Source organism: Lonchura striata, chromosome 8 (genome assembly GCF_046129695.1).
Source record: "Lonchura striata isolate bLonStr1 chromosome 8, bLonStr1.mat, whole genome shotgun sequence".
In the NCBI taxonomy this organism is placed as follows: Eukaryota; Metazoa; Chordata; class Aves; order Passeriformes; family Estrildidae; genus Lonchura; species Lonchura striata.
In genome coordinates, this window is record NC_134610.1 from 37,133,462 (window position 1) to 37,257,447 (window position 123,986).

Here is a 123,986-nt window from a genome sequence, read left to right on the forward strand (position 1 = left end):
GATTTGGAACCACTGGGAGAGACGGAGAGGCTTGAGGGCAAAAAACCTCCACCCCCTCGAGGTGTGATTGTGGTTAATCAGCCCTTTGGGGGTGAAGGGGTGGTTCCTACCACCCGAAGGTGGATGGCTTTGACCTCCTAAGGAGTGTTGGAATGAAGCAGGACACTGACATCCCCTGGGCTGTGGGCTGGGGCTGCTCCAGGGCCAAGGCTCCAGAGGCTTGCTGTGCTCCTGGCTCTGACCAGCAGCACTGTTTGGCAGCAGCAGCCCCGGCACTGGGGCTTTCTCAGCAAGCAACATCTGGTCCGGAACATCCCGTGTCTTAAAAAGGTTGCTTTTGCAGAATTTTTATTGCTTTTTTTTGGCATCGCCTCCCAGCCCTTTTCTAAGATGGAAATTGGTCATTAGTAGATTTATTGGAGTTTTATTCCCAAGCTCAGTCTGCTGGTTTCCTTCTCCCCTGGGGACTATAAGATCTTGCTGTTCTTCTGACCTTGTCCCCGGGTTGTGGGAGTCTGCTCAAACAGTCCAGGGTGGGAATAGGAGCTGGAGCACCTGGAACCCAGCATTACCATCCCCATACTCTTCCCACTGTCACAACTGGCATAAATCTCTGAGAGCCCAATGGTCCTTGAAGCTACTTCGGAGTTTATAATTCCTAAATTAGCCACTTGCCTTCCCTTTGGAAAACATAGTAATCAAACCAATTTATTCTTTTCCATCCTCTTCATTAGTCTGTAACTTAATTGAGTTGGAGATTGTTGACTTTTGGATAAACAGCAACTTTTTGATAATCCCTAGATAAGCTTGTGGTGCTCACTTGTGGCATGGTGGGAAGGCATCTGTACAGCTTATTCCTTCCCCTTTTCTTTGGGGTCCCAAAATGTTTTCCAGAGGGGCCAGGACCCTTATCCTGGGGACCTAGGACATGTGGGTGACATGGAACCCCTGGACACATCGTGTGACACTATCAGTGATGCCAGCATCTCCCCAGCTGGGTTCCAAATTGGAGAAGTGCCCTGTTGTGCTAGGAGCTGGGGCTCAGCAGGGTACTGATGGGTGGGAGTGGGTGGAGTAGAAACCCGCAAGGATTCCAGGTGGCACTAAGTCCCCACGGATATCAGGGTGCAGAGGAAGTCCCAGCCCCTGGCACTGCGGACTGAGAGAGGTGTGTGACAACAGCACGCCTGTGACTTTTGGCTTTTACTGTAGATTCTTTGAATGGTTTGGTTTGGAAGGGACCTCAAAGCCTGTCTTCTTCCACCCCCTGGGCATGGGCAGGAACACCTTACACTATCCCAGGTAGCTCAGATTTAGGATTTGATTAACCAGTTGTTACTTCTAGAGCTGCTCTGGGCACATCTTTTTGGTGGGGAGATGGTGATGTCAGGGCCACAAAGGTGGAGGGCGTGTGGGTGTCCTGGCATCTCCCGTGCCTGTGTGTGGTACCCAGTGGGCTGGGCTGGGCTCTTGATTGGAGTCTAATCCCACCAGGACTCTCGGGGTGCTGGGCTGGATGGAGGTATCAGACAGTTCCCTCCCAGCCAGGATGCAATGGAGTCGTGGGCCTGGCTCCCTCTGGGTGCCAGGGGGATGGGAATCCTCATGGCATCCTTCAAGGCGGGGCTGCCAGCCCGGCTCCAGCCAGCCCTTGGCTTACGCGGACACTGACGGCTCCTTTCCCACCTTCTTCTCCTCGGGCTCAGCCGAAAGAGTTAAGGAAGCCACTGGAGAGGGGCCCCCAGAGGCAACTGCTGGAGGTAATAATCTTCCTTCGGCTCTTTTTTCTTTTCCCTTGCTAATTGCGGGGTTGACATCGTCCTCTTTCATGAAAGGCTCTTTTGTCAGCCGAGTTGCTGGGCAAAGCCCGGGCTTGGCAGCAGGTTTTGAGCCCCGGGCGTCTCCTGCACATCCCTCTCCGGCGGCAGGTACTGAAATGATTCTTTCAGCGACGGCGATGTCCCTCCCTCTTTGGCTCCCGTCTGAAACAAAACCTAACACCTAAACAGCGACAAAAACCCCTCCTTTCAGCCAGCGGGGCTGCTTTGCGGCCGGTTTCACCTCGGCAGCGGAGGGAAAGGTCAGCCCGTCTAGACTAATCCAACGAGTGCTGGATTTCTACGCCTGCGGGTGTCCCAGCAACGTGGTTAACCCTCAGTGCGGGCTCCAGATCCCGCTCCATCCCGCTGCATCCCGCTCCATCCTGCTGCATCCCACTCCATCCCGCTGCATCCCGCTCCAGATCCCGCTCCAGATCCCGCTCCAGATCCCGCTCCATCCCACTCCATCCCGCTGCATCCCACTCCATCCCGCTGCATCCCACTCCATCCCGCTGCATCCCGCTCCATCCCGCTGCATCCCGCTCCATCCCGCTCCATCCCGCTGCATCCCGCTCCATCCCGCTCCATCCTGCTCCAGATCCTGCTCCAGATCCCGCTCCATCCCGGCCTGCTGGTTTTGGAGTGCCGCTCCCATGGCCGGGCAGCCCCAGAGTGGGGCTGGGCTCCGCCCCGCTCCCTGCGCCTGCCCCGGGCTCTGCCAGCAGCTCCCGGGGCCGAGCATCAGCCGGCGGCAGGGGAATTGAGAAAACTGGTGGTAGAACAACCTCGTGGGTATTTGATCCACCCCAGCGGTGGGTGGGCCTCTGGTGAAGCACTTCTGCCCCAAGAAGGACACCAGGCCTGGTTTGGGGACCACACTGGAGTGGGATGCGCCACACCGGCACCGTGGGACAGCCTGTGTCGCTGTAAATCTGACTCTCACAATGAAGATGGGTCTCCCGGTGCATCCCCTGATCCCAGTGCTCCCTCCCAGAACATTCCTTGCCTCCCAGTGCTCTGGTCTCCCACTACATCCCCTGTATCCCAGCACCAGGGCTCCCAGGACATCCCTCCCTCAGTTCCAGCTGTGCAGGGGTGGCTGTGAACCCCTGACACCCCTCTGACCTTGGGGCAGCAACAGCAGCAAACAGCAGCAACACCAGTAAAAACGTGTCTGTTTGGGTCGGGAGCAAAAATCCCTCCCATTTCCTTCATTTCCCTTCATTGAGCTGTTTTTATCTCTCTGCCCACCTGACGGCCCCAGTTTGCCTCCAGGTGTTCGGGTGGAGTCTCCCTGCCTGTGTGCAGCAGGTGTCAGAGCCCAGCACGCAAAAATCCGATGGGTGGCTCCCAGTGGGTGCTGTGCATCTGGAGCACCCACATCTATGGCACAGCTGCCTGATAAATTGTTCCATTTCAGTCTTTTCCAGCCTTTCCTCTGCTTTCCCAGCGGCCCCTTTCCAGGCTTTCTTCTGCCTTCTTTCCTTGTGAAGTGGCCGGCCAGAATTTCTCCCAAGGGCCATGAAAGCTTTGCTGTTCCCCCCATCCCACTGAGCTCTGATGTCCCCAAATATGGGGTGCAAAGGAACCAAAAGGGGTTTGGAGAGCACAGTCTGGGTTTAATCCTTGCTGTTGCCTCGGGAGGAGCCAGGAGCTGGCTCCCAGTGCAGCCTCAGGAGCTCCTGCAGGCTCCAGCATCCTCCAAAGCGAGGTCCTGGTCCCAGGGCAAGGCTGTCTCCGAGCTGCTGGAGCCTCAGTGCTCAGGCTCTGCACCCTGCAGATGGCCCCACATTTTAATGAGGAGCTGGCTAAAGCTGGTGAGGCTGTGGGCCTGGCAGAAGGGGGGTTCATTCCCCCAAATCCCAGCTGGGTGCTCTGGAGACAGGCTGCAGCTTGCCCGGAGTCCCAGAGTGTAGGTCCTGCCTACATAGGATTTTTTTTTTTCCCCTGCAGCTGGAGCAGGTTAAGTGGGGTTTTAGAAGCGTTTTCTTTTCTCCTGGGTGCTTAAAACAACAATAAATAAAATCCCAGCCCGGCGAGTGACACTGCTGCTATGATGAAGGGAAGATTTATGGGGATTTTTTTTTTAACTTTACAGGTCACTGCTAGCATTTGTGGAATTGGCTTTGCTGCAGGAAAAACTGGTTTCCAGCATTCCTGTTAAGAAGAAACTTCTGTGATCGTGTAATTAAAATGCAGAAGAAAATCAAACAGCAATATTAAAGTAGATGCCAGAGGAGCTGGTCCTTTTAGCTGGGTCCTTTGGAGGCTGTGTGTGTCCTCTGCCTTGTTCTGACCTTGGCTATGCTGCTTGTAGCCTGTGGCAGGGAAAAAAAGCAGCTTTTTTGCAATTTTGAGCTCTCTGGCTCCTGCACCAGCCTGCAAAAGCAGAAAAAAAAAAATCTACATTTTGACCATGGGAATGTTTTAATCCATCTTGAGACGGTTTACAGAGTTTTTTTTATCACCTTATCTGAGCTGGGGCTGGCACCAAGATGAACTCCTGTTAGGCAGGGAATGTTGGGACTGTGACTCCTCCATCCCGTAAGTGAAAAATTATGGATTTGACTTATCCCCATCCTCTTGCAGTAGGACAGATGCAGCCTGCAGGGTCTCATCCTGGGGGTCCTGGCTCCCCAGAACTTTTAATCAGGAGTTTCTATGTGGGTTTTGTTAGTGTTTTTTTTTGTTGGTTTTGTCTGGTTTGGGTTTTTTTTGTTTGTTTGTTGTTTGTCTTCAGAAAAGATTCACTGCTTAGACTTGGATGTTTGGGATGTGAACATTTTTTTATCTGGGATGGTGATATGAGAAAAGACCCCCTGACTTTTGGGGCACCTTGAACTCAAAGCATGGCCATCAGGAGCAAAACCATCCCAAATCCCAGAATGCCAGGTTTGGGTTGGAAGGAACCTTAAAGTTCATCCAGTCCCCACCCCTGCCATGGCAGGGACACCTTCCACTATCCCAAGGCTGCTCCGAGCCCCAGTGTCCAACCTGGCCTTGGGCACTTCCAAGGATCCAGGGGCAGCCACAGCTGCTCTGGGCACCCTGTGTCAGGGCCTGGCCACCCTCTCAGGGAACAATTCCTTCCCAAAATCCCACCCATCCCTGCCCTCTGGCAGTGGAAGCCATTCCCTGTGTCCTGTCCCTCCATCCCTTGTCCCCAGCCCCTTTAGGCACTGGAAGGGGTTCTGAACCCTCCTTCTCTGACAGTGCTCAAACCCCAGCTGGACATGGTCCTGTGCACCCAGCAGGTGAGTCTGCTTCAGCAGGGCTTGGATTTGCTGATCTGCAGAGGTCCCTTCCCAGCCCCAGCCTTCTGGGACCCTGTGCTGGATGAATGACGTCTCCCTGCAAGGCTGCTCAGCCTTCCCAGGCCGCCCCCCCTTTGAACTCTCTGGTATGTGAATTTTTGCTGGTGTCAGAGGGTCGGCGGCTGCAAAATCCCTCCCGGTTAAAGCGGGGGGAATACCAGTGTGTGCAGCTTGGGATAATTACCAGTTGTCAGCAAAACAATAGTGACATTGTAGGGCAGGAGTAAAGGGAAAGGGCCCCTGTCTTGAGAGTAATGTTACTTTTCTATTTAGGTTGCCATAGTCTTTGCTGAGAAATGGCCCTATTCCCTCTAATCCCCCCCTTCAGGCATGCCTGCTGGGCTTTTTTGTGTGGTTCAGTTTTTTTTTTTAACCCCTTATCATCCCAGGAAACAGCTTGTGGGTACCCATCTCAGTGGTGCTGTGCTGCAGGGATGCCCTTGGCTCATGGCATTGTGCCCGTGGGCTGGGCAGCTTTGCTCTGGGATGCTGAAGTCTGGGATGGTGCCTGGCTGTGGCATCATCCCTGCGTTCAGGAGGGGGCAAGCCTGATCTGGAATCTCTGTCTTCAAGCTCTGTCTACATGTTGTCTCCATGCAAGCAGGGACACAAATTACAGCACTGCTTGTTCTTGGCACCTGTCCTGTTACAGGTGGTGAACTTCAGTGCATTAAAGCTGTTTATTGTGTTGCATTTTGCTTTAAAACCAAGTGACTTATAGAAAAAAAGAATAATTGGTCAAATACTGGCTCTAGTTCTTGGTTGGAAAAGGATGATGTGAGTTCTGGCTTCATCCAGCTCCTGGTGGCTTTCCCCAGCGCTTGCATGGAGCAGCTAAAGATCACCCACCTGTTTGACCCCTTTACTATCCATCTCCAAGGCTGTTTGGGCTTCCTCAAAAGATCTAAGTTTTCCTGCTTAAATACTTGTGGAGACATGGCAGGAAAAGGGGAATTTCAGCCTTGGCTGATATCAGGTTCTCATCGCTCGACTTGGTTCCAAGGCATTCAATTGATTGATTTCTCGCTATGGCACTGGGACGTGTGCAGTTGGGTGGGTTCAAGGCCTGGGTGATGCTTTCCCTTTTCCAGTTGCCCTTCATCCAGGCTGTTCATGACCCCAGCATGCACCCCCAAAGGGCCTGTTAGGCACCTCTTCCTGTCATGTCCCCAATTCGGGGCCCAAAAGGTCCAGCACGGAGCACGGTGCCCTGCAGACAGCAGACAGCCGGGGGTGGGATGCAAGGGGATGTGACAACAAAGCACGATGGCCAAGGTTGGCTGCCTGGTGCAGAGGAAACTTTGGAAGGAGCCAAAACTTTGAAAATGCTGCCAAAGTCAGCAGCACAGGCAAACTATTGTCTGAGGAGTGCAAAGAGGTGGAAGGACCACAGAGCAGACACGGAGTCTTATTACGAACACAGCTGGGGGCCTCCAAGCCAAACAAAGTCCCCTGCGCTGCAGGAGGGCAGCGCTGACAAGAGCCAGGCTGGTTGGATGAGCTGGAGATTGCAGCTGAAATCCCAAAACAAACCCCTTCCCCAATCCCCCTTTTCCTGTCCATTCCCTAAGAAAATAGCGTTCCTCGCCACCTGGCCCTGCAGCAAGCGTGTGAGCTTGGATTCTGATTGCCACATGCTGTGTTGAAGGTGAGATTAATGACCTGCCAGGTGGTCTTCCTCCCTGAAAATCCATGGTGAGGCTCTATAAAGCATCCAAGAGCTGTGGCAGTTGCCTCCTGCAGCAGCACGGACCAGCTGGCACCCAGCATCCCTGGCTGGGCTGGGTGCAGGACAGCTGCTGTTCCACGGGCTGGAGGCTGTGACGCTCTCTTGTAGCTTCAGGTACGTCGCTTGGTAGCTCTTCTGCATTTTGTTTGGTGAATTGGGGTTTTTAAACTGTATTGGTGTTTTCTTTGCTTCTTAAGTCCTGGAAAACAGCTGGAGATGGGCAACTCCCAGCTTTTGTTGTGTAGGCTTCAAAGCTGGTGCTGGGTTACCTGCTGATAGTGCTTTGTTCCTCTGTCACATTGGAGGGTTAAAATCCTGGCATGGTTAAGGGACATCATTGGCTTGGGAAGCTTTGTTTAAGCTCTGGGACATGTACCCCACCTGGGTGCCTTGTCCTCCTCTGATTCTCTGGTTGGGATGGCATCAAGTTGGATTACAAACCCTCCATCCCATTGTCCCATCCCTCATCTCCCCTCATCCTGCTACACAGAATCTGTCTACAGTGCTAACCGGGGTGCCAGGTGCACTGATCTCCCTATACCCTCAGGGAAAGAAGTGCCTGGGAATGGGAATGCACTTCCTTCCTGTTCCTCAGGGGGACCAAAACCAGCACCCTGTCCCGCTGCTGGAGCCGAGGCAGGAATGCCAGGAACTCAGTTGAAATTTGGGGCTCCCCAGCTGAGCCAGAACCTTGGTGGGGAGTTAGAAGCAGTCTTCTCCTGTCCAGGGAGCAGTTAGTCTGCAAGATGATTTATTAACGTGGAGGAGGATGATCCAGGGGGTCGCATTCCTTCCCTTGCCTTCCCTGCCTTATCTCCAGGCTGTCGGCTGGCCTTGGGGGCAGGTGAGTGATTGGAAGCAGAGACATGGCCCCAGTGGAGGCAGGGTGAGGGGGGACTGGGGGCTACAGCTCACCCCAAACTCACATTTTATACACCTCCCTTGGGTTCGGCTGTGCTCAAATATTGATGGTCCCTCTCCACCATCCATTCTCCCCAGGAAACCTCACAGGGTGGCCAAAGTCACTCCAGCCACAATTCTCTGCTGCCTTGTCCTCTTGTCCGTTTGGATGGGGCAGAGTAGGACACCAGCACCTCTTGGCTGTGCCTTGTCCAGCCCTACTCAGTTCAGGAGGAGGAGGAGGAGGAGGAGGAGGAGGAGGAGGAGGAGGAGGAGGAGGAGGAGGAGGAGGATGCAGGTAATGACAAGGGTCTGGGCACAGTCACCCTTGTTGCCCTCCTGGGGCTATTTGGTGGCTCCCGCAGGCAGTCGTGACATTTTCAGGGTTTATCTTATAGAAGAATTTTCCGGGAGGATGTTTCTGGCTCTCCATGAGTAAATGTTTAGGAATGCTGCAGTCCGGGGTGGGGGGGAAGGAAGGGGGGGAAGGGAGGGTCTCCCGGTGTTACACAGCTCCAGAGGCAGAACTTGACAGAGTGGTATCTGTAGTTTTTGGGGCTGGGCTGGCCAGCTTGGGGCTCCTGTGCACCCTTGTGTCCTGCCTCCCCATCTCCCTGGCTGAGCTCCCACCCACGGGCTGGGTGCCACTGTTTCTTTCCGAGGACTGTAGGCAGGGGAGGTCAGTGGCTCGGGGTGTGGCAACATCCTCGGCTTCAGAAGGGCCTTTCAACTGCTGTGTGCAGCTTTTAGATGGGGAATGGATTAGAATCCCAAATGTCAATAGGATTTATAGTTACCTGCTGACAGTCCCTGAAGTTTTCTGATAAGTCCAAGAGTGCTCCCACCCCTGACTTTCTGCCTGTGCTGCTATCAGGGTTTGTTCCCTTCCCTTCCCTTCCCTTCCCTTCCCTTCCCTTCCCTTCCCTTCCCTTCCCTTCCCTTCCCTTCCCTTCCCTTCCCTTCCCTTCCCTTCCCTTCCCTTCCCTTCCCTTCCCTTCCCTTCCCTTCCCTTCCCTTCCCTTCCCTTCCCTTCCCTTCCCTTCCCTTCCCTTCCCTTCCCTTCCCTTCCCTTCCCTTCCCTTCCCTTCCCTTCCCTTCCCTTCCCAGCTCTGGGATCTCAGCACTGTCCAGCACGGTGGCATCTCCCTGAGGAAGCGTCTGCTCTCTGCTCAGCCTGAGGCTCCCTCTGCTGTCCATCCGTCCGTCCCTCTGTCCCTCTGCCTATCCGTCCATCCGTGTGGCTCTTACTGGGGAATCCTTGGCCTGTGCAGGAGGAATTGCTGAGCTGGGCTGCGGCAGGCTCCCTGTCCCCTCCCAAAATCCTGCAGGGACAACAACCCCGGAGAGTAGCATCGGTGTGCTTTGACCACGGATGAAAGGCTGCAGGTCTTGATGACAGGCTCTTTTCCCCTATTTTTATCTATTTTTCCCTTCCCCCCGCTTCTTATCTCTTTTTTTAACCTATTTTTACCCCCATTTTCTCTTTTCAGTTTCCTTTCTTCTCCTCCTTTTTTTTCCCTCTCTTTTTGTCTTTTTTCTTCCATCTCTTTTTTCCTTTCTCTTCCCCTCCCCTTCCCCCCTCTTGCCTTGTCCTCCTCGCTTTTCCTCCTCATCCCCTTCTTCTCTTTTTTCTGTTCTTCCCCCTGCCTTTCCCCCTCTTCTTTTTTCCTCTCTTTTGTAGTTTCTCTCCTCTTTTCTCTTTCCTTCTCTCTCCTTTCCTATTCTCATTTTCCACTTCTTCCACTTCCCCCACACACTTTCCTCCACTTCCTCACTCTTTCCTTGACTTCCCCAATCTCTTTTTTATCTTTTTTCTTTCCCTGTTCCTCCTTTCTCATTTCCCCTTCTCTTCTCTCCACTCTCTTTCCCCCCACCCTCTTCCCCCAATCTCTTTTCTTCCCATCTCCACTCTTTTCCCCCACCTCTATTTTTTTCTCTCTTTTCCCCCTCCCCCCATCATTCTTCTGGCCCAGGACTGAGCCCTCAGTGCTGTCTTAGGGCAGTCCAATCCCCCTTTTCCCGAGGTGCCATGTTGTAGCACCAGATGTCAGACAATTTTGGGAAGATGCAGCCAGCCTCTTTGGGAGGGAGAACCAGGGTGAGGGTCCAGTTTTGCTTTTCAAGAAGTCCAAGGTTATGGCAAGCTGGCAGCAGCGTCTCATGGAGTGTGCAAAGTGCTTTTTGGGAGCCTTTAGCCTGGAGGAGGTAAAAGCAAGGGGTTTTCCCTGCTCTGCCAGCAAGCCAGCTGCCCTGGCTTCTCGCAGGGGGAATACTTCTCCAAAATATTTCACCAGCTGGTGCCTTCCCAGTCCCTGCCTGGCTGCTTGGTCAGTGGCAGAGCTGCTTGCACTGGACCAAGATGCTCTAGTGCCCACCTGTGCCACAGCCCACCCTCAGGGCATCTAATCTGGAAATTCCTTTTTTGGGTATGCCCCAGCCCTGGCTCCTTCCCAGGGAGCTTGCAAGAAGGTGTGCAGTGAAATGAAGCTCATTGACTTAATGAGGGTGTCCCACGGGACTGCTGCTGCCCTCCCCTCTCATGAGCTGCCTAATTCCAAGAGAAGGGAGAAGTGGGAATTTCTCTGTCTGGGCATCCTGTCTGCACACGCTCGGGGTACCTCAGCAGGGTGCTGCTGCCCAGATCCTGGCAGCTCATGGGGGCAGCTGCACAGCTCTGGGGTGGGGAGAGGCTCTGGGAACACCAAGGTTTCCATCCCACCAGTGGGAATGGAAGCAGCAGTCGTTCCTATTCCTCTTAGATGTGCCAAGGAGTCCTGCATCCCAGTGGTGCCACCGCACCCTGGCCCCAGGGCAGCCGAGCTGGTCAGGACACGCCAGAGAAGGCTAGCAGGACCTGGCTCCTTCCCCAGGCTGATGGCAGTACTGGAGCTCTGGGAGGGGCCCTATGGAAGCTCTGCCATCTGGACAAACCCGTGTCCTGTCCAGATTGGTGGGGGCTGTTCCACAGCAGGCGCCCCTAACCTCATCGGTCACGGGGAGAGCTGCTGGCAGCAGCAGCCAGCTCCCATTTTCAGGGGAAAACTTGCCTGTTTTGCTTCAAAATACTGTGGGGAATGTTGCATAAAGCAAAATGAACATCTGAGCATTTGTCTCGGTGATTTTCCTGAATATTTTTAAAGCGGAGCATCAGCTCTGGCATATGGAGATCTCCACTCTGTAGGACCACAGCACACTCTGACCTTCCTGGTCACACACAGCCAAGGGCAGCCAAAGTTGTCACCTCCCCATCAAAACCCTGTCTCAGGGACACTTCTTGAGCTGTGGAGGTGACTTGCTTAGTGTCACCATGGCAGTGTCGGCCCTGGGAATGCTCCATCTCTGCTTGGCCATCCCTAGGAATGAGGGGCACCGTCACCTGAGCTGGATAAGTGGATTTGGGGGTTACTTTTTAAAGCAGAGGCAAAGAACAATCAAAATTTCTGGGGTGTGGGAGAGTGCCAGTGCTGCCCAGTGAAGAATTTCATCCTGGGCTCCAGGAAAACTTGTGATTGGGAAACTTGTGATTGCTCAGACCTGGCTTCAAGGTGTTGCTGGCATGTGATGCTTGGCGGGGCAGGAAAGCTGCAGTGCTCCCTCCATCCTGTGACAGCACCTGGGCAGGGGGTCCTGGCCCTGTAACTGAGCCAGGAAAGTGGCTTTACACACTTGGCTTTGGGGACTTGTTGTGTTTCTGGCCAGTGGAAATATTGGAACTGTTTTCTGGGATTTGTTTCCCTCCTTGTTCAGTTTTCCTCTGAGATTATAACCTTTTCCCAAGGCCTGAAGTGGGGTGTTCCAACAAAGCTGGGCATCCATGAGGACCGTGTCCATGCATGACCCCACCACGTACAGTTGTGCATGCTGGTGATTTAACCAGAGCTGTCAAGCAGGGGGAGAGGATTTAGGATCTTTTGGGCAGGAAGGAGTTAAACATCTAGTAGCAGCTGCTGGGACAGGCACTAGGGATCGGTAGGGTGGGTCTGAAGGCTGGCTTGGCTCCCAAAGGCTTTGGGGGGCTCCGGTGGGTCCCCAGGCAGGCAGCGGGGTCCCCGAGAGGCTGTGCCAGCAGCGGGAGGCTGGCGCTGGGGAGGAAGGCTTGGCAGGGCCGGCGCTGTGGCCGCTCCTCCCCCTGCTCTGCTCTGGTTTGAAGTGCTGGAGCTTGGGAGGAGAGAGCCATGTGAGTGCTCCGAGAGCCTGGCTGGGACAGAACTCCTGCTCTTCTCTCCCTCCCTCCCTTCAGCCTCTCTGCTCTGGGAAGCAACGGAGCTCATTTTCCCTTTCCAATGGCCCCACCTCGCTTGGGGTTTCTGCTCTTCCTGGCTTGCTGCTTCTCCTGCTCCAAAACACAGCTCCTGGACTGGGTTTGGGATAGCACGAAGACCACAGGAAGCCCAGCAGTACTCAGTGAGGGAATCCCGGCATCGGAGCCTCCAACCTCAGCCACAGCTCTGCCTCCCAGCCCGTCCTCAGGGATACGGGGTGGTGAGGTGGCAGGAAATGTCACCATCCCATGGCAGCAGGAGCCAGATCCTGCTACAGCAGCACCTGTGGGTAAGGGAACCGCGGCCCAAACCACGGAGCAGTGGGACAGGAATGCCACAGGGCTGGTGGAGAGCACAGCGTGGCCAAGCATCGCTCCTCTCCACAGCATGTCACCTGCCCCAGGACAGCAGGCAGCCAGCACTGATGACTCCCAGCTCCTGGGGTCAGGGACCACTGAAGACCTGCAGCTCCTGGGGTCAGAGACCTCTAAGGACCCCCAGCTTTTGTGGTCAAGGACCACTGAGGACCTGCAGCTCCTGGAAACAGGGACCGCTGAGCATCTGCTACTCCTGAGGATGAGGACTACCAAAGACCCCCAGTTCCTGGAGTCAGTGACCCCCAAGGATCCACAGCTCTTGGAGACAGGGACTGCTGAGGACCTGAAGTTGCTGGGGTCAGGGACTACTGAGAACCCACAGCTCTTGGGGGCAGGGACCACTGAGGACCCACAGCTCCCAGGCATGAGGACCACTGGGAATCTACAGCTCCTGGCAATGAGGAACACTCATTTCCTGAGGACAGTGACCACTGAGAACCCAGAGCTTCTGGGGAACACTGAGAACCCACAGTTCCTGAGGACGATAACCACCAAGAACCCAGAGTTCCTGGGGACAGGAACTTCTACAGCAATGGAGACACAGGTGTCCTTGCAGAGACCAGCTGGTCTCCAGCCAGGTAGTGCCCCTTTTCCTTTCTCACCAGGTGACAGTACCCACGAGCAGGCGGTGCTGTTCCAGGACCCCTTGGCACAACCTCCCCATTACTTCCACACAGCATCACCGAACCTATGGCATGGCAGCGGCCACCCGGGGCTGGCTCTGGCCAGCAGGAAGGAGAGCCAGAGTCTCCCTTGGCCTGACCAGAGGTTGGATAAGGGTGTGGATTCTCCTGCTGCCGATAACTCTGTCCCTCTGGAGTTCGATTTACTAACTGCTACCATGCAGCTCTCCAGGAGTGACAGTGCGGGGCTCACATCCTTCTTTCTGGGACTGATACCAGCGGCCGGCCGTTGCCAGCCCATCCCGACCCACCTGCCTTTCTGCAGCGTGCTGGGCACCAGCCATGTCCGATTGCCAAATTACCTTCAGCATAGCAGCGAGGAGGAAATTCGGGCAGCTTTGCATGAGTGGGAGGGGCTGCTTGAGTCGCGGTGCCATCACTACCTGGAGTGGTTCCTCTGCTTGCTGCTGCTCCCTGGCTGTAGCCCCTCGGTCCCCGTAACCCCCCCGCCGTGCCAGGGCTTCTGCGAGGCCGTCAGAGACCTGTGTTGGAGTCACTTGGCCGGCAGGCGCCTGCCTCTGCCTTGCGATGCTCTCCCTGAGGAGGATGAAGGGGTTTCTTGTGTCTTTATTAATGCTTCTGCAGGTAACGTGGTTGGGCAGCGTCCCTGTGTCGTGTCTCCCCTGCCCACACTCCCCCAGGGGTTGGGGGATGCTTCTGCCTTGTGCCCATGGGATGCTTGCCGAATCCAAAATCACTTTCTATCCAGCCTTGGCTTTTTCAAACAGACAGTGAGTTTTGGCTCCCTTCACAAGACGGAGCATCACTCCTGGTGAATCGCAGTGGCCAGCACTGGGGATGCTCTCAAATGCATCGTGCTGGCATTCAGGATCCAGGTGCTGCAGGGCTTTGGGGTGTCCATCCTGGCTGGGATCAGAGCACTTGGAGAGCTGGCAGCTCCCTGCAGGAACAGGGCAAGGACCCAGACCCTGTGGCCACCCAGCCACAGCACCGTGGTGGTGAAGAAGTCTCAAGGTGACCCTCAGCCATGCCCGCACACTCCCCTTCTCTGGAGCAGCCCTTTGGGGTTAATGATTCACCCAATGGCAGCTAATGTTTGATCCCCACTGCTTGGAAAAGGGGAGAGGTTACTTCACCCCCAGCTTCGTCATTCGGTGGCTGTGATCTTCCTGGGACCCAGACAGGGCAGGGGGGTGAGAGAAGGGAGCAGGGAGGGGGGTGACTGGTGCTTGGAGGAATGCAGTTGGGATGAAAGCTGGAGCTCCCCTGGCCTGCCAAAGCCTCTGAATGAGGCTGTGTTCCCCTGCGACCCCTGGCCGGGAGATGCCAAGGAGGAATGCCGAGACCCGGGGCTGGCAAACCAGGGTCGCACACACGGTCTCCTCGGTGTCAAAGAGACTCTTTCATGGGGGGGTGCACTGGGATCATGGGGATGCTTGCAGAGGAGATGCATTCCCAGCTGGGACTGCACTGTGGCTGCTTGGATGGGCAATGTCAGGAATGAGTGGGGAATGTGGGGGCTGTGGTGCACCCCATGGAGTGACTTGATGTGCTGCTGTGTGCTGGAGGTCCCCTGAATCCCACGCTGGCAGCCTGGGCTCAGGCCAGCCAGGAACGTCATGACAGAGTGGGAAGGTGGCTTGGAGCATCCTGGGAACGTTTCCAATGGCAGAATCACTGTGTCCAGAGACATCCCCACAGCCATCCCATGCCAGCACCAAACTCACTGTGACCCCCACCATCTCTCCATGTTCCCTGGTGCATCCCCAGTTTGCCACAGCGATGATGTGCTGCAATATTTGGGTTCTGGATGCCCTTTGGGAAAAGCAGGTGTGGCCTGAAAGCTCTTGGAATGAGAAGGGGCACTTGGCTTTGTAGAGAGCAGACATTTGAAGGGGTCTCCCCTTGCCCCTCTGCTCTCCAGTCCCCATCCAGCCTCTGTCATGCGGGAAAAAAGTTTATTTGGTTTGGGAAGTGCTAGCACCCAGGTCCCACCCCGGACTCGGGGGCGAGTGGCATGTTTGAGGAGGAGGGAGACTCCCAGAGCTGGCTGCAGCTCCAAGGGGAGAATGGTTGCAAATTGCCCTGCTAACAAAAGCCTCTTTCAGCGTGTCTCGTCATCCTGAGCCCTGGGAGGACACAATGACTTGTCTGGCTGCAGGAATTGCAGCACTGGCTCTAACACCCGTGTGGACCCCCGGGAGGAAGCTCTGGTTTCCTTTCTTCTTAAAGCTGCCACAAATTTGGCTTCCTCCAACCCCAGATAAACGCAATCCCTGCATCCTGGCATTTGCAGCTGGAATGAGCCTGTGAAGTGCTGAGCATGGAGTGACTCAAGGGTGGGTGACAGTCTGAGAGTCTGGGGGAGCCCCACTAACTCACCCCATCAGTTTTGGTGTAGGGCTGTGCACACCTGGGAGTGAAAGGGTGCTGGACTCCAGGATCCAGAGGTTCTCCTCTAAGCAGACTGGGGAAGCCTGATCCCAGTTCATCCCTTCCCTTCCCTTCCCTTCCCTTCCCTTCCCTTCCCTTCCCTTCCCTTCCCTTCCCTTCCCTTCCCTTCCCTTCCCTTCCCTTCCCTTCCCTTCCCTTCCCTTCCCTTCCCTTCCCTTCCCTTCCCTTCCCTTCCCTTCCCTTCCCTTCCCTTCCCTTCCCTTCCCTTCCCTTCCCTTCCCTTCCCTTCCCTTCCCTTCCCTTCCCTTCCCTTCCCTTCCCTTCCCTTCCCTTCCCTTCCCTTCCCTTCCCTTCCCTTCCCTTCCCTTCCCTTCCCTTCCCTTCCCTTCCCTTCCCTTCCCTTCCCTTCCTTCCCTTCTTCTTTTTCTTTTTCTTTTTCTTTTTCTTTTTCTTTTTCTTTTTCTTTTTCTTTTTCTTTTTCTTTTTCTTTTTCTTTTTCTTTTTCTTTTTCTTTTTCTTTTTCTTTTTCTTTTTCTTTTTCTTTTTCTTTTTCTTTTTCTTTTTCTTTTTCTTTTTCTTTTTCTTTTTCTTTTTCTTTTTCTTTTTTCTCTGGAGGAAAATACCTGTCTCAAAGAGCTAGGTGGAGGTTCCTGGCTGATCCTCCTGGGTTCAGCCCAGGATACCTCAAGATACACATCTGATATCCCCCATTGACTGACTCATCTGACTCCCATCTGACTCCCCATTGCTCACATGAAAATCAGGGATGGAACTGGAGACACTGAATTGTGTCAGCTCCTGCACCTGGCTCAGGATAGGGCCAAAGCTCAGCACTGGGCATCCATTCCCAGTGCAGATCCTTCAGCAGTTTCGGAGCCAGGGTGGCTGGGTTTCCTGCCTCCCAGGCAAGGAGAGGTTAAAAAGCCTCTTCTTTGGAGCTGGCACTGGCCCAGGAGAGGAGGAATCCAGCGCCTGTTGTGTGGGCGATGAGGATGTGCTGGCTGCCAGAACAACAGGAGCTGACAGACACAGTGCTGGATCACCCTCACCAGATGTTCAGCTGCGCTGGGCAGGACAGACCATGTCCAGCAGAACTTCTCCAATTCCCTAATTCTCAATTGGAGTTGGGAAAGGAGGCGACCTCCAAATTGAGAGCATCTGGGAAGCTGAGCTGGCTTGAGCTGCATTCCCAGGGTGCAGCAAGGGGATGGCTCTGATTTATTCCCCGCTGGGGTGACCATAGGATCTTGTCCTGGGATGACGTAAGGGGTCACTGTGATCCTAGAATTGAGTATGGATGCAACACACTTCTCCAGGGCTCCGTGGCAGTTCAGCATCCTGGTGCTCCAGCAGCATCTCCCTGCCATGGGCAAGACCCCTTTGGTTTTATCCCATCTCAGGGAATCTGAGCAACCTGGTCTAGTGGATTGTGTCCTTGCTCATGGCAGGGGGAATTGGAATGAGATGGTCTTTAAGGTCCCTTCCCACCCAAGTCATGCGATGTCCCAGTTGTGGTTGGAGGGCCAGCAGCTGGGAATGGGAAGCATTTTGGGAGATGTATCTGAATGATGTAGTGGGAGCAGCTTAAGGTCACTGCCTTGGTCAACACACCAATCTTGGGGCGGGTGCGTGGAAGGAGTCACTGATGGACAGTGTATTTGGGAGGCACGGGCAGGGGTGTCCTTGCTGAGTGACCATCCTTGTCTGAACCTGAGACCATCCCCTGTCCTTCCTCCTCACAGAGAGCCTGAGTGCTGAGATCAGCCTGCTGGAGCTGATTGGGGACCCACCAACAGAGGAGATCCACAGAATTTATGGCCCTGACAACAACCCAGGCTACGTCTTCGGTCCCAATGCCAACACGGGCCAGGTGGCCCGGTACCACCTGCCGAGCCCTTTCTACCGGGACTTCTCGCTGCTGTTCCACATCCAGCCCACCACGCCCCGGGCTGGCGTGCTCTTTGCTGTCACGGACGCCTCGCAGAGCATCATCTACGTGGGAGTCAAGCTCTCGGAGCTGCGCGCGGGCCAGCAGCAGATCATCTTCTACTACACGGAGCCGGGCTCGCCCAGCTCCTACCCAGCAGCCACCTTCACCGTGCCCACCCTGCTCAACCAGTGGACACGCTTTGCCATCAGCGTGGAGGAGGATGAAGTTGTCCTCTACCTGGACTGTGAAGAGCACGAGCGCGTCCGCTTCGAGCGCTCCCCAGATGAGATGGAGTTGGAAGAGGGCTCCGGGCTCTTTGTTGCTCAGGCTGGAGGGGCTGACCCAGATAAATACCAGGTAAGAGCTTGGGTCACCCCAAGGAGTATCTCCCAGAAGCCTGGAGAGATGTGACACTGCCCATGCCCAGAAGACAACCAGCTCCATGTGTGTCCCTGGGGAAGGAGACACATGAGATGGAGGTGAAAGTGGCTTGAGATGCCACTGATTTATTGTCTTGTGGCTCACCAAGGCAAAGCTCTCAAGCTGGACTGGCAGGAGGACATGGGGTTGCTATGCAGCTCCCATCGTTGCCTTTTCTCAGCAAACACATGGAGCCTCTTCAGATCTTCCCATTCCTAAAAATACCCAGCTCCTTTGGTGGAGAAACTGGTTTGTCTGGTAAAATGTCTCTCTTGCATGGGAAAAATGCTTGGGCTGGAGCATATCTTTGCTGGCTGATGTTGGGCGGTATCTCCAGGAAGACTTTGAAGAGTGAAGAAGGATGTGATAGCTCAGCCTGTGCTTTGAGCAGGACTCGTGTTCCAGATAAGGGTTATGGAAAGTGTGGGGAAAATGCCCAGCTGACATGAAAATCCACTTCAGGACTTGAGGAGAGGAATGTTGAGGTTTATCCTGGGCTGAGCAGGATTTGCCCAGCAACAGAGGCTCTGCTGAGGGGAGCAATGTTTTTCCTGTGGAGTTCTGCAAAGCACGTTTCTGAGCTTAAACATCATCCTGACTGTACTGCCCCATTCCCCCTGGAATGGCTTTGGGCAGGGAAAGCTCCCCCAGGAAGGGGTTAATCATTGATGGGCTACAAACTGGTTTGCCCTGGGATTCTGGTTACTCCCTTGAAGAGCAACTCTTTGCTCTTGAAAAGCAATTTCTTTGCTCCTGAACGTGCTGTGAGGACCCAGGTCATGGCTGTGGAGGAGCTCCCCTCCTCAGCTTGAGGGGTTTGGCACTGTATAGAAGGCATGGCAGCAGTCTGGAGCAGAGCAGACCCTTGTAGCAGGTGATGTTCCCAGGCTTGCCAACCCCTGATCCCACTGCCCACCCCCAGTTTTCCCATGGGGAATAGCTGGCTGAGGAGGGAAGGAGGCCTTGGCTGGGTGAGAAGGGAGCAGCATCTGACTGCCTCGTGGTGTTTCCATCACTGTCCAGCCCTGGCTCGCGTTATCTGGAACTAACGGGGCATCAAGTGTATTAAAGCCTGGCCCTGGATCAAGCCTCAGGATTAACTTGCTGGGAGGCAGCTGGAGTGGTGTCCTGGCACCTCTGCTCCTTCATGAGTTGCCTTTACGGCTGTGGCAGGAAACCTGGAGGGGCAAAGCTTGCAGGTGACGCAGAAGCCCCTGGGACAGCAGCTCTCAAGGGGGCAAATGGGGTCTCAGCTAGGGCCTGGCAGGAAGGTTTGTTTGCAGCTGGATGGACATGGTTTAGCGGGGGACCTGGTAGCACTGGGTTAATGGTTGGACATGATGGTCCTAGAGGGCTTTTCCAGCCTTTAATGATTCCATGATTCTATGGATTCACTAGAAGATCTCTGGTGCTGCTGCTCCTTTATCAGAGCAAAGAGGCTGCAAAGGTCCCCTATCACCATCCGCTGTGGGACTGCCTCGCTTCAGGGCTTGGAACTGGCTTGTTTGCCATTCCTTTGGAAACCCCCAGGTTTCAGCCTTGCAGCCATTGTCCAGCACCACCAGCATGGCTGGACAAGCCATGTGCCAGAGCTGGCATCACATCGGCGGAGCAGAGGTAGAAGCCAGGACCCAGCCAGACACCCAGCAGAGCTTTTACAGGGATCTTTTGGCTGTGCTCCTTGTTTTTCCTTTCCTGAGGGCTCCCTGGACACAGCCGACTGCCCCACGCAAGGACAGCGGGCAGGTTCTGCAGCCCACATGTTGTATTTCCTGGGATAATCTGCACTTCCTTACTATTTGTTTGTGTTTTGAAAGCACCATGTGCATCCAGGCCACTTGTTCATACAAGAAACCACCGCAAATCCCTTCCTAAGGATGCTGCCTCCAGGCAAACCTCTGTAGCATCCTGGCCTCAGCAGGAGAGGTGGTGTGGGTACCAGCCTGAACCCCACTGCAAGAACCCCTGAACCCCACAGCCTGAGCTCCCATTGCAAGCAGGGTCACCCAGCACATCCCAGAGCCCAGCCTGGGTCCTTGCTGCAAGATGAGACACAGGGATGCTGTTGGGATGGGAGTCTGCCAAGTTGGGATGCTGCCCATCTGTCTGATCCCAGTGGGAAGGAGCAGGGGACGATGCTGTGAAGTGAACTCTGAGAGAGGAGATACCTCCCCCTTGGTGTCTCTTCTTTGGGCAAGACAAGTAAAATAATATTTGGGCTGGCTTGAAAGCACAGGGCGCCATGTCCAGACAAGGAAACGTGATGAACTTAGGAAAACAGGGACAGGGGCAACTGCAGTTTAGCCAGGCCGACGGTGACATAATATTAATGAATTATAAGTAGATTATAGATAGATTATAGATAATAAATATATCATAAAGATATAGTTTATATAGAATGAAAACAATTATATCAGTTCCTCTCACAAACAAATGCCCCCAGCAGGGTGATGACCTCTTCCAGCTTCTCACAGTGTGGGCAGCAGATCTCATCCATCCTTTTTCTCCCAAGATCTCAAGGATGTGGCGGCCGTGTGGCACAGCAGGTCACATCACAGCCGGGTGGCTTGTCTGTGTCCCCCACCCATCCGTGGTCTCCTTGCAGGGGGTGATTGCAGATTTGAAACTCCGAGGGGACCCGCGGGCGGCTGAGCGCCAGTGTGAGGAAGAGGAGGATGATGCAGAGGTGAGCACTGGCAGCGTGGCCGGGGAGGGCTCGGGGCTGCCCCCACCATGCTCCCAGCTCTCACTCCTTCTCCATGGGCACACGCAGGTCTCTGGGGATTTTGGCAGTGGGATGGAAGGTGGACAGCAATCCTTAAGCAAGGTTGAGGTGAGTTGCTGCCCACAAGTGTGGCACCCAGGGTGGGACCCCAAAATTCTCATGACAAGGAGGGCTGAGTGCCTTGCATGGCTGAGGTCATGGGATGCTTGATGGTGTCCCAGCACCTGTCCCTTTTGGGAAGGAACTGGGAGGTGAACGGTGTCATGGTGTCCCCTCATTGTTGGCTCAGGGTGTCCCAGGGCTGGTGGATGCTGTCCCTGTGACCTCCCCCCCCGTGGTGGGGGGCAGTGGCCCGAGGAGTGGCGGGGGGTCCCTGCAGCAAGCTGAGAGGACCAGAGCGGAGGAGACGCTGCGGGTCTCTATGGGAGGTAATTCCAGCAGCTTTCCCATTCCCCAGGGTGAACAAGGGGGGACATAGTGGTGGTGTGGCCATCCCCAGCCATGACTGGGTCCTTTTCCTTTTCCACAGGCACCGGTCAGAAAGGCGAAAAGGGAGAGAAGGGGGAACGTGGCTTGAAAGGGGACTCAGGGACCAGTGGCATTGCAGGGCCAGGCAGTGTCAAGGGTCAAAAGGTGGGTGAGAGTTGATCCCCGGGAGCTCGAGGGTGCCAGTGACATGTCTGTATTTGACACACACTTCTGTTTCTGATCCTCAGGGGGAGAAAGGAGACCTGGGTGTCAAGGTGAGCATCACTGGGGGAGCTGGCACAGAGCCATGCCCTACCCAGGCTGTCACCTCAGAGACCTGCCACCCACTCCCATCTTCCTCCCATCCCCAGGGCAGTGCTGGATTTGGCTACCCCGGCTCTAAGGGCCAAAAAGGAGAACCAGGTAACCCTGGACCCCCTGGGACCCTCTCTCGGCATGCTGATGGCTCAGTGGTTGAGCAGGTCACCGGGCCCCCAGGGACACCAGGGAAGGACGGAGCCCCTGGCAGGGATGGCGAGCCTGTGAGTCAATTCCTCCCTGTACAGGGTTGTCCTTGCCCACTACCCTTCCCACCTGCACACTGACCTGTCCCCTCTCTGCCATCCCTAGGGAGATCCTGGCGAGGACGGCAAACCTGTAAGTGGGGTGGAGGTGGTGGCAGGGTGATAGGGGACGGCCACCTCCTTGCCTTGCCGCCTGCTGACCCCCCACCGCTCCCCTTTGCAGGGTGAAATGGGGCCCCCAGGGTTCCCCGGGATGCCGGGGGAGCCGGGCCTGAAGGGGGAGAAGGTGAGTGCCGGTGTTGCCCCCCTTCCCCTCATCCCCAGCTCAGCTGCACCCCCAAACTGCACTCTCTCCTCTATGCCAGGGTGACCCAGGCATGGGGCCGAGAGGACCCCCTGGACCACCTGGCCCTCCAGGACCACCGGGACCCTCCTCCAAGAACGACAAGCTGGTGAGTGCCCCCTGGGACACAGGGATTTGAGGGATGGCGGGTCCATCAAGTCACAGAGGTGCGGAGTGCTGCCACCAACCCCTGGGCAAGCCCCAGTGCCACCAGGTGCCCTGACATCACCCTTGTGCTTCTCACCCAGACCTTCATTGACATGGAGGGCTCTGGCTTCGGTGGTGACCTGGAGAGCCTGCGGGTGAGTGGGGGTGAATGCCTGTCTTGCCAGCTGGGAGTGGGGGGACACCTTCAGCCACGGCCCCCCGTGTCTTTTCTAGGGTCCACGAGGGCCACCTGGTCCCCCAGGGCCACCTGGCGTGCCCGGTTTGCCAGGGGAGCCAGGGCGTTTTGGGATGAACTGCACAGACCTGCCAGGACCACCTGGACTGCCGGGCAGGGACGGGATCCCTGGGCCCCCGGGGCCAGTGGTAGGTCTGTGGGGTGGCCAAGGAGACTCATCCCCCATCCCAGGGCCACTCTGTGGCCATGGGGGGCTTGGTGCCCACCAGCCCTCCGGGGTTTTCCTGGGCTGGAACCAACTCCTGGGATCTTACAGGGTCCTCAGGGTCCTCCAGGAAGAGATGGGGAGGTTGGGCAGTCGGGGCCCAAAGGAGAGCAGGTGAGTGGCAGGTTGGCTCTGCCTCATGTGCCCCAGGAGCATGTCACAGCTGTCCCACAGGGCGTCTGGCACCCCTGGCACATCTCTGGGAAGCCCCAGTTCCTGGGCTGGGGAGCACCATTCTGCTCCTGCCTGGAGCTGGGCAGCTTCTTCACACCCCCTTCTCTCTCCTCCGTCCCAGGGAGATATGGGTGACCTTGGCCTCCCTGGCCTACCAGGACCCAAGGTACTGTGCCTAGGGTGGGTTTTTTTGGGTTCTCCATTGCAGACTGGAGGCAGGGAGTTGCCTGGGGGAGCCACCTTGCACAGGAATGGGGAGGGGGGGTGCTGCTATTTGTGTTCTTCCCAGATCAGGGCCATATCTCAAAGGTGCATGGAGCTGCTGACCCCACAAAGGATACTCACCAAGCACCTGCTACCCTGCCTTGGCTTTGCTCCAGGCATTGCCACATCAGGAAGTGGGCAGGAAAACCAAGGGGGGGTGTTTAAAGACACAGAGAAGACTTTGTTTGGGGGGTGCCCACACCCCACTGGAAAATACCCCATCTTCTGTGCATGACTCTCTCCTGTCTGCTTGCTCCAGCTTCTTTCCACCCTGCATCCCCAAAGGTGAAGTAAAGGCTTGCTGGGAGCCCCTTAGAGTTGGGATTCTGCCCCTGAGGATGATCATCCACTGCAGCCTGAGCTGGGGGCAAAAACCTCAAAAAATAAGGTTTCTTAACCTTAATTCTAACTTTCTGCACTTCTGCAGCACCCAGAGGGCAGATAGGGTGGCAGTGGGCGTAAGGTCCAATCCTGTTGCTTCCAGACCCATTGCAATCCCAGGAATGCCTGCAAGCATTCCTTTATGGCACTGAGCTCTGCTGCAGCACTGCAGCCAGCCCGACCTGCAAAAACATTTCCATTTTATGATTTTAGACGAGCCTCTGGTGGCCACTGTGGACATTACATGGGGAGCTGGCGGGATGAAGGGTGGCCAAGCTGGGCAATGCCCCCTCCCACAAAGCCCCTAGGCAGGGGAACATCAGGAAGATCATTCTTGTCCTGTCCCAGAGGGGATTTGTGAGAGGATGCTCTGCCTCCTGCTCGCAGGCTCCAGGCAGTGACCACTGCCACCTTCCATCTGTCCACTTCTTGTCTCCTTTGCAGGGCAACAAAGGAGAAATGGGACCAGCAGGACCCCCGGGAGAAATGGGCTTAGCTGGCCTTCCTGGGCCCATCGGACCCCAAGGGCAGCCAGGACCCCCTGGCCCCCCAGGACCACCAGGGCCAGGCTACGAGGCTGGATTTGTGAGTGGTCACTGCAGTGATGGGATGGGATGAGCTGGAGCCAGGCACAGACACAGCTCAGCCCTTTCTCCTTGCATTTAGGGTGACATGGAGGGCTCAGGGCTGTCATTCACCCCTGGACCACCTGGGCCTGAAGGACCACAGGTAGGACCATTCCTGCCCTTTCTCTCCTCTCCATCCTGGGCTCCCTGGGGTATTCCCAGCCATCATGTCCCCCGCCATCACCCAGTGCTCATGGTCCCCTTGTTGCTTGCAGGGTGTGCCGGGACTGCCGGGGGTGAAGGTGAGGAACCCTTCAACGTGCTCCTGGCTCCATCCATGTAGGATGCCTGCAGGCAGCCTGTAGGGATGCCTCTGACACCTCTTTACTTGCAGGGAGAGGTCGGCAGCCCTGGACAGCCTGGCTTGCCAGGCCCAAAGGTAGGAGCATTGGGAGATTGGGATGGCTTTGTGCCAGCACCTAGGTGTGCAGGGCAGTGGGCAGGAGTCCTGTGCTGCACGACCTGGGACTGCATCCTACCCTTTACTACTCCCATTGCAGGGAGATGCTGGCATGCCTGGCATGGATGGCCGCCCTGGCCCGGAGGGCTTCCCTGGACCACAGGTAGGAGCCTCAGCCCCCCAGCTCCAGAAGACCCCCCCCCCCACCCCCCCACCTCCAGGCAGGGCACCCTTGATAGCAGCAGCTCCATCTCCAACAGCCAAAATACCAAAATTCCCCCTCCCGCTGTGGGACCTGGCTCATTGCATGTCAGGGGTGCCCACACTCCCTAGGATCCTGTCATCCCCCACCTTGTTGCCCCTCTGGCCACCACCTCCACCTAAAATCATTGCAGCTTGGCTTATTGCCTGGAGCTGGAGGCAGAGGTGGGAGGGGGTCTGCACTGGTGAGCCAGAGTCCATCTCCATTTGGTGCTCCTACTGCTCTTTCCAGGGACCCAAAGGTGACAAAGGCAGCACCGGTGAGAAGGTAGGTGCCACCAGGCTGGGGATGGGGACCAGCCACTGGTGGCCCTGGGCTGATGGCTTACGTTTTCCAGGGAGAGCGAGGCCAAGATGGAGTGGGGCTTCCTGGCCCCCCTGGTCCTCCTGGACAGGTCATCAGTGTCTCCAGTGAAGATGTAAGTGATGGCACTTGGCTTCAGCAAAGGGCAGGGGAAGGCGTATTCCAGCAGCCATCATGAGGGAGACCTCGCCAGCAGCTCTGACCCTTAGACCCAGGATCCGGGGGGAAAAAACTCATTTTGTCTCTTTTTGCAGAAGTCTTTGGTGGCTTTTCCTGGTCCAGAGGTAGGTGCCCTTCTGCCACCTGTGCCCACCCCTCAGCAGTGCCAGGAGGGCACCCTGTTTTTGGAAAGAGGGGTTTTACTCTTAGGAGCCTCTGTGCTTCTCTCTGCAGGGTAGACCAGGCCGTGCTGGCTTCCCGGTGAGTTGGTGACACGACTGAGGAGCACGGGGTGGCCCTGGTGACAGCTGTGGTTGCCAGTCCTGCTGTGCTTTGCTGCAGAGTGGTGGTGGTGGTGATAGAGGGGGAGTTTGGGGCCTGCCTTTGGTGGCTTGGGAATGACGTAGACTCTGTATCCTTTCCTCAGGGGCCGGTGGGACCGAAAGGAGACCAGGGGTCAACTGGTCCCCAGGGTGCCCCAGGATTGAAGGTATTTGCTCCAGGCCACCTGCACCCCATGGAGGGGTCACATTCCTGGTCCCTCATTCTACCTGGCCACCAGGTGACACCAGCTCTGTCATGGGAGGGAGCCTGGTCCCTCCGTGTCCCCTCCCACCTCCCCTTCTCTTGCAGGGGGAGAAGGGGGAGCCCGGCGTCATCATCAGCCCTGATGGGACTGTGGTCACTGCCAAGGTGAAAGGAGAAAAGGTGGGTTCCTGGCAGGAATGGGGCACATCCCCATGGGACAGGTGCTAGTGGTGATGCCCTTTCCCTCTCCACTGTTTGCAGGGGGAGCCAGGGCTGCAAGGCCCAATGGGACCATCGGTAAGTCACCATCACCATCCTCCTCCTTGTGTCCCACGAGGAGGGATGGGAATGATCCTAGGCAGAGGGAGTGCCGCCATACTCAGCATCCCTCCCCCTGACTCCTCTCCCTTCCAGGGTCCCCCAGGACGAGCAGGGATGAAGGGAGAGATCGGCTTTCCAGGCAGACCCGTAAGACCTGCTCCAGTTTGTGTCCATCGCCTCCGCTGCGTCCCCCTCCCTGTTTGCACGTCCTGCACCCACTGAGCCCCACACCCTGCCCTGTCCATGAGGGATGGGGTGGTGCTGGGGTGTCAGAGGTGACTCCGGAGCACCAGATGTGACACCAGGGGCTGGCGGGACGGGGACAAGGCTCATTGTGCTACTCATCCACAGGGACGTCCCGGCATGAATGGGCTGAAGGGCGAGAAGGGTGACCCCGCAGACGTGCTGGGCTTGCGGGTGAGCACTGCTGTGACCCTCAGCTGCTGGCCCTGCACGGCAGGGCACACACCCCGAGGGTCTCCCCAAGGACCCCAATCCGTTAGGCAAAGGGCACATCTCCTTCTCTCAGGGGCTGGTTGTCCCCCTCCATGGCAGGGACTGCCCGCTTTGCAGGACTTTGACAAATCTTCTCACCCCACACAGGGTCCCCCAGGACCCCCAGGACCCCCAGGGCCCCCTGGGCCACCTGGCAGCATAGTCTACAACAATGGCAATGTGAGTATCACCACAGTCACCATGATGGACAAGCTGGTGACTGGGCCCCCAGTGTCCCTGCCTGCCTGGAGGGCACCGAGAATGCTCTGGTGACATCCTGGCTGGGGCTGGCAGTGGGACGGTCACTAGCATTGAGGGGGGGATCCCGAGGATGCTGCTGTCTCTTCAGCCACTTCGTTTGCATCTCCACAGACCTTCAGTGACTCCAGCCACCCGGCGTTCCGTGGTAAGGAGGTGTCCCTCTCACAGCCCCCTCTGGGCATTTTGAGAAACCTTGGCAAAGCAGGGCTCGGGGGGTGGGGGGGGGGGGAGAAACCCCCTCCCTCCCTTAGAGCTGCAGCTCTGAGATGGCATCTCTGCTGCTCCCCACAGGTTTCCACCAGTTCTCAGGACAAAAGGGAGAGAAAGGTGACACTGGACCCCCAGGACCCCCAGGTAGGTGACTGGTCCCTGCTGGCAGAGGCAGGCCAGCTCTTGCCTGGCCTGGCTCCTCTCCCCTCCTCTCCCTCTCTCCACAGGCCAGTTCCCCTATGATGCAAGTCACTTTGGTACCAGCCTGCAGGTAAGCCCTTTGCACATTGGCAGCTGAACCCAGCATCACTCGGGGTACCCGGTCCATCCCAGCTGCTCACCCTAAGGCTGTGCCATCCCACAGGGTGACAAGGGAGATGCAGGTCCCAAGGGTGAGAAGGGTGAGCCAGGCAGCACCCCACTCTACGGTCCTGGAGTCTCTGGACTTCCAGGGCCTCCAGGGCCCCAGGGATACCCCGGGCTGCCGGTGAGTACCTCATAGTGGGGAGAGTGAAGGGGGTTGCAGTGGGGGGTGGCATCCCTGGGGGCTTTGCTCCAACATATTCTCTCACACTGTCTAGGGTCCCAAGGGGGACAGTATTGTTGGTCCACCGGGGCCTCCAGGACCTCAGGGTCCCCCTGGTATCGGATATGAGGGGCGGCAGGGCCCCCCTGGCCCTCCTGGTCCGCCTGGACCACCCTCCTTCCCAGGTCCCCACAGACAAGGTGAGTACCTGCTCTACTGCACCCCCACATCCCTCCTTGCCACCCCCAGCATTCCTGTTTGTATCCCATGCATCCCTCCTTGCAGCTCTGCATTCCTCCCCTTGCTGCACCTCTCTCCATTTCACCCTCCTTCTCCCACAGCTGTCAGCATCCCTGGACCCCCAGGACCCCCAGGACCCCCAGGACCACCAGGCAGTAGCGGGATGTCCTTGGGGGTGAGTCAGGGCTCTGGGCAGGGTTGCCCACAGTGCAGGCAGCCGATCCCTGAGCCCTGCCCTGGCCGGTGCCCACAGCTCCAGGCCATGCCCACATACCAGGCGATGCTGAGTGCTGCGCACGAGCTGCCCGAGGGCAGCCTCGTCTTCCTGACGGACCGGGAGGAACTCCACGTCCGCCTGCGCGGGGGCTTCCGCAGGGTGCTGGTGAGTGGGGGGGACCAGAAGGGCACCCCGGCTGGGGAGCGTGGACAGCACTGCCCTGGGGCTCGGTGGTGACTCGGTGATGCTTGGGGTCCCCCCACTTGTGCGCGAGGAAGAGGAGAGGGGGGCAGCTGGGATCTGATGTGCCATGCCCTTGCAGCTGGAGGAGCACAACCTGATTCCCAGTTCGGCTCTGGTGAGTCTTCCGTTTCCCGTGCACATCCTCATCCCTATCCTCCTTCCCAATCCCATCCTTATCCTCCATCCTCATCTATCTTCATCCCATCCACATCTCTATCCATCAACAATCAGCTTCATCCCCTTCTCCATTCATCCCCAACCGTATCAATCCCCATCGCCATCTCCATTCAACCCCAACCATCACCATGCACATCTTCATCCAACCACAACCATCTCCATCCATCCCCAGCATTCTCCATGCTCATCCCCATCTGGGGCACCACACCGCCCCTCATACCGTGTCCCCTTCCCCAGGACAACGAGGTGTATGACAAGCCACCCACCCTCCACTACGCCGGCCCCCAGCCCCGTGGGCCCCTGCACCCGCTCCACAACCACGTCCCCTCGGCCACTGCCCGTCCCTGGCATGGGGACGAAGTTGTGGCCAACCAGCACCGCCTGCCTGAGCAGCCCCTGCTCCACCATCAGCATGAACTCATCAATGGGTACTACATCCACCGCCGGCCAGATCCTGCCCCCGTGGCCGCCCATGTGCACCAGGACTTCCAGCCCGCTGTGAGTGCCACATGCCAGCTGAGGGGAGCTAATGCTAGCGGCCAAAGCTGTGTCCCTCAAGCCCCGTTGTCCTCTCTTGGCAGCTTCATCTGGTGGCCCTGAACACCCCGCTGAGTGGTGGCATGCGTGGCATCCGGGGCGCTGATTTCCAGTGCTTCCAGCAAGCCCGGCAGGTTGGGCTGGCTGGCACCTTCCGTGCCTTCCTGTCCTCACGCCTGCAGGATCTCTACAGCATTGTGCGCCGGGCCGACCGAGCCGCTGTCCCCATCGTCAATCTCAGGGTATGCATGTCTCCATCCCCTTCTCGACACTCTCTGAGCTCTGATGGACCACAGAATAGGATCACAGAGTCATTATGGTTGGAAAAGATCTCTTTAAGATCCGCAAGTCCAACTATTAACCCAGCACCACCAAGGTCTGGCATGCAGAGCACAGCAAAGCCCCCATCCATCATGAAGCATCCCCTTCCCAGAGGCTGCTGGGGCTTGGAGCATCTGGGCTGCTCTTGGGGTGCTGTAGGCAGGGCTAAACCCCCTCCTCCTCCATTTTCCCACCCTTCCCACCAGGATGAAGTGCTCTTCAGTAACTGGGAAGCCCTTTTCACGGGTAGTGGGGCCCCGCTGAGAACTGGTGCCCGCATCCTCTCCTTTGACGGCCGGGATGTCCTACGGGATGCAGGATGGTGAGTGCAGGATTGAGCGATGAGGAAATGGGGTTTGGAGCATGGCAGGGCAGCAGCAGCCCCCCACCTTTCACCCTTCCAGGCCGCAGAAGAGCATCTGGCATGGCTCAGATGCCAAGGGTCGGCGCCTGCCCGAGAGCTACTGCGAGACATGGCGGACAGAGGAGCGTGCAGTGAGGGGCCAGGCTTCCTCTTTGGCCTCTGGAAAACTGCTGGAGCAGGCGGCCAGCAGCTGTCAGCACGCCTTCATTGTCCTCTGCATTGAGAACAGCTTCATGACTGCTACCAAAAAGTGATACCTGCCCTGGCACTCCCAAGTACCCTCATGTCCCCGAGGAGGGTTGGGCAAGCCTGCACCCCAGCACCCCTGGACCCCTCAGCCTCTTCCACGCGCCCACTCTCGCCCCACAGGGTTTCCTTCTCCTGCAGACCTGAAGCCAAAGAGTATTGCCATGGCCCCTGCCCTGGGTCGGCAGGGGCTCAGGTCCCACCCGGGGCAGGGCAGCCATGGACTGGTGGCCTTCCTCCTCCTCCTCTTCTAATTCCTAATATTTAACCACTTCAGCTTGTTCCCCTCCCTCCTCAGATGCTCTTTTTGGGATGGCTGGGTGGGAGGATGCTTAGCAGGGAGATTTCAGTGCTGCCATGCAGACTGTTCCCTCCAAAAGCCACTCTCACCAGCCCCCTGGCCCTGCACTGTCCTTACCAGGAGCTTGGGGTTGGACCCAAATCCCTGCTGCTGAGGCCACAGGGTCTTCTCCAGCCAAGACACCAGCATCCCACCCAAGGGACTGTCCTGTGGTGATGCTGGGGCTCTCCCAGATGGTATCCATCCTCCCCAGGTAAGGACCATCCCATCATCATTCTCACCTCCACCTCCCAGCCAGCAGAGCTCTGATGGAGATGTGGTCTCCTCCATCCCATCCATGCACCCTGGGGACCCCCGGCTGTGCCCCCACAGCCCAGGTACAGCCACAGCCAGCCCAGCACAGGTACTGGGGTGACAGGGTGGCCCCAAGGTGTGGCCAGCTGTGCCCCTGGCACATGTTTCTCTGTATGTGTGTGTGTTGAGCATGTGTGGTACCAAGGGCAGGCACTGCCACACTGCCATCCCCCCCTCCACATGCCACCTTGCTGGGCTCGAATGGTGAAGGCACAGCAAAGCTGGTTGGATTGGTGGGGGCAAATCCAAGGTGCTAAAAAAAACCAAAAAAAAAAAAAAGAAAAAAAAAGAAAAAAGATAAATTTGTAACTAGCTTTTTTTGTTATTGTATGGAAATTATTACCATAAAAGCTGTGCAAGTCACATGGTCTCTATTTCTTACAGTCTACTGTATTTTGTGTAATTAATGGAATTTAAAGCGTGTGGATCTTTACATTATTTTTTGGTCATCAGTTGTGTCCTATAAACCATTTTCTAAAGGCACTGAATAAAGAAACATTCTCTTGTAGCCCGGCTCTGTGCCATGATGGGGATGCAGCGGGATGGGGTCCTCATCCATACCCCTCTGTGACACATGGTGGTGGCACCATGGGAATCCTGCTCACACTCTGTGTGTGGGGGCAGGGAAGGGGCGCAGCCCTGTCTTCACAGAGAAGAAAACATGTCCCAGCGGTTACATCCTCGACAAAACAGCACCCAGGACCAGCAGTGGGACGGGACACCAAGCACACAGTGGCGATGACAATGCTCACTTCAGGAGCCAAGAGCTGGCCACAGTGTCGCAGTGCCAGCACTCAGGCTTACATGGTGCCTGCCTCTGGGCTTTTCTCCTGTGCTGGAATTTCCACTGGGAGCTGGCACGGCTCTTTGGCCAAGGCCAGCTCCACTGGCTGCCTGCGGTGGCTGTGCTGGACACCCACTCCGATGGCCGCCAGCAGGTAGACCACAGCCAGCAGGGTGAAGTAGCCAAAATATACATAAAACTGCAAAAGAGGAGAGAGGGGAAAACAGCACTTGGAGCCTTTCCTTCATCCCACACCATTCAGGAACGACCTCCACCCTAGGTGCGACCCCATCCCTACCTGGGGATGCACAGATAAGCCCAAGCCCCTCTTGTCAGCCACGATGATGGTGATGATGGTCTTCAGCACAGTAGCAAAGAAGGTGTTGACCCCGAAGACGAGAGCACAGAGCTCTTTGGAGAGGGAGGCAGCAATCTGGAAACTGGGAAAAATGGGAGCACTGGTGAACCCCTGGCATCAACCCAGCCACCAGGGTGGGAGTGGGTCCCCAGGAGCACCACGCACATGGCAATGGGCACCAGGAACTGGTGGGAGCCACGGAAGAGGATATAGGCAGCATAGCACAGCCAGATGTTGGTGGTGGAGTTCATGAGCAGAAGCAATCCCGCCTGGAATGCCGTAACCACTCCAATCACGAGCTCTGACCACAGCGTCCAGCGGATCTTCACGTAGCCAGCAGCGATGGAGGAGACAGCTCCTGGGGAGGGATGAAGGATGCTGTGAGTACCTCAAGGATCCCCTGCCCTAACTAGGCTGGGATCCAGCCCAGTGACCATCACGTCATCCCCAATGCCAAACCACCAAAAATACTGTAAGGACCACCATTCCCAAGGGGTGTAGCTGGACAGCAGTGACCCCCTGCCTCTCTGGTGTCCCCAGCCATTCCCACAGGAGGCAGGAGGACGCGAGTGTCCCCGCACACCCGCCGTGTCCCCATCGCAGGCGAGTTACCCAGCAGAGTGGAGGCAGCATCCACACCTCCATTGTACACATGGCGGTTGTCCATGGTGGGAGAGATCTCGTTCCAGAGGATATGAGCATAGTACAGCATCAAGTAGTACCCAGCTGAGTTAAAGATCCACCACAGGGACCAGAGGCGGAGCTGGGGCTGCCTGGCCAGCGCCCCCAGCTCCTGCAGCATACGGCACAGCACCATGTCCCGCCAGCCCCCTGTCCCCCCGCCGCTGTGCCCCCCGGCCATCCTGTCCAGCTCAGTGGGCACAGCAGCGTCACTGGCCCTCCCGGGCCGGTTGAAGAAGAGGCTGCGCCGGGGCCGCTCGAGGAAGAGGGTGAGGATGAGGCCGAAGCTGACAAAGCCCAAGGAGATGTAGTTGAGGGTGAGGAAGGAGACACCACCCAAGGTGACGCAGAGCTGGCCCAACACGGAGCTGGTGAAAACCCCCAGGAGCACAGCAGAGCGGGAATAACTGGCCATCCGCTGGTAGCGGGACGGTGTGACCAGGGAGAAGATGTAGGAGGAGTAGGCGATGCGGGCAGCCATGGTGATGCCGTAGAAGAACTCCATCAGCTGCATGGCCAAGATAGAAGTCCCCAGCACCAGTAGGAGCCAGATGGAGATGTGGCTCAGGCTCTGCAGCACCAGCACGGGCTTGTAGCACAGGTAGTCTGTCAGCAGGAAGATGGGCACCAGCACAGCCATGTAGGAGTAGGACAGCACTGGCATGATCACATTGGTCACCTGCCGTGAGGGCAAGGAGGGGTTGAGTGCTGGGCACATCCTTGGGGCCGCCCCCCAAACTGCAGATGGTGTGGGCACTGGCTGCTGACCCCCATGGCAGTACCTCCTCGGGGAGCAATGTGACCAGCAGCATGCTCGGCTGGGGGTCTGGCTGAGCCTCGGCCCCTTCCTATGCCTGGAATGCAGCATTCCCACAGCCGCAGCAGCTGGCTGGGATCGAGGCCAGCATCTCTTGGTTGGGAGATGATGACATTATGGTCCCTCCTTGTCTAACCCCATCGTTGCCAGTGGCCTGGCAGTGCACTGTGCCATCATCTCCCCAGTGGGATGGGGCATGACTTCTCCCAGCCCAGCACCCTCCCACAAGCTGCTAAGGTGGGCAGGGGTCACATACTGCCCCCAAAGTCAGTTGCCAGCCTGGGCACGAGGTTTTATGCCAGGGCCAGTTGAACCTGGGACTCAGGGGACAGGGTGACCTCACAGCCAAGTGAGACAAGACCCCACAACACACCACCTCCACTCCCTAGAAAGCACCACCACGAGTCACCATACGCTGCCATGCCCAGGACATGACACCCCTGTGCACCCCAGAAGCACTGGGGATGCTCTGGACAGCCCCAGGATGGTGACCATGGCCATAAAGGGGAACACCAGGGTGGGGGACCAGATGCCCACAGCTCACCTCTGCCTTTGTGATGCTGTTGTTGGCCCCCAGTAGATAGGGGGTGATGAAGCTCTCCCCGGGCCGGATCTGTGTCATGAAGCCATAGAAACAGAGGTAGAAGACTTGTAGCTTCCAGCGCTGGTCCGGCACCATCTCCGATGCCGGCTTTTTGGCACCATCATTCTTGGGCATGGCTCTGCAGCAGGACAGTGGCATTATCCTGGGAGCCATTAGCTACACAGGCTCTGCTGGACCACGCAGCCCCTCTTTGTCCACAGGCTCTCTGGGACGCATGGAAAACCAGGACGCTGCAGTTTCTGTGGAAAAAGCAGCATTTGGCACAGGCTCAAAATTCCTCCAGAATCACAAGGCAAATAAATACCACTACCTTCTCCCCAGGAAATGTTCTGGGAAGGAGAAAAGCAGCCATGCATCTCGCTGTGCAGAAGCAGTGGAGGTCATTAGGTCATTTCAGGCGGCATTCGTACATCACGTGCATCCGGAGCCTGGATGCATGGAGCACTGGGATCCACAGTGGGGCATCCTCAGCTCCCATCACCTCCTTTTCCTCCCCTTTAAGACTCAGTGGGGTTTTGCTGCTTCCTGGAGCAACACTTCCCTCTGAGCTGCAGAGGCAGAGGGATCCAGATGCCCTGCACCAGGGATGCTCCAGAGGGGATGGCACAGGAATGTGCTGGCTGTGGAAATGAGTTAATGTGCACACCAGGCATGGGGTCACCCGTGTTACTCAGTAGCTGGGTGGCTGGCAGGACTTCAGCTGAGCCGCAGGCACGCAGCTGCCCCTTGGCTCTTCCCAGTGGGACACAATGCCCAGCCTGGGGAGAATGCAAAATGCCACAAGATCCATGGTCCAGAGGGAGATTAAAAACTCAAATCCTGAGGTTTGGCTGTGGGAAAGCTGGCAGTGCCAGGAGACCAAATTAGCAGTCATGGGATGAGGGCAGGGACAGGAGAAGGCCTGGACTGGCGTCTTCCCAGCACTCCCCACCCCCACAAGCAGTCACCAACGTGACTTTTCATGCCATATGATTCCTCATATGCCAATACATGCCATGGGAGCAAGGTTTAGAAACCTGATTACCCTGATAACCACAGAACAACTAATCAGTCATTAAAAAATAAATTCATGGTCCCAGTCTGCGTCCCACTGGATCTTGCATGGTGAAATTAGGGGACAATCCCCTCCCTGCTGCCAGACAACACAGGATAAACGGGGACATGAGCCAGCACCGGTGGTGGCAGAGGAAAGCTGGTGGTAACCTAAACCTACAGGAAGCCAAGTGTTCATTTGCCCCAGTGAGGACCCACCACTCCAGCAGAATTTCCATGGGATTTCAGCACTGGTACCTGAGTGTCACCAAAACACCTGTGTGCCAGAGCTCACACCTGGGCAAACACCCCAGAGGATCTAAGCAGATCCCTGAGGATCAAAGCAGGCACTCGCTCACTCGTCGCCCAGTGAGCCTGTCTGGGAGTGGCTGGAGCACTGGCCCCTCCTGTGGCAGGAAGGGTAAGGGGCAAAGAGCAAGGGGTAACCCCCTTCAAGCACCCATCCCAGCGCCGTGCCGAGGCCACTGCCAGCTGTGAGTGCCTGGACTCTGCTCCATCGCTTTCTTGTCCCCAGGCTGGGCTGCAGATGTCACCTGCAGCAGCCACTTGCCTCCACGTGCACCACAACCCCTATGGGATGTTTGCTACCCTCTGCTCCCCATTTCCTGCCCTGTCCATGCAGGAGGGAAACACACATGCATGCCTGGCTCTCAGAAAACCATCCACATAAAATCCAGGATGCAGCTCCACGAAGCTGCTCCATTCCCAGGAGCACTGACTCCTAACTCCCACCATGTGTGTCCCCACACACAAAGGAACTCCAGACCAGAACCCATCTGGCTGCACCTAATGCCCCTTCTCCAGAACGTCCATGGAGCTACTCCGCTGAGGTGAGTGGGCACGAGTCCCAGGGAATGCTCCATCCTCTGTCCTGTCCCTGGTGCAAGCCAGGGAGTGGAGGCAAGAGGAAGAAGGAGAAGAGATAGGGAGGGAGAGGGAGCATAGCAGGTCCGTTACCACCGTGTGAACCTGTTTATCACCGAGCTATCTGGGTGTGACCTTGACATGGATCACTGTCACGCCACACACCGCTGTCAGCCCGGGGTCACAGGTGACGCGGGCGGCTGAGCTCAGGCTCAGCTACCCGCAGAGCCACGGCCACCGTGGTCCAGAGGGGACAGCCCTAAAGGTCGGCGTGACGCCCTCCCCCAGCCGCGTGTTGGTGACATACAAGTGACAGTGCCAAGGCACCACGTGTTTTGTGCGGAGCTGCCACGCCGAATGGGGCGCGCGAATCCCTGGGGTGCCTTCCCTAAAACAAGGTTTGGGAAGCTCCTGAAAATGCACCCTCCCCCATCATACGGGCACCTCTCTGCCTCCCACCGCCCAGCACCAAGGGGTGGGCACTGCGGGGCCGTGTAGGGTGCACTTGGCAGGGGAGGGTGTTGGGAGTGCCTGCTCACCCTTAAACAGAGGCGGGGGAAACAACACAGCACCCGGCACACATCCCCAGCACCCGCGGGAACAACACTGCCATCAGTGGGACATCAGTGGGACATCAGTCACTGCCCGGCGACACCCGCACCCCGCACCCCGTACCTGGTGGGCGGCGGGCATGGGCACCGCGGGCCGGGCAAGGCGGGGATCCGGGGCTCCCCGCTGCCACCCGAGCCCGACGGCGGCGAGCCCGCGACAGCGACAGCAGCCGGAGGAGGAGGAGGAGGAGGAGGAGGGTGTGGGGGTACCTCGGGAAATGTAGTCGCGCTCCACGTGTGGGGCGGCGCGGAGACTGCAAACCCCAGAGTGCAGCGGGAGGGAGGAAGGGGAGGAGGAGGAGGAGGAACAGGAAAAGCGCCGCCACGCCAGGACGGAGCTGCGCCGGCACCTGTGTCCCGTACAGGGACAAATCCCCCTCCGAAAGCATCGGCAGGGGTGAAGGACCCCCTTTTCCACTGCCTTCAGCCGGGGTCAGCTCCTTGCCCATCTGCCGTGGCCTCTGGGGGACCTTGGTTCTCTCCGCTGATTTATGATACCTCTGCTTGGATCTATTTCTGCACCCCGTTTTTTTCCTGGGGCTGGATTTGTTCCAGTCTGCTCTGTGCCGTATCCCAGAGGGTCCTGAACAGTTTCCCGCTGTGTTTCAAGCAGAGCTCCCGAAACTTCTCATCCCCTCGCCCAGCCTGGAAGCAACCCCCGAGAGTTTCTTATGGGATGAGTCCGGCCACCAGGACCTGGAGGGGCTGAATCACGGCCGTGCACTTCTCCCGGAGGGAAGAGCATTCCTAGAGGAGGTGGAGCCCCCCGAGATTCGGGTCTCGGAGCTGGTGCCCAATCTCCGGGGAGATGACGCATCTTTCGAGCGCATCTTCTCTTCCCCGCCTTTCCTCCCCCTTTCCCAGCGCTCACCCTGCCAGAAGCAAATGCAAGCTGACAGGGCTCGGCTATTCCGCTGAAATATTTATATTTTCCCGCCTGGAAGTGCGGCAACAGGATCCCAGACGTCCAGGGACTGTCACACACACAAACACACCCGTCCCACCCAAGCAGGGCCAGGCAGCCGTGGATATTCCAACCCAGACGCTTCCAACCCTACTGAGCCCCCGAGGTGGTCCTGGGGAGGGTGGCCCGCCAGCTCCCCGTCTCCACCCTGTCCCTCCCGCGGGCGGGTGGGATGTCTGTCCGTCCCTGCGGGCCAGGATGGCGGCAGGGCTAGGTCCCTCGCTGACACGCAGGCGGGTCCGGCTGCGGGAGCTCCGCAGGGTGCGGTCTGGGGCGATGCCGGGCACCCGGGCAGTGCCAGCACCCTGGGGCAGAGTCACCCTGCGGCAGGCTCACCGCGGGCGGTGTCGCCTGGGACTGCCCCCAGGCACCACAGGGCAGGGGCAGAGCTGGTTCAGGGGCAGGAGCGGGGCTGTAGTAGGGCGAGGGCAGGGAAGGGGCGGGGCAGGAGTAGGGACTGAGTAGGGGAAAGGCAGGAGCTGGGACGGGAGGAGCCGGTTTAGGGGCAGGAACAGGGGCAGCGGCTGTATTAGGGAGAGGGCAATGACGGGGCGGAGGCCGGAGTAGAGATGAATAGGGGGAAGAGCAGGAGCTAGGGCGGAGGAGGAGCAGGTACAGGGGCTGCGGCGGGGGCCGAATTAGGGAGAGGGCAGCGGAGGGGCTGAAAAAGGAGCAGGGGCTAGAGGAGGAGTTGGGGCAGGGGAGGAGCAGGTTTAAGACAGAAACAGGAGCAGGGAGTGGGTCAGGGACGGGGCAGGGGCAGGAAGTCGGGGGCCGGGCAGAGCCGGGCGGGTAGCGGGCAGGGCTGAGGGCTCCCGCTGGGCTCCGGCCGCCGCCGAGCCAGCCCTGCCGCCCCCCCGCCCTGCCCCAGCCGTCCCGCGGATACAGGTAGGACTTTGTCTTCTCTGCGGGGCTGTTCTGGGCGTGGGGGGCCCGGCAGCTGGAGGGGGAAGGAGGGTCCCCGTGCGGGACGCGGAGGGGTGTGGCGGCGGCGGCGGCGGGGCTCGGCGGCTCCCTGTGCGCCGTCACCCCGGGGAGCGGGGGGCACCCACCGACCTTGTCCCCGTGTCCCCCCGTCCCCAGGAGGTGCCCCCGTGCGCTGCCACCTTCCCGAATGGGAGTTTTCGGTCCCTGGCTCCCAGCCTTGGACTGCTGAAACAATCCCCGTGTGCTGTCCCCGCCTGCGGTAAGCGGGGGTCCCCAAGGGGAACGGCTTTCCGACCCTGCCCGCACTCGTTACTGCGGGGAGAGATGCGCATAGGGATGGGCGACGGCGGGGATGCGGCGTGACTTTGGGTGGGAAGATCCCGAGGGGTCCCACGGTGTGTTTCTGAGCCCTGGCTGCTGGTTTTTGGGTGTCAGCACCCATGGCATCTCCCGAGTGTTAGGCTGGTGGTCACTTACGAGCCCGTGCTCCAGGTATGGTGCTCACCAAGTGATGCAAATGCAGCCTCAGCGTCAGTACTGGGGGTGAGAAAAGGAGTTCCTGGCCTCAAAACTTCCCCTGTAGCTGGGTAGATATCTCCTGGGAACCCATTTCCCCAGGCAGGACTTTTCTGTCCTTCCTCCCAAGTCAGGATCATCATAGAATCACAGAATGATTTGGGTTGGAAGGGACCTTAGAGACCATCTAATTTTAACCCCCTGCCACAGGCAGGGCTGTCTGTCACCCACTCGGTCACTGAGCTGGTTCTGCAGCATGTGCCTTGAGGGAGCAGTGGGTGCCCTGCACTGGGGTTGCTCCCCGCTGGAGCCACCGCCTCTCATCACACGGAGCGGGCTCAGGAGGGGTCGGTTTATCAGCTCTGGTTCCTGGGGCAGTGTTTATTGCCCACCTCCTTTCAGCAGGTCCTCCCGGGGTCTGGGTGAGACCCATTCTGGGGAGGGGTCCGTGCAGCAGCCTGGCCAGTGCAGCATCCTCCAGTGCAGCAGGCGTTGCGCTGCAGGGATCCCTACCCGTGCGCGTGCTGCGTGGCTGCTTGGGAATCACTGCAGGGATTGCCCCCAGTCCTGCAGGCAGGGCAGATGAGGCAGCTCAGGGCCGTGGTGCCCCTGGTGCTGAGGGTGTGGGGTAATGCCCGCTGCTGTGGCATGGGTTGGGTGTTCCAGGCTTTCCAGGCCTGAACTGCCCGTCCTTGGGAGAGCCGAGAGCTTCGGTGCATCGTGAGGGATGCAGTACAAGGGAGTGGGCTGGCAGGGGCACAGGGATCCACCAGGGCAGAGGAGATGCTCAGCAGGCCCCGCTGCAGACTGTAAGGAAGCAAACTGGGAATGGAGAACCTTGGGGAAGGTAAAAAAGGCACTCAAAATCTCCGTGACCTAATCCATGCTTTCAAGGAGTATTTGCATAGCGGCCTGTGGGAGAATGAGAGAGGGAAGTTCCTGTCTGAGCTTGCTTTAAATGCCCTGGGCAGGTCCATGCAGATAACAAAACACTGCCAGACTGCTGGGGTGGGTGCAGCGATGCTTGGGTCCGTGGGGGTGTGGCAGGAGGCTCCAGCACAGGTTAGTGGGTAGCGATGTAACCCCCAGCACCTTTCACTACTCTTTTTGATGGCCCCAGGAGAGGCTGGGCTTGTTCTGGGGCCCTGTACAGCAAGGCTGCAGTGCAGCAGCCACTCCTGGGTGGACCCTTCACTCCCAGCCCTGGACAAGGAGCATCATTCTCCATCTTCTTGCCCTGTCCCAGATCAGAGATGCTTGTGCCCACTGCTGGGCCATGGTTTGAAGCTAGTTCCCAGCAGGCTAGTTCCCCCTATTTTGGGGAAAGCTCATCACGTCTTGGCACACCAAACAATGTGAATCCCATCAAGAGCTACGGATGGTTGGTGGGTTCCTAAGTGAAACAAGGACTCAGGAGTGCAGGAATCAAGAGCCTTCCCCCCAAAGCAGTGCAAATAAAGAGCTCTATGTTTTCCACCAGATTTTTTTGAGTTGTGTTTTCACTTTGTTGGACCCCAAACAGGGCAGGCTTTGTGGTCGGACATGGGGAAGAGAAATTATGTTCCCCATTTGGGGGGCCTGCGTTTCCAACCCCATTTTGTCTGGCAGCAGCCCATCACTGAGGTCCTACAGCATGTCCCCCTCCCTGCCCTTGCCAGGGCAGTGTTGGCACCTGCTGGGTGCACACAGTGGGCAAACCCAGCACTCAGCAGAAGAGGAGAAAGGAACTGCACGGCAGGGCAGCCAGCCAGCTTCTGCCAGGAAAGGGTTAATCCTGGAGCTCCAGCTCTACCAGCTCTCCTGTGGCTGGCTACTTTGGGTAAAAGCTTTTTTGGCTCTATTTCAAGGGCATCAGACTGGAGAATGACTCATGCATCCCTGCCACCAAGGAGCAAACCCTCTTGTCCCTACTTTCCCAGCACAAGGTGATGAATTCCTGAAAATCCAAATGCTCCAGAGGCCTCTGAGCATGCCTTATAGGACTCTGTTCAGGTGGGCTGTGAAAAGCTGCATCTAGGACTTGCTTGTCCTGAGAGACTTATGGTGGTGACATCTCTGGCATGGGCTCAAATGCTTGTGTGGGTGTCCCTAGGATGGGGAGCTGCTGTGGGGGGCACATTATTTGGACGATGCTTTTGCTCCATGACTGGCTCTCATCCCTTTATTCTGCAGGGAAGGAACCACCCATCCAGCTGCAGCACCACCCTTCCAACACTGCCAGCTGTGCCTTCAGGTTGTACTGCGCCTGCAACCCACTCCAGAGGTGAGGAGGCAGGAACAGCCCCACCCCAGGCCTTGTGCTGTCCAGGGGACCCTTGGGGTGATGGTGGCATATTCCACCCTGGCACAGGTCATGCAGGCTGGTGGCCATTCCAGGCTGGTCACTGCTGTGGGCACGGGGTCACAACCATGACTATGGGGACATCACCACTGTGGGCACCACCATGGAGTGGTCCCCTTTTAACCAGGTGATGATCTGTGATGAAGTTCCTGCTGCCCAGTGTGCTCTGAAAAGGATAAAGATGAGGCCTTTTGGTGATGTCAGTGGCTGAGGGCATCCAGAGAACATCTCCTTGTGTGCAGGCAAAAAATGGAGGGCTTGGGAAAGGTTTTGAGGTTTCAGGGTGAAATAATTTCATACCAGGCAGCCTAATCCATCTCTGGAGTGACCCTGCTTGGGGTGGGAGCTGGGCCAGATATGCCCAGAGATGCTCATTCACTTTGTGCCTCTAAACTTTCCTTAAAATACAGAAACAATTCCCTATTTAAAGGCTTTTATTGGACTGATAACATGAAGGCAGGGCATGATGACATGAGCCCAGGGTATCTCAGAAATGAAGCCCTTCCCTGGAACAGTGTGGCTCCATGGGACAGGCAAGCCTGTCCGTGGTGGTTTCCTCTGTGACTCAGTTTGCCCACCTGGAAAACAGGTTTTTCTGGGGTTCCCTCAGGGAAATTTTGGGATTTTCCCCAAATCTCCTCTCCAGGGCATGGGGATGGATTAGTGGGGGACTTGAAATTGCCTGTTTTGACTGCATAGCTTGAGTGGCCATGATTCCCAGGGACACACCAATGGCTCACCCTCTGTCCCGGGCCATTCCTTTGGATGTGCAGTGGCACCCAGAGAGGTGGCTCTGATGCTGTGCCACACTCGTGGGTGTCACACCTCATCAGGGCTTCCCCAGGCTCTGCTGGCCATTCATGGTCCTCCAGCCGAGGTGCACAGTGCAATCCAAACCCAGAGGCCGCACATCCCAGCCTGTACCTTTTCCATCCTCTCCCTGGGCTGCAGCCTCCCCTTCCAAGCGTTTCTGAGAGCTCTCCTGCCTATCCTCATCAGCTCTCCCTCCTTGGAGTTTCCTGAGTAGGGCTGACAATATCCGGCAAGACATTTGTCCCTTGTGAGCACACAGGAGGAGTTCTCCAGCCATTAGGCAAGGGAAGAGGGGGAACAAGAAGAAAAGAGGAGGGGATAAAAAAACACAACCCAGAAGAATGAAGAGTGGTACGAAATTTGCTAACCTTCTCACTTTCCGTGGTCTCTGGAGCAGGAGGAAAATGAATTGGAGAGGGTTGGCACTTGTGGATGGCCCTGGGAGCAGGACCATGCTGTGTGTCCTTGGGCTGACCTATGGTTTGGGGTCTTTGGTCTAGGGTCTTTCTGAAGGGCATGGGGTGAGTGTGGCTGGGGGTGATGTCCATGGTGGGATCTGCTGTGGAGCTTTGACATCAGCACGTTGTCATTCCCAATCCTTCTGAGGATATCTGTGTTTTGGAGAGAGCATGTTTGGCTCTCTAGATCCCATTCTGTGAATCTGGACTAACTCTCTCCGGTGGACATAATCCTCCTCCAGCAGTGAGGAAGGACCAGGGAATCCACTGTGGGTAACCCACCTAATCCCAGTGGCTGCTCCTCCGGCTTCTCACATCCACCAAGGACCTCTCAGTCTTCAAGAAGCCTCAGTCATGGCTGGAGAGCATTTTGGAAGTTTTAAGAGCTCACCTGATGAGGTTTTCCACACAGAGACACCAGCCACTGTGCCTCTGCACCAGGCATGTGAGGCTTAGCTCGCTGTGACCTGAATGTCTGCTTGTCCCCAGAATGGGTCTCCACCAGGTACCCAAACTCCTGGTGCCTTCTCTGCCCTCGGGAGTGCTGTGATTCTTCCAGTTATGCTGGGTGCTGCTGGGTTTGCTGGAGGAGGGAGGAAAAGGTGGAATGTTGAGCTTCCCCCCCTTGCCAACTGATTTGTCCTCTAGGAGATTAGTCCCTTCCCTGATTTACGGGGGTATTTGTGGCTGCTCCATCTGCTTGAGCCCAGCAGATCAGCGGGTGCCAGGGAGGAGCAGCCTGACCCAGCTGCTGTTTGCACTCCCAGGGAAAGGGCTGCACCCTTCTTTTGTGCGTCTCTGGCTGTATTTTTTAGAAAGGAGCAAAAATCCCTGGAGCCAGGCAGGTGATGGAGTTTAGACCTGAGACTGTTTGCTGGTGGAGGTGGTGAAAACCATGTAAAGTAATGTCAGTGCTTTTAAGCTGCTTTTTAGACTGGTGAAAAGCCTTGAGGATGCTCCAGGATCTCCCTTTTCAGCCAGGATACTCGCAGGGAGGTGTTTTCTCTGTAAATCCACTTGGCCTTTAGGAAAGCAGGCAGGCAGGTGGGGAGAAGAGCATTTCACTGTGGGATTTTTTTGGGGGAATGGGCTGTTTGATGGCTCACAAGTACTTTTAGACTCAGGTTTTCCTGAGGGGAAAGCTGGGAGGCACTAGGAGTGATACAGGTCTCTCCATTCTCCTGCTTCATTGCTCCTGTCTTGTTACCAGTGGAAGGTGGTGGGTAGGGAAGAGGCTGGAGGTGAGTTAGGGAAGAGCTTGTGACAAATGAGCTTAGGGAAGCTGGATTTATAGAGACTGACAGAACTAGGTTTGTGGAAGTGTGGGGGGGTTGCTGAGTGACACGGGGGGACTGAGGCATTGCTGAGTGCCATCCTACTCCTGGGATGTGGAGACCACAGGACCTTTGCCCGTTCCCAGATCCCAGCCTAGAGCAGGTCTGGTGTGCTGCTGGAGCCAGGAATGTGCTCCCTGCCAAGCTACTGCATTTTCCTGGGGAATGGGGCCACATGGGACCCTTCCAGACTGCCCTCTCCCCCCACCCAGCTCTCAGAAAGCACCAGTTTCTCTTTTAAGGTGGCAGAAAAACACAGGCAGGGAAGATTTGGGCAGCATGGGTGAGCTGCTGGGATGTCAACCCCGTGGCCATCCAGCTCACCTACCCCTGCAGAGCCTGAGGGTGACTGCTGTTCTCCTTCCCCTGCTGCGTGGTTAGGAACACCGATGGAGGCTGCCAGGTGTCAGCTCGGAAATCTTTTAAATTTTCCTCATCTCCACAAATGGACAGTGTCTCCGCTCATTAGGTACCCACCCAGGGGGCAGATGTCAGCTCTGCTCATGGCTTCTCTTAGCTCATCTCTGCCCAGGTTCCTGACGGCTCCGCAGCGCTCAGGTTCCATCACGTCACTGGGCTCTGCCCATGGGGCTGCCCCTCTGCCAGCTGAGCAGCACCTCCCCTCTGACCCCTGCCCCAGGCTTGCTGCCTCCCTCCCCTCATGGGTAGTGTTTGCAAGGGTTTTTAGTTAAAAGGCTGGAAAATCTCAGGCACCAGTGACACTGTGTGTGTGTGTGTGTGCGTGTGTGTGTGCAAAGCTGGAATTGGTTTTCCTCACCCAGGCAGTACATGGGAGGAGAAGGCAGCTCTGAAGGCTGCCCTTTGAGGCTGATGCATCCCGACAGCTTGTTCACTGGGACATCATAATCATTACCTCTGTCTGCATGGAACACCCGGGAAGGCAGATGATGGGAACATGGGTCAGGGGAGGATCCCTCTCTCCCTGCACAGGGAGCGGTGGCATCCAGAACCCCAGAGCAAAGTGGATCCAGGTGATGTGGGGGCTGCTGCATCCCCAGTGGAGGGAATGGGGGTTCCCTCCAGCACAAAGGGGGCTGGCAGCCTGGGGGATCAATGCAGGTGGAGCCATCTCACGGGTATTCCTGTCTTTGGGTGTACAAGGTTTGGTGATATGGTGGGAGAACATCCCCATCCCCATCCCCATCCCCATTCCCATCCCCATCCCCATCCCCATCCCCATCCCCATCCCCATCCCCATCCCCATCCCCATCCCCATCCCCATCCCCATCCCCATCCCCATCCCCATTCCTGTCTCATCTCATTCCATCCCATCCTATCCTGCCCCATCCCATCCATCTCATCCCATCATATCCTGTCTCATCCCGTATACCATCCATACCATCCCGTCCATCCCATCCCAGCTCATCCCATCCCTCTCTCACCACTGCACAGCATGGCTTCCAAAAGACCTTGAATCTTCCTTGGAGGGTCACAGCAAAGCTATAGAACCTCTCCAAGCTCTCCATGCTCTCTGCAGAGCTTGGGCCCCACACATGTACCCCATGGTCCCAAACATCTCAAGGAAGTTCTTGATGGTCACAAAAATCCAGGGACTCACCAGTGAGGGGAATTTGAAGTCCTGAGTTTGCAGGAGAGGCAGGATGGGTGTCGCAGCAGGCTTTGGTATTTTTGGGAAAGGGGAATGGTATGGAGTAGGGGATGTGGTATTAGGGATGGTAGGATAGGGCCTCCCTGGGCAAAAGCAGGGAGTTTTCACAGCCCTGTGGGACCAGGCACAGGAACTGCCCCCACATGGAAGTACCACCAGCTTATCTTGGAATCTGGGCATGAGCAGGGAGCCACCCTCAGCTCCTTCCCCTTGGCATTCTGCTGATGGCCCCAGATTTGTCCATGTGTTTGCATTTCCTCCATTCCCATCCAAGACTAAATTTCGAGCCCTCTGGAATGAGGTGGCTGAGGGCTCCAGTGCAGGTGGGGCCATCAAGCTGCAGTGCTGCCCAGCCCCTGCATCCATGTGGCCTCACTGGAACGAGTTAAGGACAGTGAAATGCTGTAGTCTTGAGAGGCTGATTTTTGGGATTGGTTACATCAGTGCATTGGAATTCCTTGCATCCTCAGGTGCTTTTATCTGGGAGCAGTAGGTGGGATTTTGCTGAGATCTGTGCACTCTGCTGTTCAGAAATGACTTTTTCAGCATCCTGAGTGATCCTTTTGAACATTCCTGACCAAATTTTCTGATGGGATGTAGTCCATGAGAGCTAGCAGGTGAGCTGTCCATGCAGGGATAGAGCTGTGTTCTCCACTGCTATGGATCAGGAGGTAGAAAGCTTTTGGTGGGAGGGGCCTATTGGTGCTTCTCCTGGCAATGCATGCTTCACTGGAGAGAGCATCCAGGGAAAAAAAATTCAATTGGCTCCTTTGCTTTTACTGTCAGGGCAGCTACAAGGTGCAGGGCCTTTGGACATGCTGTAGAGAGGATTTGGGAGGTGATAGCAAGGGTGATAGTCCCCCAGCAGCCCAAATGTTGCTTATCCATCTTATGATACCTTTTAAGACAATTTCTGAGTGCTTTGGACTGGTCAGTGATGAGGAAGGAACCACTGTGGTGTGACGTGGCAGGTGCTGGATGGCTGTGCTCAGCAGAATCTTCTGGAAAGAGCCCCACTGGGGCTGTCAGATAGTGCTTAAAGCAGCCAAGATGCCCTTTGCAGTGCTGAGGTTTCTGCTTTTGGGTTGCTTGAGGTTCACTCTTAACTGTGCTGGAAGTGAGGTTGTCCCAGCATAGCACCAAATCTTCCTGTGTGCCTGGAGGTGACCTGCACCCTGATGGCAGAGAGCACCTTGTGCCTGCTACAGGAGCACAGGGTCATGGCTGGGATCTCACCTGCAGCTTGGTGGGTGGAAGGGGTGGGACATAACAAGGGTCAGAGCTGCTGAAACGTGGACCCATTTTTGGTTAAGAAAACTGCTAAAAAATTCCTTAATGCCATGTTTGCTGGATGCTAAGCCTTGCCTTAGGATAAACTCAAACCTAGGACCTGGGAGATGAGTGCAAGTCTCTTCCCCCATGAATTTATGGGATGTGGGTTGATGATTTGTGCCCACACTGGCTCTGGGAAGAAGGATTGGGGTTTCCTTGCAACCCCTTGTCCTTCCAGCATCCCTAAATCCTTGCTTGATCTCCATTTTCTTGGTATGCTGATGAGACTGGTGCTGTGATGAGGATTTTCCCTTCATTTTATGAATACTGGAATCAGTGACCAGCAATTGGTACCAAATGGAATAAAACAATTACCAAGGACTCCTCTGATTTGGCCATGGTCTTCCCTGTTCCCTGTGTTGCCCTTGGCCACAGCAGCAGGGCTGGGAGGATGCTCTGTGGACTCCAGGTGGGGGCTGCCTGGGCTCCTCAGGGTGCTGAGATGTGCTGTCTTCCAGATCCTTCCCTGCCTCCTACACTGCTGAGCACCAGCTCCACGGGATCCCTGACCTGGCCCTGCAGGTCTTCCAACGGTGAGTCACAGTTTGAGGTTTCCATCCTTTCTAGGTTTTCAGCTTTGGCCAGAGCCCATGGGACTTGATGTTGTGACTGCAGCAGTTACTGGGATTTAGAATTTATCTGGCTGGTGTAAGCTCGGTGGAGAGCGGGGAAGTCCCCCAGAGTCCATCCTGGCACCTGTGTGCTTGCAGGTGACACCAGCTGGGGATGTGGCCACTACCTTGGAGGACATGGAGAGAACTTTTTTGAGAGGGAAAAAAAATAAATTATGAGGACAGCTAGTTGCTGAGAGAGGCTGTGTCTGCTTCGTCCTTGGAGGTTTTCAGCCCCAAAGGGATAAAGCCCTGGGCAGCCCACTCCGACCTTAGTGCTTATGCTGCTGTGAGCATCAGCAGGGCTGAAGACTGACCTCAGGAGGTCCCATGGGCTCTCCCCCCACTGACAGGCTCCTTCCCATGGCAGGAAAGTGCCCAGGTCACTGGGGATGAGCATGGAGGTTGCTGAGTCATTGGGAAGAGGAAGGTTTTCCTTGTTAACACATAAGGTGCCCCAGCACTCTAAGAACGGCACCAAGTTCAAGCAAGGGGTCTGCAGCTCACCCACCCTGCTGCCCAGGGAATATTCTGAACAGTGGAGAGGTTTTCCTGCCCTCTGGCACTTGGTTTATTAGTGGCTGAGGCTGCTCCATTGATTGTATTGACAGGTAGTGCATGCCCCAGTTAACTTATTGAGAGAAGCAGAAAAAATCCAGCTGGCACCTGGAACCCATGGTGCTGAAATGTGCTGGATCCTTTCCATCACTGCTGGATTTCTGCACGAAGCAGGCCCCTGGCTCCACAGCTGGGCACAACCACAGGCAGGTGACCACAGAGGAGGACTGCTGGGCTGTGGTTACTGGGGAGTCTCTCTGGCATTCCAGGGATCTCCTCCTCCACAGGATGATTTCCTGTGGTTGGTGGATGCTGAGGATCTGCCCAAACCTGTTTGCAATGCAGAAAAAATTCTGCTTGCCTACCCAAGCACAACCTGGAGGTGATACTCTTGATCATTCTCCCCCAGTCCCCAACCCAGTCTGTGTTTTACCTCTCTCTGAAGTTCACATTATGCAGCTTTGGTCTTTCCTCTGTGCCGTGCTTTAACCTCTGCCATGTCCTGGTCTGCAGGCTCGTGCCGTGGACTGCTGGGTTCCCCCCCATGCTCAGCATGCCCTTTTCTGGTGCAGCCAGACCTTCCCAGGAACCACTCTGGAGCTCGAGGCCATCCTGTAGGGTAAGGTAAGGTCCTTTCCAACTCATACAATCCCAGTACAGCTCAGATTGGAAGGGGCCTTAAAGCTCATCTTGTTCCATGGGGACACTTTCCACAGGCCCCATCCAACCTGACCCAGAACACTTCCAGGGATGGGGTAGCAACAGCTTCTCTGGGCAAATCTTGGGAGGAGGGATCTTTGCAGGTCCCTTAGGCTGTAAAACACCTACAGGGAGGGTGCTGGGGCCTCTCTCCTGCATCTGTACAGGTCTCTCAACCCACCGTCTCTGCCCTTGCCACCTGCTTATGGGAATCCAGGGCTTCCCTCTGGCTGCCCTGGCAGGGGTCAGGAACCCCCCTGGACAGAGCCCCCAGAGACACTGTCTGTGATCTCTGTCCATGCAAAAGAGTTTTCAATCTTACAGGATGAATTACCAGCTCTGAGTGTTTGATATAAGTAATAATTAAGAGTGGCAGGGGTGCAAAAGTAAAATTTTAGGATTCTAGATGAGGGGTCCAAAGGGGACAAGATGGAGGAAATTGGGTGTGTCTTGTCCTTTTTCTCCTTCTTCATGCCCTCCATGTCTCACTGTGGTGTTGGCATTTTTCTGTTGGTTCAGGCTGGGGACACACTGTCCAACGTAGGTGACAGATATTGGCACGTTATTGTAAATCCAGCCCAGGGAGTTTCTGGTATTTAATGTTTGTAACATCCCACTGAGGGCAGAGCCCCACACGCTGCCCTGCAGGACAGAGCTGGGCAGGGCAGCAGAACATGTGAGAGATAAACAGAATAAACAACCTGGAAACCAGCACAGACCAATTATGGCTTCTTCTTTGGCAGTGGGGCTGAAAGACAGAGACTTTCTACCATCTTGGGATCATTTAAATATGACAGATTCCGACACCTGCTTTCCGCCATGCTGGCTGTTCCATTAAAACCAGCAAAAGAGCTAAGCTGGGAAGTGCAGAGACGGGGTGATTTTCATCAGCCCCTCTGCTTTTGTGACTCAAATCGATCAGGAGTGGCCACAGGCCATCCCAGGTATTGACTGGCACGAATGGATGGCAGTGCAACATTTCCATTAGTGGGGGGGAGGATGCGTGTCTCCGAGGGAGAAGACAGCTGCATAAAGCAGAAGTGTAGCGACAGACAAACTCATTTCTCTTTTTTCCCATTCCTCTTATGAGTGTAGCTTCTCCCTGTTTTCTGCACGGAAAACACTGGGAGAGATTGGCTAGAGCAAACAGCCTGCACCTGCAACATAAGGGGGTGTTTTGGACAGGGGGATGGAGGCTCCCCAGCGGAGCTGCAGGTGACCCAGTAAGGTGCAGCAAGGATAGAACTTACAAAAAAAAAAAACTTTGAGGAGGTTTATCCATGGTCTCTGGTGATGTGGTGGATACTGGTTGTGTCTGGTGTGAGGTTTCCGCCATCACCTGTTCAGCAAGTGTGTTTTATTCTCTGGTTTTACTGAATACACTTTCCTGCAATATAAGGCTAAATTTGGGTGAACATCACAACATCTCATAGCTCCCATCTCCCTCTGGTAAGGTCTCTGACATAATTTTTCTTCCTTCTCATGCTCCCTGTCCAGTATCCCATCCCTTCTCCCAGGTCTGTGTCCCAGCCCCTCTCCCACATCCATAGGAGGGAGAGGAGCCTGGTGCCTGTCTCTCACAAGCCCTCCCCAAAGCTGTGTCTTGGATCTCTTGCTCCATGGGATTCCATCGTCAGAACTCAAGGCTGATACTATGTGTGTGGTGTCGTGACATTTTTAGAGCAAAATTACAGCTGGGAGAGACACCTGGAAGAACACAAGGTGGGATTGTGGGCATTGTCCTGTGCAGGGCCAGGAGTTGGACTCGATGATCCTTGTGGATCCCTTCCAACTCAGAATATTCTGGAACTTCACACTGAAAAAAACTGCTGCTCCATCTCCCATCCAGGTGACAGGATGAGTGGTCAATGCTGATGCTGGAATATGGAGACTCTATGGGGTTAGCAATGTGCTCAGGTGGGAATGCTGATTCTGGAGATGCTGTGGGGTGGGAATTGCCCATTCCAGCAAGGCAAACAGCTGTGACACAAGGCTGCAGGGTGGTGATGGGGACATGCCTGCCAGTGCCAAACCATTTCCCAGTTCGACCCTTCTGCTCAATCTGAACTTGAAGGTGAATGAGTGGAGCTCACCCATCGATCCAAACTGGGCTGATGAGCACCATGCCCTGCGGAGAGCTCGGCCCCCAGCCCACCTCCCTCTCTTCCCCCTTTTGTTCCTGCCTCCCCTTCACGCCTTTCCAAAGCCATCAGTCAGAGCACAGCACCCTGGGCTGCTGACCTTGCTAGGGGCTAGGGGGACAACATATAGGTCCCCGTAGAGAGCCGTTCCACTGTCTGATGGGCTTCTCCCAGTTGCCACTGCCACCTCTGCACTGCCGGTAAGCCTGGCAGCCACCTGCCATCAGCTTGGGATGTGGGGAGGCATGGGACAAGGCAAAGGGGTTGGTGCCCATCATGCCAGGAGCCACATTTTTTGCAGGCAGTGATGTTATCTGCCAACCATACACTGGTTCTCCTGATTTAAGGGCTCTGATGGCCTCACGTGGGAAAAATACAATTTGAAGCATCTCTTAATCTTTAGCTAAAATGTCATATGAACTGGCAAAGTGTATTTTCTTACCTGTTGGGAAACAAAACTTGATTTGAGGTTGGAAATTTAGAACTTGTCTTGGCTGATGTGTAAAAAGGTCAGGTTTTGGGGGAAAAGAAGATGATGCGCCTTTGATTCGCATCTTCTGTGCTTTAGCCACAGATTTTTTTCTGCAGCTGAAAATAACAAACCATTTAAATCTAAGTATTGCTTATTCTGATCTTTTAATCCAGCTTGCTTTCTGTCGGCACAGTGGCCTGAAATGATTTATCCACCTGCCTCTCTATTATATAATTATTGGGAAGATTACTGGGGAGCCAGCTTTAGCTTTTCTGGGGAAGGAGGAGGGGGCTGAGAGATGGGGTGAGGCTTCATGGAATCACAGAATCATGGAATGCTTGGGGTTGGAAAGGATCTTAAAGGTCATCTCATTCCAAACCCCTACCGTGGGCAGGGACACCTTCATCTGTCCCAGGACGCTCAGGTCTTTTCTCTGTGGCCATCAGAAAACATGGGAGGGGCAAGCGATGAGCTGGGTGCTTTGGGCTGTGGCCATAGTTTGCATTTGAAAATTTTACTGTGGGAAGCTTCTCCCTCAGTGTGTATTCATTGGAATTGAGTGCCCCATAACCTGGCTGGAGCATGACCCTCCGAGCTAGAGAGGATTTGGGTGAAACCCTGCACTTTTCTATACTGTTTGGGGTATTTTATGGCTGTACTTGTGGTTTTGGGAACAGCATGGTGAGACAGTCTGGCCTCGGGAAGAATCTGAAATTAGGGGTTGTGCTCCTGATGCTTCCCATCGCTGTGCAGAGCCATGGAAGGGGAACATCTTCAAGGAAGAACGAGCATTGGGACATGGTGGTGATGCCAAGAAAGGCTGGAGGTGGCCACGGCTGCTCCACCAAGCTGGTCCTCCCAGGAGCCTTAGGTGCCACTCCTGGATAAGGTCTTGAGCCCTCAGGTGATGGGGTGGCTGGTGACAGCTGCTCTGCAGAAGGGCTCTACCAAGGGCAAACACCCAAGGTAGATTTGGCTGTAGCTTTCAGATGAGGTATCCCTGGCATGGAAAGATGGCACAGCCAAGGGTTGGCACACCCCGGTGGACACTTGGGTTGCCAAAAAAAATGCTGCTTCTGACTGGTCCGACTGGCTTGAGCTCTGATGGACAAAACATGAAGATATCTGAGAGCTCCAAAAATTCCTTTTTCCTTCCCCAAATGGAATGTCTGGACACCAAAGGTCTGGTACCTGCCCTGGCTACTGAAGGAAGGACAGAAGATGCTTGGCCTGTGGACCATGGCCAGCTGGGACAGAGCTGGGTGGTGGCTCAGAGCTGGGAAAAGGGGACACCCCCAGCACCAGTCAAAATCAGATGCTGGGAGCAGTGGCTTGGCTTTCCTTGCTCCACAGGGTCTCGGGGATCTTTTTGGGATGCCCAGAATTGGGCTTCATTTTGGGCTGGGTGAGTGACTGTGGAGGAACACTGAACCACTCTTTGGGCCTGGTGGGAGTGGGCAGTCTCACCCAGAGTGTGCCACGCTCCCTCCACTGCTCTTGGTCCAGCTTCCCAGAAACTGTTCCAGCAGCCTCCAGAGGAGGACATTGCCATCTCTTGGAGCAGTTGTTAGGTGCATCAGCCAGGAGGGTAGCAGAGGATGGGAACAGCTGTGGAGGGCTCAGGACCAACATCAGGGCACGAGATCATCTGGTTTGGGTGGTGGAGCAATTGTAACACATCCGCTTCCTGCAGGGAGCCAGCTGAACTCTGGGATGTGCAGGCAGGGCTTCAGCCTGGTCCTTCCCACTGTGCTGCTGCCTCTGAGATGAAGGGTTTAGCACAGCCTGTCTCTCCCAGAGGCTCTGGCCCTGCACTGGGTGGGCAGGCACCCTGTAAAACATGCCCAAATTTCCCCCTGCGCACGGGCAGCACGCCGGAGCTCATCTCATGCTGGGATCCTTTCTCCTTCATGTTGAAAGCGTTGGCTGGTTCGCTCTCATCGCCTCGAGGCATCCAGATTTGCTCAGTGGCCTTTTAAAAAAAAATAATAAAAATAAATAAATAAATCAACGTCCATGAAATGACAAGAGCATCAGCAGTGGGTGCATCCCCCTTTCCAGCAAACCCAGGGATTTGGGAGAAAATAGGTCATGTGCCCTTCATCCCATGCCACGTGGTTGATCTCCCAGGGCCAATGAGGTTGGGAGCCCTTCTGCGCTGAACAGCAGAATAAGAAAAAAAAAAATCACTGGGATTTTTTTCCCCCCTGTAGCATTTTTCATCCCTTCCAAACGTGAAAAGACTGGCCATCTGTCTGGATCCCCCTCCCACCAAAGCAGCACGAAAGCGGTTCTTTGGGAAAGGTAAGGCGATTTAAAAGATTGTCTTGGTGGAAGACCACCCGCTGCGGGCAACTTTTCCCACCAGTGTAAGTCAGGGAAGAGTCCTGGAATGAGCCGGGTCCACGGGCTCCAGTGTGGGTTGGAAGAGCTTTGAATGCTTAGGAGCAGTTTTAAGGGAATCGCTCGTGGAGGAAATTTAAGTCTGTGGCAGCGTGAGGTGGGACAATGGGAGACATGGGCACGCAAGCAATGGGATTCCCTTAAGTTAGCAGCTGCTCCCCAGGTCTCTCCTGGGAGAAATTCCCAGAATATTTTTGGGAAATTATTTTGCTGAATTTTTTTTTGTTTTTGCAAAAAAAAAAACCCAATTGCCAAATATTTTTTGTGAGTTAAATTTGACAATACTTGCTGCGACTTTGTTTTGCAAAATCATCGTTCTCGAAGTGTATGCTTTAGTTAAATTACTTATTAAATAGTTAAATTAGTTATTTTAGTTAAATTCCATTTTACCCATGCCCGGCAGCCAGTGCCACCCTGGGTAGGGAGGCATCCATCTCTTCCTTAACCAGAATATCCAGCTGTTCCTAAATTCCGTGATTTGCAGCTCAGGCTTTGGACAGTGTCATTTGTGTGTGCACTTGGGTGGGAATGGCACAAATGGAATTGCCTTCAAGGAATGGACACTAAAATAACAGGGATTGTAATAATGTCTTTATTTTATTAATAAAAATAAAACCCCATCTCTGATTAATTTGAGTTTTACCTTCTGTTATTTTGTTTTGTTTGGTTTTAAGTATTTCTACTTTTTAATTCCAGTATATTTCCAATTTTGTAATATTTTTATTTTGAATTCCATTCTAGTTCCAGGATTTTCAAAAAAATATTTCTAATTCCATTCCACAGCCATTAATTTTTAATGCTATAAGTATTCTTATTATTTAATTCCATCCTATTTTCATTGATTTTCTTTCCTTTTGCTGGGGAAATTTGATTTGGAGAGAGGAATCCCTTGTGTTACGATGCTCGCTTTGTTTTCTGTTTGCCTTCAGATGCACGTTTTCCTCAGGTTGTCAAAATTCTTCCTGATACCATCATGTTTCTGTTGCATTTTCCTTGGTTTCATGATCACTGTATAAGTAGGAAAGTGAAATATTAGTGGCAAATGCTATAGAATATTTAAAAGCTGTTGAAATCAACCCCAAATTGTCATCTCCACATATAAAGGAAAAATATTCTCTGATATGTTTTTCTCATAATCTGAGATTTCTGGGATAACGTGATTTGAATGTGAACCATCTTAACAAATCTGATTTTATTAATTGGAAGTCACGTCCAGTTTAAAAATAAACAAAAAACAGTAGCTCAAGGACATTGTGTTTAAGTTTCCATGAAATGATTGACCTTTGTTTTGACAGATGCAAGGACAGTTGCTGGACTACATTTTGATACAGAAACCTAACCCTGAATTAAAAAAAAACCAAAAAACCAAAAAACAAAAACAGGCATTCTTTCTTAATAGCTGGGGCTTTGCTCTTAATACAGAATTTAGAATAACTCGGTAATATTTCCAAAGCGTTTAATCCCAGACTTCCCCTTTCTTTTAGGGATTCATTTATATAAATACTTCTGAGAACAAATAATTGTTCTCAGACACAAAAGCAAATTTTTCTTCTTGGGAAATAACTGGAGGAAATGTTCTTTTAATCTTGCTGAATTAAGAGGATGCTTATTCCTTCAAAGAAAAGCGGTCATTTTGAGGTGGGGACAAAAGGCTGCTGGGACAAATGTCTTTGTAAGAGTCTCCAACATTATTTCAATGCCTTCAAAATAGCATAGGAGAAGCTGTGGGAATGTAGCAGGGGATGCGGGAAGAGGAACGCTGTCAGGATCGCTGGCGGATGCAGCAAATCCCACAGTGGTGGCCAGCTCCCTTTTGGGGTGGACCAGGAGGCACGGGGAGCTGCTCACTCCCTACCTTGAGGGGTACTCCCCTGGGTACCAGCCAGCCATGCTGCTTCGGTGGTCCCAGGATTGCTTTTCCCTGGGGATCAATTGCTTTTTCCAGGCCCCCTCTTGGAAAATGGGTGTTTGCTGTGGGGTAGACAGAGAGGGCACCTTGATGGCGGCGTGGCTCTCCGTGGTGGTGGTGGGGGGGGAACATGCCTGGCACACTGGGATGAGCTCGATCCCAGTGGTGGCGGAAGACTGGGAACCCTGGCTGCAGGCTGTGAGTGCCTTTGGAGAGCAGGGGATGGTCCCCAAACCAGCAGGGTGGCACCTCTGCCCTTGAGCCCCCCAGTCCTGCAGCATGAGGGTGGGTGACAGCCGCTGTGTCAGGAGTCTGATGGTTCTCTGCATCTGCTTTATGGCCAGCTGAGTTGGAAGGGGAATTTGAAAGCTTGCCCAGTCAGTGAGGGCTGTCTCCATCCGCTGAGCTTTTTCCCAGCCTTCTGCTGAACGCATCCATCCTGGTGCTGTGATCGCACACACACACACACGGATCTGGTTTAATTGAATTTATTTAATTTTGGGCTTGCTAAGTGGGCTGGCAGCGGGCAGTGGGGGCACCCTCCTGCCACCAAACCCCCTCCACTCCATGGTGCAACTTTGGAGCTGGATACCACCCATGGCAGAGGCAGGCTGTGATATCGGTGGCACTTCCTCCACGGATTTTGACAGAGACCCACAGCCCTGTAGGGATGCAACCACTGCAGTGGTTATGCCCTCGCTGCCAGGGCCAGGTTTGGGGACAGGGGCAGTCATGACCCTGTCTCTGGCGGCCCCAATTTCCAGTGGAGCCAGTTCACCCGTTCCCTAGCTGGGGTTTGGCTCAGCATTGAGACACGAAGTTACAGAGGACCTACCACAGCGAGAAGGGGAGAGGAGAGGCGGCTCTCCTTGATTGTAATCGGGGCTGAGATTTAGTTGAAGTGAAAACAGATCGAGAGTGACAGTTTTGGAGCCTGCTGTCAAGGTCTGAGCGCAGCATGCTGGCGATCCACCCCCAGATGCCGAGGGCCCTCATCCTCCTCCTCGCCAGCTGGAGCAGGGAGAGCCAGCACCGCGCAGGATGGGGACAGTGCAGCCCAGCACGGCCTCCACGCAGCCCTGTCACACACTGCCCTGCAGACCCTTCCTTTGGGCTGGGAACAGTGCTGGGTGGGACGTGGCCCTGTGGTGGCCATTGGTGTGGGATCCCCTGCTCCCACCTCCTCCGGCCCTGCACCCAGGAGGGCTTGTCAAAGGAGGGATGGGGTCAGTCTGCATCCCGACCGATCCCCTCGGGGTGCTGCGTCGCTACTCCAGGGAAGGCAGAGACAAGAGTCTCGTTTCCCATGTCTCTGATCAGTCTCCCATTCCCAAAGAGCGTCCATGGCCAGGGTGGAAGTCACGGGTTTGAGATTGTGGACAAAGAGCCCTGGATCCAACCGGGATAGATGGGACCAGGGTGGTTGTTACTCCCCCCATCACCCTTGATTGATCTCCACATGCTTTCTGTGCTGTGCTTATGTGTCCATTATGTCCCCAGCACAGTAGCTGGGGGGAGTGGGAAGACCTGTTCCCCCATCTCTGGATCAGGAGGGGCTCAGACCTGTCCCAGGTGCTTGGAGAAATTGGGTGGCATTCATGAGAATAGCCCCAATCCCCCATGTTTCTGTCCAGCAGCACCTGGACAGACTGCTCCGGGGCAGCCCATGTGCTGCAGCTCTCATCCCTGTTTCCAGGGATTAGAGAAATGGAGATGGGATGAGATGAAGCAGTAGATTGCTTCACTCTCAGGATGAAGGGATTTGTGGACTGCCCTCATATCAGTGGATTGAAAATGGAGGGAAGTAGATTGAAAATGGAGGAAATTATTGGGATGCTGCTGCCTGTGGGATTAAAGCCAGGGTAGTCGGCAGGCTCTCTGGAGGAGGAGGTGAATGAGGGGAGTTATAGGATGACTCCTGCTGAGCAATGTGAAGAGATGCTCCTGGCTGCATCTTTATCTGTTTTGGAGGATGCCCTGGAAGATGGGTACTTTCTGCTTTCCTGGGTCCATGGAGGGGTTCTCCTCTCAGCTGTCCCCCAGCTGCAAGGATGTTGGGAATGTGTCTGGAGCTTTTTGCAGTGCTGTGTCTCTTTCCAAAATGCTGGAGAACAAGCTGCTTGCCTCTGGAGATCCATACACCTCCCTGTGGTCTCTCCTTTGTGAGCATCCAGCATGGGTCTGTGGCCATGGGCATCCTTTTTGGGGAGTCCTTTGGATTCCCCTGAGAAATGACATCTAAAATCTGGTACTTAGGTGGTTGATATTTGACTGTCTCGTCCCTTGGGATGTGTTTGCAACTGCGCTGGCTCCTTTGGGGCAAGATATGGGTCCTTTGGGGCTGATGCACAACCTTGGCAGAGTGTCCCTGGGGCATCTGTGGAGGCATCTCCTGCTGCAAGGTGGCACCTCCTGGCTTCTGTTCCTTGGCCTTTGGCTGGGAGGAAAAAACCCTGAATTGGGTGCATTTGGCTTGGTGTCAAGGTTCTAAGTGTGGTTGTTTAACAGAGATGAGCTTTATTTGCCAACACGTGAATGTTTGGAAGATTTAAAGAAGGATAACTGGCAGCATGGCATGGCTGTGGAGAGGCTCTTTTCCTGGACCTTCTTCAGTGCAGCTTAAGCCCCTTGCTCAAGGCCCTGTGTCCCTCTGCCCTCTTGTGCTGCAGAGCCTTGGTTCCTCCAGCCCTTCCCCGTGGGTCTGTGTTTGCTGACCCCAGGGGTCTGGGGTTGCTCTTTGCTGCCTGATCTCCTTTGAAGAACCAATTCACTGTTCCTGGTTAAGTTCTCATGATCTTCCAAGTCAGCTTGTCACTCCCAGCCACTTTCAGGTGGATAGGGAGTATTTCCTCTGTTCCTGTGCACTTAATTACACACAGTTAAGTTGCAGAATTCTATGTTATTTTCTTCACATTTCCAAGCTCATTTTGGCTTCTTGCTCTGCTCACCAAGAGCTTCTCCCGCCTGGGTTGTCACCTGGCTTTTCAACAGGAGTGTCCCTGATCAATATTTTGGGGGGGTTTAGAGCATTTCTCAGCCATTTTCCAGTGGTTTCACTCACCCCAGCTCCCTGCACACCCCACAGTTGCTCCACTCTCCAGCAGGCTCGGTCCGTCTGCCCTCTGCAGCACTGCTTGTGGCACTTCCCAAGCCCCACTGGCGTGGCGGTCAGGGATGTGGACGCAGAGTGTGGCGCTGAAGCAGTCACTTTCCTGGTCTCTGCAATGCCAGGCGATGACGTTGGACGTTTGGGATTCTGGCCCCTGGCTCAGCTTCTGCAGCAGAACCCGCCCCACTCCGCAGTGCTGAGCCCTGCGGCAGGTCCGGGCTGGGGGGGCAGTGCTGGCCCTGCCTCCCTCAGCCCGCTGGGTCACCCGGCATCAGCCAAGACCCAGCCAATGCTTGATACTCGCTGGACCATCAGAAGCTCCAATGGATGCTCCCAGCCTCTCCTAAATAGTGCCTTGGGCTTGGAGGGACAGCTGGTATTTCAGGAAAAAACCGTAATTTCTTTTATCTATCCTTTAATCTGCTGGCAGGCCAAAGGAGGAAGAGCTGATGTTCCTTATCCCAGGAAATGTTATTTCCTTGGCACTCACGGTCTCACCAAAGGCTCACAGACATCTGCTGGTGCTTCTGGTCACTGTATTGTGGTGGACCCAGCTGCAATGAGCATTGGCTTCCATCATCTCATAGAGGGAAGTTTCCGATGCACTTACGCAGTGTGACATTCACTGAAAATACTCTTTTCATTGGCAAGTTGTTCCAGAAGTAACTAAGAGAGTGATTTGGAAGTGGCTGAATTATAGCACAATGTTCCCATCCCCTGCCTTCTCACCCCGACCTTCCAAAATCAGCTTTAATTAAACAAATAAAATGAGGACCCATTATTCTTTGAATAACTCCTAATAATTCTAATAACCTTGTTGAGATGGTGGTTAAACAGGTTCAAGCCACTGGTTTTGCTCAGGGTCTTAAAATCAAAAAGCCCTGAAAAGCGCCCAAACGAGGTTTTCAATTTTTCCTAAGGACATCTAACATCCGGCTGCTACTACATTGCATTTCCCTCACTTATCCGTGTCTGACCTCTGCTTACAACCCTGCAGCAGCTGGTGTGAGTGAATGAGAATTCTGCGTCCTGCAGATCTCTGCAGATACATCTCTTGGGTACCTGATTTTCCTCTAAGCTTCCGATTAACACAAACCCACAAATGTGTCAGGGCACAGAGATAGATACTCTCATCCTGCTGTCCTGTTGCAGTGGGGAAAATGGTGTTCCAGACCATCTTCCTGGGGAGGTTGTCAGGGAAAGGCCACAGTTTGATCCAGTGATCTTGACACAAAAGATTGCCACAGTGGTTCTGCCATCACAACAAAACTAGTCATTCTCCCTGGACTGAGCTCGCTTTGGTGGAGGCTAATGCCTGAGCCCATAAGTGGGGTTCACCAGATAAAGGAGAAAACCAGGAAACCAGCTGGGAATTTCCTGGAGGGGAGGGTGGGTGTTTGGCTGTGGTGTGGCTGTGCCCACTGCAGTGTGACTGCACTGGAGCTCTTCATCAATGTATCAACACAGACGTTCAGAACAAGAGGAAATGGCTTCAGGATGTGCCCCAGGAGGTTTAGATTGGATATTAGGAAAGATTTCTTCATGGAAAGGGTAGTCAGGCACAGGCTGTCCAGAGCAGTGGTGGAGTCCCCATCCCAGGAACTGCTAAAAAGGCACATGGATGTGGCACCTGGGGACAGGGTTTACTTTGACAGTGCTGGGGAAACAGTTGGACTCAGTGTTGATAGAAGTCTTTTCCAACACAAATTATTCTGTCAGGCTGTGATCGCAGCTGGAGGGGAGCAGGGAAATGGGAGCAGGCAGCTGAGAAAGAAGCCTCCAGAGATGCCTGCTGTGAGGGCCAGAGCAGGACATTAGTCTCCTGTGCTTCTTTTAATGATCACAGGCAGGGGAGAGGCACGGCTATCCTCTGGCTGATGTACTAGGAGGGCACAGGGCATCTTTTTTGGTAAAATATTCCCACAAAGCTGGAGAGGGGAGAGGAGGAAAGGTCAACCAAAATGACTACAGCTATGGAAAATGGCAGCAGCTGGAACTGCAGCTTTGTTCCCAAATGGCTTTTGGTGTCTTTTGTGTAGATGGTGCTATTGCCCTCTCACAGCTTCAACTCCCAACAGCTGAAGCTCGTTGGTGGCTGATGCATTTACACATGGTTTAAGGTTTTTCCTCCTTTCAGCCCTGTCTTGACCTGGCCAGCCTGCAGTGTCGTCATAATCCCGAGATGGCTGCATTGCCGAGCTCCCCAGCCACTAAAACATCACGCTGGAAATTGCCGGATTAGGTCGTAATGGCAAGATCAAGTCAGCGGGAGATGAGTGGGGAGAAAGCTCCTGCTTACGCAGATGGACAGGCAGCTCTCCTTGAGAAAACAGGCTAGAAAGCCTAAAATGTCAGAAAAACATCCTCTTTCCTGGCCTCTCTGGCTTTTCTCTGCTTTTAACACACCCATCATCTTCCAAAGGTCAGAAAACCCTGGTCTGAGTTTTGTGAAGACTATATGGAGAAGTCAGAGGTATTTAAACATTTCCTCCCTCACAGAGGAAAATGCTGTCTTGAGTGTTGGACATTCTGTCCCAGATGTTAATTCCCAACACTAAATTCTGCCACCCCTATTTGAAATCCTGACTGTGGGATATTGCAGTGTGCTGGAGGATGCCAAGGGATTTTGGGTGTGGTCCTTCGGGAAGGTGGCACAGCAGAGATTGCACAGACCAAGGCCTTGCCCACCCCGCTCTTTACCTGCACACATCATCAAGGGCTCGTGGTCAGCAGGGATCTGAGGTGTTGGATTTTATCAGCCTGCACTGACCAGGAGAAGCTGTGGCTGCCCCATCCCTGGAAGTGTCCAAGGCCAGGTTGGACTGGGCTTGGAGAAACCTGGGGTAGTGGAAGGTGTCCCTGCCCATGGCAGAGAGGTGGAACAAGATGAGCATTAAGGTCCCTTCCAACCCAAACCATTTTGTGATTCTGTGATACCCCTAAAAGAAAGTGGGATTTTCTGGAGGCCCTGTGATGGGTGTGGGGGGGTGATGGAGACTTTCTCCTTTACATTGGCTTGATGGTGCCTGTGAACTTTCCACCCAAACTTTCAGGGGGGAGGTGAGTTATGCCAGTGGGGCATTGTTGCACAGAGTTGTCCTCTCTGCTTGTTTTTGGACAGCTTGAACAAAACACTGCTATAGCTCCTAAAAACAATTCTAGGAAGCAAAGCTTGTCTGCACGGGGCTTGTGCACCTAGCGAGCCCTAGGAATGCATAGCAGGTGGAAGAGGAGGACAAGGGCTGGCTTCAGCAAGCACAGAGTTAACAATGTCCCCCAGCCCCTGCAGGGATTTGGGCTCTGCCCAAGCTCAGATGAGCCTCCTGCCATCAGGGATAGCATCCCTGATAGGACATCAGAGGCATGATTCCCAACATCTGCTTTTCCAGCTCCTGTATGGAAGCTGGGCTGGAGAGCAACATCCAGCCCAGAGCTCCATTTCCCTCCTCCTGTTCTGCTTCATGTGCCTCCTCCTGTATGGGAGATGGTCATGTTATTAAATTAATTCAAGACACAGTGTTCAGAGTTCCTCTAATTGGAAGGGAATTGCTCAAATTGTAGGGATCTGTTGGTATTTGTGAGTTATCAGCAAGCATAAACTCAAGAACGCCAGCTGAGGCAATTTCTCCAACCTCTAAAAAATGGGAAAAGAGAAAAATTGGAGTTGTGTACATTTGCATCTGGGGAAAAGGAGTCTTCCTGCTGTTCTGGGCTTTCATTTCCTTCCAATTCCTTGATCGCTGATTCCTGAGTTGCTTTTTCAGGCATAGGAGATTCCTGATAGATTAAGGAAATTTCCCAGAATGTAATGTATTTGAACCAAGGAAGAACCAGATTGCTCTGAGAACTGGTGATGTCTCCTTCAGGCACTTTTACAAAGGCAGCTGCAATTAACAGGCCTATTTCTTGTGGAATGGGATCATCCTTTGGAAGGGCATTGTCCAGCTTTGGGACAGATCTCCCCTTGCTGTGGTGCAAAAACTTTTGGCTGCTCCCCATGCATGGCAGGAGGATGCTCCAGTCCTCCACCTGTGGTTGCCCAGGTGTGATGCTTGGCAGAGCTGGCTTGACTCACTGTGCAGCTTCCCTTTTGGGGCCCAGCTTTACACTTCTGTGTCCTAATTCCATGTCTTTGACCTCTGTGGGGCTGTACCTGCTTCGCACTGGGCTGGAGCAGGGCTCAGGATCTACTCTGTCCATTGGGCCGCATGTAATGGTGTCCTCAAGGCTTTCAAGTGAGTGGACAAAGGAGCCATTTCAAAGCTGTGGTGGACAAGGCAGAACACGGTGGTGAAGAGGAAGGGGCTGAGATTGTTCTCTCTCCAGGCAGGGAATGCTCTAAAACGCTCAAAATGGCATTCTGGGGGATAATTTTTCCCAGCTCTTTGTCCATGAAGAATGAGAGCTGTTGGGGGAGGCCTGTGCCCAGAGTAAATGCTTCGGATCTATTGTTGCCATGCCTTCCATTGAGCTCATGGGCCCCCTATAAAACACTTACCTTTCACTAGTATGATTAAGAAAAGGCCAATATAGCTTTCCTGCTCACTGGAGCATGAAGCGTGTTTAATTTAATAATGCTGATAAATCTTAAAGCCAGGAGCATTTGGCTAACACATGACCCACTTTTTCAATCAATTGGAAGCATTTACGTAACAGCCTGATGCAGGGTTCCTCCTGCAAGGGATGTGGAGCTGGGGGTGGCAAACACCCTCCCTGCCACAGGACATGGGGGAATCGCTTTAGACTGAAAGAAGGGATGATTAGATGAGATTTTAGGAAGAAATTCTTCCCTGTGGGGGTGGGGAGGCCCTGGCACAGGGTGCCCAGAGAACCTGGATTCCTGGAAGTGTCCAAGACCAGGTTGGACTCCTGGCTGCTCCTTGGAGCAGCCTGGGATAGTAGAAGGAGTGGCAGGGGAGTGGAATGGAATATCTTAAGTTCCCTTCCAACCCAAACCACTTTATGATTCTGTGATGTCTCCGGTGCAGGAGTTTGTCTCCTGGCACATTGTGAGCACCAGAAATGCCAACCTTCACCTATCAGCTTATTGACCCTTTTTGGCACTGCCTCCCATGCAGGAGTCAGCCTGGGGTTAACCAACACAGCTAGTTACTCTTTTCCTTCATTGTACACCTTACAGTAGGCTCAGTCTTGAAAATTCCTGATCTTGCCTGTCCTGTTACAGTGTCTCAGCCCATTCCTGTTATTTTAGTCTCCAATGTCCTCACCTTTTTTCCTCAGAAATATTCTCCTTCTCCCCACCCTTCAAAGCACCTTTTGGCTTGACATAGAACCAGATGGTTTCATTGGAAAGGACCTTAAAGCTCATCTTTGAGCTTCCACTATCCCAGGTTGCTCCAAGCCCTGTCCAACCTGGCTTTGGACACTGTCAGGGATGGGGAGCCCACAGCCTCTCTGGGCAACCTGTGCCAGTGAACCTGTTTTGGTGTTCAGCACATTTAATTTCTTATCCTTCTTGTGAGGATTCCATCTTTTCTTTCATTTGTAACATGCAGCAGCCTCAAGCCCCGTGTTTGCATGTAGATCATAAGCAGCCTCATTCCCAGAGAGCCAGCATCCTTTAGCTTTAGGGAGTTCTATCCCCCTGCAAACCACGTGAGTTTATCCATTTTGGGTTTCATAACAACCTCTAGGAAGAGGTTTTGCATCAAACCCGTATCCCAGCCGCAGTCTGTTCATTGCTGCTGTTTATTCATCCTGACTTGCATTAAAGCAGTACTTGAGAACTTTTTTATCTCCTGCTTTTTTTGCTCACGTAAGTCCCTGTCTGAGCAAAGGGAGATGCCAGATGCTTGTGAGCAGGATGAAAAAACTCCCATCTGATACAGACTGAGGGATTAAATAATGTGAGGGAGAATTGCTCTTTATCCTTCAGCACTGCACGTAGAAGGATGTTGGCACCTCCCTCTGGGACAGGAGTGCTCAGCCCATGCAATGGGCTGCAGGGACATTTCATATGCCACGTCCTCATGCAGAGATGCTCCTAAAGAGGCATCAGGAGTGAAAAATGAAGCATTTGTTGCCATTCTGCGGTTTTTATTTATTTCCCCCCATTGACTTCAAAACATCAGCGACCCTCTAGAGGGCAGAGGAGGAAAGAGAGAGAATGGAAAAGGAAAACAGCACGGTTTCCTTATGGTTTCCTTACATATGTGTGACACGAGTGATTGGAAGTGATGTGGTCCACAGTCTGCCCAGCTGGGGAGCTCTTAGGTCAGGATGTGTGGCAATCAGGATGCCAGTTCTGTCCTTTCCATTCAGTGCTCCTGGAGTCAGATAGACAATTCCTGACCACTGAAAAAGTGCCTTGTGGTTTTCTTTGTGCTGGAAATGGTGAACTTTGGTTTGCTAAATAGGTGCTGTGGGTGCTTTAAAGCCCCGCTGCATCCGCTGGCCCTTGGCCAGGCTGCTCCTCTGATGCCCTGGTCCAGAGTTGATTTTTACCTTCTGTGGGGTCTGTCCCACCCCAAGGAACTTGTTCTGAGAGCAAGCCTTCCCCACTGTGTCCCCAGGTGATCCTGCCAAGGTGCTGCCTGTGCCGGGGCTGCTGTCCCAGCTAACGCACGTCTCCCGTCCCCTGGTAGGAAATGGAGTCCAAGGTCTCTGAAGGCGGCCTCAACGTCACCCTCACCATCCGGCTGCTGATGCATGGCAAGGTAAGGGGCTCCCACAGTGGGGGTGTCCTCACAGCTCCCTCTCCTGCCTGCCCAGCCCCACACACAGCTCTGTCCAGCTGTCCCAGCCCCGGGAATAGCTGTCCTGCCGGTGGGGAGGGTGGCATGGTGCTCCTGCTCCCTCTCCTTCCTGCCCCTCAACCTTGTCCCTCTGCTGGGGACAATGTCCACCAGGTCTTCACTTCATTATGGGGTTGGGTTGGATTCTCATCATGTTTTCTAATGGCAGTTCCTCTGGTTTTGGCTTTTTCTCTGTGTAGGAAGTTGGAAGCATCATTGGGAAGGTAAGGATGCTTTTTAATGTACCTTTGATGTTGTTCCTGCCCCTGGTGTGGCAGATACCATAGTCGCCTCTTCCCTGTGTTGTCCTGGAAAGTGTTGGGTGCCTGACTTTGCGAGCCAGAAATGACGAGAGACCCACAAAGGGGTCAAAAGACCATTTTCCCCTAAAAACCTCACCAACCACCAAACTGTTTCCAGCTGCTTCACTGGCTGATGACTGGGAGTTTACAGTCATGTTGCTCTGGTGTTTTCATCAAATAACTTCATTAAGAGATACTAAAAATGTCACACAGCTAGATTTAAATTATATTTTAAGTAATTCTATAGCCCCTGTCTCTGAGGCCAGAGGACTCCATTTACCATGTACAAAAAAAGCTTCCTGAGTTGCTCTGGTGTTTTCACAGTGTTTTGGAAAGTCCTGGCTATACAGGATTAGGGTTTTTTTTTGGGTGGTTTTAAAAGAAGAGTTTATAGTGGCAAAGATTTGCAGCATTAACACGTTTTCCCTGTAGGCTTGTGCTTATTTGTCCATCAGCATGTCCAACTCTGGGAAGATTCACAGTTGTGAATTTATATGTATATATTTGATGATTTACATGCCCAGGTCTTCAGCTGACCATCACGTGGGGATGCAGGACTAGGCATCACAGTTCCCATGTTTTTGGCTACACATTGACATATATTAGGGAGGTGCATTTTTGGTAGGATTGTTTTAAAGGTAGAAGTTGTGAATTTTCAGTAATGGCTTGGTTTTCCCTCTTGTTTCAGAAAGGAGAGACTGTGAAGAAGATGCGTGAGGAGGTGAGCAGCCTGCTCTGTGGATGATTTGTAGGAGGAAAGGAGTGCAGAGTGACCATAGCTGCACATTGCCCTGTGTAATACGTGCAGTAATTCCCAAGGTCAGGACAAGCAAGCCAGCTGTTCCCAGAGCTCTTTGGACCAGTTTTTTCCCTTCACACTCAAACTCCTGTCACATTTTCCAGAGTCATTGAAACATTGAAATTAAGTCACTTGTAAGATGCTTTGAGTTTGTCCAGGGTCTTTGTACCTGTAGCTCCCAGGGATTTGTCAGGACAGTGAGTAAAACTCTTCACAGGCAATGACCCCATGAGCTGGTCTTACCTCAATGCCATGGGTTTACTTTGTAATAAAACATTGGAAATGCTTTCGAAGGGCTGGGATAAGGCAGGGCTGAAATCACTGCAGAGGAGGGGTGGGAGTTTGGAAGGTTAGCTGGAATGCTATGAGGCTGGCACAGGTGTCAGGCTGAGAGAGGACCCAACCTGATTGCTTGGCTGTGGCTATTCTAGGACTCCTCTTCTCTTTCCAGAGCGGGGCAAGGATCAACATCTCAGAGGGGAACTGTCCTGAGCGGATTGTGACCATCACTGGCCCCACTGATGCCATCTTCAAGGCTTTTGCCATGATCGCCTACAAATTTGAGGAGGTAAGAAATGTGAGCCAAGCCATGACTGGGGAGAGCAGTGCCTGGTTGGATTTGCCTAACTGGGACATGGCCTCAGCACAGAACCTTTCACACATCTCTAACTAGGGTGCAACTGGAGCACAAGTCTGATGGGGAGCAGCTCAGGGAGCTGGGGCACTCAGCCTGGAGAAAAAGAGGCTCGAGGGGGACCTTCTCACTCTCTACAGCTGCTTGGAAGGAGACTGTAGCCATTTAGGGGTTGGTCTTTTCTCCCAGGTAACAGGTGACTGGATCAGAGGAAATGACCTCAGTTTTGGGTTGGATATTAGGGAAGATTTCTTCACTGGAAGGTTGGTCAGGCCTGGGAACAGGCTGCTCTGGGCAGTGATGGTCACCATGCCTGGAAGTGTTCAAGAGGGAGCACTTTAGTCACCTGACTACAATGTGTATAGATGTGCCACCTGGACACTGGAGGTTGCTCTGGTCAGGTACCAAGGGCTGACGTGCTGCACTTTTCCTTCCCAAGGACATAACCAACTCCATGAGCAACAGCACTGCTACCAGCAAACCTCCGGTGACACTGCGGCTGGTGGTGCCAGCAAGTCAGTGCGGCTCCCTCATCGGCAAGGGGGGCTCCAAGATCAAGGAAATCCGAGAGGTAAGGCAGATTCTGTTTCATTATTGCACCTCAGTGCAGCTCCTCAGAGCTGATCTGCGACCAAGGGGGAGCTACCTTGGAAAAGGGGATCCCTGTGCTGCATCACGCATCATGTTGCTTCCCAGGATGGTGCGGCTGATGTAGGCACGGGATGCCACATGCCGGGCTCTCAGGAGGTGCATGGTGTTGGAGCTGGAGCTGGCTCTGAGTGAAGGCATTCAGCTGTGGGATTTCTCCTTCCTTTCTTTTTCTGTCTCCAGTCCACAGGTGCTCAGGTCCAAGTGGCGGGGGACATGCTGCCCAACTCCACGGAGCGGGCAGTGACAATCTCGGGGACACCCGACGCAATTATCCAGTGTGTCAAACAGATCTGTGTGGTGATGCTGGAGGTATAGTCTGTAACAAAGGGGGTAAAGTACATACGGAAAAAAAATCATAGCTCGCCCCACTACAAGCGCTGGGAGCTGTGGAGTGTGTCTCTCTCATCCCCTTCACCCCTTCACCATGCATTGTCAGACCACTCTCATTTCCTGGTACCTCTGCTGGAAATACACCCCACGTCTTTTCCCCACCACTGTCTTTAGTTTCTAGAGTCCCACACTGGAAGCCTGTCTGGTCGGGTGCCCCAACGGAGGTGGTTTGTGTCAGAGCAGAGGGTGGCTTCAGGGCAGAGGGGTGCCAGCAAGCTGGGACAGCCTGGCCTGGCATCACAGCAGCACTCAGGGTGCCGTGAGAAGGATATAGGGCAACAGCCACTGCTCCAAGAACCTGGTCTCTGCCTCACAAGGACCACAGCCAGGAGGAGGAAACTAGAGCATCCCCTGCACTGGGAGAGATGGAACTGGGAGCACAAGGCTGTGTTCCAGTGAGGCACAGTGGGAATGGTAGTGAGGAAGGCTGGTGGAGGGCAGGGACTGTAGGGCACATGGATATATGTCCAGGGTGCTCTTTTCTGGAATAAATGGTGACAAGCAAAGCTGGAAGATCTCTGCCATGGAGAAATGCTGGTGTACCAGTTGCTGGAGATGACCTCAGCCACATGCCTCACATCCACACCTGCCACCTCAGATGGTAGAAGCTCCAGGAGGAAAGCCCCTGGGACACAGGATGGTGACACATTCCACTCCTGGTGCATCCCAGAGAGAGACGAAGCAGGGCTGATGTAAGGCCCTCTGTCTAGCTGCGCAGCCCTTTCAGGAAGGAGCACGTTTTCCACTGGAAAAGCTTCAGACAGGGATGGCAGGGCTTGGTGAAGGTGATGCAAAGCCAGATGGAAGCATCTTCAACTTGGCAGCAGCACATCTCAGGAGGGATAGACAAGAGCCACATTACCCATCCCTGCTGGCTGTGATGCTCAGGCAGCTGCACTGCTGCCAGAGGAATTTTGGATGATCAGGTCACAGACTGCAGCACCCGATGACTCCAGGTCACAGACTGCAGCAGAGATGAGCCTGATGTGATGCTTGCCAGGTGCATTAAAAAGTTTTTCTCACAAAGCAAGATGTGCTGCTCCTCTGTACAGCTCAATCATGGGAAAGAGAAAAACCCACAAGTCTTCTTGCAGTCTGAAATCTGGAAAGTGCACTGGCTTTAACAGCTCACAGAGATATTCCATATCACCTTTCAGTCTTAAACAGATAATCCTAGCTCTTCCCCTCCAAGATTTTTAATGCAATAAAAGAATGAATGGGTTTGGGATGTTGGAGATGTACTTTGATCAGCTTTCCCACAGACAGGTTCTTAGCAGCAGGATTTAGATAATGCTGCTTGCCTACAAGTAGATATCCAAAGAATGCAGAGAAAAAAAAAATCCATGAGGTAGAGTAATTTCTATTACCTGTCCTTATATAGCAGTCACTGAGTTGTTTAAATGTGGCTAGAAAGCAGGAGGAGAGCTGAAATCTCTCCTGATCCCTAGAAACCTCCATGTTCCCTATAGCCTGTAAGTTATTCAGGAGAAAACCAGTAGGGAGAACCTGGATGAACAGCTCCTGCACATCACACCAGTGACTCATTCACTGCAGTTCTGCTCAGACCTACCCAGGGACCCAACAGAGAGCAGCAAGACCACAGAATCATGGGTTGGAAGAGACCTTCAAGGCCATCTAATTCTAGCCCCCTGCCATGTGCAGGGACACCTTTCATCTGACATGGACCACAGGTGCCTCACAGTACCCACATCGCAGCTCAGATGGCGATGGACCACAACAAGGCCTGAAGGTGACCCTGTTCCAGTGGTGAGGAAGATGAGGGCCAAAGAGCTTGAGCATGGTGCTGGGTTGCTCAGATGGGCTGTACCTCTCCACTCGTTGCTTGAGGCTCTCCTCAGGGCATTCTGAGGGGGGTTTTTGGAGCCTAGAGTAGGCAATGTGGTTTGCGCAGAGCAGAGCAAAGCTGAGGGAGGCAGTGAAGGTCCAGGAGGCCATTTAGGGGCCCGTGCCTTGGCAGGGGATCTCCCGTGCCCCAGCTTGTCCTTGTTGCCCATGAAACCTCTCTTTCTCCCGTGCTCCTGTCCAGAAATGTGTTGCCTGGTGTGGGTGTTGCTGTGGTGGCCCCGGGGGCCGTGCTCCATTAAGTGCTTTCTAACACTCTTTTTGCCACCGTTTCAGGAAAGCTGTTCTAATGTTCTCTCTCCCTCTCCTTATCCCTTTTCCTAGTCCCCACCAAAAGGTGCCACCATTCCCTACCGCCCAAAGCCCGCCTCCACCCCTGTCATTTTTGCAGGTGGTCAGGTAAGAGCCGACCCGCTTGCAGCCTCCACTGCCAACCTGAGCCTTTTACTGCAGCACCAGCCGCTGCCCGTTAGTGCACTCAGGTTTCTTGCCTTCTGATTTGCATGATGTCATCCCATCCACTGTGTGCCATGGCAGCTGGACTGAAAGCTCTTGGCTTACCTCATGTGATGATGGATGCTGGACAATGAGCAGAAGGGAAGAGCCAACCTGGGGAGACAGGGTGGCACCTCCATGTCAGGGTGGCACACAAAGGAAAGGCTGGAATTTACTTCACTAGACCCAAGTTCAGTATTTCTCAGTGGTTGAGAAGGAGAGGATTAGAAAAGCATTGTTGCACAAGAGGCAGTCACTGCCCTCTGGCACATCCAGCTCAATTAAAAGTACCTTTATGTAGCTGTAATTGATCCAAGGTAGGAAGGGTTTGTCACAGCTACTCCTCTGCTCAGGGCAGCCACCATGGAAGAGCTGTGTCTGCCTTCCTGGTGCTCAGCTGGTTTGGGGTACTCCTTCCCCCTGCGAGCAGAGCCTACACTGTGTCACCCCCAGTGACACTGCAGTCTTGCAGACATCACCTGCCATTTCCAGCAGTGAGCTTTGGAGTGGCTTTTCCTTTGTGGGATAACCATCACACAGGTGAGCTGGAGGTTATTCTGAAAACAAAAATTTGCAGAAACAAGAGCAACTGAACACACGGCTGTTTCTAAAGAGGGAACTTGCACTGCTGCTTTCTCCACTTTATCTCCTCACCTCACCTGATAACTGAGGGCTTGCCTGTAGATGCCACCCTGCTGAGGTGCATGACATCCAGCAGGGGATGTACCTTCCCAAGAGCTCCAGCAGCACAAAACCACAGCTTATGCCACCCAGAGCAACTCCACACAAGTTACTTAATTTCTTTTCAACCATAATAAATAGAAGGACAAACTAAGAACAGGAGCAAAGCCCAGAGCACGGGCTATTTCAGGGTGAATTAGTCAATCATTGGGATCAGGAGTGTGTCACTCCATCTGAGTAGCCATCCTGGAAAAGAACTTCGAGTCCAGCTGCCTGGTCTATTCAAAAGGGAGAGTGAGATAGAGGCAGCAATTCTCGTGCTGTGAATGGTTGGTTTCTTGGACAGAAGTAACATCGTGGGAAGAAGCAACTGTCTCTGAAGTGAGAGCTCTTCCCAATGTTGGGAGCCCTTTGACTCTGCCCGGGGGTGGCCTGGGGCGGGTGGCCGAAGACAGCTGGTGGGAGTGGTGACAAGTGTTTGGGGTGGGACGAGCCTCCAGGAGCTCAGCAGGCTGAGTGATGTAGCAGCCAAGGACAGCTGCCAAAGGGACCAGACCTCAAAGGTCAGACTTGAGTTGCATCTGTCCAAGACACCTTCCTGCCCTTGATTACCTTTTTTGACTCGGTTTTTCTAATCAAAAAACAATGGCCAAATTAAACCACCAGGACGGGCAAGTCTTCAGCCTCTGTCATGTCCCCATTGTTCTGGGATGCTGGTGGGCACGGAGACAGCCATGTTCCCTTTTCCTCCTGCATGATTTTGGGGGTTTCCTTCACACAAAGCACTTTGCTCTTTGCAAACAATGCAGCAAATTTTCGGGCAGTTCCAAGGTTTTTACCTTTCATTTTTCTTGGCAATCTTTACTCTCCCTTTTCAAAGTGTTCTCCATCTCTTTTGCCATTTCTTTCAGAATCATCTGAATAATGTGTCAACAAGTGAGATACATTTTGCTAGCTGGTTAAGTCCTAAATATTGAGCTCTCTAGTGTCTGGCTCTTCACTTACATTGGTGCTTATTTTGGGGTTATTTACAAACAAAAAGAGAAAGAATTGCTACAAAGGATGGGAAAAAGACACAAACCCATTTGCCTGGCAGATACTTGCATGGATTTATCAATTAGAGCTGGTGAAAGGCATCACAGTGCAGGCAGCCCTCACCTCCATGCCTTTCCAATGCCCCAGCAGAGCACTGGAATATACTGGGTGGATGTAAAGCATCACTGGGACTTGTGCACCTGGAAATATGGAGAGGCTCACGGAGCTGGCTTGCTTTTTTGGATCATGCTTGGGCAGTGATGTCAGTGTGCACCTGCTACACAGGTAGTTCTGGTTATCAGAGGGGCACTAAATATCATCTACTTTCAACCCCCATGCAACTGATCCTTATTTATTGTACAGCAAAGACCAGCTACAGCCTGATATTCCTGCTCCATGCAATGCTGGCACCCATAACGAGCTGTTTCTTTCCTTCTGAAAAAGCCAAACTGAGCCTGAGCCCTTGAAGTCAGGTAGCTCAGCATGCACTAGGTTGGATGGGAGGTGGAACATCTCCCTCCTACCCCAAGGATTTGGTGCCCCAGGGAATTTAATGTGGTACAGGAGGATGGAGTTCTCTCCTCATGTCCTGCCAGCCCTAGTAACATCTTTGCTTTTCCTTTACAGGCCTATACAATTCAGGGACAATACGCTATTCCACACCCAGATGTGAGTTTTACCCTAATTTTTCTTATATCCTTTTCTGTCACCTGCATGATACTGTCAATTCACATAATATTAATATTAGCCAATAATATTAATAGTGTATTTTCAAAGTAACTGGCCGTGTGTAGTATCTGTAATACCTCAAGTAGCCTTTTAACCTGTTAGCACTAAACTTTATTACTTCTGAGGACTTGGCCTGATGTTAAATTGTTTGCATTATTCAGTGCTATCCCTTTGTTCTGAGAGAAACCTGTGCATTTTGTGCCTCAAAATGATCAAAACAAGAAAAAGAAAAAATAATACTTTCCCTTCTGTTTTCCCCTTGTTGGTAAGCCAAGGGCATATTTAGGTGCTGAGTGCCTTGGTGGGGTGAGAAGAAGCCAGAACTCTGGGAGTTTTGTGCTTGAAGCCTGGGCAGGGATGTGCCTTTCTTGAGGGGGTGCTCCTTTGGGTGACATGGAAATTGGACAAACCCCCCACTGTGTCTCCCAGAGGGATGGGGAAGGTGTTCATGCTGAATCCCACCTTGCTGAGGACCCCCAGACCAACGTGGTCACCCTGGGTTTGGTGGCTGTCTCACTGCTGTGGGTGGCAGGGCAGCATGGGGAGAGCCCCCACTTCACCTCGGGCTCCTTGGTGCAGGGACAGGAGCTGCTCTGGGCTGCTCTGACTGAGGCTTGCTGATGCTGGGATCCCCTGGTCTCCCATGCCTGTATGGGGTCAGGAAGCACTTTTGTGGGGGGACATATAGGGATCAACAGCTGGAATGTGTGCACCTGAAATTACTAAGGGAAGTAGAAAATCAGTCTGAAGGATTTCTTTGAGGAAAGCAGTGAAGCTCAGCTTCTGAGGTGGTCATGGCTCTTCGAAGAGGCAGGAACTTTCTATATGTGTTTCCAAGGGGATAAAATACCCATTGGGTCCTATTGCAGGGGGTCCCTCCAGTTGTGAGGCAGGGGTCTGCAGTGGGGCTGAGGATGTGGCAGTGGGTGAAAAGCCTTCTCCAGTCATCCCAGCCATGGGAAGGGGTTGGTGCAGCTCGGTGTTCCCTTTTCCAGTGAGTGCATTGGGTACTAAATCATGGAATTACTTTTTCTATGGTTGAGAAGGTGGCAAGGCTGCTTGATACCACAAATGCCTGCCCCGTATAGGAATATTTGAGAGCTGTAGGCTGGATTTTCATCCTAGGAGAAATAGTTTCATTGGAATTAGAGGAATCCAGGCTTTGGCTTTCCATGTGACACCAGTATGTGTGTATTCTGAACAACCTGCTGTGGTGGTTGATGAGGAATATTCCTAATTATGTACTCTTTGCTTTTACTTCATAAGCAGAATGCAACTAAATAACCTGTATAGTTAGGGTAGATCAATGCAGTCTTTATCCTGGTTTTTCTTTGCAAGTGGTGCCAACAGCTTAGTGTTTTCCTTGTTCCTATATTCCTCTGATTGTCAGGATTAAAATACATTTGCTGACTGCACTCTGCCCCACTCCCAGCAAATTTCCTGAATAAAGCTGTTGGTACAGGGGCTACTGACTCCATCCTTACTCTCAGGGTGTTCTTTCAAAGATTGGTCATTTTAAATAATGTTCAGCGCAGAATCCAATCTAGAATGTGCTTTTAGGGCATTTTCAACACGTTTTAGGTGCCTGTGCTTAATGGCTGCCTTTTGAAAAGTGGGCAGAATTTTGAATGCCTGGTGTGTTCTCCTGTCTTGATTTTCCAAGGGGCTGAAGGGGGTCCAAGAGAGCTGGAGAGGGACTTTGGATAAGGGCCCAGAGCTGCAGGACAGGGAGGAATGTCTTCACACTGACAGAGGGCAGGCTTAGATGGGATTCTGGGAAGAAATCCTTCCCTGTGAGGGTGCTGAGGCCCTGGCACAGGGTGCCCAGAGCAGCTGTGGCTGCCCCTGGATCCCTGGGAGTGTCCAAGGCCAGGCTGGACAGGGCTTGGAGCAGCCTGGGACAGTGGGAGGCGTTTCTGCCCGTGGCAGGGGTTTGGAGTGAGATGAGTTTAAAGGTTCCTTCCAACCCAGCCCAAACCAGTCTCTGACTCTATGATCCTGCAGCTTTTGGGATGGCAGGCAGCTACCCATCACACCCCAGCCAGCCAGAAACACCCAGGTAGTGCTGAAGCCCCTTATGAGCCATAGCTTCCCCTGTCCCTGTCCTGTCCTGAAGCTAAGGCTCATAAGGGTGTCCAGGGAAGCTACGGCTCATAAGGGGCTTCAGCACTACCTGGGTGTTTCTGGCTGGCTGGGGTGTGATGGGTAGCTGCCTGCCATCCCAAAAGCTGCAGGATCATAGAGTCAGAGACTGGTTTGGGCTGGGTTGGAAGGAACCTTAAAACTCATCTCACTCCAAACCCCTGCCACAGGCAGAAACGCCTCCCACTGTCCCAGGCTGCTCCAAGCCCTGTCCAGCCTGGCCTTGGACACTCCCAGGGATCCAGGGGCAGCCACAGCTGCTCTGGGCACCCTGTGCCAGGGCCTCAGCACCCTCACAGGGAAGGATTTCTTCCCAGAATCCCATCTAAGCCTGCCCTCTGTCAGTGTGAAGACATTCCTCCCTGTCCTGCAGCTCTGGGCCCTTGCCCTTGGCCTTGCCCAAAGTCCTTCTCCAGCTCTGTTACACCCCCTCAGCCCCTTGGATCATCTCCATGACCTTCTCTGGATGTTCTCCAACAGATCCATATCCTTCTTTGCTGGAGACCCCAGAGATGGACGCAGTACATCAGGTACAGTCTCAACAGAGCAGAGGGGGACAATCCCCTCCCTTGACCATGGAAGATGAGCTGGAAGAGATGGACATAGTAGCTTTTTCTATGACACCTGGATGCAGCCATCTTCTCTTCTCCTAGACTTGTTTATTGTTCTAATTGCAGAGTCTGCATAAATAGCACTATCTGAACTATGTCTGGAAGGTCTACTAGGTCAGTGTTGGAAAGGATTTTGGTCTCCCCCACTTGGCAAAACAGGACCCCTGTCCCAGGGCACGTCTGGAGCCCACTGGGCCAAGAGATTTCATCCGGAGTCCTGCCAGCAGGATCAGGTATCATGAAGAATTCCAGAAACAGGGTGCAGCTCCAGAAAACAGGATAGCTCTGAAGTTAAAAAGCAGCAGATACTGATGTCCCTGCTTCCTGCAGGAGTAGTGACATGCCCAGTGTTTTTTTGAGACAGCTGTGTTGTGGCAGAAACCCATCATATCACACCTTTGGCTAAAATAAGCCAAGGACAGCCAAAATAAGGACAGAGATGTGCAGACACCTCTTTTTGTGGAGTGGTGAGACCTCTCCCCTGAGGCAGTGGAGGCTGGGTGTCCTCTTGCCTCTCTAGGCAGGACAGGGATCCCACGGGTAACCTGTCCAGGGATTTTCAGGTGTTTTATTCCTTCCTTCTGCTTCCCTTCAGCCTCCCCCAGTGTGTGCAGGCCCCCAGGTCAGCTCTTCCCAGTATTTCCCCCTCACTGCTGCCAGCCAGACCTCCCCGCTCTCCATTCCCAGTCCTGCTGCAGCAGCAAAGAGGTGTTTGAGTCTTGTTGTCCTCCAAAACATTGAAACTATAACTCCTGCCTCCCCATTGCCAGGGATGATGGGCAAAAGAAGCAGTTTAAATTTGGGGGGTGATACTGTGCTGACAACTCCCAGAGCACATATAGAAGTGGGAGGTGGTAAAGAGTCTCCCTCCTGCTCACTGCCAGACTTCAGCCCAGTTTGGTTTGTTTTCTTTTCCTGTCTTTTTGGGTTTTTTGTTTGGTGATTTTGTTTGGGGTTTTTTTGTTGTTTTTTTTGTTTGTTTGTTTTTTGTTTTGTGTGTGTGTGTGTTTTTTGTTTGTTTGTTTTTGTTTTTGTTTTGTGTTTTTTAATTTGGAGCAGTAAAACTGAGCACAAAATGTATTCCAAACAAACACCTCTCTATAAAACTTCATAAGTAGACAGCGAAACCTCCTCAGCACAACAAGGGATACAAGGATCTGAAATACCTACTGGTCATGACTGAAGCCCATAAATCCCCATATTTCTAAAGGGATGGCATTTAGAAACACAGTTTATCCATCTCCCAGAGGCTTCCCATTGGAGGCACAGTACAAGAACGTGTGCTGCAGGGACAAGCAGTAGACAAGCAGTGACAATGTGGCTCTGGTGGCACAAAGAGGGTTCCTGGGTGCTGGCTGTGATGCCCACCAGCTGGCCCTGCACTATGGCAGAGAAGTTGAACTGACTAAGAATGGGCTTCTTGCTGGTATTGTACTTCAGACCCTGACCAAGCACTTCTGCCAAAGATTTAGGCTTTATTGCGCTATACCCAGGCCAAGTCCTTTCTGCTAATGGTTTTGCCATGTTTCACCATGGCTTCCTGTTTTTTTTTTTTTTTTTTTTTTTTTAGGTTTTTTTTTTCTGTTTTTCAGTTTGTTTTCCTTCCCACCCCACCCCCCGGCCCGTTTTAATTTTGTTCTTGCTTTTCGCTATGACTTGTTGTACTCTATGACAATAACCTTCTTAGCTCTAATGTCCCTCCTACCCCTCAGCAGTTGACCAAGCTCCACCAGTTGGCTATGCAGCAAACCCCCTTTACTCCCCTTGGACAGACCACCCCCGCTTTCCCTGGTACGTACCCACGCCCTTTCAAGATATCCTTCTCTTACCTGTAGAGTTTCTCTCTCTTTCTAAACTCTTGTTGTTTAATGGAAATGAGCAGGGCGAGTACAAAGTGGCAGTATCCATGGGGAGAGGTTAAGGAGAGGTTTGACGGATGTTGTGGGCGTTATGGTGCTCAAGGGCGAGCTCCCAGCCTGGGCTTTCCCAGCAGAAGCCGTGAGCATCATCCCTCCCTGCACGGGGGAGGCAGCATCCTCTGGCCCGTGCCTCTGGCGGGACATCCACGCTCTCCCGACGGGACGCCCGAGCTCTCCCGGCAGGACATCCGCGCCTTCCTGGCAGGAGCGGCTCGGGGCCGGCCGGGCTGCTGCCTCGGGAGTGGTGCTGAGCCAGGCAGGATGGCGCTCCCGCAGCGGGAAGGGGTCACGGCCGGAGGGGGCTGCGCTGACGGGACAGCAGCCAGCCCTGGCCCGAGCCTTGTCCTCAAGGCCGGCATTCTCCTGCTGACCTGGGAAGCAGAGAGAGCACAGGGGATGGAGATACTTAAAGTACCGCTTGGAAATTACTTTTCTGACAGTATGTTCATCATATTTTGAGCTTCCTAGATGAAGTGACATTGCTTATCTCCTCGAAGGGAAAAGCATTAAACCTGTTTCTTCTTTGCTCTTCAGGAGAAAAGCTGCCCTTACATTCCTCCGAAGAAGCTCAAAATCTGATGGGCCAGTCATCAGGTAAAACACAAAGCTAGAGGGAAGTAAGCAGGCTTCGATTGAAATGCATTCCGTAAATAGGACTGTGCCGTTGTTGTGCTCCAAGAGGAATCATGGTATTCATGGAGAAGACAGCAGATTGTCTTGGTGGGCAGGAAGAGATCGGGCAGTACTCTTCTCCTTGATGCAGCATCTCAAAGGAAAAGTGCCTGGGCTTTATTGCCTGGCTCTGTGACATTTGTGTGTAACTGCCATACAACCACAGAATATTCTGAGCTGGAAGAGACCCACAAGGATCATGGAGTACAGCCCCTGGCCTTGCACAGACACCCCAACAATCCCACCATGTGCCTGAGAGCATTGTTCAAATGCTCCTTGGGCTCTGGCAGCCTTGGTGCCGTGCCCATTCCCTGGGGAGCCTGGGCAGTGCCCCAGCAGCCTCTGGGGGAAGAACCTTTCCCTGATATCCAACCTGACCCTCCCCTGGCACAGCTTCATCCTGTTCCCTCAGGTTCTGTCCCCGGCCACAGAGAGCAGAGATCTGTGCTGCCCCTCAGGTGCAGTGAGGTCTCCCTCAATGTTGTCTGTATACCAGGAAGATACCAGAGTCATCACCCTTATTCCTGCATTTGATTTTGCACAAACTTTACTCAGAAACCACAGAACAGTGCTGGTGGGAACAGCCGTGACATGCAGCTCCGAGCCATTCAGGGTGAGTTGCAGTTTTAGTGGGACAGGACCCTGAGGAGCCGAAGTGTGGCTGCAGCCTTGGAGAAATTTTGCTGTCAAATGTCCCACATTCATCTGTTTGTGAGGAAGAGATTTGTCTTTCTTGTCCTACCATTGCATAGAGGAGCTATCCCAAGACCTGGAGGCTCACAGGCAGGATGAACCAGACCTGGGACGCACAGCCATCCTATGCATGCCTCAAAGGTTTGGTGACAGCAGCCAATTATGAAAGCAAGCGTAGCCCCGGCAAATAGACTGCACAAAACTGCAGAAATACAGATTTTATGACACTGACCTGTGCAGTCTTGTTTTCTGCATGCCCCCTTTGCCCTTTGCAGTCACCCGAGGCATTAATCCTGCCCTGACACCCTCAAGGTTACAGCCTCAAGGACTACTTGCACATATCAGAGAAGGAGGATCTGGAGTGATAAAATAAACAGTCTCCAGGTCACGGAGAAGAATGTGGCCATTCCTCAAAGGCTATGTGAGGCAGGGATGGTGCAGTACCATCGCACCAGGTGTCCCCAGGGCTTTCAGCATCATCCATGTCATCTGAGTGTTGGATGGAGGATGCTGCTTAGGAGTCTGAGCAGCTTAGTTTATATTCCCTAAGATCCCTGGATGCCTCAGTGCTGCTGGGAGCCCTCACTGATGCTCTCCTCCCTTCAGAAGACATTTTCTGCCACACCCAGACTGCTGCATGCTGTAACATGGCCGAGGGAGAGGGGCACCCTAATCAGAGGGATATGTCTGTGATAGGTGCAATCCACCGTCCCCCAAACTGTGAGGAGGCTCAGTGTACCAGCCAGTCCAGGTGAAGTGTGTGCTGTAAAGTCAGCATCGAGCATTGACTGTGATGTAATGCCTGGGCAGGAGATGTTTTGTGCAGATTTTGGCATTAGTACCCCTGGCAGAGGCAAATGATAGCAGAGGGCTGCCAGCTGGAGGATCTGCATCCTCATTCCCTGCAATTCCTCTCCTCTCTGTGCTTCTAAGTGACAAATCTGGTGAGGAAGCCTCCTGCAGGCAAATGTCAGTTATGTGTGTCTGGGAAGATGAATTCAGGAAAGCACAGGAAGTACATTGTCACATAGTCATGGAATGGTTTGGACTGGAAAGACCTTTACAGCCTAGCTTGTTCTACCCCCCTGCCAGGGCAGGGACACCTTCCACTAGATCAGGTTGTTCTAAATCCCACCTACCCTGGCTGTGAACACTTCCAGGGATGGGACAGCCACAGCTTCTCTGGACAACTGGTACCAGGACCTCGTCACCCTCACTTCCTAACATCGTAAGATCATGCATGAGCATATCAGAGACAGCCAGAGCTCCTCTTCCTCTGTGCTGAGGCCCTCCATGGAAATATGTGAGGAATTGGGTGCTGCTGCTGTCTTGTTTTGCAGGAGCCCTGCAGTTCCAGTCTCTTTGCGCTTCTCTATTCTGCACCTCCTTAACCACTCTCTTTCCGTAGATACAAATCTGGCAGTCATTTCTGCTCTTACAAGCTTTCATCAGTGGTTTATATCATAAGGATTAGGGTTTTTTTTTCCCCAGTTACTGCAAATTTCTGTCAGGCACCACACAGCTTCTTTCTTGCAGATTTGACATAGGACGGTCCCTGCTTTGCTATGAGGTGATTTCATGTGGCAAATCGTGGAAGAGGCAGGCTTTGTCCTAGGAGCACTATGGTATGGTGTCCTCTTACTTCTGGAGCTGCACTGACAGAGTATCTTGCTGGCTCAAGTCATTGCCACTATGGAGGAGAGAGCTGTCCCTGACTCAGGGGAGGGTGGGAGGAAGCACACTGCTGCCTTCGCACCCCGCTGTGTAATTTTGGAGGGAAGCAGGATCTAAATCTCCATACTGTTTATCTTGCTTTCCCTTGGGAATAAGAAGGACAGCTGATCCTGAGTCTAGCTAGGTTACATGTCTTAGCAGCCTGGTTCAAATTCAGCATGAGAGTCTGTGGGGCTTGCAGGGGACTTGTACCACCAGATCCTGCAGGGACGCTGGTTTTGGGGCACAAAGCTGCTGTCACGTGCCAGCAGCTCAATGCTGCTGTATCCAGAGAGGGCTGGAGGGTGCATGGACAGCATTCCTGTGGGGCTGGTTGGTGTCCCAGCTGGCATGCTTTCTGCTGTTGGGTGGGAAGATGTTTTGCCCACCTCTCTTTGTTGATGCTGGAACCTTGCACCCTCCTCTGAAGCCATTCGCAGTGGAAAGGGTGAAGGGTGGGAAGCAAGACACTCGTGGGATGCAGGGAAGGTGACAGCCAGCTCCAACAGTCAGGTAGCAACCGTCTTCCTCCTCCTTGTCCCAGAGTGTGTGATCCCCTTCCCCTCCCAGCCTGGAGCAGGACGCAGCCTTGGCAGTGTTGCGGGAAAGCAGCGGAGCTCCATTGCGTTGCCTCTGCCAGCTCTAATCATGTTCTCTTGCATGTGCCCAGGTTTGGATGCCAGTCCCCCGGCCAGTACTCATGAACTCACCATTCCCAATGATGTAAGTAAATCCAAGTGCTTCCTTGGCACGTCCGTGTGTGCGTGTGTGTATACACATACATGTTTATATATACATGCGTATATCTATGTATAATGTGCAGCCATTTGGCTTTGTTAAATATATTTAGAGATGCCCCTTCCCCATGTTTCCTCATCCATGTGCAGTCCGTTGGGGATCAGCCTGCAGCACAAAGTGCCCATTGGCCTTCAATCCGTTGGTAGCTTGCCTAGGTACAGTCCTTAATGTTCCATTTTCTTTTCCAAGTGCGCTCAATGCTCATGAAACATGCTCAGTTGACAGCAGTGGGAAAGGGAGAGAGCTCCCATGCCACCCCTGATTAAACTCTTAATTGCTTAATCAGGCTGTGGCAGGTCTGAGATGATGTTCCAGCTCAAGGGTAGTGACAGGATAGGGTGCTGGGGAAGAGGAGGTAAGAAATTGACATTTCTGATGCCACCAAGTGCCACACGAGTGTCTGAAGGACAGTGTGTCTCATCTTAGTACTGCTGGCTGGCAGCTGTGGGGTCTGACAGGTGGAAGCTTTCTGGTAACATGGGTGCTGGACTGGATATTTGCTGGGACAAGGCTGGAGCCATGCTGGGCAAGGAGAAGGTGGGATGGAGAGCACGACACAGCCAGCACCTGGATCCATGAGCCTCACTTGCTTCTGGACTGGTTTCTATGGATTAAGACCCAGTCCGTGCTCAAATCAGGATGAGGGCAAGTGGAGGGATGACATCCAATCTCTGTTCCTATTTCCATCACTGACCAGCACCTTCAGCCCATCCTCTTCAGGATCCTCTGGATGGGGCCTGGCAGCTGTTGCTCCTTCTTCCTGCTGTTCACCAGCAGCTGGCAGTGCCCTGGAAGGGCAGCAATCCTGGCTGCAGCTGCTGGGCACCTCTGCCAAGACTTCTGTCCACCCAAGAGACATGACAGTGCAAGAGCCTGTGAGCACCTGCTGACTGAAACCCTTGGAGATGCTTTGCCCTGGGCCAAATCACCACAGGAGGGATCTTCAGAGGAGACAGCGGGGGCTGATCCCAGATCTGCTCCACCCAGCAAGGATACCTCTCCAGGAGGCTGCAGGGAGCTCAGCAAGCACTCCTGAAGTTCCAGCAGCCATATCTTCTGAGCATGGAGGACTGTAGCAATGAAGGCATCTTCAGAAATATAAAGAGACCCCTTGAAAAAGAACTCACATGGCAGGAAAGGATACCTGGAGACCTCTGAGAACTCAGGAGCACTTGGAGTATTCACTCACCAGAGACCCAGCTCTCACCACACCTGGGAGATATTAGATGCTATCACCTGCATCTTGGAAAAACTCCTTCTTAGATCTCCTCATTGTTGTGTCAAAGGCTTTTAAACACCCACTGCCACCCTCTCAGGAAGCAGAGGACAGGTTTGGGTTCCTTTAAGAGTCAGCAGGTGTGTTTTAGTGATATAGCTTGGAATTGTGCTACAGTGGAATTAAATTGGATGATACCTATCTTGCTGCTCCTCTGACTGTCAGAAACTTGAATGCTGTTCAACTTGAGTGTAGCTGAGCATCTGCCTAAATACTTTAGCTCCTCAGGTCTCTCCAGTAGATTTTCATTTGGTGAAGCATCTTGCAGTTATTTCTGTGCTGTGAAGACCAGGATGGGCTGAACATCCCCCCACAGATCCTGGGACAGTGGATACCCTTCCAGTGTATATTCAGTTGCATATGGGATAAACTACCATGGCAGCCCCATGGTCTGATCAAAGATCAGGGAGTATTTGGAGGAGTAATCATCTTTAGAGGAGTATTCATCTGTGCAGAAATCCAGCAGCTGCCAAGATGAACATTCTGTGTATAAAATGCTCTTGGAAAAGAGCTTAAATGGCCAAAAAGGGCATACAGAGCACTTCATGCCTGTGTCGGTCAAGCTTGGTACGTGTTACCAAGATTTGGAGATGCTTTGAGGGAGATGCACAAACAAGCAAAGACCATTGAAGAAATTCAAGCCACTGAGGATCATTGAGGAAATTCAAGTCTCCATCTGGCTCCAATTTTTTCAAAAGAGTATGAAAGGTGTAATTTTACACAGAGTCCACCTTTTCTATGGGTGTCACAGCTGTATGGTGCTCTCTTGTGCCTGTTGGCAAGCCACTGGATTGCACCAAAAGAGCTAGAGGGGGTAGCAGAGGCACTGAGGGCGTCCCAGTGGCATCAAAGAAATGTGGGATGGGATCACTGCACCAGGTGATGAGGGGGTTCCTGGGGCTGGCCTTTCCCCAGAGACAGCAGCAGGCTTGTTTCCTTCTAGTAAAGTGTCCAAACCACCTTTGGGTTTGCTGTGACTGGCAAGGGGATAAATACTTGCAAAACATTGTCCATTCATTAAACTATGAAAATTATTATTACTGAAATGAGCCCTCTTTGAAGCCCTCTGAGGTGCTGAGCACCATGTGCAGATAGTGGAGCTTCTTCCCCACAAGGAGCAGAGCAGGGGTCTGGATGTGTCCTTGCAGGACCATGCTCACGTGCTGGTAGGAATCACCCTGGGCTGTCCCTCTCCTGTTTTCATGAGCATTAAGGTCACGCTTGTCCCAGGTGTGCTCACATCCTGCTGGTGACTGCCAGAGCTGCCGCTTCTCAGACATTCCTTCCGTGCTTTCTTTCCTAGCTAATAGGCTGCATAATTGGACGCCAAGGGACCAAAATCAATGAAATTCGGCAGATGTCAGGAGCGCAGATCAAAATCGCCAACGCCACGGAAGGCTCATCGGAGCGCCAGATTACCATCACAGGAACCCCTGCAAACATCAGCCTTGCGCAGTACCTCATCAATGCCAGGTGAGACCCCTGCTGACCTCCACCACCTCCCACCACGGCCGATGCAGTCCCACCACGGCCGGTCCCGTCCCACCAGCATGCTAGGAGCAACCCACTCTCCCAGTGCCACGGGCCAGCAAGGGCTTCCCGTGGCCAGCTGGGATGGACGGTGTCTTGCTGAGACCTCTGAGCAGGGACCAGACATTGCCAGCAGGACATCTGGCCTCAGCTGGCACTTTGGCTGGGGACCGGGAGCCACCATGCTGCTGGTGGAGTGGCCACAGGTTGTGCTGGGTGTCTGCCTTCGCTCCACCCTCGCTCAAGGATTTTGCTCACAGGTGGGCAAAGTTGCCACTGTCTTTCCCGTGGATGAGGCAGGGGATGGGGACAGGAACAGATCTGAGCCACTGGCAGGGAGGCGTCACTCGGGGCCCGCTTGCTGGGATCCAGCATCGCTTACTGCCTCTTCTGCGTGCTTCCAGGCCTCCAAAAGGCTTTCCTCCATTCAGTGAAAACAATCAGTCCAATAAACGTGAGACATGGGAGCGGCCTGACCGCTTCCTTTTCATCATGAAAAGCTTGGCATAGCAGGACTTCAGAGGGGCCAAGGTTCCCAGCACTGCTGCTGTCTGGGAAGAGATGTAGCCCATGCTATGGGGCCATGCATGGGCCTGCAAGGGGAGCATGCAGGGGAGGCGTAGCTGCAGAGATGATCTGGGGACCTGCTCCATGCAGGCAGTCAGCTGTGTCCCGGGGGCTCACTCAGACCTGTTTGCCTGTGTCTGTGGACTCATGGGGAGCGAGTTTAAGGGGATACAGGACTTTTTGGTAGCTTTGCACCCACCTGGCAGAGCCACTCAAATGGGCCCATCCGCCGGGCAGGATTGATGCCGTGCCAACCCGCCACCAGCCCTGGATGCACAAAGGAGGGAGGCTGCTGACAGGGCCTCGAGGACAGGGGGCTGCTGGCGGTGACTTACACTTGTTGGGGTGTGGGCTGGAAGCACCAATGAGGTCTGTATGTGCTTTCTCCTCCTTGCACCCAACCCACCCAAGCCTCGACCCACAGCTGACCCTGGCCATCCCATCCTGCCCTGCTACCCTGCTGCCCATGCCCGTGGCACCTCACCCCCTGCTTGGGTGAGGGACAGCGCCAGCCCCTACCTGCTGGCATGGCTGAGTGGCTTCCCTGCAGATCCTTGCCAGTCCCCCCCCACTCCCTGAGACAAGAGAGAGAAAGAAAAGAAAAAGAAGTTGCTCAGTTCCTGGGAAGGGCTGGCTGAGCTGCCCCTGTGCAGAGGTGACCTGGTGGGGTGGCAGGATGGGTCTCTGCCTCTCCCATAGTTTCCAAACCAGAGCAAAACAAAACAGCCAGGGGAGCTAGCACAGCATCCTGTGCCCCGTGGGAAGGATGCTGCTGAAAAAGAGGCTGTGCTCTGGGATGACTCCTGCCAGCACCTCTGGTGGGTGACACCCCTGCCACAACCTGGCCACAGTAAGGAGAAGGGAAGGCAGCCAGCCATTGCGCTGGCTCTCTGCTCCAGCCCCCCATGCCCTCCTCGGAGGACTGCCAGGCCACCCAGTGATGCTCTGCCCACTCAGTGTACGGGGGATCTGGGCAAGAGCAGGAGCACTGCCCCACAGGTCTTCATTTTCTTTTCTGCTCCAGTGATTAAGCTCTTGTTTTTTTGTCTCCCCCCCACCCCTCTCTCTGCCCCTGTCTATTCTAGGCTGACGTCTGAGGTCACTGGAATGGGCGCACTCTAATTTCCACCCACCATCCTCCACTCCGCACCACCCGACCCTCTCCAGCCACCGGCACTCCACCCAGCCTGTACTGCCTGTACATTTACCGTCTTCCCTTTGCCTCCACAGATACTCCTTGTTTTATTAACAAATATAAACAGGCGCGTATGCACACACTGGAACGTTTCTTTACAAGCTCTTTACTCTGTGCTCCTGAATCTGCTCCCAAACTCTTTGGTTATGGTCCTTGTTTTCAACGTTAGGACGTTAATTCTTCATCTGCTTTCTGGGGAAAAGGGAGGGGGGAGGGGGGCGTTGGTTTCGTTGTTTTTTTTCTCTCACTGGCAAGACTTCAGGAGCTAGCGGGGTCTCTAGTGTCAGTCTACCATAGCTACCTATACGTTTGAGTTGACATTGCCGGTACATTCTGTAGCATATGGACATAATGATGCCACCCAGAGCTGTGTGTGTTTCGGATGACTTAATTTTTCTCACCCTCCTTCCTTTGGTGCTTCCCCTTGCTTGTCCTGGCTCACCTTCACCACCTCAGGCCCCTGCCCTTAGAGTAAGGGCATACTTTTCACCCTGTGTTATTTGGGAATCAGAAGCCAAGTAAGGGTTCAACCCGCAGGCTTCTCTCTTGGAACATGGCATGGTCCAGACAACCCCGTTTTCCTACTAAACTAAGGGAATCACACACACACAGATACACACAAATGCTCTTTTTTTTTTTTAAACTAACAAGCACCTGGAAGTGGGAAGAACTCAGCTGTAAGGGATTCACACCCCCAGGGGCCTTTGAAAGCACTCTTTTGTCAGTCCCCCACAAGCAAAACCTCAGGAAGCTCTGTGAGCCAGCTGTGTTTGTTGTTTGTGTTCAATAAATGTCTCTGCAGCTCTGGTACTGATGGGCTCCGACTGTTCTTCTCCCGGGTCGCCCCAACAATGCCAGCCCCATCCTTCCCTCTGCATCCTTCCACACCTTTTTAGCAACTTGGAGGGAAGGTGGAGGTTTTATGCAAGAGTTCTCCATTTTTTTATTATCATCATCATTATTACTGGTATTATTATCTATTATCAGCATCATACATTTTTTTTGTTTCATTTTTTTAGAGAAATGTACTTCCAATGCACTTCCTGAGTGATTCCATGCTTTCTGTTTTTCTTTTTTTTTTTTTTTTCTAAGGAGTGAGTATTTGGCTTGCATAATCCTTTGGTTTTCCCTGAGATTAATTTATAAATTACGGTGTGACAAGCATCATCTCTCACTGCCCCCTTGTCTGGACGGATCTGCCATGTGTGTGTCCCACACCCTTTCCCAAGACCATCTCTCTGCCCAGCCCTGCCTTCTGCTTCCAGGCTCTTCTTCTTTCTCCTGCCTTTCCATCAGGGAATCGCGTGTTTTTCCTCTGTTAATTCCTGACTGTCCCTTTTCCCAGATTGCAAATGAGGGGACCATGATGCATCATGTCCCCAGACAGCTGAAGCAGCCACACAGGACATTTTTGCACTGTACTACGTGGGAAATATATTGTTTTTCGAGATGAGCCCCAAGACTTCTTGGGCCTTTCCCTCTCTTTGACCCTCAGTACCAGCAGGCACCACTGGCAGTTTCCCACCCTTCTCCTGCCAGGATGCTGGGCCACTTCTCCTCTTGTCTCCAGCACTGCCTTGCTCAGCACTCACACAGGCTGTGTCAGGGATCCCAGGCATCAGTGGAGTCAAGGATGGGCAGGGGGTTTTGGGCTCCAGCAGGGAGCTGGTGGGGATGAGAGCACAGCCCAGGAGCCCAGAAAGGTGAAGGTGGTGCCGCTGAACATCAGGGTTTGCTCTGGCCAGGCGTCCTGAAACCTTGCATGCTCAACTCTCCAAAGCACTCCAAGCTTTTATGGTTTAAAGGTGCTCCCAGAGCCTCCATAAGGTGCTTTGCTGCTGTCTCCAACCAACTGCCCTGCTCTCCTTGGCACTTTGGGTTCTACTGTGCCTTTTGGGTGGTGCAGCAGCCACACAGGCTCACGATCATCCCCTGGTTCTCCATCCAGAGTAGCACAGGTGCTGTGTGGAGTGCTGAGGGGCTCAGGTGGAGCCAGCAGCCTTTGCTGTCACCTGCCCCATGTATTTGTGCTGATGCTGAGGACGGAGGGAGGCAGGCACCCAACAGGACCTCCTCCAAGTCCCAACTGGCCAGCAAAGCACAGAATCACCTGCCAAGTCAGTTGTTGGCAAGGGGCACTCCTCATCTTCTCCTGTTCCTCATTCTGCTTTAGAACAAGTGCTTTATCTGTTGGAAGAATAAAATATCTGTGTTTGAGATCCCGTGAAAATAACAACTCCAGCGGCCTGGGGGGTGAGCCATGGCAAAGGCTTCACGTCCCACTGTCACCACCCTCCATAGCAGCCTGGAGTGCTGTGCCCTTGGAGAGGGATCATGTATGGAGGAAGCCAGCCTAACCTGCCATTCTTAGCTCCTCTGTGGGACTGCAGGACATGCTGGAGCATGAGGAAAGCTTCTTCATGAGGAGAATATGGAGGCACAGCAGCAGCAGAATCATGTTGACCAAGACTTGAGAAATCCATCCCAGGCCAACAAGGACACCTGGGGAAGGCCAGGGAGTGTGACAGCATTGTGGACATGGAAATGACTTTGCACAGTGCCTGCAGATCACGGCTGCCCTGAATTCCTCTGCTCTGTATATGTGCTCCCTGTGCCGTTCCCCACCTCCACTGAGACAGTGCTGCCAAAAATAGCAAATGCCAGGTTGGGTCTGCCAGATGCAGCTGAGCTCAGAGGCTGCTGGAGAGGGGGAGCAGACTGCAGCAATACCTCTGCACCATCCCCACGCCAGCGAACCTACAGATAAGATCCCCTCTGGGTACCATCCCCATCCAAACCTGCTGCTAGGCATCCATCACCCAGGCAGGCTGCAGGAAAGTCACCCCAGGGATCAGTGGCAGAAGAGGCTGGATATGAGTATTGCTCTGGCGTCAGGCAGGTGTCCAAGACGTTGTGTCAAGGCTTGTGCTGCCACAAGGATCTGTGCTTATGGGAGTGCTCCAGGGAATGCTGGATATGGCCACAGGGAACAAGGGACAGTTCAAGCAGTAGCAGTCACCTGGGTCACCTCACAGGAGCACTGCACAGTCATAGAATCCTAGAATGTCTTCAGCTGGAAGGGATCCACAAGGATCATTGAGTTTAGCTCCTGACACTGCACAGGACAACCTGAAGCATCCCTTGTCCTGGCATTCCCTTTGACTTCACAGCTTTTCTTTGGGGGGTCGCATTGCCAAGCTTATTTTGCAAATTGAAAAAGGAAAAAAAAAAAAAAAAGAAACTGCATTGTTATGTGGGAATCACTTATCCATCATCATCTGGGCTTGAGCGAGGTTTGGAGAAAAAGGTGTTGAAACCATTGTAGCATCTCCTGGGAGCATGTTGATATCTACAAGGATGACAACAAAATCACAAGGAATGTATCAAATTCAGCTTTGATTTCCTTAGGATGACTCAAAAGGAGATTTGCTATTTTCTTCAGAAGGAGCCTCAATGTTTTGCTTCGATTTGTGATAGGTCTTGGCTTTCCATTTTAGATGAACTTAAAATACTGTGATGATACATCCACAGCCATGCCATTGGGAAAAAAATCTCTAGTATTACAGTGACTATTCAGAACAAGGTGTATGTCCCAGTTAATCAACAGAATAGCTTTAGTACATTGCTTTTCTCTCCCAAAACAATACAATGTTATCCAGCCAGAATGATTTAACATTTCTGGAAGCAACCAACTCAGTCAAACTCTTTAGGAATGAGTTATTTAGGGGGATGTTTGACTTTGACTGGAAGCTATTGGTCCAATGCTTCCTCCTGCCCCTGGCGTGAGGGGCCAGTTAAGGTCTGTGCTCAGCCCTTTGGCCTCAGCTGAAGGTCCCCACTCCCCATGCATATCCGTGTCGTGCTCCCAAAATTGTTTGGAGTATTGTTTTGTTCATTTTTTGCCCCTAGACTGTATTTGGAAATCTAGTACAGACTAAGGCTGAAAAAAATAGACTATTTCCCCTAAGGGAAAGTGACTTTCACTGGGGAGACTCTTTAAATTTCATAGTCTCTTTGAGCTGTTATTCCAGCATTTGTTGTTGTATCCATGCTAGTCACTTTAAATTATATTAATTCTCAGTTTATGCATTAGCAAGGGTAATCTCCTGGCTCCAGTACGGGCAGAGTTAGAGTTTCTGGGGGATCTCTGCGTGGTGTGGCAGGGATGGATGCTTAATCCCATTTTCTCCTTGGCCACAGGGATGGAAGGCATCTCCCCTAGCCCTGCCTGGCTGCAGCCCCCTCCCCGGGGGTAGCCGAGCCCCGGTCCTGGGCGCCCTCCGACTGGGCACTAGATGTCCCTATTGCCCAGCTTTTCATGGATGCTTTCACAGCCACGCCGGGATGTGGGCGGCACTGGGATGTCCAGTGCTTCCAAGCCCTTGGTCCGATGCGTGCAGAGGGCATCCCACGCTGCTGGAAAGGGAGTGGACTTTTATGTGTGTGTCCATTACACTGGTGACGGGCAGTGACACCCCTCGAGCGGGTGACAGGCACCGTGCCCCTCTGCAGGACCTTCATGAAGCCAGTCCCCATGGGTGAGGATGTGTGTCGAGCATCTCCTTGGCCACGGGTGGCACGAGTCACCCCCTTATGCTGGCCCGAGCCCACTCTGGCTGGCAGAAGGACAAGGTTTTGCTGGGTAGGTCCAGTGGGTCTCCATGCCTGTGGTGCCCAGGGAGGCATTCCCAAGCTGGCTGCTCTGTGCCTTGGCTGGCAACAGGAGCCTCTGCAGCTGCTGGAATGACTTGCAGAAAGGTCATGGTCTCCGTGCAGTCCCCCTGCTCCCACGCTGGATGTTACAGGGAGCAGGGACTCTGCTGAGAGAGTATTTTTGCTTTCCCTTCAAAAGGAATGCAGCTGCAGATCCTGATCTGCTGCGCTGTGCAGCAAGCCCCAAGCCCTTGTCCAAAGGGTAACGTGACAGGGACTTTTAGGAAGTACTGAATGTACCAGATGTGCAGCTCCCTCCACCCTGATGTGCAGCCCTCCTTCCACTCTGCCCCAGCGCCCTTATCCTGCAAAGAGGAAGATAACACTGCAGATCACTCTGAAGGCATCCCAGAGATCAAATAAAGCCAAGTTCAAAGCCAGACCGGCTCTGGATTCCCACCCTTGTGTTTAGGCAGTTTAACCACAGCAAGGTCTCTTCCCAGAAATTATGATCAAGTCCACTCTGCACAAGGAGAAGAAAACTAGCCAGGGGATGGGGATGAGGATGGAGCAGCAGGAGGAGGCTTTGGGTGTGACCCCCATCCTGAACTGCAGGACTGTGGCTGATTTAGGACACATGTGCTGTTTCCAGAAGGAATTGCTTTGATCCCAAAAAGACAGGCTGGGATGTGTATGAGGACTGGAATATTAGAAGCACACTTGGAGCACTGTGTCCTGGTTCCTTGCAGGCAGTGTCACTTTTTGTCCCTGGAGAAAGCCTGTGACTGAGAGAATTTGTGTCTGGGTCAAATGGGATGAGTGGTGCTTGTCTTTGGAACTTCTCTGGGTTTTGTTGTGTCCAATGGGACTGGGTGGCACAGGATGCCCCACGGGAGCGTGGGCACATTGAGGGTGTGAGATCCTCTGTGCAAGTGTGGCAAGATGGGCCAGCAGCCAGCTGGCAGCATGGCTAGACACACAGAGCACCGAAGGATGGGGCAGCATTGCACCGGAACTGAGGATTGCGTGCACAGCTTGGGATCAAACCACAACAGATATCCAAGAGGATTTCCCCGTGCAAAGAGGAGCAGGACATAATGTGCTCACCCAAAAGCAGTCAATCAGCAGTGTGGAGAGTTTTTTGGTGGGAGGACATTGCCGTGACGCAACCTGACACTGCTGCTGCAGCTGCTGATGTGGTTTCCCCAAGGGATGGTCCTCCGTGCTGCCCAACACGCAGCCATGCTCCCACATTTCTTACAGGAGCACCACAGAGGAACTGTCAGTAAAAAGCCAGTTAAAAATGCAAACCCAGAGAAACTGCCATCTCTCTGCTTAAAACAAATTTTCGGTTGCAGACTAAAATTTATTCTTGTTGCAAGTAGACCTCCCCTTGACATATTTTGGGCTGGAGTGTGATTTCCAGAGGCAGGGTGGTGCGGTGCAGTACCAGGCAGAGGTTGTAGGGAATGTGTGCCCTTCCCCAGTGCTCCTCTCTCAGCTTCCCATCACCCCCAGCACAGCTGTGCCCTTGCTCATCACCCCCAAATCTTACTGATGGGGTCCAGCAGAGCCAGCTCTCCAGTCACCATCCCTGCAGCCATGGGTTTGTAGAGCAGAGAAAGGGCAGATCCTCAGCCTGGCAACAGCCTCAGTGTGTTCAGATTACTTCTCTGAAGCTCCCAAAAGGCTGCTCTCAGCCCTCAGTGAGAGCTGTGAGGCAAATGCAGCACACCGGGCAACCAGCTGGGTTCACCTGGCAGCCCAGCTCATGCTGGATGTGTTTGGTGTGAGCTCCCATGGGAAAAAAGGGAGATTTGTTGTGGTGTGGCAGAGCTCTGTGTGATCATGGCTTGGCTTTTTGTGGTGTGGGTGATTTCAGCATCACACTGGAGAGTTGCTCAGGGTGTTGAAGCAGACTCACATCCTTGTAGCCTGAAAGGCCAGGAGGCACCGGTACCAGAGCCTTGGCTGAGCCCTGACCATCTTCCTTGCTTGCCCCCTAGCTCTGCAGATCCTGACCTCCACGGGAGGAACACCTTCACCGCCTGACCTGGTGCCAGTGGCTGATGTTGAGCCCCCTCCAAAGATGCTGCCAGCTTCCTGCGAGCTTCTCCCGCTCCTTCGTGGCACCCTTGGGGCAACTGCCTGAACCCCCCACCCATGTCTGCCCAGACCCTGCTCCCTCAGCCGAGGCACGGGGCAGCAGCGGGCTCGGGGGCTGGGGCAGCAGCTCTCCAAAGGACAGCAGCTTGCAGCGAGTGTGCAGAGGTACCCACTGCGAGCCAGCACTTCCCACCACCCTTATCTGCGCTTCCTCATCAGCCCTCCTGCCCCTGCCGCTTTGCGATGTATTTCGTGGCTTATCCGTGTCATTGCAATAAAGCTTTCATTGCTTGAGGTGCCCTCCATGGTGAGTGGAATGAGGCTGGGGAGCCACGGTTCGGACAATGAGACACCCACAGGGAGAGAGGTGAGGTGCTGGGGGTACCTCCGTAGCACAAAAGTCTCAATGGCCCCCGAATGGTTAACAGGGAAATTCAGCCCGTGAAGCAAACCGTGGTTTGGAAAATGGGCCTCAGAGCCCTGGCTCCACTCAGCATGAGGAAATGATCCCACATGGGAGAAGGCCTGCCAGGAGGGAGGGGGAACGGGACAGGGGGAACGCTGCAAAGAGAATCCAGAGCGTTCCCAAAAGGCGGTGACAACCGGGATTCATTATCCATCAGGGGACGTGTTTATAGCAAGCATGAGTCGCTGCTGGGCCCCGGGAGCAGCCCAGCAATCCAGGGGCTGCTAGCGATCCAGATGTTGTACAGGTTTCCCATCCAGCCCCACACAATGGCAGCTCTCAAACACACCCCACCAGCCCACCACATGCCAGCCCTGCTGGACCTTGGAGTAGCCCTGGTGCTATTTTTGGACACATTGGAGCATGGTTTTCCTCTGGCATAATTCCTTTCTACTTGAGAACAGAAGCCAGAGTGCTGTCCCAGCTCTGCATGTTGCCCTGGTGCTGTGAGGGTCTCCATCTCCAGCCCATCCAACCCTGGGCTTGACACACATCCAGGAGAGGCCAGCACTGCTGGCCCAGACCTCTGCCTTATGTGGAAACAAAGGCAGAAAATGCTGTATTAACCTTTTTTCTCCATCTGGAATTATAATTTCTGAGTGCACCTCACCCCTTTCTCCCATTTGGCCCTGCAAAGGGGCTGTGGCAGCCAGGGCAGTTCACCCTTCTCTACACCCTTGCTTAACCCCAGGGACCAGCAGCCCCAAATCTCTGTGGAACCTGGCAGTCATCCTCCCCTTGTTTGTGCCACCTCTAACATGCCCTTGGCTGGGGTGCCCTGCCTTGCTTCCTGACAAGCCAACCACAACATACAGCTCCAGGCCTGGCACCCAGTTTTGACTAAAAACCAGATTTTCTGGGTTCCTCCTGCCCAGGAATTGGTTGTATGCTTTCACTTGGAGAAAAGCCCCTATTGCTGTTCCCATCCCCTTCCCAGAGCAGCACACCATGGAGAACATCCAAAGTGAGGTGTCACCGACTGAGAGCAATGCTCTGGGAAGCATGGCTCAGGGCTCCTTTTCCCCCTCCCCGCAAGCCCTGGGCCATCCATGAAGCACCTTCATTAGCCTTTGCTGAGCTGGGAGACTTTCCCAGAGTCAGAACCAGCTCCAGGTGGGAGCAGCCCCGGGGAAGGAGTCAGTGGGGCTGTGTGCGCAAACAACCCCAAAGGTTATTGTGTCCACATCCCTGCCCAGGCTTGAGAGGTGGGATGCAGAGGGATGTGAACCATCTGAACGCCCTGGCTTAACCTCTGCAGGACTCATCAGCTGCAAGAGAAAGCTTCTGTGCCCCACTGGAGGCATTGAAGGGTGCAGAGGCTCCACAGCCCCGTTCATTGTATCCAGCCCTTTGTGCTGGCTGCAGCTCCATGGCTTCCAGCTGAGAGAGTGAGTGTTTGGAGATTAAAACAGCCTGTTTACCTTTGGTTGTGCCTCTAAAAATAATAAACTTGTGGTGGGGAGATGCTTATCTTTACACCCTGCTGGGATTCCCCTGGCTCCAGGTTGTGGTAGAATCTGCTGCATGGAGCAGAAGAAATAGGCTTGAGGAGAGCAATCCTAGAACCATGGAGTGGTTTGGTTTAGAACAGACCTTAAAGATCATCTCATTCCACCCCCCTGCTATGGGCAGGGACACCTTCCACTATCCCAGGTTGCTCCAAGCCCCGTCCTGCCTGGCCTTGAACACTTCCAGGGGCAGCTAAGCTTCTCTGAGCACCCTGTGCCAGGGCCTCAGCACCCTCACAGGAAAGGATTCCTTCCATATCCAACAAAAAATTATTTTCAGTGTAAAGTCATTCTGCCATCTCTATGGCTGGGTGGTTTGCATTTGCTTCTCATTGTCTGTGAAAGATCCAAGAACAATCAGCACTGCTTAGAGTGGGCTGAGAAGGCATTCTTGACAGGAAGGATGGCTGACTTGTTTCATCCTTCTAGGAAAAGGCTGCAGCTGGATCTTGCTCTGGTGTGGAGGGAGCTGGGCTGCATGCCTTGCTGCATCACAGCACTGCTCTGGAAGGGCACAGACACACCCGGAGCCTGGACAGCCGCTGGGGTGGTAAAAATAACGAGTATGAACGCGCATGCTTAATAAAAATGGGAGCAGAAACAGCCTGGAAGGGGGCTGCTGGGAACCTCTGGGAGTTTGCTAGACACTTGCAAGCTCCTGGGCTGTGGAAAACTACAGAAAGGATCCGGCTGGCTCTGTGCTGCACTGTGCCAGGAAGCCAGCTGAGATATGCAGAGGGCAGCCAGCAAGGAAGATGCTTGTTCTGTCCTTCCCAAGCCTTTTGGATTGATGCTTTGGTTTGATGCCTGCATCCACAAGCATGCAGAGGGGGGCTGCATCCTCTGCAGAGGAAAAGCAGGTTTTCAACCTGTGCAGCTTGTTCCTTCAAAGTTTGGTGATGCAGGCTGGGCTCTGGGAGTGTGGGGCTGGGTGGAACCAGCCCTTGCAGTCCCCCCAGCTGGAGACAGGGCTGTGTCTGGCGGCTGCTCTGCTGTTCCTCAAGCGCCTGGGGCCTGCCTTCTCAGGGAACGTGTGCCCAGCCTGGCAGGCGCACTCTGCTTCCTGGGAATCACCCAAGCCACGCCTTTTATCGCAGAAGAGTGGAAAATATTCCCTGCTCAGCTGCTGATAGGGTTAGTGTGTGGTTTTCCACCCATTTTTCCTGGATGTGCTCCACAAGAGGGTGTTCCTCTGTCCCCTGTCCCTCCAGTCGTGTCCCCAGGGCTGAAGGTGGCATGTCCCAGGGTGCTGCCTTTTCTCCATGAACAGGAAGACAGTGCAGGTGCTGCTGATCTTTCTGGTTTGAGCCAGTTTTGTTCCCAAACAGTGATGCTCCCAACTCCCTAAACCCCATGCTTTGGGCTATTTCTATTTTCTGAGTGTAAAATGGAGGCAGGGGAGAAGTCCTGGAAGTGAAGCTTGGCGCCCAGTTTCACACCTCCACTGTGGGACAGAGGAAGAGAGTGCGACTCTTGAACTGTGAGGTACCCCAAATGTGTGACATCCTGGCATCCCGTGGCTCCCCTATGAGTTGAAAATCCCTGCAAGTGCTGGGGTGGCCCAGGAAAAGGATCCTGAAAGCATTATCTCCTCTCCTCCAGCTCCCATGCCATATCCACAACCTCCCTCTCATCGACACTCTCATATCCCTAAGAAACCGAGCCAAGCTTTCCCACAGACCCAGACAGCTATTAGGGAAATATTATTACCAGATGGTTTGGTTTTTTCCATAAGAACAGAGGCCAGAGTGAAGTAATAGGGAAAACATTAACCCAGCACACACCATGCTGGATATGGGGCATGGATTGGCTGCTGGAGCCATGCTGTGTCCCGGCTGTACCAGCATGGAAGGGGTCCGCAGAGTGGGCTGGAGGGGGATACTCACACCCTCTATGAGCTGGATGGATGGGAGCTGGAAATCCCTGCTGGAGTGGTGGTGACCCCCCGAGGTGGCTTGGGAAGCGAAGAGTGTATCCCCAAACGGCGCTGGAAGGGAGGGAAGGCTCCTCCCGGCCAGCTCGGACACAGCTGGCAAACAGCACAGCAGGGAGGTTGCTGCTGGGTCAGCAGATCAGAGAAGCGCCATGTCCCAGCTGGGCTCCGTCTTCTGGGGTGGTTTCGAGCCCTTACCAAGGAAAGGGTGCCAAGGGGGCGCTTCGTAGGACTGTCAAGGGTTTTGGAAGATGGGTTTGTCGCTGTCGAGGCAGGACGGGAGTGAGGAGACTCACTTAGAAGGTTGCTGAGAGTAAAACTCCAGTTTATTCAAAATACACCACTCTTTTACACAGAGCTTCACGAGGACCAACTCCATTGGTCCTGAAGTGAAAATAACCTACACCATTGGTGCAGAGTACCTGACACACAGTGATAGAACTGAACAATAAGCAATGTGAAAAACAAGAGAGATAAAGAATTATTTACATTCTTTTCCAACTCTTTCCCAGGCTTCTGCCTGGCTGGAAACTCTCTGTTTCTCTCTTTGACTTGAATCTGAGACCCACATGAGTTGTCTCTTCCACGGGGTGTTTTTGCAGGTGGGTGGGTGCCAGACCCCCCTCTGGTGCTACCTTGGCCTGCTCTGCCATGGTGAGATTCTCCCAAGGCACCCCTGGGAGAGGGGATGTTTTCCTGCTCAGAGGGGTTTCTCCGTTGCCTCCTCCTGCAGAGATCCACTGTGGAAAGCTGAATTATCATGTGCAGAAGACCCACAAGCCACGTTCTTTCCAGTGGGGTTTGTGGTTGGTGCAGCACTGGGCTCTCAGCACGGTTGCTTCTGCGGCACAGGACTGAGCACAGAGATGGGAGGACACTGGGATGGAGGCTGGGACAGAGAGCTTGGGGTCCTACAGCCAGTCTGGGGAACTGCAGCCCCTAGTAACCAGACACATGGAAATATCCATCATCCCAAACATTTCCATCACTGTGTGCCCACATCCCAAGGAGTGGGGGGAAGGTGAAAAAGATGACTCAGGCAGTTGGCAGGGCACTGGTGTGCTATGTGTGGTAACAACCAGGGAAATTTTTGTGTTCCCTAATTGGGGCATCTTCCAGCACCATCTGAGGGGACAAAGTAGCTCTAGCTGCAACCTGGCACTCGGTCCTTCTCTGCTTTCCAAAGCACCCTTTGGTTCTGTATGTACTAATGGGTTCAATCCTGGCTTTTTCCGTGGGAATTAATTTCAGCTCCTTTCCATATTTCCTATGGAAGCAGCGTTTTCCATTTCCAAGCGGATTTGATTAAAGGGAAGAAAAGGTTAAATTGAAGAGTTACTATCAGAAAAACAGAGCAAACTCCCTCTTTTCTCAATCTCTGGGAGGAGAAAAAGCAAAAATTTTGTCCCAAGTGCACTTTTTTTTTTCCAGCACCCAGTTTTGTCTGGAATTGGACAGAAAGTTTAGTGTAGTGCTGTGATCTGGGACTGGGGAAGGAGAGCACCCATTCCCTGGGGTACTTAGGCACCCTGGAGGGGCTTCCCTTGCCCATCTTCATAGCACTCCAAAGGCAGGCTGATAGATGGAGGAGGTTCCCTGCTCTTGCCAGGGGGACAGAGCCATAGGGCTCAATTTTGCTGGCTTATTGGAAGAGGAAAGGGACAGGAGCATCCTTCACAGGCATGTGTTGGATTTCGAGACACAATGGCATGCTGCTAGTCCCACTGACTTGGGAGCGGATTTGTTTCCTGCAAAACTAGCTCACACTCTTCCAAAGAAACAGCTATTCAATCTCCTGAAGACACTGCTGTCTGTTGTCCGTGGTTTAGCACCACAGGCCTGGAAAAGACAATTATTTAAAATGCTTTGGAAGCTGGACACTGCTGCAGTCCGGCCATCTGGTGAGATGCTCCTGGGACATCGTGCCTGAAGACAGCCCTGGGGGTGCCAGGCCTGGGTTCCAGGCAGGGATGGGGTCCCCAGTGGGGTGGGATGAGCTTCCCAGGGCATATGGGGTCTGACAGGCTGCAGCTGCTCAGGGCCTCGTACAGTCAGCAGGCGCCTTGCACAGCCCATACCACGATCATGAAATCTTTGCTGACGCAGCCAGCTGGCCTCCAGCTTTCTCCAGCTCTGCAGAGCTGCTACCAAGAGGGGTTTGCTTTTCCCTGCCCACAGGGAGGAAGAGGTCAGCTCTTCATCTGCTTGGGATAATCCCCTGTGTGGGAGGAGGAGAGAGGAAGGGAGAATGCTAAAAGGGAATTACTCTGCTGAGATGATGCATGAAGACAGATCCATTCTCAGCAGCCCCTTTCTGGGAGCTCTTGGCTGGTTTTCAAAATCCCAGGAGAGTTCCCTTGTAGGAGCCTGAGGAGGTGTGCTGGAAAGCCAGATCAGGTCAGATCCTCATGAAGTGTCAGACAGCAGGACTTGTCCCTGGACGTGCTTGCTCTCTGGGACGGCATCTTCAGTAGGTTTGAGATGTTGTGAACATTTGCCTTGCAGTGCCCTCATCTCCTGGTGCCACATGTGCAGCCCAGCAAAGCCCACACACCTCAGTGCCAGGGTAGTTGGTTGGACTTGATCATCCTTGATGGTCCCTTCCAACTCAGCTTCTTCTGTGATTCTGTAAATTCATGTAGGAGTGAAAAAAGGGTGCCTGAAGTGTTTTGGGTTCACGAGGTTTCAGTTCAGCACAGCCTGAAGATTATTTTCCACTGGTTTTGGATGCTGTTTATCCAAAGAATGTATCTGCCTGTGTAGAGTGGACAGGGTCCTCCACTGCCTTAACTTGTAATCAGTGAAGCTTCTGGGTTCTTCTGAGTTGTCTCAAATTGGGACATTTCCAACAGCCAAACCTGCAATGTTTCCAACTGACTATCCCCACAGAGATGCTGTCAGAGGACAGGCAGGGTGACAGAGGTGGCAGCAGCCCTGCATGGTCCCACAGTGTGGCAAGTCTCCTGCTGCCTTTATGCCACCAGCCTGGGTGCACCTTTGTGCCAGCTGGGTTTGTGCTGTTGACTCTTTGCTCTTTGGAGCCATCAACATTTTGTTTAATGCTTTATTTTTATTTCATTTTATGCTTTAAAATGTTTTATTTAATGCTTTAAAATGTTTTATTTAAAGCTTTTGGTGCCCTCCTGTGCTTTTGAGAGCAAGTTACAGCTGCACCTGTGCTGGGGTCATCCCTCAGGTATTTCACCTCTCCCCCTACCCCTCCTGAGCAATTAATGCTCCCACCCATAGGGGTTTGGCAGGACCTGGGACTTCTCCAGGACTGTCTCCAGCTCTGGCCATAAAGAGCAGATGGTCAATACCACCTTAGGGTGCCTTACTGTAGAGGTCCTCAGGCTGTCCTGCCATCTTACCAAGTGAGAAGATGCTCATCTCCAGATATCCCTAAGGACTTGTGCTCCTGTTTCTACCTGCTGGCCTTGACAGCTTTGACCATGTTCCTGACTCCCTGCCCTGAGAGTGGCCCTGAGGAGAAGGGTTTTTTTGCAGTCTTGGGTGGCCCTGTGGGTTTCTCCTCAGGAACAAGCCCCTCCTGTTCCTGACTGGCTTGAGCAGAAAGCCCTGAAAGTCAAGAAAGTGAAGAAAGTTCTTCTCCAAAAATGTTGGGCACATCCATGGTGCCCCCGTGCCCCCAGCTTCAGCTGTGCCGTGCAGTGGGGACTCCCCTGGCAAAACCCAGACCAGATGTCCTCAGGTTGGGATGTGATGGGAACGCCTGTCCCCCTGGCGCATCTTTCTTGGTCCAGGAGCTGGGAGGAAAGTGCTGGCAGATGTCCCAAGCCCCCCTGCCCCAGCAAGTAGGCTGAGCCCCAGCACTGGGCACTGCCTTCTCCAGGGGTCCCTGAAAGGTTTCTGGAGGTCCCAGGCATCAGTGGCTGGGCTGCCATTGCAGGTACAGTGACATGCATAAAAAGGGTAAGGAGAAACGCTTCCTAACTTTGACTCACAGCTGACACCTCCTGATCCCTCCCTCTGTCCTCAGGCTGGAGAAGTCTCCTCCTCACCCTTACCCTCCTGCCTTCTCTTCCTCCCACAGAAACGAAGGGGAAAGCAGTAAAAAAAAAAAAATCTTCAGCAACTCCTGCCTCCGGACCGTGGCCGTGCTCAGCTGCTGGGTTTTTCTTCCCTGCTTATTTCCTTGGATCCAGCTCGATGGTAATCTGAACCGAGAAACATGAGACTGCGAGACTTTCTGCTCACTCTGCTGCTCCCAGCCAGCTTCCTGTGGGGGGGCTCATGTGCTCAGCGCCCAGAAACCATCACCCAAGTCTCAAGTGCAGAAGGTAAGCCTGGAATGCTTTCCAGGGTGGTTTTCCTTCCCGGAATCAGCAGAGAAGCCTGGTTGCTGTTTCCCTCCGGGACAGATGCCTCTGCTGCAGACACACGGCAGATTTGTTGTTTGGTACGTTTGGGCTTGCTGAGGAGACCAGTGTAGGATTAGAGAGGATCTGTAGGAAGTACCCACTTTAATGTTTTTTGGCTCTTTTTCCTTGGTTCTGTCTGGTCAGGAGTTACCCGTAGCAGTGGGATGCAGGAGAGGGGGATAACAGTGTATACCAGTCCAGCTTTCTGAACTGTTTTGGACTGGATGCTGGCTCTTAAGGAAAGTTTATGTTATTGCTCTTTCTTCAAATTGTATTTTTGGCAGGACGTGTCAGAAAATTTTTACTTTCTTATTGCACTGATTGTTAAAATGGTTTCATTTTTTTGAGTGGTTCCGGCAGCTGCATGTTATTTGGTATAATAAGCAGTACAGGTCTTGCAAAGATATCCTTTGAATGGAAACAATGAGAAAGGAGGAGAAAGTATAGGAACATGTTAAACGCCACGAAATTGTGTTTTCTGAAAAAATGATCTTGCTTACTCTTGATGCCAAGGGGGTTAGGATGTGAAAACATTCCCCCTAGCCCTGATCCCTGGAGCCTGCTAGGAGGGAAATGGGGTGGGCAGTGCGGGAAGCCTGAGGTGGGGAGGTGATGCAGCAGGACTGCCGGCCAATTCCTTCCTCTCCACTTCTTCCCAGACTGCCCTGTGGACCTGTTCTTCGTCCTGGACACCTCAGAGAGCGTTGCCCTGAGGGTGAAGCCCTTTGGGGACCTGGTTACCCAAGTGAAAGATTTCACCAACCAGTTCATTGATAAGCTCACCCAGAGGTACATCCCCCGGGGGTTTATCCGCATTGCTTTGGGGATGGAACCTGCAGCCAGGTGGGATGCCGAGATCCCCCTGTGCGTCTGTCCACAGAAGGAAAGAAGGAAAGCAGGGATGCTGGGGAGGGGGATGGGAGCCTCTCCCCCCTCTCCCAGTCCTCAGCTGCTCAGTTTTTATCTCTGTCTCTGCTGACAGTAGCAGCGTGGCTTTAGCAGGGCTGCTTGCACCCACTCTCAGGAAAGACAGGAATTGCTGAAGTGGCTGACGTGGCAGCCCAACCCCACCACCTCCGGGTGGCTGTGTGGTTCTTGTGCAGTGCCGAAGCGATGTTGGTCCCTGTGCTCAGGCCCAGAACCACCCGGGTGCATGGGTAGCAGCAGGACACTTCTGGAGTTAAACTCAGCGCTCACAGGGTGAGCTGCAGTGCACACCCTCCTTTGCCACTGGTGCACCCCTTACCCATCCCATTCCCCAGCTCTTTATCTTCCTCCTCCCACCCACCTCTGCAGCCACCAACCCAGGTCAGACCCTGGCTTTCCCAAGGGAATGCCCAGGGATGCCCAGGAGCACCAAAGCTCCTGGATCTCAGAGGGGGTCCTTCTGGGCTTGACAGTAGGCAGGAGATCCATGGATGCACAGGAATACCACAAGTGCTGGAGGCACATGGGTCTTGCTGAGCTCCTCAGGGCAGCAGGAGATGTGTGCTGGTGCCCAGAGGGGCACTGTGGGGATGTCCCAGTGCTGGAAGGGCAATACCCTATCTCAGGAGGGTTAGGAGGGAGTTAGCAGTTCACCTGTCCATTGCCCAGGCAGAAGAGTTGTCCCACAAGGCTTTGAGTGACCAGGAGCTTTGTGCTTGGGAACAACCTGTCAGGCCTCCATCAGTGCAGCATCACTTTCCCCTGTGCAAGGCTCTGGGCTCAGTACTGCAGTGGGATGGAGGGAACAGCAGTGGACAAGGGTCAGGTGACTTTGGGACAGCCCCTGCTGGGCAGAGAGATGTGCAACACCACTCCTTTGGGACTGGCCCCTGCTTACTTAAAAAGAAATCACATCCCTTTGGGATTGGTCCCCATATCCCGAAAAGACCTTTTTCGGGGCAATGGCCAAAGCACAGGTGGTGCTTCTGCCCCAGGGAATCACAGGTGCTGGATGTGTCAGTGCACAGGACAGGGCTGCAAAACATGCACACTCATCCTTCCCCAAGTCAGAGCATCCTTCCAAGGGAGGCATCCCCCTCTGATTTTAACCATCTGGCAGTGGAAAACCTCTCTGAGACGTGTTTCAGTGGTTACCTGCCTTGCACACACACACACACACCTGGCTGTCTGGCTCAGCCCCTCTTGGCCAGCTCCAGCCCCTGACACTTCTTCCAGAAGCCTGTCTTGCCAAGCTGTTTGATCCCTGCACATGCCCACCCACTGCATCGCTTTGCCCTTCCACCCACAGGAGAAGCTACCCTGGGGTCCCACGGTGTGCTTTGCATGGGAAGCGTGGCTCAGCTTTGCAGAAGAGTGGGAAACCCTGGCAAATCCCCGTTATGCAGAGGATTTGCATTTTCTGTGCTGGCATAAGTGAAGCGAACTCTGTGTCCTGGTGCATCCGTGCAGGTACTACCGCTGCGACCGCAATCTGGTGTGGAACGCGGGAGCGCTGCACTACAGCGACGAGGTGGTGCTCATTAAGAGCCTCACGCCAATGCCCAGCGGGCAGAGCGAGCTGAAGAACCGGGTGTCATCTGTCAACTACATCGGGAAGGGCACCTACACCGACTGCGCCATAAAGCGCGGCATCGAGGAGCTGCTCATCGGGTCAGGCAGCGAGGCTGCAGCAGGCACAGCGGGGTGGGGCTGGTGGTGGAGGGTGGGAGCTTCTGTGCTGGGACATCCCCGTGCATTGTGCAGAGCTGTCCCCAGGCTGGGAAAAGAGATCACAGCGTGGGGACAGGGGTGGCAAGTTGCTCCGGCCTCGCTGAGATGAGGCACACCCTGACCACAGGCCGGGGCACTGTCTGGGGTGAGTGTCCCCAGGTGTCCAAAGCACTCCTCTCCAACTAAATCCTTTCAACGTTAAATCCTGTGTTTAAACCCTTCCAGTGGTTCCCATCACAAGGAGAATAAATACCTAATTGTCGTGACTGATGGACATCCCTTGGAAGGTTACAAGGAGCCCTGTGGAGGCCTGGATGATGCTGCCAATGAAGCCAAACTCCTGGGGATCAAAGTGTTCTCTGTTGCCATCTCTCCCAACCACTTGGTAGGGACCACACAGCAGGGATGCTCCCGGCCGGGGATCACCAGTGGGACCGCGGGACCCCTAGTGTGACAAAGGAGGGACACTCAGAGCCTGCACAGGTGCCCACAGGTCTCACTTTGCCCTCCCCACCTCCAGGACCAGCGGCTGAACATTATTGCCACAGATCACGCTTACCGCCGCAATTTCACTGCCACCAGCCTGAAGCCCACCCGGGAGATCGATGTGGAGGAGACCATCAACACCATTATCGACATGATTGTGAGCACTGCCCATCCCTTCCCCAGCCCGCCCCCTCCCCAGGCCCCCCTGTCCCTCTTAACCCCCTTCTCTTTGCTTTCTTTTCTTGCAGAAACTTAACACGGAGCAATCGGTGAGCATTCCCCTGCGACTGACCCTGTCCCCTGTGGGTGACCCATGGCTAGAGGGGCTTGGTGGCACAGCCCTGCCCTGCAGGCAACCCCTGTCAGCCTGGGAAGCCCTCCCCAAACAGGGTGCAGGCTGACCCTGCTGCTGCCACCTCCTCTAATGCTATTTCCTCCTTCCCCCTCTGCAGTGCTGCTCCTTCGAGTGCCAGGTGAGTCAGCCTTTTGAGAGCTCTGTGCCCTTCCCTCTTATCCCAGTGGTCCCAGGCTGTGCCTCAGGCTGGTCTAACCTACACCTCTCTCCTGCAGCCTCCCCGAGGGCCCCCTGGACCTCCTGGTGACCCTGGCCATGAGGTGAGGGACTGGTTGTGGCTGTGCTGTGGGACTGGGACAGTGGGATGGGATCACTGAGGATGCTCAGAGGCCTGGAATCATTATCATAGAACCAAGAAGGTTGGAAAAGGCCCCCAAGGTCACCTGCAAGGCATGGACATACACCATGCTCCCATATGGCCCACACCATCTGCTTCCTGTATCCATGGAGCATTTCTGCTCCCATGCTCCCTGCTCTTCTTTCAACAGGTCATCGTTCTGTTCCTGGGGATGATAAACTAACTGTGTTTCTCTCCTGTACTGCAGGGAGAACGAGGCAAGCCAGGTCTTCCCGGTCAGAAAGGAGAGGCTGGAGACCCAGTAAGTGAAGGACCAGCCATGGTGACTCTGCACAGGGACTGTTTTTTGGCTGCTTCTGGCCAGACTTCTCAGACACATCCTCACCAGCATCACTCTGTTTCCACGGGGTGTGCAGTCATGCATGCTGTGAAGTGGGGTGGCTCCCCCTCTTGCTACAAGGCTTCCTTGTTCCTCACCCAAAAATAGCCATCCCTCCTGCAGGACATGTCTCTGACTCATGTGTGCCAGCCCAGGGGTGGACTCTGGGCTCCCTCCTGTGTCCTCTGACACAACAAGCACAACAGTGTTACAGGGAAACCTTTGGTAAATAACCTGAGAGCATGAGGAAACTATTTCCCTTATCCTCCTCTTTTATTTTACTAGGCATACTTATTTTTGGGAGGCACATTTCTCCCACACACCTAAGCATGCAGTTACCCATCTTGTGTGCTCCCAAACTGGAAACCCCATGCCATGCATTTTTTTCTTCCCAAGGGTTTTCTGCCCTTCCCTCTCCTCCCAAATGATGTGTCCTCAAGCACCCGGTTTCCCTCACCTCCATGAAGAGCTGGAGATGGTGGAGGTGAAGGCAGGACCTCTTGGCCCTCCACAATCATCCCATGCTCCCAGACCAGGAAAACAAGGAGCAGAGTTATGGGAGAGGCTCCTGTGTGAGAGAATGGCAACTGGGCCCCATATCAAGAGTCTGGGGGGATGCTGTTCAATGGTGGTGACTGTATCTACCTCTGTAACATCATGTTTCTGTCCCCTAGGGCAGGCCGGGAGACATGGGACCTGTTGGCTACCAAGGAATGAAAGTACGTGGGGCTGCAGGCTCACAGAGGTGGTTCAGAGGTGGGCCACAGGCTTTGTGCTGCAACTGTTCTCATTCTCCCATTTTCCTTTCTCCTTACCTCTCTAGGGTGACAAGGGAAGCCGAGGAGAAAAGGTGAGGACAGCAGGGATGTTTGGGAGAGATCCCTATGTTCCCCATGAGTGGTTATCCTGCTCTGGCCCTGCAGCAGTGTGGTGTTGGGGTCTGCTGTATGTTGCCACATCCACCCCTCCTGCTGGCACTGCCTGAGCCAGGAGCAGGGATGCAGCAGGATCCAGTGGGATCCAGTGGTGCGCAGAGCAGTGGTAAATGCCTGCATTCTCAGACTGAGCTGGTTTGGGGACGGCACTGTGGTGGGGGGATGGATCTGCTCTGCATGAACATATGACACCTCTGTCCTTCCCTCTGCAGGGCTCAAGAGGAGCCAAAGGAGCCAAGGTAAGACTCTGCTTTTGCACCATTTTTCTCTGTTTGACATTTGGGAGGCATTGGGAATTTGGGAATCACTTCATGGTCCTGGTACTCTGTTGCAGGGTGAGAAAGGCAGGCGTGGAATCGATGGCATTGATGGCATGAAGGTAAATCTCTGCTCCGGGACACTTTGCTCGGCCTGAGCACTCTGGCTTTTGCCCATCCAAAACCATTGTGGGGTCTGGGGATGAAGCCTGTGGGGCAGTGGAGTTCCCTCCCTGCAGGGTCATCCATCTGCCAGCGAGGGAGGGGGCTGGAATGTCCCTTCAAGGAGTCTAGGATGATGGATGGGGTCTTCCTATGAGTGTCACTCATTGGGGACCCCTGATTTGGCTGCCTGATAGGGTGAAGCTGGATACCCTGGATTACCTGGCTGCAAAGGTTCACCTGGATTCGATGTAAGTACTCTGTGGGTGCCCCTGGCATGCAAGTGAACACTTCTTCCATGATGGTGTGTGGAAATAGGGAATTGCTTGGAAATGTGTGATGCTTATATCCCAGGTATGGCAGCTCAGGGCTGACCCTGGGGCAGTCTGCCTCATCCTTGCCTGCAAGGTGTCCTCAGTTGCCCTTGGGCTGCCTGACATTGCATTTTCTCAATTTCCCTGCTTTTTCCATGCTCCCGGGATGACATATTGGTGGTGGCACCAGTGTCACTGTAATCCAGCAGACCAAAACCACCTTTTCTGCCATTTTCCTCTGAGCTTCAGAAGTGTTTCAGCAATGTGGGTGCTGCATTGCTTGCACAGCTCCACAGTGGAGGAGTCCCTTCTGGCCATGTCCCTCCTGTCCATTGCAACCGGGAGCCACCCACCAGGCTGCTGGGATGCTCAGTCCATGCCCAGTTTCCTGCAGATGGTGTCACCAGTTCAGGTTCCAGTGACGCTGCTTTTAATTTCATCAGGGAGCTCAAGGCCCCCCTGGACCGAAGGGAGATCCTGGTGCTTTTGGACCCAAGGGAGCAAAAGTGAGTTGCTCGGCCCAGCTTCACACAGAGGAGGGATGCTGGGACCCCTCTCCTGCAGGAGGGATAGGTGGAAATTCCTTGCACAGAATCAGAATGGTTTGGATGGGAAGGGACCTTAAAGTCCACCTCATTCGACCCCCTGCCATGAGGAGTGGGACCTTCCACTAGACCAGGTTGCTCCAAGGCCTGTCCAACCTGGTCTCTTTACTAGAGGATGGCCCCCAGCACCCATAGTGTGACCACGCTTCAAGGGTGCCCACAAGCCTGGCACAAAGCATCCCTGAGCTATCAGGGGAGTGCTATGAAAAGGTGGCTTTCACTGGGAGTGCAGTAGGGAGGGATCTGTTGGGATGGGGAGACACCAAAACCCTGAAAGAGGCTTGGGGTGCACTGTGGCTCCTGACAGCTTCTGTGCTGTGGGAGCTGAAATCCACTGCTGGATACAGTCTTGATGGTGCCTTGTGTTCTTGTGAAGGGGGAGCCTGGGAATGACGGGAAGCCTGGCCGACAGGGGATTCCTGGCAACCCTGGAGAGAAGGTGGGTGAAGAAGCACTCTTGTGTGAACATCCTCTTGCTCTGTGTGAGAGGACCCCTGCTACAGCCTGGGCTTTGAAGCAGAGCTTGCCCAAAGCTCTTCAAGTGTGCAGGGCTTTAATCCAGAACCGTCTGACTTCTTGTTTGCATCCCCGTGTGTTGCAGGGAGCTCCTGGGAACCAGGGTGAGCCTGGACCAGCAGGAGAGACTGGTGACGAGGTGAGCTTTCTACCTGTGATGCCCCTGTGTGTGCTTGCAGGCCATCCCCACCCCCTGACCACCCCTCTTGTTTCTCCACAGGGTTCTCTAGGTGAGGATGGTCCTCCTGGAGAACGGGTAAGTGAGAGAGCCTCTGCTCAGGGCAGGGGTTGGTACCCTCTGGAAGAGGAGGAGGAAGCCTAGGAGTGAGCCAGCTCAGAGATGAGCAGTGAGGGAGGGGATCGCCTTGCTTGGGAGCAGGCCCTGATTTTGTGATGCCACCCTCTCTTTGCAGGGCAGCAATGGCGAGAGAGGACCCCCGGGCTCGCCAGGTGACCGTGGGCTGAGAGGACAGCCGGTAACTGCACCCGCAGGGGAGCCTTCCACATCTGCTTGCAAAGAGGGGTGATGCTTGGAAGTCAGGGGCTGGGAATAGGTGTCCGGTGGCTAATTCCGACAGCCTGTGGGCTAGCAGGCAAGCTTAGTGCCTTGCCCTGCCAGTTTGGGAGGGATCTGCTGTTGCCCCTTTATGCTGGCAGGTAATCATCTAACAGCCAAAATCCAGAGGAGAGCATGCCCAGCAAGCCAAGAGCAAGTAAACAGCTGTTAATTCCTCCCTCACAACTGGAAAACTAGTGAATAAAGAGGAAAGAGTCAAGGTGTCCTACACTGGGTGCTCAGGGGCTGCATGAGCTACCACTGGCTTGGGCAGGAGGGCACAAGCAGCAGCAGGGCAGCATGAGTGGATATGGATGGAAGGGGGAGCACTCTTCCCTCCCTTTTTGAGTAGGAGTCACTAGGAAAGTATGTTTCCAGCCTGTTGGGGTGAGTCATGAAGCATGAGCGTGGGAGGGACAGGCAGGAACCCTCAGCAGGCCAGGACAAACATGTGGCAAGCTACAGCCATGCCACGCATTACAGGGAGGGGCAGGGGGTGCTCTGTGCCGGGTGGGGGTGGTGGGAGCCAGGGCATTCCACAGCAGCATCCCATAATCCCATCCACCATTGCACCGCTCCTTTCCTGTCCCTGCAGCAAAGACAGCCAGGACGCAGCACCAGCTCGGAGCGGGGCAAAGGTCTGCCCTGGGGAGGGGGCAGCTCTGGCAGGGGGCTTCTGGCAGCCTCCCCCTTCCTGCTTGCAGCTTGGGGAGCGTCAGCGCTGCTGCATGGGGTGTGCGGGGCAGATGTGCGGGAGATGAAGGCACGCCAGTGTCCTGCAGTTAAATTGTTCAGCAGATGATGGGCTGCTTCCTTCCAGCTTTGAGTCCAAGCACGAGGCTGTGTAACCTTGCCAAAAACGTCTCAGGGCCATTTGGAAGTTGGGTTTTATATTTGCTGTTTGGCTTATGTGTCTGGATGCTTCTAGGTTGCAAACAACAGCTTTAGGTCACCAACCTCTCAACCGCTTCCCTCAAATTCCCCTCTCCTCTCCCTCCCCAGCTTGCTCGTTGCTGGCCACGGGTCTGGATGGGGAAGGTGCTGCAGAGACAGCCTAGGTTTGGCAGTCACATTGCCCCTGTTGGGATGCAGCTCTGCTGGATTTGTGGAAGGCTATTCAGTGAAAGGGAACTGAGCCATGTCCATGGGGTATTTCCTTCTACTGGAATTGTTGGGGTGGCAAACCACTGAGACTCAGGTTTTCTGCACCCTACTGGCCAGTCAGTTCTCTGCAAACAGCCCTGGCTCAGGCTTCTGAGTGTTAGCAAAGGAGAGGGGAGAACATCAGCAGTCAGAAGTGAGGGTGTCTCTTCATCTGTAGCTTGTTCCCATGGAAATCCCCTTAGCTCCATAGGGATGGTAGGCTGGAGGAAGAGGAAGGATGCAGCTATCTTGGAAGTGGTGCTCCTCTCTATGCAGACTGCCCAGGCTATGAGCTGCTCTAGAAGACCAGCCATGGGTCCAGTGTGGCTAGTTTGGGTCCAGGGCCAGCTCAGTGTATCTGCAGAAGATCAATCTCTCCACACTTTTGCTTTTTTGGCACAAAATGGGCAGAAAAATGTCCCCTAGATGCAAGTTTCACAAGGCCTTCCTCTTAGGGCTCTCTTCTTGGATTCAGTGTGGCCACACTAGTCTATCTTTATCTTCCTCCATCTCTGGCAGCTCCCTACTCAATTCCTGAATCAGCTTCAAATCCTTGCTTGTTTGAATGACTGCATTTCCATCTGACTGTGGGTGGTGCACCCCTGCTCCCTTTGCACCCACACCTGCTCTTCTGTGTATGTTTTCAGGGAGAACCCGGACCACCTGGTGACCAAGGGCGGGAAGGACCCCTCGGTCCACCTGGTGACCAGGTAAGAGCTTGGTTTAACCTTCTGGATCTCAGATGGAAGTGGCTGGGATGTCAGGGAGAGGGGGATGGAAGATTTAACTGATGCCATAGCATCTTGGGGCAACTTCTCAGCATCTTCCAGACCAGGAAGCAAAGCTGGTGAAGAAGATCAGGGATTTCTATGAGAACCAAGGATATGAACAGGGACAAAAAAAATGCAAACTTGGCTGCTGGGCTGTGGGCAGAACAACCTGCACACCATTTCCCAATCCCATGGAAACAGATGTCAACACATCTGACAGAACTGGAAACTGGCAAGTGCAAGCTGCAGCCACACACAAAATGTTCATGCCTGGGGCCAGAAACTGCTTAATTCAGTCGGGGTGTCAGTCAGACATCTTGTGTCAGTGAGGCTATCCTGACATGTCCCCAGGGGTGTCCCTGACACCCTTGGCATCCTACAGAGACAGCCTCTCCCAAAGCCAGTGTTCCTCAAGTCTGCTGACTGCAAGGTGTGATCCTCCTGCTCTGGGCTCTGCCTGTGCCTAGTGAGCCTCAAGGAATAGATCTCAGACTGCACAGGCTTGCTAGAGAGCAGGGTGGGCCACCTCCAGCCTGAGGAAGGCTTCTGTCCCCTGCACACTTGAAGGCTCCTTCTTCCCTGCTGATAACTCGAGGTCTGGAGGTGTTGCTGGGTCAGTCCTTCATGGTCATGGCACTGATTGCAATGGCCAACAGGATCTTTGCACCTGAGCAAGCACACTTTGACATCATCCGTGGACTGGGCTCTGTAGGACAACTCCCCTTCTACCCACACCTTCAGAGTTTTGATAGATCCCAAGATAGAGGAATGTATTAAGATAAACACTCCCACACTGGCAGAGCAGGACTCCCACAAGAGGTGAAGCATGGAGGCCAGCATGCAGACAAATGTGAGACAGCTTTTAAACTCCCTTCTGCTTGGCCGAGTGTTGGAGAGACCTTGGATCCGGAGTGCAGGACATGAAGGAGGGGCTGTTGCATTCATGTTGTCTCCAGCATGGCTGACCCCCATGTCAGACCTTCACTGTGCAGAGAGTCTGGCAGTATCCAGCTTGCTCAGGTGTCCTTTTGGGATGTGGCCCTGGTGGGAAAACAACTCTTCAGATGTGTGTATGTAATGGTCCACTGATCAGTGCTGCAGGCTGGTGCCAGCAAAAGAGACTGGGGCTGGAGCTGCTCTCTGTGTGGTAGAAGCACCTTCCAGGTTCAAGGCAGGAGAAAGACCACGTAGAAGACAAAAAATTGATGCAAGTGTGGTGGGGAGCCAGGCTGGGACAGATCCTGCTTCCAGACAGCCTTTCCTGTTGTGGAGGAAGAGGAGAAAAAATGGTCTCTCCTGCAGACCACTAGTTTTCCTTCGCCACCACTGAACTTGAGTCAACCCCTATCAGAGAGGGAAGCATTACAAAAGTAGCTCAGTGCCTCCCCAGGCCAGAGGCTGCCCCAGTGTTCCCACCACTACAGAGAGATTTGAAAAGCAGTTGAAAAGTGAGGATGATTTTTCCATGAGCTGAGAAAGAATGCTTGTGTTTGGCCAAACTAAAAAGAAATGTGTAATTAGGTTTGGGTAAGAGTGGGACCTTGGCAAACACAAGTATATTTTATCTGCAAGCTCTGGATCTTGGAGTGTGTTTCTCTTGGCAAGGGGGAAGTGCTCCTGCTAACCTGTGGCTCTCTTTCATCCTGAAAGAGATGCAAGAGAGTTTGTATCTGAGAGAAGCTAAAGGCCAGCACACTCTTTCCCTGAGCCTCATGGGACGGGTTTGGTGGCCCTTCTCTATTCCATGATGGCCATGCGTTCTGTTGGGTCCTTGTTGCACCCAGAGAAGTAGTGGACAAGATTTACTCACCCAAAATCCTGCGTCATCCATCATAAACTCCTCCAAGGCCATGAGGGATTCACGCTGTATGGCTGCAGTGAGGATGAGAGTGGCCAGTGTGAGCCAAGGGTGCTGTGGCTCCAGCCTTGGCTGGTGTGAAGGATCGCAAGTTCCTGTCCTTCCTTCCAAGATTTCTCTCTTCTGGGCTTTTGTGCAGAAATAACGTCACATGCCTTGAAGCAGTTCAGTGGTCTGCACTGGGCTATTTTAAGTTTTCTGCACCCACGAGGATACCTTTCCTTGGAAGAAAGGTGTGTATGGCATCTATGGATGTTCAGCACCAGGTCTCTGCATCCCTCTGTCCTCTCCAATGCTTGGGGACTGGCTGCACACTCAGCTCCACACAAAATGCTGCCTGAATATTTGATGTGATGCCAGAGCTTCACTACCCACTCACTGTCCACCATCATACCCCACCTCCTGGAAAGCAAACCCTGCAAAGGGCTGTGGGCACTGAGCAGAAGGTGGAGGGGTTCCCTTTGGCATCTGTGGAGCTCTCAGAGAAAAGAACCCTCCTCCTGCCTCTTCTCCTGTCTCATGGTGTCTCTGGCCAATCCTGCAGCTGGTGGAGCAAGCAGCCACTGCCCAGGTGGTATGTGGCAGCATGACAGTTTTGGTCTGTTCTAGCACATACTGCCAGGGCTCTGCAGCCTCTTGAGAACAGAAACTCCCCAGAGCCACCCTGGCTGTGACCCAGACTTGTCCAAGCTATATGGTACATGAAAGTTTGTGTCACCTTCAGGTGATGTGCTTGCACCAAGGACCATCCTTCAGGGACACCTGTGTCATGGTTGATGAGGTGCCACTGTGCCACGCAGCTGTGCTTGATGCTGGAAAGCATCAGCCCATCCTCCCTAGTCCTCTTCCCACCAGGTACTTTGTTACTAGGGTGAGCCCTGAAGGAGAGGGGTGGTTTTGGGGGCCTCAGCTGCCACTAAAAGCACATGATGTGTGGCCCATACCTGCCGTGTCACACCTTAGCCAAGAAAGCTTTTGAGTTTGGTTCATTCTCAGCAGGGATCTACCTCCCATGTGGTTTCACAGAGAAAATGGCCTTAAGGGAGGAAGGAGGAAAAGGACAAGCCAGGCACGGCTCCTGAAGAACCTCCCTATCAGTATTCACCCTCCTCTATAGGTCCATTCTGGGGCTGTCCAAGGTGGAGCTAACTTGGCAATGGGCACCTCTGCCCATCAAATCACAAAACAAAGGAGCCAGCCCTTCAGGGCAGGAGCGGCAGCAAGAAAAAGCACCTTTGAGAGAACTTTCTGTGTTTCCCTAGGGTGAGCCCGGACCCTCAGGACCCAAAGGCTACAGGGGAGATGATGGCCCCCCCGGCAGTGAGGTCAGTGCTGCTTCATCATTGCTTCTTCTGCAGGGAGGGGATGTAGGGATGAGCAGCAGGTGCTGCCCATTAGGGCTTTCCCCAAATCCCATGGATACTGGAGCGCTATTGGACCTATTGGTACAGGCTCCAGTACTGGCTTCCTGGCAGACACATCCAGGTGTTTCCATGGGTCCTTAAGACCACAGCTGCCTTTTCCCCTACCACCCACAGGTCATTTCTTGGAGAGGTTATAGCTACACCACAAACCACAGAGCTTCCCATCACAGGAGCTGGGGAAGATGCTGTCTGGGGACAACCCCCTGAATCTGCCAGAAGGTTTGATCCCCAGGAAGGGGAGCAAATGGAAGCCAAGCACAGCCGTTGGCTTTCATAGAAATACTAGAACATTTGATCCTAGTTTGAATCCTAGTTTGGGTTGGGAGAGACCTTAAAGTTCATCCTGTTCCTACCCCTGCCATGGGCAGGGACACCTTCCACTATCCCAGGTTGCTTCAAGCCCCATCCAACCTGACCTGGAACACCTCCAGGAATGGAACAGCCACAGCCTTTCTGGGCAACCTTCTGGGCCTCCCCAGTCTCTGAGTAAAGAACTTCTGACATTTTGTCTAAATCTTCAGGTTGCTCTTGTATAAGCAAAACACCTCCACAGTAGGCTTGTGTTGGTAGCTAGTTGCCTCAGAAGTCATTGTCTTCTCAGCTCAGATGGTATTGTGCAATGCTTGATTTCTTCTGCCCCTTTCAGGGCCCAAAGGGATTGCCTGGAGCACCTGGGCTGCCTGGGGACCCTGGGCTGATGGGAGAAAGGGTGAGTGGTTCTGCTGGGGAGATAACATCGTCCAAGAACATCAGCATCCTGCTGCCATGCTACTTGAGGGGTCTGCATTTCTTTATCTCATCTGTGCTTGCCTTCCTTTCCAGGGGGAGGATGGTCCTCCTGGGAATGGCACAACTGGATTCACAGGTGCCCCAGTAAGTTTTTGTGCTGCCTTGAAACTGTAATACCATTATGTCTACTTGTCCAGCATAACACACTTCCTTTTCTCCATCCTCAGGGGCAGCCAGGAGACAGAGGCGACCCTGGTATTAACGTAAGTGTGCTGCTTCCTCAGCCACACAGGATTTACCCTTGGTGGTGGTTTGGCACTTGGAACATATCCATCAACTTCATGTTGGAATGGGCTCCCTGAAGCAACCTGCATCTCCAAAATCCTCAAAACCTCTGCTCACCTCTCCCTGCAGTGGATGCTTCCAGTGGAAGCATGCTGCTGTGGCTGTAACACCCAAGGGCAGCAGCTTGCACTGGGTGCTCTCTGAAGCAGTTCCAGAGCCAGAGTTTGGGGTTGGGAGTGTCACCCAGGGGAGCTGGGTAATGCTATGCCAAGGGATTGATTTAGTGTTGGGTCAGTGGTTGAATTCAGTCTTAGAGGTTTTTTCCAACCTAAACGATTCCATGATTGTGCAGCAGTGAAAGGCACCAAAGAAGTTCTTGTCATCAAGAGCACTGAAATCTGGTGCTGGAGGGCTATGTGCTGCTCTCTACCCCTGTCCCAAGCCAGGGGTCACCACATGCCAGCACCAACTTCACCATGCTAGCAACAGCTAGTCACCCAGCAGCCACATCCATACTGTTTTTCAGGGAACAAAAGGCTATGTCGGACCTAAAGGTGATGAAGGGGAAGCTGGCGACCCTGGCGATGATGTGAGTAACCATGCTGTATCCTCTTTTCCTCTGAGCACAGTGCAGGAGCCTTGGGCAATGATGAGCCAGAGCCCATCAGACTTTGTAAATCTTCAATCTTTTGCCTTTGAGCAGTGACTGATGGATAGCAATGGGAGCTCCCTCCAGGTGTTCATTTTGTGTCCGACAGCTGGTAAACCTCCACATTTATTAAGCTGAGGTGGGCATCACCTCTGTAAGGCTTTGTATGCTTCCAGGTGGCACTGATGATGATGGCACTGGTGATCTGAGCTTTATCACTGCCCCATGGAGGGAGATTTCCCAGTGTCCCTTCCAAGACCTCATTTAATTTGGTACAGCAACCTCAGATAATACTTTAGTGGTGAAGCAGGGCTCATCAGACATCTGGAGGGAAAGGTGATATGTAGGAATCCATAAAATCAGAGGGTTTTGGGAAAGCTGCAAAAGTCAGGCCTCAGACACAGCAGAACTGTGATTAGAGCTAAGCAGTAGCCATAAGATTTATCAGCAAAAAAGTTATAAAAGAAGTAGAAAGTAAGGACAAATAAAACAATGGTCTGTGTATTAATGCTTGGCTAGAATAAGTCCCTAAGCTACAGAGACGTATATCTAGCGAGATATTAGGAAGTTCTAAGCTTAATAATGGAGCTATGTGTGTTGTATTTTAAGATTTACAAGTATGTATTGTATTTGAAATAAGCAGGCATTGTTTTAGCCAAAGGTACATGTGCTAATCGTGGTTGGATAAACCCATTGTCAATATGCTTTTCCTTTGTGTGATTGGTCCAAAAGATTTGAAAGTGAGTTGAAACACTGAGTGCATTGTCTGCTGCCTGGGATGTGAGCTGCTGGCATCTTCCCATTGTCATAACCGTGTAATGAGACTGATGCTGGAAAATAAACAGCTCAAGACACATTCCACAACAGTCCCATCCCATCTGTGATTTGTGCATAGACCCCTGGCCAGCAATAGTGCTACCCCCTGACACACACAGAGTTATGAGTTTTGGTTTTGTTTTCATTCCAGAACCTGACCCCTGGACCCAGTGGCATCAAAGGAGCAAAGGGCCACAGGGGACGTGAAGGTCCCCCAGTAAGTAAGGACTCTGGCAGGGTTGACCCCGGTGGCATGCATTCCACCATCCCTCCATCCCTCCATCTCTCCATCCATCCCTCCATCCCTTCATGTTCTGGGTGATCTGGGAGCAACACCAAGCCATGCACACATTGTGTGTGCTCACTGCCTTCCCACCTGGGTGTACATGGCACATGTGGAAGCGAATATCCTCCTTCCACCTCCGTGCAGCAGCCGGGAATCCTGCAAACAAGCAGATATTCCTTCTCCAAGCCCCGTTCAGGGGCCAGCAACTGGGAAGCCAAGAGGTTTTTCACAACTCTGCATTGTTTAGCAAGGTATCATTAGAGTACGCCACAGATAGGACTGACTGCTCCTGTAACTCCTCTGTGCTTCTGTTTGACAGGGACCACCAGGACCCATGGGGCCTCCAGGACCAGATGTGAGTGGGACAGGATTGAGGTGCTGCTTGCTGGCCTGCTCTGTGCATTGCTTTTGCTGTTAATCAAACATTTCTTTTCCTCTATTTTCAGGAATGTGAAATCTTGGACATCATCATGAAGATGTGTTGTGAGTATCCCTATACCTCTCCTCCCACCCTGCTCAGCGCCTTGCTAAGCAAGAGGCAGCTGACTTTTCCCTGTCCCCAGGCAGCAGAATGCCATCCATGGGCATCTCTCCCCTTTCATGAGCCACAATTAAGTCCTCTTGATCCACGGACCTCCAATTCCATCTGTAGAGTAGTTCATACAACTGTGTCTCACCTGTGTGTGGCATAGACTAGTTTGTCTGTGGTTCTATACAGGGAAAACATGAGCAAAGTTGTGTAAAATCCTTGAGTGGCCATTTTGCAATGTTTTTTTTTTCTAAATGTCATGTTCTAATATTCACCCCTGGGAAGGCGGGGGTGCTGGTTTGGGGTGTCCTGCCATGGGGAGAAGCAGCATATATGTCCTACAGAGGACTTCTGGCTCATGGCCAGTATTGAAGTGCTGGAAGGACACAGGGTACTTGGGGAACTGACTTTGAGCACTATACTCTGGCGATTTACTTAGCTTTTCGTTTTGTTTAAATAAGAATGCACCAGCATGTGCAGACACAGAGCTCTGTGTGTGTGTGGTGCTCCAGGTCAGGGCATCATAATCTGAAATAGGAAAGAATCTGGGTATTTCAAATGGGTGAGAAACCTCCATGAGCTTGGATTGTCCAGGCCAGGTGTCTGTGGGTTTGCAGAGACACAAACTTGCAGTCTGCATTAGGGTGTGAAAAACCCTTTTGTCAAGCATTTTAATGTTGTCTCTTTCTCTCCCTTTTCCTCTAGCTTGCTGCGGTGAGTGTTACTTGGCAAAGTTGCTCTGCAAACATTTGCTGGTCCTTCTCCTTCCTTGCACCCCTCCCATTCCCTGCTCCTTGCCTTCTGCTATGGAGATGTAGTGAGAGCCTGTGAGAGAGAACCAGGCATGAGCCAGGCAAGGGAGGGCAGGAAGCAATCTCTGAGAGTGCTACACGGATTAGAGGCTGATGTGGCTGAGTTCTGCAACTGGAAAATGGTTGTCAAGATGCTGTGTGCCAGCAGGGTGGATTTTGTCCACCCATTTTACAGTTGGGATGTCTGTTCTGGGTACACTGTGGATGTAGCTCTGTCCTCTTCCTTCCAAATCTTGTGCTGGTCAGCAGAGGAATGTGCTGGGCTTTATTTCTTGATGCTGCCCTGATAAGTTGGGTTTGCAGCCCAAAAGCTTGAAGAGCACATTATGTTCTTCAGCTATGAGAAAGAGGGGAGCAAACTGAGTCAGCCTCCTCCAGCCCACCAGTGCCACCTCTGTCCTGCTGGGCTGGGTGAATGGAAGAAATGAAAAGGCTTATGAGGAAGGTTATGGAGTAATTACTGGGTGGTTTAAAGGATACTCACAGCCTGAAAATGCCACATGTCTCATTAGGGAGCAAATGCACATGGAAAAATTTGTAAACTGGCTCTCAAGTCTCCTCTGCAGCTATTTTCCTGCATTGTTTCACACCGTGCTTTGGGGCATAGGCACCCAGCTGGGCAGGGCTGCAGCAGGCATCAGCTACTTCCTTTAGAAATGCTTCCCTGCAAACATGTCCCTCCGCTCCTGTGCCTTGCTCCAGAGTGCACCTGTGGTCCTGTCGACCTCCTGTTTGTGTTGGACAGCTCGGAGAGCATCGGCCTGCAGAACTTCCAGATTGCCAAGGACTTCATCATCAAAGTCATTGACCGCCTGAGCAAGGATGAGCGGGTCAAGGTGAGATTTCCACTGAGTGCTGTGAAATCTTTGTGTGCACTCGCTTATTTTTCACTGCAAGCAGGAAAATGGGGAGATGACCCTGCTCCAAAAGGCCTCCACCAGGCTTGGCTTCAAGCTGGTGGTGGATCATCCCAAATTCATAAAGTGATGGAGATTAGACAGCAGATCATTGTCCCAAAATAGACATTTCACTTTTTTTAAGCAGAGATTCTGTTTCCTCCATGTCCCAGAGCAGATGGTGCATCGTGCATTCAATCAGCTTTATCAGTGTCTCAGTGTCTCCTTGTTTTGATGAACATTTTGGTTGTCTGGAGTGTGTTGGAAGTTTCTGATGTCCAGCTTCCACGCTTGGATTTAGGTCACTAGTTAAGCACTCTACTAAAAATTACTCTTTCAGCCCAAACCCAGCACTACTGTCCCCATAGTGAGTCTTTTAGTCTGAAAAGGAACACAAATGCTTGTTCTCCTTCCTAGCTCCTCTCTGGTAACTTGCTGTATGTTTTATTTATCTATTATTTATTTTATTTATATATTTATTTATCTGTGATTTGAAGGGCTGTTGGGAATCCAGACTTTCCTGAAGGTATAACCAGACACACTTAAAGTGCATAATCTGCTGTTGAAAACTAGCGTAGTGGGCATACATGGGGCTTTTTGGATGGCAGAGAGCCAGTAATAAGCAGAAAAGGTAGAGCTGGGTAGCAAAACCACCATGTTAGAAGAACACCAGGAGTCTTGAAAACATATATTCTCATAGAACCATAGAATCCCCTGAGCTGGAAGGGATCCAAGGATTGAGTGCAGCTCCTGACTCTGCACACAGGACAATCCCAAGAATTCTACCATGTGCCTGAGAGCCCAGTGGCTGCTGTTGAGACTAGTGAGCTGTGAGATCTAGGTTTGGGTCTCCTTTTCACTTACTGTCTCACCAAATTGGTCCCAATGTGCATCCACTCCTGGTGGGGCTCTGCCTGCCCAGAATAAGGCAGGAGAGAAACATCAGAACCTGCCATGAAGGCATTCAGGAGAAACCATCAACAGGATTCTGAATCTCTGGTTCCCCTGAAGTATCTGCCCCTAACTGGTTTCTGTTCTGTCCCACAGTTTGACGCTGGGGAGTCCCGTGTGGGCGTTGTGCAGTACAGCCATGACAACACGCAGGAGCTGGTGGCCATGGGGGATGCCAACATTGACAACATTGGAGCGCTCAAGCAGTGAGTCTGTGGGGTATGGCCCAGGGGAGCCTACACACCCCCCATCCTCCATATCCAGGACAGCAGCTCCTGCAGCTGCAGTGATCTAGATGTCCTTTAGTAGAAGGTGGTGGCTGGTGGCATCGTAAGTGGTGCTAAGGCTAAATGAAGGAGCTTGCCAGTTTCCCACCCAAATCCCCATGCAGGGATGTCCGCTTGGTCACAAGCCTTGTTCTTGCTCCTCCAGTACCCACGGGCAGGGCTGGCAGGCTCACTGGTGTCTGTCCCTTCAGGGCAGTCAAGAACCTGCAGTGGATCGCTGGGGGCACCTACACTGGGGAGGCCCTGCAGTTCACCAAGGACAACCTGCTGCGGAGGTTCACGTCCGACAAGCGCGTGGCCATCGTCATCACAGACGGGCGCTCCGACACCCTGCGGGACCCCACCCCGCTCAACTCCCTGTGCGACGTCACCCCGGTAAGGGCACGGGGGACCTGCCCTGCGGCAGCTGTGCGGCACAGTGCAGGCTCCCTGGGTGTCTCCATGTCCTTGCTACACAAGGCTAGGGCAGGAGACACAGGTGTCACTAGAAGCACTTTCGCAAATTGGCAGACATAACACAGCTATGGATGCATTGGATGATGAATGCATCCAGTGATGGACTCGAACTTCCCCGCAGGTGGTTTCCCTTGGGATCGGTGACATTTTCCGAAACCCTCCAAATCCAGATCACCTGAATGACATTGCTTGTTTAAGCAGACCAACCAGGCCGGGACTGTCCATTCAAAGGGACAACTATGCCGAGCTCCTGGACGACACCTTCCTGCAGAACATCACCTCGTACATCTGCCAAGGTGGATGAAAGGCGGTGGCTAGAGGCAATGGGAAAGTTGGCGAGGGATGCAGGATGCCTCCCTTGTGTCCCCCAAGTCGTGCTCTTAAGCAGGGACAGGGGTATCTCATGTCTCAGAATACTTCGTGGCCAGGTCCCCATCCTCACCTGCTGCTGGACCTGTCTGTCCACACCATTTTTTCATGCATGTTTATAGCCTTTGCACAGGTGGCAAAGGTGGGTAGTTTCACCTTCTGCAGGTGAATGTCCGTCACTTCTGTGGCTCTATGGGACAAGTGGTTTTCCTGGGCCAGCTGGTGACATTAATATTTCTTATATTCTTAACAGAGAAAAAATGTCCTGACTACACCTGTCCAAGTAAGTATTGACTCCTCGTGCCATGCTGTGAGAGACTGTGGGTGGTGTGATGGGAGAAGTGGGAGCTTTTGTTTGTGGGGATGCATGGCTTGGGCACCTCTTGCAATGGGGATGCTCCTGGTCTGGAGAGGTGAGCAAGATCTGTCAGACACTCTCAAGGGTCTCTCTCACACACACACCAGCCCAAAGCAGCTGGGGAAAAGCATAGCTGGTTGTTTCTCTGGCATCTGAAACCTAGAGAGGAGGCTGTGAAAGATCACGACCCTGCCAGGTTTTAGCAACTGACCTCATTACCTGCTTCCACTATCTAGTGGTGGAAGCATGAGCAAAATCAGTTCAGTGGCAGGGATATTAGAGAAAGGTGCTTGAAAAGTAAGAACAGGGAGGGTTTTAATGGAGTACACCTCCAATTCAGAAGCATAATCAGTCCTCAGCATTTCCATGGGAAGAAGGGAAGTGAGGAGGATGAAGTGGTTCCCCAGATACACAAGGAGAGTCACTGTGTTTAAACAAGCCACTAGATTATCTCAGCCAAATAAACATCTACAACCTATCCTAAACCAAATAAAATAAGGAATGAACGGGTGAAAGGACAAGTATAGGACAGCATTGGGGCAGGGGAAAGAAAGCTAGCATGAGTGGAAATTTCCTGAGTCTGACAAGGCAGGAAGCTTGTGAGACAGTAACTTCATCGGTTTTCCATGGAAGTGCCAAAGTGTAACAACCCGTGGACCTTTCCCCTTGCAGTCACCTTCACCGGGCCAGCGGACATCACACTGCTGGTGGACAGCTCCACCAGTGTGGGGAGCAAGAACTTTGAGACCACCAAGAAGTTCGTGAAGCAGCTGTCAGGGCGGTTCCTAGAGGCCAGCAAGCCCACCGACGAATCTGTGCGCATCTCAGTGGTGCAGTACAGCGGCCGGAACCAGCAGAAAGTGGAAGCTCAGTTCCAGTACAACTACACAGTCATTGCCAAGGCCATTGACAACATGGAGTTCATGAATGATGCCACGGACGTGAACTCTGCTCTGCAGTTCATCACAGAGCTGTACCGGCGCTCTGCCCGCGCCACAGCCAAGAAGAGGGTGCTGGTGTTTTCTGATGGACACTCCCAAGGGATCACTGCCAGGGCCATTGAGAGGGCTGTGCAGGACGCACAGAAGGCAGGCATTGAGATCTACGTGCTGGCAGTGGGAAGCCAAGCCAATGAGCCCAACATCCGTGTCCTGGTCACAGGGAAGAGCGCAGATTATGATGTGGCTTACGGGGAGCGGCACCTTATCCGTGTGCCTGACTACACCTCTCTGCTGCGTGGTGTCTTCTACCAAACTGTGTCCAGGAAGATAGCTGTTGACTGAGTATCTGGGTGGGTTTCTGCCAAGGCCATAGCTGCTTCTGTCTCACCTAAAAAGGAAAATGAACAAAGCAAAAAAAAAAAATGTTAACAGTATTCTTGACCAACCTGAGGAATTTACATCTATGCAGACAACCATAGTGACACAGCCTGGCTGTATATAGTCCCCTCCCTTCTCTCTCTGCTTGATCATCTGTGTCTCTACTCTGTTAGTCTCAAATTCCCTCACTGTCCATGACTGCCCTCCCTCCCCATAACAGGAAAACACAAGCACACCTAGCAATAGGCCATCAGAACACAAATACCAACCTCATCTCACTGTGTTTTTGACAAAAATCAAGATGAGGGCTTTTGTACCACTAAGATCTAGCCTGGTCTCTTAAGGTTGATTATGCTCTTTTTAGGTACCTTTTTTTTCATTTTTCATTTCCTTCTCTCTTTTGCACATCAGTTGCGCACTTGCCCAGCTCATCATGATCCTATCCTATTGCTGTGCTTCAAGTGAAATATTCACACTTCAGCAAGCTTTGAGAGGGGATCGTTGTCACATCTGGCGAGTTTGGTTTGTATCTCCCATGACTGGGGAGAAGAGAGGGCTGGACTGCACTACCCAAGCTGTGTGCAAGCATCTCTGGCCTCCAGAGCCAGGGGATGGGACAATCACTTCCCAAGGCTGGGGTAGAGGTGGGTGGTTGAGCATCCCTCAAACTGATGCTCCCATTCAGGACAGAAAGGCTGGACACCAACCAAAGAAAAAATGGGCAGCAGCCTTTGGGGAGGGGCAGAAACCCTTAAAAGAAGCTACATAACTGCGCTCCTTCACTTACTGATCTCACGGTCCTACAGTGAAACCAGGAACCTCATGAATAACCTGATAACTTGCTTTATGGTTCAAGCTCCATTCTGGAAAATCTCTCTGAGCCCAGTTGGTGGGATTTTTTTTTAATTTTTAATTTTTTTTTAATTTTAAAAGAGCCAAGCTGACCTATTCCCAGCGATGTCTCTTGGAGTACTGTTTCTACAGGACCACCTAGGAGTTAGGCACCTGGGCCCTAGGGAAACCCACTAACTGCACTATATATTTAATTAAGGCCTCATCCTCAGCCTAGAGAAGTCAAGTGAAAGGCTACCATCATCTCCCAGGGTCTTTGACTCACACTCTAAGATATATTGACAAAGGTGCTATCACTTATGTGGGTGATGTGGGCTGTGGTGCTTACTTACACAGTTGTTTCTGGGACCACAGTGAAAATGGGGTTTGGCTGGGCGAGATTTTATTTCAGAGCTTCTACTGGTGCTCTTGCTATGAATTCATGCACTTCGGAGAAACCAACAGCGACTGCCAGGTATCGGCACCCCAAACTCTTTACCTTGTATCCAGTTAGTTTTATTTTATGCCTGTGTTTTACTAAAATTGTCCACTTTGGAAATTTGTCAAATAAATTGTTTTTGACAGTCTCTTTGGGTGTTTGTCTGACTTGATTTTCTCCCTCCCAGATCTTGATTTTACATCCTAAGAGATCTCTAAAAGGTCCTTGAGGGCCCCACACCTCTGTGTCCCGGGGCTTGTTACAGCTTTTCACTGTGGATTCCTGTAAAGAGACTTGTTCCCCAGGCAGTGGGGACATTCAACAGGACATTGTCTCATGTCCTCCTCTTAGCCATGCTGCCTCCATCTCTGTGCAGATGCTTGTTGGGCTCCCTGGAGCATGG

General features: G+C 53.4%; 4 protein-coding genes and 2 long non-coding RNA genes across 8 annotated transcripts in view; 5 read left to right on the top strand and 1 right to left on the bottom strand.

The window, feature by feature from the left end:
• The window catches only part of LOC116183842 (uncharacterized), a 10,200-nt gene extending 5,997 nt beyond the window's left edge, over positions 1 to 4,203 (top strand). Inside the window, exon 3 of the long non-coding RNA XR_004148535.1 lies at positions 3,919 to 4,203. This is a non-coding gene — a long non-coding RNA (uncharacterized LOC116183842). The remainder of the gene's footprint in view (positions 1 to 3,918) is intronic.
• A 7,809-nt stretch (positions 4,204 to 12,012) lies between these two features.
• On the top strand, positions 12,013 to 29,721 carry COL18A1 (collagen type XVIII alpha 1 chain). The gene is made up of 42 exons (XM_077785203.1): positions 12,013 to 12,980; positions 17,183 to 17,727; positions 20,396 to 20,476; positions 20,564 to 20,623; positions 20,805 to 20,943; positions 21,045 to 21,148; positions 21,232 to 21,258; positions 21,355 to 21,525; positions 21,614 to 21,640; positions 21,731 to 21,793; positions 21,873 to 21,959; positions 22,099 to 22,152; positions 22,232 to 22,381; positions 22,510 to 22,572; positions 22,754 to 22,798; positions 23,722 to 23,862; positions 23,944 to 24,006; positions 24,119 to 24,145; positions 24,238 to 24,282; positions 24,404 to 24,466; positions 24,797 to 24,832; positions 24,903 to 24,983; positions 25,123 to 25,152; positions 25,262 to 25,288; positions 25,455 to 25,517; positions 25,661 to 25,735; positions 25,817 to 25,852; positions 25,970 to 26,023; positions 26,228 to 26,293; positions 26,480 to 26,551; positions 26,744 to 26,777; positions 26,924 to 26,986; positions 27,070 to 27,113; positions 27,207 to 27,329; positions 27,424 to 27,568; positions 27,710 to 27,783; positions 27,862 to 27,990; positions 28,148 to 28,183; positions 28,483 to 28,743; positions 28,827 to 29,024; positions 29,310 to 29,425; positions 29,508 to 29,721. The coding sequence occupies exons 1-42, from the start codon at positions 12,047 to 12,049 to the stop codon at positions 29,719 to 29,721; spliced, it is 4,866 nt and encodes a 1,621-aa protein (XP_077641329.1). The 5' UTR covers positions 12,013 to 12,046.
• Positions 29,097 to 36,311, bottom strand: SLC19A1 (solute carrier family 19 member 1). Of its 3 annotated transcripts, none has more exons than XM_021547272.3 (6): positions 36,205 to 36,311; positions 33,553 to 33,851; positions 32,150 to 32,870; positions 31,676 to 31,868; positions 31,451 to 31,592; positions 29,097 to 30,621 (listed from the first exon to the last, which is right to left on the bottom strand). In XM_021547272.3, the coding sequence occupies exons 2-6, from the start codon at positions 33,763 to 33,765 to the stop codon at positions 30,292 to 30,294; spliced, it is 1,599 nt and encodes a 532-aa protein (XP_021402947.2). In that variant the 5' UTR covers positions 33,766 to 33,851; positions 36,205 to 36,311; the 3' UTR covers positions 29,097 to 30,291. The 3 variants fall into 3 exon arrangements, with proteins under 3 accessions (XP_021402947.2, XP_021402946.2, XP_021402948.1); XM_021547271.3 differs by having other exon boundaries at positions 32,123 to 32,870; XM_021547273.3 differs by lacking the exon at positions 29,097 to 30,621 and adding an exon at positions 30,671 to 31,351 and having other exon boundaries at positions 32,123 to 32,870.
• Positions 36,312 to 37,695: 1,384 nt separating this feature from the next.
• Positions 37,696 to 46,953, top strand: LOC144246711 (uncharacterized). The gene is made up of 3 exons (XR_013340394.1): positions 37,696 to 37,992; positions 40,720 to 40,810; positions 46,914 to 46,953. It is a non-coding gene; the product is annotated as an uncharacterized LOC144246711 (long non-coding RNA).
• Positions 46,954 to 53,216: 6,263 nt separating this feature from the next.
• Positions 53,217 to 85,895, top strand: PCBP3 (poly(rC) binding protein 3). The gene is made up of 14 exons (XM_077785204.1): positions 53,217 to 53,240; positions 64,891 to 65,034; positions 65,313 to 65,336; positions 66,103 to 66,135; positions 66,665 to 66,781; positions 67,287 to 67,418; positions 67,679 to 67,807; positions 70,076 to 70,219; positions 72,590 to 72,631; positions 77,157 to 77,235; positions 77,898 to 77,957; positions 81,112 to 81,164; positions 83,819 to 83,988; positions 85,698 to 85,895. The coding sequence occupies exons 2-14, from the start codon at positions 64,966 to 64,968 to the stop codon at positions 85,732 to 85,734; spliced, it is 1,089 nt and encodes a 362-aa protein (XP_077641330.1). The 5' UTR covers positions 53,217 to 53,240; positions 64,891 to 64,965; the 3' UTR covers positions 85,735 to 85,895.
• A 14,639-nt stretch (positions 85,896 to 100,534) lies between these two features.
• COL6A1 (collagen type VI alpha 1 chain) lies at positions 100,535 to 123,731 on the top strand. The gene is made up of 35 exons (XM_021547269.2): positions 100,535 to 100,774; positions 101,515 to 101,644; positions 103,253 to 103,453; positions 103,739 to 103,898; positions 104,034 to 104,156; positions 104,248 to 104,268; positions 104,452 to 104,472; positions 104,570 to 104,614; positions 104,900 to 104,953; positions 105,706 to 105,750; positions 105,855 to 105,881; positions 106,179 to 106,205; positions 106,301 to 106,345; positions 106,583 to 106,636; positions 107,143 to 107,205; positions 107,681 to 107,743; positions 107,906 to 107,959; positions 108,041 to 108,076; positions 108,234 to 108,296; positions 110,167 to 110,229; positions 113,410 to 113,472; positions 114,218 to 114,280; positions 114,394 to 114,444; positions 114,528 to 114,563; positions 115,112 to 115,174; positions 116,202 to 116,267; positions 116,656 to 116,691; positions 116,783 to 116,819; positions 117,571 to 117,579; positions 118,380 to 118,513; positions 119,621 to 119,730; positions 120,003 to 120,186; positions 120,389 to 120,563; positions 120,890 to 120,919; positions 121,667 to 123,731. The coding sequence occupies exons 1-35, from the start codon at positions 100,666 to 100,668 to the stop codon at positions 122,275 to 122,277; spliced, it is 3,072 nt and encodes a 1,023-aa protein (XP_021402944.1). The 5' UTR covers positions 100,535 to 100,665; the 3' UTR covers positions 122,278 to 123,731.
• The last annotated feature ends 255 nt before the right edge of the window (positions 123,732 to 123,986 follow it).

Coding starts and splice junctions, on each gene's coding strand:
- COL18A1 (XM_077785203.1), top strand. CDS start 12,047: ATGGCCCCACCTCGCTTGGGGTTTCTGCTCTTCCTGGCTTGCTGCTTC. Junction 24,833..24,902: donor AAGGCAGCACCGGTGAGAAG/GTAGGTGCCACC, acceptor TACGTTTTCCAG/GGAGAGCGAGGCCAAGATGG. Junction 24,984..25,122: donor TCAGTGTCTCCAGTGAAGAT/GTAAGTGATGGC, acceptor CTCTTTTTGCAG/AAGTCTTTGGTGGCTTTTCC.
- SLC19A1 (XM_021547271.3), bottom strand. CDS start 33,765: ATGGCTCCCAGGATAATGCCACTGTCCTGCTGCAGAGCCATGCCCAAG. Junction 31,869..32,122: donor TGCTGCCTCCACTCTGCTGG/GTAACTCGCCTG, acceptor ATCCCTCCCCAG/GAGCTGTCTCCTCCATCGCT. Junction 31,593..31,675: donor TTCCTGGTGCCCATTGCCAT/GTGCGTGGTGCT, acceptor CATTTTTCCCAG/TTTCCAGATTGCTGCCTCCC.
- PCBP3 (XM_077785204.1), top strand. CDS start 64,966: ATGGAGTCCAAGGTCTCTGAAGGCGGCCTCAACGTCACCCTCACCATC. Junction 65,035..65,312: donor GGCTGCTGATGCATGGCAAG/GTAAGGGGCTCC, acceptor TTCTCTGTGTAG/GAAGTTGGAAGCATCATTGG. Junction 67,808..70,075: donor TCTGTGTGGTGATGCTGGAG/GTATAGTCTGTA, acceptor CCCTTTTCCTAG/TCCCCACCAAAAGGTGCCAC.
- COL6A1 (XM_021547269.2), top strand. CDS start 100,666: ATGAGACTGCGAGACTTTCTGCTCACTCTGCTGCTCCCAGCCAGCTTC. Junction 104,269..104,451: donor AACTTAACACGGAGCAATCG/GTGAGCATTCCC, acceptor CCCCCTCTGCAG/TGCTGCTCCTTCGAGTGCCA. Junction 119,731..120,002: donor AACATTGGAGCGCTCAAGCA/GTGAGTCTGTGG, acceptor CTGTCCCTTCAG/GGCAGTCAAGAACCTGCAGT.